The sequence below is a fragment of the Bombyx mori genome, chromosome 24, assembly GCF_030269925.1.
Source record: "Bombyx mori chromosome 24, ASM3026992v2".
In the NCBI taxonomy this organism is placed as follows: domain Eukaryota; kingdom Metazoa; phylum Arthropoda; class Insecta; order Lepidoptera; family Bombycidae; genus Bombyx; species Bombyx mori.
In genome coordinates this window covers 3,809,872-3,931,767 of record NC_085130.1, presented here as the reverse complement: position 1 = coordinate 3,931,767, position 121,896 = coordinate 3,809,872, and the positions used below count along the sequence as shown (strand labels likewise).

Here is a 121,896-nt window from a genome sequence, read left to right as displayed (position 1 = left end):
TTGCCACGTACCATCCGGCTATGGAATGAGCTCCCCTCCACGGTGTTTCCCGAGCGCTATGACATGTCCTTCTTCAAACGAGGCTTGTGGAGAGTATTAAGCGGTAGGCAGCGGCTTGGCTCTGCCCCTGGCATTGCTGAAGTCCATGGGCGACGGTAACCACTCACCATCAGGTGGGCCGTATGCCCGTCTGCCTACAAAGGCAATAAAAAAAAAAAAAAAAAACATTTTCAAAATCCCTACCTATGTTTTCCAAACACGATTTTTTTCGTGACACACCTGCACAACCTTCAACAATGAATTTTATATCAAAATAAAAGACAAAAACGACAAAATTCTTTATTAATTGACCGACGGCTGTTTGTGGGCTAAATACAGTGTAAATATACTGGTCAGTGCGCTAACTAAAAATATTACGTCGAACCATCTGTGATAGAAGTTGAACTGTAATTCGCCGAGGACTTGAGTTATTATGATGCGGTATTCGGGGGGCATGTTCATTCTCATCAGCAGCACTGACGAACAGAAATACATTCCCATTATCTGGGCCAGTATTAAAACGATTATATTCGATGATTTCGATGATGAGATCTTGTAGAAGAACTGTAAATAGAATTAAGGTTCAATGAACTTCATTGATGTATTTCTCACGTGACCTCAAGCTGGCAACATTGGCCGCATACACAAAAAAAAGAGTAAAAAGGATTTACTTGTGCTGAGTTGTGCTTCTGTTACTGTTTGCACTGTGTCAAATTTCGTATTAGCCATGGAAGGTACAGCTAAGTTTTTTTTTATTGCTTAGTAGTGTGGACGAGCTCACAGCCCACCTGGTGTTAAGTGGTTACCAGAGCCCATAGACATCTACAGCGTAAATGCCGCCACCCACATTGAGACACGAGTTCTTAGGTCTCAAGTATAGTTACAACGGCTGCCCCACCCTTCAAACGGAAACAAATTATTGCTTCACGGCAGAAATAGGCAGGGTGGTGGTACCTACCCGCGCGGACTCTACCACCAGTAAGACCTTCACCAGTGTCTCATAACTCGTTAATAAAATAATCGTTCTCGTCGAACCCGTCGCTTGCGACGAAGGGCTCGACGAGTAAATTAACCCACAGACACAGCCCACTGAGTTTCTCGCCGGATCTTCTCAGTGGGTCGCGTTTCCGATCTGGTGGTAGATTCTGCGAAGCACAGCTTTTGCTAAGGTACGTGTTAGCAACGTCTTCAGGTTTGAGCCCCGTGAGCTCACCTACTAGTTAAGGTTACGCTGAAATAGCCTCTCAAGACTATCAGCTTAGGTGGGAACAAAAAATACATCTCTACGGTGTAAGGTACTAAATGGACTTGCCTTCGTCAACGTCAGCAGCAAACCTCTGATGCTGGTGAGCACTATACAGCCGACGAGTATGAAAGAGACGTGCTGAGACCAAAAAGCGACATCTATGTTCCAACCGAGCCAGTGGACGACTATCTCTAGGCCTTTTGTGACCGGATCCTTTTTGCCGACTCTGTCGAATACTATGTTCACGGTGGACTGAAAAAAAAAATTTGATTCGTATTTACGATTAAACTACATGGGGACTTTTTGGCGGGAACGCGAGATGTGAAGTTGTGTGATTTGTTTTATTTTGTCAATTTAGTTTTTTTTTTCGGGTTTAAATGTGTAATAACGATGGTTTATTAACTGTTTAATATCTGTGAAAGTGCACAAATGTGGGAAAATGAAACAAAGCCCCTGAACGTAGCTTCTCGGGATCTTCCAAATTAAGTTAACTTTTAACGCTATCGAGAACGTTAACAAACTCACACTAAGTACACAGAAGTGTCTTCGAGAAAATGTACCGTCAGCATTCATTTTAACACTGCCAATTCTAAACAGCGGTCGAGTTTGACCATAACAAAAAAAAAGTTAATCAGAGTACTCACAATAAATATCTTCCATATACAATACAAAGAGAAGAAATAACCTAAGAAATTGAAATATTTCCCTTGAAAAGTCTTCGACCATTCGATTTTTTCTCTCATCGTTCTGGCGTCGTGCGCTTCTAAGAACAATTGACGGCTCAGCTCCTCTAAGCCGGATATCTCTTGCCTCAATTGACTAATATCTGTAAAAAAAAAATATTATACGAATAGTTATTTGTCATTTTTATGCACACCATACTATTTTATTTACTATTAGCGACCCGCCCTCGCTTGGCTTCGGAAACATTAAACTTTATTATTGAAAGCTGAGTCCCGCGATGTTATTGTCGTACCGCCGGTGACGCCGCGGGGCGAAGCTAGTCTAAAAAAAGTAGCCAAGCTACTCCATATATCATTAGCTACCTATCAGTGAAGGTCTCGTCAAATCGGTCCAGCCGTTCCAGAGATTCGCCGGAACAAACAGACAGACAAAAATTTTAAAAAATGTTGTTTTGGTGAGTGTACCGTATAATATTCATATGCATGTAGTAAAAAGCGGTTATTTTAATATTACAAACAGACACTCCAATTTTATTTATATGTATAAATGAGTTGCTCGTTCCGGGCATTTCAATATTGCACTAATTGTTACGCTAATAATACTCATTGTAAAAATGAAAAAAAAAAAAAAAATATTAAAAAAAAAAAAACATTGCCGCTGAGTTTCTTGCCAGTTCTTCTCAGGACGGAGGCTAGTTTTTGTGAATTGGCGGTAGTTCTTTTTGACGTTCAACAAGTATGTACTTTCATTCATGTTGAATTTTTTTTTTTTATTTGATTTCATTTAAGATATACTTTTATCGAGTACAAATTCGCATCTAGGTATGAGGTTTCCTGAGCCAATATCCAATCCGGCATGATTTCCACAAGATCAAAGTTTCCTTAACAGGTGCCCATCATTGAGAGAGGATTCTACGCATGCGTCCTAACTGGATTTACCGTTAACTCACATAAAGATATATTCGGTTTAACATGTTTTACCCGTTAATCAAAATATCCAACGCCGGAAGGAGGAATGGAAAATGTCCGCAAACAGGCCATGCTTGCTTCTATTTTATTATTCATGTAATTTCCGCTATAATTATTTCGGTTTCTCACCAATAAACGTAGTGTTACAAAATGTGTAATTATTATTATTATTATAACTAGATCATGGCCGTTTTTTTGATAACGCCATCTTGTTGTGCCTTTAAAGCGGTTAGTTCCCCTCAATTAAGAAAAATAGTATTATTATCCGCCAATAGATGTCGGGAAGAGTTTATTATTGAAAACACGAATAAAACGACATTTTCTGAAAATAAATCGTAGCTAGATTGAGTTATCGCCCCCGAAATCCCGTGTATACTAAATTTTATGAAAATCGTTGGAGCCCTTTCCGAGATTCAGATATACAAGAATTGCTCGTTTAAAGGTATAAAAATATATATATATATATGTGGGATTTATGAATGGTAGGGTGCAGATTACCGCAGAAATTCACACAAAATAATTAAAACAATCTTAACGTCGTACGATCCTTTACTCCTTCTTTTGACAACTGACCCATCATCTAATTTTACTTCACAGTGACATCTATCAACATTATAAAAGTGACATAAAAAGAAAATAAGAACAATCAGAATCCCACATATATATAATAATAAAGATACAAAATTGAAACTTAATAAAACGCTCACTTACTTTCCGTTCCATGACCTAAGGGATTCGCAATACTTCCAACGCTGGACAGAATGTTTGTCCAGAAACCTCTATTTTTCGTTCCAGATTGGTCCAACATATTATACTGTCTCCCACCAACGCTGTTCGCTTCAGCTAAAGCTATCCTCTTCTTCTTAACCAATATCATGTCCATTGTTTGGAGCAGTTTCTTTTCTATTGATAGTACATCGGATTGGGTTACTGGTCTGAAAATGGTGATGAATTTTATCTTCATCCGTTGCTAATTATTAAAGGATTGTCTGTGTAGAAATTAACAGTATCAATCGTTCGACTTGATACCAGAGATTGAGGTTTTGATTTTTATTACACATTGTTATTCCTTCCCGTGAAAGTCAATCGTGAACATTTGTTAAGTACGTATTTCATTAGAAAAATCGATCACCTGCGGGATTCGAACACCGATGCATCGCTAGATACGAATGCACCGGACGTCTTATTCTTTACGCAACGACGACTTCCTCTTGGCTGATAGCAGAAAAAGTTGGAATTGTTTAAGCAAAATGACCAACTTTGTTAAACTATAGCAATTTTATTTGTTAGGGTTAACAAAACAAATTTGTATTATTACATAATCTCCGTGGTTGGATATTAAAGCTTTCACTACAAAACTTACAACCACAATAGCTCCCATATTAGGTGTTGGCTATGCATTAACCTAGTTATCGCTCAATATCTGCCTACCCACTTATATGCAAGAAAATACATTTTAATCAAAAATGAACCTTATAAATATAGCCATTGAAGTGTAAGGATAGTTGACAGCACCGAAACCTGACAGAAGAGCCATGACAGTCACACCGATGACACCGATCCTTGAAACTCCTTGCTCTATCGAGAGTATGCCCTAAAATGAACGAAATAATTTTAGATGAGGTACATATTTTTTATTCGAGCTGGTCCAAAAGAAACATGCTATTAGAACTGATTATATTAATAGAGAAATCGATTAATTTCTTTAATTTTTAACATAGCCTATAGTCAAGAAACAAGAAGAACCTTAATACTTAAAACCATGTCGTCAACTCTTTAGGGTTCTATTGGCATCTTTACTCGGGCAAAAGAAAAAAAAAAACAATATTACAAACAATTTTAAATAACCAAACAAATGAATCAAAGTCATAAACATTGAAATAGCTTAAGATGGCTTTTGAAAATTATGATTGAAGCATATCTAGTTACTAAAAGCCTATAGTGCATTATTATTAATAGTGATTCACGAAAAATAAATAATGATTACCTTTTTAGGACTCAGTATTGGAAATGGATCGCCGATTTTCCAAAAGAAATACAAGTATATGAACCATACAAACACGGTGAGAGGCCTAATGGAGTTATGTGACACTGAAATTTCGTATAAAAATTGTATTAATTACTTTGCTCAGTTAGGTGCCATTTCAAGACATTGATAGTCGAGCCACACAAGCTTTCTACCATAATTTCTACCGTTATTGCCATAGCACAACATTAACAGTTAAATTAATTATTTCCATCGAACATAATTTCAGGATGGGGACGTAATAAAAAATAAGCTCCTACTTTTTTACAGAATGATATTTTTCAGATGACACTTTTCTTCGTTATGTTAATAAAATCACAACATATTTTTTAATAATATGTGTTCTCTAATATATTATGACTATGCTATGTTACCATATACTCACCAAATCTAATGTTGCTTATGCAGAAAAAAGCAATGTAGAAGGGTATGAGAGCTATCACCATAAACAGCAGTGAATATAAGCCTAAATTCCAATGAAAGTAACGGGAACTGTAAGTTAAAACCCAATATTATAACAAAATTGTGTATTATTTATGAATGAATGTAAACTGTGCTTATGTACGTGACTACACATTTCATTATTGATAGTCTGTCTGAAAATTATTTGTACTATAGCCAATACAGTTTAAGGTAGGTCCTCTATTATACTGCCAATATTTACATCAAAGTATTTAAGAGCAACGTAGCCCTCATGTAAACAAATTGCAAAGGATATTATATACTGCAGTAATTAGGACCTCCACTGAATATAACTTTGGCTGAACAGAAATTGTACATCCAATTGACCATTGATTGATCAACTCATTCAACATAGTTAAAATGTTATTATATTGTGCAGGTAGCTATTATACAACACAAGATATTTGATCAAGGTCAGAATCTCGCTTATGACATCTTCAAAATAAGTTTAGACACACAAAAGTTTTGAACAGCATTCGGACTGTCATTCTACCAAGCAATTTCAGCCACTCAGTGGAAGATTGTGATTCAGTCATTAAAACTCCCATAATAAGTTTTGTTAATAGAATATTGTAGGGATTGAAGAAACTTACTAAAAAATTTAAACCAAATATACTTAATTCACTTAGAATCCCATTATCCAATGCCACATGATTGAATCTCTTTCAGCTAGTACATAAGATGATAACATCCCTTTTTTAGAGGTTATTCCTAAGAGTTGAATGCATCAATCATATTGAAGACTCCTTACCTTGTATCTAAATAGCCAATGATTTCGAATATGATCAGCTCGAACATAGTACAGCTTAGGGCGAACGTAACAGAGAATATAAGCTGTACGAGTGTATGATGTACTTCATAATCACGGAACAGTTGTTTTACGAAGAAAATCCACCCTCCAACGAAGAATACTACCTGAAAGTTATATTATTTAGACATTATGTAGTTAATAGTGATTTTGACGGCTAGTTGTAAAATGTAAATGTTTACTAATATGTAATGGGACTTCGTAAAGTGCATCTGTAAAATTTTACGAAATATAACCTGTTTTATTGGTTTAACTGATATATTAATACCTGAGATCCTAAAATTATTAACGTATCTTCTAAGAAAGACATCGCTTTTAAATATTTCTTTTATAATTATCTTTCCATTAATACCAATCTATTCAATTCAATTTTAATTTTTCAGGTTTCCTGAATATTGTTTACAAAAGTTTACATTTGGTTTACATGTCGAATTGTCGACATAACATATGTCAGTTTTTTGTTTTTTGCACCCAATAGGACGAGCAAAAGGAACATGGGACATACGAACTTTCTACAGGGTGCCCTAGAAGTAGGACCAACGAGGTATGCGGAATAGAGGGAATTTATATCTTCTAATCTCTCTTAAATTTACTATCCCAGGTCTTGTAGTTTTCAAGCTATGGATTTTTTTAATATTACAATAAAATTGTTGTACAACGTACAAACATTTTCACATTTTACAAAATATATTACCATGTTTTTGTTACTTTTCGTTCTACATATTAAACACAAATTGCGCTTCTTACATTTACAAATGTAAACTTTCCTCTGATTGCTTATACTAAAAGCTTTCTTTACACTTAAGCAATTTCATAAATGGTTTCATATCCAGTTCGGCTATTTTGCTGTCAAGCAATAATGCCTTCCAGTTTAAGAGCGGGACAACTGTATTACAAAATTAAGATTTTGAACTCATGTCTGAGGGTGAATGCGTTTACATTTTTTATGTCTATGATGTCTCCGAGAACTATTTAAGACCAGGGTGGTCAGAGAGCATAAAAAAGGTTGGAAATTTAACAAACCCAAACTATGTATTATTTACACGATATTGTCTACACCTTATTTCACGGCAAACGGAAATCACTGGCTTGTAGAGCGTGGCGTTTAGAACGGACCCATATGTCATATTTATACTTAATATAGCATTGCCAGTAAATAATAAAAGGGATGATAAATTAGAGAAATTTGACGAGATTTAATAACAAATAAAATTATCCTCTTAACTATATATTCACAATACTTATTCTGCTACAAAATAAATAATTATTAGCTAACACAATACAATATGTGCAATAAAATGTTTTTTTGCTAATATGGGTGGGCGAACTCACGGCCTGCTTGCTATTAAGTGGTCACCCATAGACAATCACGTTAATACCGCTGTCCATGTTGGAATATGATTTATAAGTCTCTCCTTTTACAGTATCAACCTACTTCGAACCAACGTCGCATCGCGCGTTACGAAAATTCTGGGCATCTTATCGTTTAGACCACGGTGACTTTATCTATATTTTTAAACTCTTTTCTTGATGTAGTGTGTGGTCACCATCCCGAACTTTTTTTTTTATTGCCCTTGTAGGCAGACGATCATACGGCCCACCTGATGGTGAGTGGTTACCGTCGCCCATGGACTTCAGAAATGCCAGGGACAGAGCCAGGTCGCTGCCTACCGCGAAAAATACACGAACAATGAAAACAGCTAAGCTGTAATGCAATTTATTATTAAACTTCATTCTTTGGGAAGTTAATTATGTACTCTTGACTATCATCACACACTTGCAAATAATAAGTATTATCAGTTTCAGTTTCATTATTATCTTCGTAAACTTCATATGAAACAGTTGGTATTGCAGCTGCCTCATTACAAATTGGACTACCAATATTGACTTCGGGCCCCATATTCTGTTCTTGGATCTCATTCTTTATCTCTTCATGACTCTTCTTGTGTTTTAGCATGTATGTTTTGGAAGTAAATTTTATATTGCACTCTAAACCGACCCCAACATGATGACGTTTAATATGTTCTGATCTTCGAGAAGCCGAAATAAAACTTGCATCACAATGCTTACATTTGTATGGTTTTTCCCCAGTATGGATTCGTGTGTGATATAATAAAGACTCTTTTGATACAAACTTCCCGCCACAGATGGTACAACCAAAATTTTTTTCTTTTGTATGCTTGACTATATGCGCTTTCAGTCTACTCTGGGCCCAATATTTCTTACCGCACCATTCGCATACATGTGACTTATAATTACCATGCTCATATTGAATATGAACACGTAAAGACATTTTTTGAGTATATTTTTTGCCACAATAATCACATGTGAATTTAGCTTGAGACGGATGAGCCCGGCATTGTTGCTCACATACATTGTTTTCCTTGTGCTTTTTATAGGTACTTTTATTTTTATACGTCCTACCGCAATCCGGGCATACTATGCTCGTTTGATGACCCAACTCATGTTCTTTGAATGTATTACCGTTATAGAATGTTTTACCGCATTCAGAACAAACAAACACAGAATGACTGTCCCTTCTGTGAACGTTCAAGTATGCCTTGGAGCCATACTTACGCGGACACTCAATACATTTGTACTTTTTTGGAGCATGCACTCTTATATAATGACTTCTTAGATTACATATTGTCGCATATGTCTTAAGACATTCCTTGCACATAAGTATATCAGGGTTGTTTTCGTCGAATAAAATTTTGCTTAACGGTATATCGAAATTAGGTGAACGTTTATGTTCTTTTTCAATTATAATATCTTTTTGCTCAGATTTAATTGGTTTTGTTGGATTTAAAATTTCTAAGAATCTTCTAGAAGCTTCCTTACAATTCATAATTTTTCTGCAATCGTAAAATTGGTTGCTGGTGAAATCTTCAGGATTCAAAGATAAATATAGGGTTTTGCTTCCGTACAGATTTTCCGTAGTGGCTTCTACACTATTCGTTACAGTATTGAGCATTTTGATCATCAAATCAGCATTATTTCGGCTTGTGTGCATAAACGTATAACTGCTTATAGTTAATCTGGTACATTTGTCACATAAAACGTCAAATGATGCGACGAAATCACAAGTCTGGAAGTAAAGGAAATTCATTGAGTACTATGCTCTTGTTGAAGGATGTTGTTTGTACTATGCAAGTAGTTTAAATTCTTATCTACAAAATAATAGATGTAGCTTAACAAAAAAAAAAACAAAAAAAATATACAAACAAAAAACTTTCTTTTATTATAGTAACAGTGGTCAGGATTTTAGAGCAAAGTTATAAGTTATAGTATTGCCATCAGTCCCAGATGTGTGAAAATTAACCAGTTCAAAGTTTTCAAATTTGAGTCATGACATGAAGTCTGTGAAAATAATATTCCAAGATTCTGTTACATAAGCTAATAAAAGCATGGTCATGAGTTTATTATCATTTTGATATGAGATCATGCAATTCTTTAGATGTAAAACTGAAAAACTGTATTGGACTGAAAATAAATAATCACACTTCAATATCAATATATAGTTGGACTATGGCTATTGGGTCATTTTTTTATCAAGTTAAGTATTTTCATTCATAATGAATTTGGTAAATTAATTTTCTTTTAAATTTAATAATAAAATATTGAATAAATATTTTTTGAAATATATAGTTGGACTATGGCTAGTGGGCCATTTTTTTTATCGAGTATAAGTATTTTAATTCATAATGAATTTGGTAAATTAATATTCTCTTAAATTTAATAATTAAATATAGAATAAATATTAGACTCAAAGAACGAGACAGAAATAAATAGCATTGATTAATAATTATTTAAAAATCCTTTACAAATGTAATGAATTACCTTCATTCCCAAAACTGAATTTAAAATTTCTGACATACTCAAGGTTTCTTCTTTACCATTAATATTCACGATGACTTGATCTTTAATAGAAACAAGTTCCTCAGTATTGTGCACGTCCGTTTTATGGAAACATAAACAACATGCATTGCGTTTGTTTTTTATTAAACTAGTTAACATTTGATTAAGGGACATCATTTTAAAGAATATAACGACTTCTCAAACTTCTGGTCTCAGAAGAGCATGGCGATTGTCAATTTGTCAGTCAGATCCCAAATGCATTTCGTAAGAAAAGATCATATAGATTTAAAGATTTATTTATATATACAACGCTCTGTGGTCTTGCATGAAATGAGTAAATAATTTTTCCAGTTTATTTTTTACATTCTTTGAATTTGATTAATGATGTCATATTTAGCAATTGTCAATAAGATTAGTGAAGTGTTAACATCGCTATGTTAAGCAAAAGGCTCCACGACAATACGTATAACAAATGAAGAGACATAAAATGGAGAAGTATTTCTTCTTAACTGTTTTTATTCACATCTAGGGAACATTATCATCGGTACAACTTCGTTAGTCTGGCGATTTGCTTCTATAGAAATGGAGTGTCTCAAATACTACACACTAAGTTTATAGATACTATCGATACACATTAACGACTATCTGTGGTAACCAAAAACCTTTTTTTTGTTTCCTACCTAAGCTGATAGCCTTGAGAGGCTATTTCAGCGGAACCTTAACTAGTAGGTGAGCTCACGGGGCTCAAACCTGACGACGTTGCTAACACCAACACTAACAAGAGCCGTGCTTCGCAGAATCTACGACCGGATCGGAAACGCGACCCACTGAGAAGATCCGGCGAGAAACTCAGTGGACTGTGTCTGAGGGTTAATTTACTCGTCGAGCCCTTCCTCGCAAGCGACGGGTTCGACGAGAACGGTGACCGATGCTTGAGGTACCTAAAAGCACCGTTAGTGGATCGGGAGGATCCGAAATGACGTTTGGGGCGACGTCGACTGCTTTCCATTCTTTCCGCAGGATCGGGAATGTAGTTAGCGGCGGCCACGATGAGAGGGTTCTCGTGTCGTGCCGCTTTATCGAAGTGGCGCATCGACGCCGACTGCAGATACTTACTGATGGACTCTAAATCCAGGTCGGCATGGAGGTCGACGTTCTTGACGAACCACGAGGCTCCGACGGCTATCCTGCAAAAACGGGATTGATTACTTGGAATGATTTTAAGGGAATGCGGGCCGCGTGAGCGAGCATTACACTTGCATAGGTCATGACGTTTTGTAGTGTCACCTTATTTCTAAGGGACATTTTACTTCGCCTGCATATCATCGGGTAGAGACGTCCTAGTATGAAGGCGGCACGGTCGCGTACCGTCTTTATATGGGGGCGGAATGTCATCCTTCTGTCGAGGGTGACGCCTAAGTATTTGTTCAAATCCAAAAACCACTAAAGTATGAAACCTATAGAAATGAAACATCAACAAAAAATGCGTGCCACTATGACGTCATCCGACCGCTAAGCATGGCGGTTTTAGTGCTGCCCAGTGTCCTTAGTACGAGCTTTTTAACGTTCTCGATAGCGTAAAAGTTAACCCAATTCTGTATGCAGTTGGAACAGCGCCCCTAGCGGCAAACGTAGGCAAATGATCCAATTCCATACAAATATGAGCTAACTTTTACGCTATCGAGAACGTTAAAACACTCGCACTAAGCACACTGAAGATTTTAATGTTATTAGGTTTTATCGATAAACGTTCTTGGCTCATTTTATTTATACTTTAATAGGAATAATATTGCTTATGTGAAAAAGATACTTGGATTTAGATGTGTCAAATCTAAGACAAGATCATGCTTCTTTGCCAAGTAAACTATATGACAATCTTTAAAACTTACTACACTGATTTTATAAAGTTGTCGTTTAACAACTCAGTGACCGCAAAACTTAAAGCTTTATGTCAACGATAAAACGTTAGCATACATAATGCATATGCTGTTTTGGATATCAAAATAATAGTACGTGTTTTTCTTCGACTACTTATAATAACCGGCAAACTTCTTGAGCATTTGTTGACGTAGTGGGGGTAAGTTTGCGCATGGTACACTCACGTGCAAAAACATTACTTACTCTGCGTCATAATGCTATTAAATTATTAAAATCAACATATGTATTTATTTATATATTTATTACAACATCAACAAAACATATAGGTTAATAATTGTAATAATTTAATCTTGGGGTAAAATAGATATTCCTTCTATTAAGTCAAAACTAGAGCTGTTGCCAGGTCTTGGTTCAGTTGATGCGAAGCTGGTATTTGTAATTTTTTTTTCGTTATCATAATCTTGACCATCATCATCATCACTGTTTTTATCACCCGAGTCGCTATCATCGTGATGAGTCGACATAGGGCTCATCGGCGTAGTTTACAACTCGGTCGATTCGGTCTTCTTTTTTGTCTATAATTAATTATTTTTTGAAGATATTCGATTCGTAGTAATCGAATGTTACTTTTTTCATTTACCAGCTTCCGATTATTTTCTGTTCTTTTCTTCCATCTGAAGCCTAGCTCTTTCATAATTCGTCGTAAGCTTCATTCCGAGCCATTAAAATTTATATCTTCTTGAAATTTTTCGAAGCCTTTCTACGGTACGGAGTTTCGCTGCTTGTTATGTAGTTATTATGATTACATCTTTTTATTACAGATTGAACGAAACTATCCATTCCGGTAACTTTCTTTTTCCCTGATCTTTTCTTACCCGGAGTCCGAAACACGGCGAGCAAGCCAGAGCCTTTAGCTTCGTTAATAATGCACCTAACAGTACTCACTGATGTTTTTGTTGCTTCCGAAGTCTGTTTTAATTTTTCCATATCATTCTTCCCCTGTTTTATAATGAAGCAATATACATCGTACACAAATTTTCTACCCTTTCTTTTAAGTACTACACCAGTTTGTCACGGCATAGTGTATGTTTTATAAAAAATCAACAAACACTCACCAAATAGCAATGGCAACAAAGTCCACAAGCAATTATACAAATAACTTAACGATTAATAACGATAGACTTTCCACTGTACGCAAGCGTACTTTTGGGAACAAGCGGAATGAGGGCGCGGTGCGGGACGTAAGGCTCGACTGATCTACCAATAACGCGCTCGATACGATTTCCCCTGCCGTCGTGCCTCACCCTCACCACCAAAGTGATCTAAAATTCGGTTCTGCGCAGTCAAGGTCATTTGCTCAAGAAGTTTGCCGATTACTATACCTCTCTATTACAATCTATTTTAATTGTGTTGCTGACTCTAAAGTCCGTAACACACTACCGCAACGCACCTCAAGATAGGTGTGCCGCCGCGCCGCACCATAAGTGAGAGTGATTCAAATTTTAAAATTATCAAGGGACCGCGTGATAAAAAAAAAAACACCTTCAGAACATTTATTTAATTACAAACGTCATTCCTTAGGACTTCCTCTCTAAAATCACTTAATTATAACAAATTTAACGAATTTACAATAGTGTTGTACTCGTTACGGAATAAAACAATTTTATTTAAATAGTATTATTTTTATGATTAGTGTCATGATAAATTGATTCCGACCGAAAAATTATGTCCGATTTTTCGGAGTAGTGCTCCTTATTGGGTTTAAATATATGATTAAAATAGTTTTGGGGCATCGACTTATCCAAGTTAGGTTTAATGTTTTTTTCTGTCTTTTTCGTTATGTCTTCAACAACATTCGATAGGTATTCCAGTCCACCCCTTGTTTTAAAATGAATCAATCGTTTTCAAATTGCTGTTCGGACCTCCAAACAATAACGAAGCACACATATGACATTTTATATTGCGGGATAATTTTCTAGATACAAATCCTGCGGTGTAAGTAACAACTGAGTCAGCATATACGGAAAGAGCAAGCAATCTATGGCTTCCTTGTATAAGGTGCTGTCATCTTCTGGCACATCAACCAATTGCTTTTTTTCGGTTTTAACTTGTGAAATTTAAAATATTTACTTGCTCCAAGGCAAAGCAATTGCAGAGCCCTTCGTCGCGAATTTCGGCTCGAATAAGAAGCTTCTTGAAGGCTGCTTTAAATTGAATGGCATTTGGATTATTGTTAAAACTCCCTGGAGCTCTTATAGCCGAAAAAATAGCACGACGTGATCCTGGCTGATCTCGTACAGTGGCCAATATTTTAATATATTAGTGTTTTCATCAAGATGTCGATATAGATCTAATGTTTTCGATATAAATGTGTCGACATCATGCTAATGCGCTTTTCAGATCAATGATTAACCCCACAAAGCCAGTCTTTCTCCTCGACTCAATTACTAACTGCCCTGACGGCAGCCTCAGGCCATTTATATAGCCAATTACACCTTCAAACATCACTTCAATAAGGCCGATGTTTTAGGGATGTTAAGCCAGGCAGTTCTTTCCTGTAGGCTTTTTCTGTATTATATATTTTATAATGTTCTCGAACTGTACAATTTTTATCTTTTGCCGCCGCACTGTTTCATGTAGTCTTTTTACTTTCTTCCTTAAGAAATCACATTTATCTTCAAGTTTTTTTATTTTATGCGTTTGGATCTGAAATAAAAAATGATTATAATTGATTACACTATGTTTATGTGTAGGCGATCACAAATTTGGAGGTAATTTTAAATAATTTGCCAATAAGTACTAGTACTAGACTGCAAGTATTCGAATGTTTTTCATCAAATGTTTTTCAATATGAGTGTTGCTAACTGGCGGTTAGTGGGTTCAGTTAGAGGATGCCTTAAGGTAGGTCATGGTGTAGTATACGTACCAGTAGATTATCCACTCCTGAGGTGCCAGGGACAGAAGCAAAAGAAGCAGTACACACGGCAGTCGTCGTCATGGGGAGCTGTGTATAAAAAAGTGTGTTTAAACCCAGACTAAGACTAAGGGCACCCACTGAATACCAGTTCCCCGGAAGATATCGACCTGTCAGTTAGTCTCACAAAATTTGGCAGCTCCGAACACTTGCCAGGCTGATATAGTAGAGTGAATTGATAGTCGGTGGGCCATTTACCTGAAGTACCTATTAATTCTACGCAGATAAAGTCGCGAGCAAAACTGGTAGGTACTGAAAATTGGCAGTTCTTAAATTATCTAGCTATCGATAAATAAGTTACTTACTGCTGATGTTGCAGCTTCTGAAGTTTCAGAAATAGGAACAGGAGCAGGATTCCGTGGGAGGCCAGTCTGAAATTGTTATATAGAATGAGAATGACATAGATCACAACCAGTCATAACTAGCATATCAGTAATAATGTAGCAGCAACAAGTATATCAAAGGCTAAAAGTAAAAGTACAAATTTCAATTATACGAGCAGTCTCCATGAAGGTGAAAGGCACGAGAAGACATATTTAGGCCGTCAAATGCGAAGACGGAGCAGGAATTATATAATAAGCCGAAAATCTAATGCCTATCCTGCTAATCATCATCCCACCATAAAAAACTTGTTTATTAATTTTGATCCTTTTATAGCATATTTTGTTGTAAAATAATATGTATGTATTAAAATATGTATAATAACTAACTTAACTAAACTTAAAAGTAACAGTATAAACTCTCTCTACTCTTACAAATTTCGAGGGCACGGCATCATCTCGTAGTCGAATCACATCCATAGTTTTGTTGAAACATTTATCATCAAAATGTCGCGAGCAAATATAAACATCTTTTACATTTGACTTTATATTTTCCATTCTAATGGCTTCCAGCCACTTTTTCTTTCTACTCTCATTTCTTGGGATCCTATAAAATATGTTTTAATTATTATTTTTATATGTTTTAAGCAGGGTAGCATGATAAAATAGGAAATAAGCAATCATATTAAATCGATATCGAAGTCGATAAATGGTGTACAACCCCAGCTAAAAAATTAACATTATTTAAGCGTAAAAATATAGTTAAATAAGTCAAATCCATTAATGACCTATAACTGCACATGAACCTTGCTAATTATAATCTTCCCGGCAATATTAACAATAAATTTTTGATGTTATTTATAGCGTACCTGTGTATGGTTAAAGATGGCTGATTTGGTGTTTTTTTTTTGCCGCACCCTATTACACTACACATTGGCATATTTGGCACAATTATTTTAAATCACAAAGAAAATTATTTATTTTGATTAAAACCACGATTTTTTGACAGTACGGTACCGTACCAGCTGAACTGACTGACAATGACATTTGTTGGCGCGCTAGTGGTGGCTGAAGTATGAAACCTATAGTCATAGAGTTGTAGGTACTTATTAATTCCATGCCTATATTTCAAGTCTATGTGCGCTACACATGGTGGATTTTCGGCCTCATTAGGTATTTACGTATATTCATGTTTTACTTTATGTACGTACTGAGATACTGTCATATTGTTTTCCTGCGAGTTACAGTGCTGAGTAAGAACGAGATAAATACATGTTTATGTGTGTGCCTTCAAAGTGGATGCTATTTAAATAAGCAATTGTACGTATAGAACAATATGTCGCGTCACTAATAAAAAACCTATGCTAAAAACGGATTACAAGGAGTAAATAAATTTATCATTTAAGGCAGATTTATATTGAATCAGTAACTAACGTCAGTGCACTACCGAGTCAGTGCTGACCTGGCATTGCCATCGTGTAAATTGATTTCAAGTCAGTACAGTAGTGTCGCGTCAGTACTAAATTCAATATTCCATCTTCATATTTTTCGGCGTCAGTCCGCTTCCCCCGCCACCCACGCCAGCGCTACTGACGCCGTGTAAATGCCGAAGTCGCTGCCACTTTATTGTACAGTGACCACGCTGCATTGCACCACATCACAAAATGACGCGAAAAGTAAACGACACGAAGAACTTAAAGATTATTCAACTACACCACGATAATGAATGCTTGTGGGATAATAAATCACAAAATTATAGAAATAAAAAAATGCGCCCAACAGCGTTACAGAATATTGGCTGGCAAGGCGTCTCTCATAAATGTGTCTTGACGCTGAATAGAGCTTAATAACGACATAAGCAAATCATCAGTCTTTTGGCGTCACTCTCAAAGCCAGTTTGTATTCCCTAGGATCTTCAATTCTCAATTGGGTTAACAACAGAGCTGAGCCTCTAGTTTGATCGCTGTCACCTATCCATTTTCTTACCCAAATTCGCTTCTTTTTAGATATTTCTTATAACATACCAGTTAGTTCTTGCATCATCACAAAGGTACATTTTCTCAACAAATTATTAACTCTGATTTTTTTTGCTATTTTCGAGAATTCATTTTTCAACACTGACTTTACAAATAAACGTGTGTACACGTAAGAAGAACACATAAGAAATATCCTCGACTACTGACGATGTACTGGCTGCGTATAAATCGTAAGGGTCAGTTTTCGGCGCCAGCACTGACGTTAGTAACAGTTACTGACTCAATATGAATCTGCCTTTACATTATTTTACTGAGAGATGAATTCCTATTAAAATTTAATTTGATCTTTGATCTATAATATTTTATCTTATTTCGTTTTGTTCCATTCCATTTCATTTCTATTGATTATAATTTCAAATAAATAATCTTGATTTGGTCCTGCTTCGGTCTAATGTTTATATTACAAAGTATACTGTGTACGTAATAATAGTTAATGATTTTACAATAACGACTTTGACACAAAATCTTTCTGGTATATTTTAATTTATGTTATGAATTAAACTTAAGTCTTATGGCGAGTAGCCATCTTGAAACACAAGATATTTAACGGATGCCTGAATCTCGCTTTCGACAATTTCAAGATATGCTTGCATAAATACAAGCTCCGCAAGTTTCGAACAACCCGGTCATCGTGCTTGTCGAATCCGTCGCGTCGGTTGCGACGAAGGGCTCGACGAGTAAATTAACCCACAGACACAGCCCACTCAATTTCTCGCCGGATCTTCTCAGTGGGTCGCGTTTCCGATCTGGTGGTAGATTCTGCGAAGGACGGCTCTTGCTAGGGTTCGTGTTCGTCAGGTTTGAGCTCCGTGAGCTCACCTACAAGCTCGGCGAATCTAGAATAACACCTCGAGGTTACTAGATTAAGTAGGAAAAAATTTTATCCGGAAAACAACATTCAGACCTCCAGTCTACCGCGCGGTGGAAGATCTTCTCTCCGTCATCAAACCTTTCAAAGTCGCATAGCCATCTATTGAGTTTTTCATAACTTAGGATTGCTATGATAAATAATTAAACTTATAATTTCTATGGTTGTAGTTTGTTTTGTGCCTCAATATAAATAAATAAAAAGAGTGCAAATTAAAAAATATTTTTTTTAGATAAATTATCTAAGTTTAGGTGAATTTGTGAAAATTTACTTGTTATGGTTCAATATCTTCGTATTTTTAATTTTAATAAAACTGCAAAAGCTGTCAAATGTCAGATTTTTCACATGAATGTCAATCTTTGACTCCGCAACTTGGACTTAGTCGCGGTTTGCGTTAGGTATTCAAAATTCGTAATTTTATTTGTATGTGATTGTGCAATAAGGACTAATTTGGCTTGTGCTACATATTGAAGAATTAAATAATTATTATTTCAATCCCAATTAAACTTTACGGTAAGTTGCATTTCGGATCTTAAATTATTAAATTTAAGGATTTAATTGGTTCCTAATTTTATCAAAGAAAACAAATGTTTTGTAATGAATGCATGATTTTTAATTTATTAAAAGGTTTGAAATAAAATAACTACCCAAAATTGAGGTCATTGAGACTTATAGGAGTGATTGGAAGTATTTCACTTCAGAAATCGATATCAATTTAATGAAATGAAAAAAACGGTGCCTATATGTAATGAATGAGAAACAATTTAATCATTCGATCGTCAGTAGTTAAATATATTTTGAAAAAAAAAACAAGTACAGAAATTAGTTGAAAAAAAATGTTTTCAGTACATAAATACTACGTTTTTTTGTTCATAATCAATAAAGAAAAGTTTTTAAGTGTGAAAAGCATGAAATTTATTCAAAAGAAACAAACATTTTATTATATGAATAAAATTTTGCATTGGTTAATTTACCAGGTGTACCGGCTTGAAATGAGGGTTTTTTGTGGAAATTAAACACTAATTTTGTACAGTGGTTACCTCTATATATGAGAGCCCTAATAATTTTTTTTATTGCCTAGATGTGTGGACGAGCTCACAGCCCACCTTGTATTAAATTGTTACTGGAGCCCATAGATATCTATAACGTAAATGAGCCACCCACCTTGAAATATAAGTTCTAAGGTCTCGAGCATAGCTACTTAAGTTACTATAGTTACTTAATAAATAAGTGTTTGACATATAAGCCGCTGAGCGAGCAATATTGTGGTTTGTGATGTGAGCTATTGATTTGAGATACGAGGAATCACACACTACACTGCTGCACATGACCTCAACACGCCTGGTGCGTGTTGGTGTCTAAGAGTTGCTTCCACCACAGATCAGACCTCAATCTGTATGTTTGTTTCCTTCATTTTTGAAGCATTTTTGATAATTTGGGTTTTGTTTTTGTACATTTTTAAAATATTATATTTCCCATACCTATTAAAGGGCCAGAAATTGTTTTTTGTGCAACAATTAACAATTCTGTCACTTGTTTCTGACTAAAAGTGGCATCTGCTTCCAATATTGTTTTTCAATTCGGTGTCTTAAGACATTTTTGGTAGGCTTCCACATTCTTCATTTCTCACAATATTGTTATCTCTGACCTATGGAAACCATGTTTTGTATGTTGCTTATGATAGACCATGATCACCATATGCCTCAACAAGCATACAATGCTCTGCAGCACATTTTTTGTAAAGAAAACAAAAAATTAATGCTTTTCGCAAATCATCATCTTATGGTACAAAATTCGCCATCTTTAACATGATGAAAAAATATGATGTTATTTGTTCACTGATTTAGTATATACTGAATACTTGCGAACTCAAAAAAATAATTAAGTCTCATCTATATGTATATATAAAAATGAATTCCTGTTCGTTAGTCTCGCTAAAACTCGAGAACGGCTGGACCGATTTGGCTAATTTTGGTCTTGAATTATTTGTGGAAGTCCAGAGAAGGTTTAAAAGGTTGCTCGGAATTAAATAAAAATAACAATTTTGTTTTTCCTTTGATGTGGTCCCTCGTCGGACAGATTCCTTTTGTTTTAAGTTTATTTTATACAAAAGCTTAGGTCTTTTAATTTATCGGTTGAGGCACAACGAAGTCTGCTGGGTTAGCTAGTTCACAATAAATGTTCCCTAAGGATACTTTAAAAAAAAACCCTTTCTATTCTCTTCTAGCCTAAGAGGCTATACCTGCTACGTCCGGACGGATAGGTGAGCTCACGGGCTCAACCTGAGAGAATTTTCTAACACTAGCCCTAGCGAGAGCGGTGCGTCGCAGAATATAATTACCACCGGATCGGAATCGCGACCCACTGAGAAGATCCGGCGAGAAACTCAGTGGGCTGTGTCTATGGGTTAGTTCGCTCGTCGAACTCTTCGTCGTAATCGACGATTTTCTACGAGGACGGTGATCGATGCTTGAGGGTCCTAAAAGCAGGGAGAGTGAATCCGGGGGATCCGACAAGACATGTTTCGGGCGACGCTGGCTTTGCGTTGCCCCGTCCCGTTCGGATAAAATCAAAGTCGTCGTGGCCTAAAGGATAAGACGTCCGGTGCATTCGTGTTGAGCGATGCACCGGTGTTCGAATCCCGCAGGCGGGTACCAATTTTACTAATGAAATACGTACTCAACAAATGTTCACGATTGAATTCCACGGTGAAGGAATAACATCGTGTAATAAAAATCAAACCCGCTACATTATAATTTGCGTAATTACTGGTGGTAGGGCCTCTTTTGAGTCCGCGCGGGTAAGTACCACCACCTCGCCTATTTCTGCCGTGAAGCAGTTGGTTTGAAGGGTGAGGCAGCCGTTGTAACTATACTGAGACCTTAGAACTTATATCTCAAGGTGGGTGGCGTATTTACGTAGTGGATGTCTATGGGCTCCAGTAACCACTTAACACCAGGTGGGCTGTGAGCTAGTCCAAAAACACAACTTTCAGATCGCTAAGGGTTAAATTACAGTAATATGTCGCTCTGGTACATAATAATGAATACTCTATGTACAAAATGTGACTATTTTTATTACAGTTTCTGTGCTCTCCTGGCTCCCATGTTTCTGGACTTTGGCTCAAGAGACTTAATTAAAAAAAAAAACCAATGATTTTCGCTTGCAGTATCAAAACAAAAAAATTAAGTAGGATGATATTAGCGAGTTCATTAAAAGGGCAATCCCATGCCCTTGATTCTTGGTACAATTTAGAATAATTTAAATGCACACTAAAAAAAACAATTGCTGAAAGTATCGGCAGATTGCCATTAATCAAGACAATAATAATAGAAAAACCAAAGATAAACTAGAAACTATATATGGATAGATATGTATAGATAAACATAATTACTGGATATTTGAACTCCATATAACCTTTGCATTTGTGAGAATTTCTGCTAATAAGCTCTTATCTCCGGTATTAAATTGTGCTATGCACTCAAGTAAGCATCATAGAAGTAATAAAGAGTATTTTAATAGGTTTTCAATGCTTACGCAGAGTAACTCCTAGTCGAACCCGTCGCTTGCGACGAATGGCTCGACGAGCGAGTTAACAGACACAGCCCACTGAGTTTCTCGCCGGATCTTCTCAGGCGAATCTAGAATAACCTCTCAAGGTTACTAGAATAGGTAGGAAAAAAAACAACCAGGATACAGTGAGCACACGTAAGCAAAAGAAAAGCCTTGCTGATAATGGCAACCTATAGAGAAGTGATTATCGCTGAAAAGGAATAGTAAATTAAAATCAGGCTCACCTACACGTTAGGGCGAAGATGAAATAGCCTCTCAAGACTATCAACATAGGTAGGAGAAAAAAGCAGAGTAACTTAAAAAATTGCTAAAAATGACTGTCCGCGCCAGTACTTCACGTACAAGCGGGGACTACGAGGTCTGCGGGGGGGTCCAACCACCACCACGGCATCGACGACTCGAGCGGCGAGGACCGAACACACACAGCGAGACAGAACACTACTGGAACGATATAGAAACGCACGCGCGACTCGCGGCTTATATTGCATTAAAACTTTATATACAGTCCACCTAACAATAAAACCTCAAGAACAAAACCTTTATTTTACTGAGCTACCGAACAATGACTAATTTGTATTAGTCTCAAATGATCTGATAGTTTTCTGTCTTTGATTGCAACTTTGTAGTTGCATTTGATTGTAACTTTGTAGTTGCAATCAATCAATTGCTTCCTAATTAATCCAATGCGGAAGTCCGAGATTAATTGATTGATCAACATAAACAAAGACATACGTATTTATTTATTTGCACATTTGATGAGGTACGGTGAATTGATGCGAGTATGAAACATGATGAAATTACAATATAGCCATCCTTCGCTTTCTGATTTTGATTGGTGAACATCATCATCATCATCATTCTTTCCTATTACCCTCTGCTGGAGTGTAGGGTTCGAAGCAAATCCTAGTAATAGTAGCGTGGGAACCCCATCATCATCCTGAAGACGTAATTATATCGTAAAGGTAGATCATAGTAGGGCTGTCACCCATGCTTAATAGCTTAATCTACAGACTGCTACTTTTAAAAGCTTTGGCCGAAGTCTTGAACAACCTCTTGTTTCGTACAAGGTGTAAAAATGCGGGTCAGCTTATTGCAGCGAACCGCCAGATTTATAAATCGACTCGAAATTTGTGAATCAGAGAGTAATACTAGCCTCTTTAATCAGAGAAAAACTAACGTGTTTCATTATTTCTGAATTACGCATTTTAATCGGCCAAAGTTACTGACATAGCCCGTAGGATTAGCATGCTGAAGTGGCAGTGGGCAGGCCACATAGCGCGAAGATCGGACGGCCGATGGGGCGAAAAGATCCTCGAGTGGAGACCACGTACTGGCAAGCGCAGTGTGGGACGGCCACCTACGAGATGGACCGACGACCTGGTAAGAACCGCTGGGTCACGTTGGATGCAGGTGGCAACGGACCGGCCGCACTGGAGATCACTTGGAGAGGCCTATGTTCAGCAGTGGACAATGGACAGGCTGAGATGACTGATGACTGAATCGGCCGAAACCGCGGAGCACGTCTAGTCATTGATAATATACCGTATCAAATATTTCAAGGAATGCTTAACATCCTCGTTCAACCTTGTGTGGTTTCGAAATACGAAATTTTTGTGTTAATTTTAACCTGTTCAAACAATACGAGCGTTATTGTCAATGTCAATTTTAAATATTATGTAATTCAGAAACTTCAAAAATGCGCGCTAAAATAGAAAATCGGCCTATTATTTTATTTTTGTTTTTTAAACCTTTCAGTTTATTAGAGGGAAGCTATAAAATTATTATATTGTTAACGGTCCTTGGTCTGTGTGCAAATTTACAAAGTTAATCTATTGTCTATCGAGTAAAAATGACGTTCAATGATTCCGTTACAAACAAATGAACATACATACACACACATAGGTACATGTCCAGCTAAATATCGTACGTTTGAAAAAAGAACGTCTGAAGCCGTTGCCAGTGTTAATGACGTTTCAATACGTCATACTTATATCAGCGATAACTCATTTCAAACGTCTGCTTCATAAAATTGGCGTAAACGTTGCTTTTATTTTTTTAAATCTTCTCTTCCGAGCACTGGTATCCACGAAATATAGGCTCTAATTTTATTTTTTCCTATCTATTCGCTGGTAAGGGGCTATTCCAACTATTATACTGGTGGTAGGACCTCTTTTGTGAGTCCGCGCGGGTGGGTACCACCACCCTGCCTATTTCTGCCGTGAAGCAGTAATGCGTTTCGGTTTGAAGGGTGGGGCAGCCGTTGTAACTAACTTGAGACCTTAGAACTTATATCTCAAGGTGGGTGGCGCATTTACGTTGTGGATGTCTATGAGTTCCAGTAACCACTTAACACCACGTGGGCTGTGAGCTCGTCCATCCATCTAAGCAATAAAAAAAAAAACGTGCTGACGGGCATGTCAGCTCAGGAGTCCAATCTCCGATAGTTTGCTAATACTAGTCCTAGGAAGAACAGCGTTTCGCAGAATTACCACCGGTCGGAATCGCGACCCACTGAGAAGATCCGTCAGCGGGTTGTGTCTGTCAACTGAGAAACTCAGCGGGTTGTGTCTATAGGTTAGTTTGCTCGTCGTAATCGGCAAGTTCGACGAGGACGGCGTCCTTTGAAGTAGGCGTGCCGAGTGCATCAGATGTCAATGTCGTTCTGGCACGGTGTTGTTTTGAATGCATCGCATTTATCAGGCGTGCGTCGACTTGATGACAGTAATTGTCTCATTGTTGGCATCGTTGTTCGAGATCTCGTGACAAACGTGAATACCGCGCAAGACTTGTTTAAAAATAACCTTCTCTTTTTTTTTATTCCGATGTCTGCCGTAGTTGGCACTCACTGCTTTTACGTTCTTTCTTTAGCCAAGTTTGTTATCGTGACCGACAAAGATAGTTGCATGTATTCTCTCACGTCTCATTTCGTAACTGGTAGTTTTGCGTCTGCAAAAATAATCATTAACCGAAGTAAATTTTAAATAAATGTTTATTGCTTAGATGAATTGCTTTTGGAATCTTTTCCAAGTCTCATTTGTATAACGGATGTTCCGCCCTCCAAATTGAAACGCCAGACTGCTTCGCGACAGGAACATATAAGATGGGTGATACATCCTCCTTGGCGAACTCGTCGACTCGGACTAAGGGTTCGACGTGTGAACTAGTCCATAAACACAACCCATTGAGTTTCTCGCCGGATCTTCTCAGTGGGTCGCGTTTCCGATACTGTAGTAGATGCAGCGAAGCACTGCTCTTGCTAGGGCTAGTGTTAGCAATTTTCTCAAGTTAAACCTCTGAGCTCACCTATCATTTCGTGCGTAGTTGGACTAACACCTTGGGCTGACAGCGGGATGGATGTGATATGCTCTGCGTCAACCCTGTCCCGCCGTCTCAATAGCCCCGACTGGGCTCCGGCCCGGTCCGGGGTAGGGCGCCGGCTGTGAGCGGCAGGAGTTTTTAGGCGATCCGGCGATTTCCTTCTGTAGAAAAAAAGCCCCTAAGCCTACCAACGATTAGGGAAAAAAAAAAGGTGATACATATCCCATCCGAATTTACTATAAGCCCTACCACTAGTCAAAGAAGAATGAAATTTTACGAAATGATTATCGCTATGCTAAATATACCAAATAAGAATTGACCATGAAATTTGTTTTATAAATTATTATGCGAGTATTACTTACTGTCAACTTTGTTCGCGTTCTGCATCGATCGCGTTGTGTAAATACGTATAATAATATGATACCATATTTTTTTATTATATTTGCCGTATTTAATATTTTCATCGTGGAGGTAGCATGTGTTTTTTGTTGTATTACTTAGATGTGTGTACGAACACACGGCCAAAACCGGTGTTAAGTGGTCACCGGAGCCCACATCTCTGTACTGAAATACGAGTGTATCATTATTTACATTAGAACATACACAGTTCATTTTATTAATAACCCAGTAAATATGTTGTTCGACAAACCGTTGATGAACTCAAAACAAAAACAATTTCACGTCACTGAAACGCACTCGCACACAAAATAAAAAATAAATGTTGCATATATGATTAATATAAAAAATTACACATGTTAAACCTTTAAAACACTCTCCTGTAAAATTAGTAGGTTTTGAGATTATACAGTTTTAATGCGAGAAGACGATTTGTACGATGATGCTAAAGAGCTTAGAGAGGAGTTCGTTGTTATAGCTTAAAGCGAAATTAATAAGTGTTCTTCTCTTTCTCCACCTTATCCCATTAGGTGGGATCGGCACAGCTAATTTTTCTCTTGCATTCTTTTCTATCAGTCGTCATTTCAACACTCACTCCTCTCTATCTCATATCGTCATTCACACACTCCATCCACGTCTTCTTCGGTCGATCTCTTTTCCCTCTACCTTGCACTACCATTTCCATACATCTCCTAGTCACGTGCATCTTCTCTCTACGCATCACATGTCCATACCACGCTAACGTTGACGTTGTATCTGACAATGTATATTTGTTTACGATTGCTCAAGGCTTAAATACAAATCAATAATATTGTTCTTTTGTATGTTTGTTTGTCCTATGCGCGTTCCTAAGCCGTTCGTCTCATTGCAACGAAACTTGGTACAGTCATTTTTGACACAGAAAGTTTTGGTTTAAATTAGAATGAGTGGCACGTGAATACTTACGTTTTTCTTTTTTTTTTTATTGCTTAGATGAATGGACGAGCTCACAGCCCACCTGATGTTAAGTGGTTACTGGAGCCCATAGACATCTACAACGTAAATGCGCCACCCACCTCGAGATATAAGTTCTAAGGTCTCAGTATAGTTACAACGGCTACCCCACCCTTCGAACCGAAACGCATTACTGCTTCACGGCGGAAATAGGCGTAGAATAGTAATAAACGTAGAACCGATGTTTAGTTATCAAACCCATAATCGCTGAAATATCCTCTCAAGGCTATCGACTTAGGTACAGACACAGCCCACTGAGTTTCTCGCCGGATCTTCTCAGTGGGTCGCGTTTCCGATCCGGTGGTAGATTCTGCGAAGCACTGCTCTTACTAGGGCCAGTGTTAGCAACACTCCGGTTTGAGCCCGGTGAGCTCACCTACATGTTAGGGCGAAGCTGAAATAGCCTCTCAAGGCTATCAGCATAGGTAGGGAAAAAAATCCATAAAATGTGAAAATTGTATAATAATAGTATTCATAATATAGATAGCCGCGAAAGTCTAAAACAATCTACAACGCTGTTATTGAATGAACGGGTTTTTAAACAGGGATTTTCATTTTTGCTGCTTTGTTACTTTAAAGCCGCTGTTGTAAACGCCATGATTACCAGTTTACCCGTTAAATCATAGCGTTTAATGTATTATGACCTTGAAAGATTAAAACAAATAACAACTTTGTTTATTAGTAAAAGTCCCAAGGGTCTTAGTACCAGTTGTTGAACTGGTTATTTTGCCATCGTTCTCGGCGATTTTTTTTTTAATTGCCTTTGTGCATACGGCTCACGGCCCACCTGATGGTGAGTCGTTACCGTCGCCCATGGACTTCAGCAATGCCAGGGGCAAAGCCAAGCCGCTGCCTACCGCTTAATACTCTGCACAAGCCTCGTTTGAAGAAGGACATGTCATAGCGCTCGGGAAACACTGTGGAGGGGAGCTCATTCCATAGCCGGATGGTACGTGGCAAAAAAGATCTCTGGAAACGCACTGTGGATAACCGCAGTGGCTCCAGGTAGTATGGGTGAACTTTACTCCGGTGGCGGGCGGTGTGATATAATTATATATAACAATTCCTCAGAGCACTCCCCATGGAACATGCGGTACAAAATACAGAGGGAACCGAACTCCCTCCGCAGACCCAGAGGCTTATATAGTTATACATACATATATATCTTCGTGCTTTAAGAGAATCATATGACCCACGAAAGCTATCTTTTACTGACAGCACAGACCGAACACCTGTCCCAAAAATTAATTAAGCAAAACAGTGCCAGAGATTGTTAATCATTATGATTCACTAATGTGTTATTAATAGTACAACGTACTTGTTGTATCTTTATCTGTCCAGAATTTCGGGTATATAAACGGTTGTCTGGACGAAATCGCTTTTAGCGATAAGACCGCCTATTGTACAAACGTGTCTGCTTGTTGACTGTTTTCTGATGTTAATTGTTGCAATAAAATATGTTCTCTCTCTCTCTCATTCGCGGTTTTCTATTTGCGGTTATTAATTGTGTTGAATGTAAACAAATTTCTCAATACTATTTATATTAAGGCGACGTCCCCCCTGATTCTATTATTCATTATGCAACTGTCTGTCATTTTATAATTGGCCAAATAATATATGAGATTCGTTTGGCACGTATCTTCCTCATTCATGTGCATTCGCTGTTTGAGACGGATCGTCCGTTTTGTTTTTACTGTATACAGTTTTTGAGTTATGGATAATGTGAGGAAGTTCTTGAAGAAACAAAGCAAGAGACGGAGACTCGTTAAGCACCGAAGTTTGTATTATGGTACGTTTAGAAGTTGTGTAGATTTTGCTCTTGCGTTACTAGATTTGCGCGATTTTGTTAATGTATGGATTCGTAGTGAATTATCTTTGAAGTAAGACACAGACTCGACCGGTTAAAGATTTAGCAAGAAAATCAACAAGAAACGACTGTATTATGTTTCTAGTGGAAAAGAAAGTGATTTCATATCGAGAAGTGAACGGCTATTTGGTTTAAGGGACATTTCGCCTGATACGCGATATTTATCTTTATAATTAAAGGTCCGTTTTATTTGGTACTAGCTGACCCGGCAAACTTCGTAGTGCCTCAATCGATAAATAAAAGACCTAAACTTTATTTAATTCCCAGAATTTTCATATTTATCTATCTTTTAATACTTCTCTGGACTTCCACAAATAATTCAAGACCAAAATTAGCCAAATCGGTCCAGCCGTTCTCGAGTTTTAGCGAGACTAACGAACAGCAATTCATTTTTATATATATATAGATTAGGGTCAACAATTCGATGTTTTTAATCGCACTTCAATTATTACACCATTCAAATAGCCGAATAACCTTTTTTTTTTCATGAATTTTTTTCCAAATTTTATACTTTAAATGGCTCTCTAAAGTTTCAAAAATTTCGCGCAAATGTGACCCCTCGATGTGATCTAGTTCGCCAGGGCAGATATTTTTGTTTGGTAATATTGGAAATCAATGAGAGTTTTTTTTGAGGGAGAGTGATTATATTGGAAACAACTAAGGGACTTTCCCACACCTTTAGTTCCTTACAAGTTGAGCGATTGTGATTGTCAACTGATAATCAATGGAGAATCATATAAATACTTACTTAATACTGAATTCAGCTCGAATTTAAATAATAAACTCAAAAAATTGTACAAATCTTATACCTTTAAACGAGCAATTCTTGTATATTAATATAATTATATATATATAATCTGAATCTCGGAAACGGCTCCAACGATTTTCATAAAATTTAGTATACAGGGGATTTCGGGGGCAATAAATCGATCTAGCTACGATTTATTTTCAGAAAATGTTGTTTTATTCGTGTTTTCAATAATCAACTTTATCGATAATCAACTTTATGACTCTTCCCGACATCTTTTGGCGAATAGTAATACTATTTTTCTTGATTGAGGGCAACTAACCGCTTTAAAGACAAAACAAGATGGCGTTATAAAAAAAAACCGAGCAAATCTCGGTCATCATTTTTGCTGCTTTGTTACTTTAAAGCCGCTGTTGTAAACGCCATGATTACCAGTTTACCCGTTAAATCATAGCGTTTAATGTATTATGACCTTGAAAGATTAAAACAAATAACAACTTTGTTTATTAGTAAAAGTCCCAAGGGTCTTAGTACCAGTTGTTGAACTGGTTATTTTGCCATCGTTCTCGGCGATTTTTTTTTTAATTGCCTTTGTGCATACGGCTCACGGCCCACCTGATGGTGAGTCGTTACCGTCGCCCATGGACTTCAGCAATGCCAGGGGCAAAGCCAAGCCGCTGCCTACCGCTTAATACTCTGCACAAGCCTCGTTTGAAGAAGGACATGTCATAGCGCTCGGGAAACACCGTGGAGGGGAGCTCATTCCATAGCCGGATGGTACGTGGCAAAAAAGATCTCTGGAAACGCACTGTGGATAACCGCAGTGGCTCCAGGTAGTATGGGTGAACTTTACTCCGGTGGCGGGCGGTGTGATATAATTATATATAACAATTCCTCAGAGCACTCCCCATGGAACATGCGGTACAAAATACAGAGGGAACCGAACTCCCTCCGCAGACCCAGAGGCTTATATAGTTATACATACATATATATCTTCGTGCTTTAAGAGAATCATATGACCCACGAAAGCTATCTTTTACTGACAGCACAGACCGAACACCTGTCCCAAAAATTAATTAAGCAAAACAGTGCCAGAGATTGTTAATCATTATGATTCACTAATGTGTTATTAATAGTACAACGTACTTGTTGTATCTTTATCTGTCCAGAATTTCGGGTATATAAACGGTTGTCTGGACGAAATCGCTTTTAGCGATAAGACCGCCTATTGTACAAACGTGTCTGCTTGTTGACTGTTTTCTGATGTTAATTGTTGCAATAAAATATGTTCTCTCTCTCTCTCATTCGCGGTTTTCTATTTGCGGTTATTAATTGTGTTGAATGTAAACAAATTTCTCAATACTATTTATATTAAGGCGACGTCCCCCCTGATTCTATTATTCATTATGCAACTGTCTGTCATTTTATAATTGGCCAAATAATATATGAGATTCGTTTGGCACGTATCTTCCTCATTCATGTGCATTCGCTGTTTGAGACGGATCGTCCGTTTTGTTTTTACTGTATACAGTTTTTGAGTTATGGATAATGTGAGGAAGTTCTTGAAGAAACAAAGCAAGAGACGGAGACTCGTTAAGCACCGAAGTTTGTATTATGGTACGTTTAGAAGTTGTGTAGATTTTGCTCTTGCGTTACTAGATTTGCGCGATTTTGTTAATGTATGGATTCGTAGTGAATTATCTTTGAAGTAAGACACAGACTCGACCGGTTAAAGATTTAGCAAGAAAATCAACAAGAAACGACTGTATTATGTTTCTAGTGGAAAAGAAAGTGATTTCATATCGAGAAGTGAACGGCTATTTGGTTTAAGGGACATTTCGCCTGATACGCGATATTTATCTTTATAATTAAAGGTCCGTTTTATTTGGTACTAGCTGACCCGGCAAACTTCGTAGTGCCTCAATCGATAAATAAAAGACCTAAACTTTATTTAATTCCCAGAATTTTCATATTTATCTATCTTTTAATACTTCTCTGGACTTCCACAAATAATTCAAGACCAAAATTAGCCAAATCGGTCCAGCCGTTCTCGAGTTTTAGCGAGACTAACGAACAGCAATTCATTTTTATATATATATAGATTAGGGTCAACAATTCGATGTTTTTAATCGCACTTCAATTATTACACCATTCAAATAGCCGAATAACCTTTTTTTTTTCATGAATTTTTTTCCAAATTTTATACTTTAAATGGCTCTCTAAAGTTTCAAAAATTTCGCGCAAATGTGACCCCTCGATGTGATCTAGTTCGCCAGGGCAGATATTTTTGTTTGGTAATATTGGAAATCAATGAGAGTTTTTTTTGAGGGAGAGTGATTATATTGGAAACAACTAAGGGACTTTCCCACACCTTTAGTTCCTTACAAGTTGAGCGATTGTGATTGTCAACTGATAATCAATGGAGAATCATATAAATACTTACTTAATACTGAATTCAGCTCGAATTTAAATAATAAACTCAAAAAATTGTACAAATCTTATACCTTTAAACGAGCAATTCTTGTATATTAATATAATTATATATATATAATCTGAATCTCGGAAACGGCTCCAACGATTTTCATAAAATTTAGTATACAGGGGATTTCGGGGGCAATAAATCGATCTAGCTACGATTTATTTTCAGAAAATGTTGTTTTATTCGTGTTTTCAATAATCAACTTTATCGATAATCAACTTTATGACTCTTCCCGACATCTTTTGGCGAATAGTAATACTATTTTTCTTGATTGAGGGCAACTAACCGCTTTAAAGACAAAACAAGATGGCGTTATAAAAAAAAACCGAGCAAATCTCGGTCATCATCTAGTGTGTATTTAATAGACATGGCCAGCGGTTTTATCTGCGTTAGATTTGTAATTCACTAAGCATGTGTACATTTTCTTGGTAGATAGAGTCGCTTGTGCCACTCTTTGTTCATTGAACCACAAGTCAATTCGTAGAACGGTTGGTACGTAAAAATAGTCACCAACGAATATCCTCTGCCTAGAGAAATGTACATTTTTTTATTTTTTTTTATTTTTATTGCTTAGATGGGTGGACGAGCTCACAGCCCACCTGGTGTTAAGTGGTTACCGGAGCCCATAGACATTTACAACGCAAATGCGCCACCCACCTTGAGATATAAGTTCTAAGGTCTCAGTATAGTTACAACGGCTGCCCCACCCTTCAAGCCGTAATGCATTATTACTGCCTCACGGCAGAAATAGGCGGGGTGGTGGTACCTACCCGTGCGAACTCACATGAGGTCCTACCACCAGTAAACTCACATGTGAGTCCTTATGTTACATTATATTACATATCGCTCCTACACGTGTAAGTTTTCATAATTAAATTTAACATTCTTTTATGCATTTGGCTGCGACATCTTATCTGTGTGATTTGAAATCGTTGGGCGATGCCGCCTATTGAGGATAACCTTATTAATATTCTTAACAATCACAGGTTAGTCACGACAAAATAAATATGAGAAAAGTAACGTATCTGTCATTTTGTTTAACATCTATGATATAGCTAGATTTGTGATTGATACAATATATAAGATTAATTGTTTAATTGTTCAAATGCTTTTGCGAGTTTTGGAGTCTGAAGTTAGCAGATCCGGCGAATCTAATTTTTTTTTATTGCTTTTGTAGGCAGACGAGCATACGGCCCACCTGATGGTGAGTGGTTACCGTCGCCCATGGACTTCAGCAATGCCAGGGGCAGAGACAAGCCGCTGCCTGCCGCTAGATAGAAATTATATCGGAAACTTTTTAACCGATTATTTATTATCGATATATTATTACAATATAACCTTTGTTGAATCAGAATATTAAATATCATTATTATATCATGTCATATCATTAAAATAGTGTAATAAAAATTGTCCAATAATAATAAACGCCGACCGTACCACTGTAATTGTTCATTGGGGTAATTGGATTCGCGAAATCTAATCTAAAGTATGCGCGGATAAAAACAGAATCAATAGTGGCGATAACATTCGAAATAAAATTGGTTAAAATCGATTACCGATGTATTGTATTTAATTTAAATATAAATGTAATAAAAGTGAAACCCGCAAAATTATAATTTGCGTAATTACTGGTGGTAGGACCTCTTGTGAGTCCGCCCGGGTAGGTACCACCGCCCTGCCTATTCCTGCCGTGAAGCAGTAATGCGTTTCAGTTTGAAGAGTGGGGCAGCCGTTGTAACTATACTGAGACTTTAGAACTCATATCTCAATGTCGGTGGCGGGATTTATGCTGCAGATGTCTATGGGCGCCGGTAACCACTTAACACCAGGTGGGCTGTGAGCTCGTCCACCAATCTAAGCAATAAAAAAAAACAGTTATAGTCTTTAGTGTATTGAATATTGAGCTTATATTTCTCTATCGCGAATTATCATTATCTACCAGCTCTAGTAACATCAATAACGCAAACTATCGTTGTCTATCCGTTCTAGTAAAATAAAATTAAACTGAGATTCAGAACTTACATCGCAAGTTGAATGGAAACAGTTACATTGTTGATATCTATGAGCTCTAGTAACCACTTAACAACAGGTGGTCCAAGAGCGCGTCCACACTTGTAAGCAATTTCTTTTTAAGTACGGCTACATTTAGACCTTTAATGTTTAATCATGTATTTTTGGCTCAGCGTGCGTTCATTGACCTCTTGAATAATTTATAACCTCACTCAATGTAAATAATGTTTATCTAAACACTTTGGTAGTACTGTTATATTATTCGCCTTCACGCCGCGCGGGTAGGTACCACCGCCCCGCCTATTTCTGCCGTGAAGCAGTAATGCGTTTCGGCTTGAAGGGTGGGGCAGCCGTTGTAACTATACTGAGCTAAGGTCTCAGGTCAACTTACATCTCAAGGTGGGTGGCGCATTTACGTTGTAAATGTCTATGGGCTTCAGTAACTACTTAACACCAGATGGCTTGTCAGTTCATCCACCCATCTAAGTAATAAAAAAAAACCTTTTATTTTAAGTCGCCAGTTTTTTTTAAAGTTTATATGTACTATTGATTTTACCACTTTGCGTGACGGAGAGCTGAGTTGAATGTCATGATGCGTTTGGCACTGTGTCCTTTTGCTCTATTTTACGAGTAACTATATTATTATTGAAGGCCGAATTCAGTGGTGTTAATTAAAGGAGGCCTTTACTATGACGACTTTTAATGACGATGATGTGAACGAATCACAGCAACACTGAAGCTAATATAGGTACATTCAGTGTGCTTAGTGCGAGTTTTTTAACGATCTCGATAGCGTAAATGCTAGCTCTTTTTGGGAAATATTGGGAATACATTGAATGGGATCGTTTGCATACGTTTGCCGCTAGGGGTGCTGTTTCAACTGCATGCAAAATTGGGTTAACTTTTACGCTACGCTCTTTTACGAGAACGTTAAAAAACTCGCACTAAGCACACTGATGACAAATGCGAAACCTTCTGTGAGTTGTAAACACTGTTCCCAACGTTTCTATGATTTAACTATTCGAGCGCCTACCGTCGATAGATCGACTCTCTATTAACGCGTATAAAAGTGTGGAGCGTCGGAATATTGACTGCTTGCGCAGTTTGATTGTGGGTATTAGGTATTGACCTGTACGGACGTGTCTTAGCGTCCATGTATAACGTTTTTAATAAGTTAATAACATTGACATATAACCTATTTAAAATTATTTTTCTGTGAATCTAGCATTGATTTTTGTATTGTTTTTAAGTTAATGTTTTTGGAAGGTACATTTTATCAAAATACCTTTAGCAATCTTTATAAAATATGTGACGATAAGCTCAGCACTAAAAGTGTTAACTTCTCATTTATTTCGTTTCTATTACTAGTTACAACAATATAACAATAACAGGATAAAGTAGTTTTAACTATTTTAAAATGAATTTCAATCGCACTGACCGCCCCAATTATTTTTTTGTTTTTTTCAATTTACTGTACCAATTATAATGTTTTCGAATTCCGTGTTTATTTTCTTTGAGTACCAAATATTGATTTATTTTTTAAAATAATGCGGTGTCATTTATTGTGTAAACAACTTTACTTGTACATAAACTTCGAAATAGCTTACTCATACTAAGACTTATAATTTCGAGTCAATTTAACTCTTGGAAATAATAATTGTCATATATTGCACACATTCCGATACGAAGACCCTCATTTTCATTTGGTAGTATAACAAATAAATAAACTAAATAAGGTTATTTGGTAATTAACATTTGCTTCGCTACTTTTACTATGAGCGGGAAGGTCATTCAACCACAAAAATAAATAAAAAAATTATGAGAAGGTCTTTTAAACAAGTATACGAAATACTTTACATAATTTTTTTTTCTTTTAAATAAGTAACATGATGGTAACCATTTTTTTTTTTTTTACTGACAATCACGCCACGTCAACTGGTCCCGTGCATTACTTACTATTGGTTGTTTATTTGTCCCTAATTTCATTGCTCGAACGTTTTTTCCTTAATTTATGGGTTTTGTGACTGCATGAAACGTCACAGATAACTGATAAACCTGTCGTGTGGGTGTGTGTCTGTTGTGTGTAGTACTGAATACACGCCGCGCCTCCTAGTACTTCGCAATGTCATACTTAAAATTACATATTGTAGCGTATGATTTCTTGGTCGCAGTGTGTACTCGCATAAGCGCGGGAACGCGCGCATTTCACGAGTTCCTATTTTAAAATATCGCTTTTATTTAAATGTTCGTAGATAAAATTGGAGGGAATATTTTTTCTAATGTTGTCAAAATTATAGTTTTTATTTTAAATAATTTTTTTGTGTTGTGATTTTGTCATTATGAGTGCAGGTTTGTTATTTCCTTTTTTTTTTATAAATCTCGTGTTTTTTTGCATGCTGCCATTTGCCATCGTTTGATGATGTAATTTGAAACAAACATTGTATTTTTTATGTAAGTTTATTACAATGTGTAAACATTTGTCGCGAAAATATTTTTCAATTCCAGTTATGTTACTTAGCAATTTCGGTCGTCTAATAAATAGAGATCTTATTATAAGTGTTAAGTTTATAATATTATTGTCTTAAAAGCCGTATCCTATTAATGTATCGGGCGTTGGGGCCAAGTCGGAATCGAAATGCACTAAAATCTGTAAATCATTGCTCGTAATCCAAGTCTCTGAACTGGAATATAACATTACATGAAACATTACCATCGTCACCTAATCCGACAAGAGAAAGCAAAGGTTTGACTGTGCCTTCGGTATTTGCAATAACTAATCGACTAGCCACAGGTCATTCGTTAGCTATTAATAGAAACAAAACCTATCTACTAATAAAGTTGCAAGCGTAGGATAGCGACACGTGACTAGATCTTGAAAAAAAAAATCTCCGCTAAAATGTCCGTTTCTGACACACAATGCATCATTATTTATCAGACGTTTGAAATGTTGCTTCAAACAATCCATTATTATAATCTCAAGCTTTTGTTTCTCAACGCAAATCCTTGAGATATAGTATATATATATTTTGATTGTTTTCCCCGTGTTGACCGGATCTTGAAATTGTTCTGTCAAAAAATATTAGGCTATTCTGATAGGATACGTTAATCTGTTGCCTATTCTAATTGCTGAGTATACCTTTTTGATATTCGCATACTAGTTTTTTTTATTTGGCAAATGCACGAGCTAATAGGGATTATTGATTGAGATGTGTTTGTTTGTGTTTAATTTTATTCGATCCCTCAGACGTTCTGCTTTAGTTATCGTATTGTGGAAAATGCGTTATCAATCGGCGCGCCCTAACATCCCGCCTGTACCTAATTCGGTACGATAATACTCGCGTATTTGCTGTTGCTTTAAAGAACAAAATAAATAATGTTACATTCGTTTTTTTGCGAGTCTTAGAGTAGTTTACGTTGTCACTGCCCGATCCACTAACGGTGCTTTTAGGTACCCCGAGCACCGTCATCGTTCTCGCCGAACCCGTCACTTGCGACGAAGGGCTCGACGAGCGAATTAACCTACAGACACATCCGTTTCTCGTCGGATCTTCTCAGTGGGTCGCGCTTCCGGTCCCGTGGTAGATTCTGCGAAGCACAGCTCTTGCTAGAGTTTGTGTCAGCAACATTATCAGGTTGAGCCCCGTGAGCTCATCTACTAATTCGGCGAATCTAGAATAACCCCTTGAGGCTACTAGAATAGGTAGGAAAAAAAAGCTGTCACTGAAGATTGTCTAGTAAAAAATTATTTATTGACTATAAAATACGTGAGATTGAATCGTAGCAGTAGTTTTAATAATAAATAATACACTATTAATTCGATTATATTGAATTTGTTGAATATAAGTGAAACTGGACCTGGCTCTGTGTGATTGTCGTTAGATTTATGAGGTACAACCCAATACAGACGTTAGTGTGCTTATTGCGAGTTGTTTAACGTTCTCGATAGCGTAAAAGTTAACTCAATTTTATATGCAGTTGGAACAGCGCCCCTAGCGGCAAACGTAAGCAAACGTTCAAACTCCATACAAATTAGAGTTAACTTTTACGCTATCGAGAACGTTAAAAAACTCGCACTAAGCACAAAGACGAATTTTAATGTTAATGTGCGATTATGCAATTCCTTTAAGACAGAAAATAAATAATAATTATTATTATTTGTTGAAATCACCCGTACCTTGTTGGTATTATGACAAAAAGTTTATCTAAATTTCCCTGCAACTATGCCAAGTTTTAATTCCCTGTATCAGATTCCGAATTGGGTATCGGTAACTTCAAAGTTTTGATGAGTGCTTTGAAAAGTTAAGATAGCTTTCTATGTCGTGATTGGTTTGATCTAGTCTCAAGCGGGAAGAAACTTTCACGTTGTTCACTGGGCTTAAATGATAGGCGATTTGATTTATCGAAACCGCCATATATGTGGTACTTATGTACCAAAAATAAGGTATCTTTCGATGCATTAATCGCCTCATTGGTCTATTGTTCATTGCTTGAAGAAGGTACTTGGCATTCAAAGTTTTGTGGGTAGTACCATATAGCTTACGCAAGTATGGTTTATTTTTAAACGCTCTTGAAGTGAAAGACAAATAGTAGAGATAAGAAATAGGGAGGCTGACTCGAAATATTTGGAATTTTCTATTTTTTTTTTTTGTATTGCATGCACACAATCAGTTGACGCCGCGCAATGTATAGTGTCGAACGAAGGCGAGGGGCATCCTCTAGCAGACTACGGCTTACATTACGGGTTCACGAAATAAAAAATGTGTAGTTCGGTAAAATAACATAGCGTTCAAGTAACAACATTTGTTGTGTATAATTGGTAGTATTGTGGTATATAAAGTGCTTTTATGGAATAGCGGAGTCTCCTAGTACAGGCTTGCACGCTTTAAAGGAGACTCCAATCATTGTATTGTTTTGACTCGTTTTTAAAAATATTTTAGTATTTTGTATTTTATATTTTTTGTATTTGTAAGTAACGTTATAGTGGATTATAGCTATGCAAACTGTCTCGTTATACCCTGTATATACGTAATAGTTGATTAGAAAACCATACGGTACCATGGGCTTGTTGAGTGCGAACGAGATGAAACACTTTTTCTAAAATGAAGCCAACGTACATAAATCCTGAAATTAATTAACATCTATACTTATAATATTATAAAGCTGAAGAGTTTGTTTGTTTGAACGCGCTAATCTCAGGAACTACTGGTCGGATTTGAAAAATTATTTCAGTGTTAGATAGCACATTTATTGAGGAAGGCTATCGGCTATATAACATCACGGTAAGACCAATACAAGTGGAGCATCAAGAAATAATGTTTCAAAATAGGGTTTTAAATAGCTCCTTAACATTCTATAATTCAAAAATATTTTCACTTTCTACGTAAATGAAGTGGGGGTAAAATTTTGTGTTTAGCCAAAGTAACTACATATTTCACGCGGACGGAGTCGCGGGCAAAAACTAGTGTGTTAATATAAATTATGAATGCATGACTCACACTATAAATCCCCGAGTTCCATTTATTTCAATACAACGCTGCATTAGAATTTTTTTTTTTTTTTTCCTTAACAGTTTCCCAAGGTTCCATTTATATAGTTGATTGCAACGCGAATAGGTACTTGTCATTGATTGTCCGACGCTGTGTGGGATCGTTTAGATGCACTTTAGACGCGAATCGAACCTATTCATGGAAATATTAGGTACATGTAATCCGATATTTTCGCGACGTGAAAAAATATGAGTCGACTATTATCAAAGCCGGCAATGTGACTTTTGGATAATTATTGGTAAATCAGAAAAAACGAATTATTGACTTTGTATTCCATTGGCAGTCACAAAACTCTTCTGAACGACATCTTAGATAAATAACAGGTTAAGTATTAACCTTTATTTAATGCAGGTTTTGAACCGTATTCTTTGAAGGAGACGATTATATTCAAATCAATCTGTATTGAAATATCAATAATTTTTTTTTGTCCAAATGCACAGATTGCCATCTTTGATAATAGACGACTCATATGTGGCCAGAAAATTGATTGCTACTTTGACGTCAGTACTATTTTTTTATTTTAACAGTATCGTTCTCCTAGTATTTGTCAACTTATTGTTTTTGTGCTGTAACTCTTTCGTAAGTTTTGTTCACGTACTTGGTAATGTCAACATACATACAATAACATACATGGTATTTGAAGAGTGGCTTGTGGAGAGTACGTAACGGTAGGCAGCGGCTTGGCTCTGTCCCTGGGATTGATGAAATCCATGGGTGACGGTAACCATTCACCATCAGGTGAGTGTTATGCTCTTCTGTCTACAAGGGCAATAAAACATAAAAATACAAGTTGAACTAGTGGCAATGAACGCCACGAAGTTGCTTGTTGCTTAAAAAATTTATTAAATAAATAATTATCAGAATCGGTTCAAGCATTCTCGAGAAATCGGGGACCATGACCTCTTTTGAAGTCTGTTAAACATCATGATTTTGGTACTTTAAATACCTCCTTTTAACATTCTATTACTCAAAGATATTTTTACCTTCTACGTTAATGAAGTCGCGGGTATAATTTAGCGTTATCCCAACGTAACTAGTCCACGCGGACGAAGTCGCGCACAAAAGCTAGTATTTCAATCAAACGCCTTTTATTGACTTTCCTTTTGTAATTCTCCAGTGGACAATCTGTTTTAAAGGACCAGCAGAAATCTGCCACCATGTGACGATCGTATCAACCCTGATACGTTTCTTCCATCGCTCATAGATCCTGGTAGAACCAATCTTCCTGTTGCTCACTATAATTTTCTAAATTATCCCGAAACTTATCCAGATGATTACGGAGATAGCACCGCCCGCACCGCCCGCCACCGAGGTAGAGTTCATCCATACTACCTGGAGCCACTGCGGTCATCCACAGTGCGTTTCCAGAGATCTTTTTTGCCACGTACCATCCGGCTATGGAATGAGCTCCCCACCACGGTATTTCCCGAGCGCTGTGACATGTCCTTCTTCAAACGAGGCTTGTGGAGAGTATTAAACAGTAGGCAGCGGCTTGGCTCTGCCCTTGGCATTGCTGAAGTCCATGGGCGACGGTAGCCACTCACCATCAGGTGGGCCGTATGCTCGTCTGCCTACAAGGGCAATAAAAAAAAAGATACTCGATAATCGTATTTGCTCCTAGAGTCTGAAAGTTTGTCAGAATATTTTGCACAATATCTTCATAATTCGGTGCTTTGTTGGAATCTAGCGACCCGCCCTCGCTTCACTTCGGAAATTGTAATTTATTATCGATTTCTCCACTATTTAATGGATGTTATTATACACACAAACCTTCCTCTTCAATCACTCTATCTATTAAAAAAAACCACATCAAAATCCGTTGCGTAGTTTTAAGATTTAAGCATACACAGGGATATAGGGACAGAGAAAGCGACTTTGTTTTATACTATTTAGTGATACCTAGGACACTTTCGACTATCAACACAAAACTTTTCCAAGCTTCACATTCCGGAACCGTCATAACTTTGATAAAATTCTTATCTTTCATTAATTGACGTATTTGAGTTTGATCAAATATTCCACCTTTCAACTTTTCCACACAAAGCTTCGGAAATTTTCCACAAAAGTAATTAAAACAGTATCTTTCCTTGTCCAACGCTTTTACAAATTGCTTTATCATTCCGTTTATTTTCATTGATTTGTAATGCCGAAAGTATGATTTTGTCTCTGCTTACTGACGGCTCTCCTATTACCTTGGCTTTTCAGACCATTAAAAAAATTCGTACAGGCCAAAGATCTTGTTTCCAATGAAGTTGCTTAGCTCCACTGTCCCACATATGTACAAATGATGCAAGAATATTCCGTGTATCCGCTTTGTTGATTGAGTAAATAAAATAATAAAAGATAAGTTTTTACTAACAAGCCGATAAATTGATCAAAATATAAGATATCCAATAATCATAAAAACAAAGGCACATTGAATATCTTCATCAATAAATTCGTAATCTGGGCACTTGAACACATTTCAAAATAAGATCGTCAGGGCAACAATTTTTTTTTCTTTTTTTTTGTAGAGCTGTGCTTTTGTCGATGATTGTACCCAAAACAAAATAAAAATCAACGCTTAATAAAGATTTTTCCTTATAACAACAGGTTTGCTTTTAAGGAAAATAATGTCAGAATTTCAAAAGCTTTTTTTTATAAACATGTTAATTAAACACATTTTGCATAGTGTGAGTGTTTTTTTTTTATTATGTAAAATTTTTGCTTTTGATCTTTTTACCTCTCAAGTCTGACGTGCATTCGGTCCACCTGATGGCTAGTGGTTACCGTTGTCCATGGACGTTAGTAATGCGACGAACACAGCCAAGGCACTACTACCTACTGCTGAGGACTCCCCATAAAATTCGTTTGAAAGAGGACATGTCATAGCGCTTAAGTAACGCCGCGGAGGGGAGCTCATCCCAGAGTCTAATTGTGCGTGGCAGAAAAGATCTCTGGAAACGCACTGTGGATGAACACAGTTGTTCTAAATAGTATCGATGAACTCTGCTCCGTTGGTGGGAGGTGCGATGGTAAAGAGGAGGTGAGGGTATTAACTCGATTACTTCCCCAATGAACTCTGATTGGTTTTTTTTTTCATCTAACTGTGACAATTATAATGTTGGCGAATTTATTTTTTGTTCCTGCCATTGCTGATAGCCTTGACAGGCTATTTCAGCTTCTCCTTGACGTGTAGGTGAGATTATGGGGCTCAAACTGGGAGTGTTGCTAACACTGGCCCTAGCAAGAGCAGTGCTTCGCAGAATCTACCACCGGATCGGAAACGCGACCCACTGAGAAGATCCGGCGAGAAACTCAGTGGGCTGTGTCTATGGCTTGAATTTCGTGCTTACTCTCTTTGAATACCAAATAGTGTTTTGTTTGTCTTAATTAATGCGGCGTCGTTTATCGCGTAACATCTTTACTGTTACTGAAAATTCGAAATACTTTAGTCATCTTTCAAATGGATCCAAACGTTTGGAGTCAAATTATAACTCTTGGAAATAACAATTGTCTTAAAATGCACACATTCCGAAACGAAAACTTTCATTTTCATTTTGTGAAATGGTGTTTCATTTTTTACTGGTGGTAGGAGCTCTTGTGAGTCCGCGCGGATGAGTACCACCGCTCTGCCTATTTCTGCCGTGAAGCAGTAATGCGTTTCGGTTTGAAGGGTGGGGCAGCTGTTGTAACTATACTTGAGACCTTAGAACTTATATCTCAAGGTGGGTGGCGCATTTACATTGTGGATGTCTATGGGCTCCAGTAACCATATAACACCCGGTGGGCTGTGAGCTCGTCCACCCATCTCAGCAATAAAAAATAAAAAAATTGTGGTATGACAAATAAATCATTATAGTACACAAAGTAACCTTATTTAGTAATTAACATTTGCTTCGCTACTTTTACTCTGAGCGGCAAGGTCATTGAACCACACAGATAAAAAATAAATATGAGAATATTTCCTATACAAGCATGCGAAATATTTGGTGTTGTTTGTTTATTTGGCCCTAATCTCAATTCATGAACGTTTTTCCCTAATTTATGGGTTTTGTGACAGCGTGAAACGTCACAGATAACTGATGAACCTGTCGTGTGGGTGTGTGTCTGTTGTGTGTGTATAGTATTGAATACACGCCGCGCCTCCTCGTATTTCGCAATGTCATATGTTTATATTATAGCGTATGATTTCTTGGTCGCAGTGTGAAGTGGCATGTACGCGGGAACGCGCGCATTTCACGAGTTCCTATTTTAAAATATCGCTTTTATTTAAATGTTCGTAGATAAAATTGGAGGGAATATTTTTTCTTATGTTGGCTAAACTATAGTTTTTTTTTTTTTTATTATTGTTTGTGTTGTGAACTTTTCATTATGAGTGAAGGTCTGTTATTATTATTATTATTTTCGTATTTTTTTGCATGCCGGTAAATGATGATGTAATTTGAAACAAACATTGTGTTTTCTATGTAAGTTTATTACGATTTGTAAATGTTTTTTTTCGATGATGTGTTGTTGAATCGCGAAAATATTTTTCAGTTCCAGTTATGTTACTTAGCAATTTCTATCGTCTAATAAATATAGATCTTATTATAAGTGCTAAGTTTATAATATTATTGTCTCAAAAGCCGTACCCTATTAATGTATCGGGCGTTGGGGCCAAGTCAGAATCGAAGTGAACAAAAATCTGTAAATCGTTGCGTTCGATCCAAGTCTCTGGAACTCGCGTATGCATACGAGATATGAGCGCTTTAGAAACATTACCAATTGCCGTCGTAATCCGATAGGAGAAAGCAAAGGTTTGATTGTGCCTCTGGTATTTACGATAACTAATCGACTAGCCATTTTAGGCTTTCCTTAGACTAGACATTACCTTCCAAATAGTCGTCGTGGCTTAACGGATAAGACGTCCGGTGCATTCGTGTTGAGCGATGTACCGGTGTTCGAATCTCAGGCGGGTACCAATTTTTCTAATGAAATACGTACTCAACAAATGTTCACGATTGATTTCCACGGTGAAGGAAGAACATCGTGTAATAAAAATGAGACCCGCAAAATTATAATTTGCGTAATTACTGGTGGTAGGACCTCTTGTGAGGCCGCGCTGGTGGGTACCACCACCCTGCCTATTTCTGCCGTGAAGCAGTAATGCGTTTCGGTTTGAAGGGTGGGGCAGCCGTTGTAACTATACGTGAGACCTTAGAACTTATATCTCAAGGTGGGTGGCATATTTACGTAGTGGATGTCTATGGGCTCCAGTAACCACTTAACACCAGGTGGGCAGTGAGCTCGTCCACCCATCTAAGCAATAAAAAAAATTTATTTCGATTTCGATTCTGGACTCGAAATGGACAAATATACATTTAAATCATTAATTTCATAACAAATATTTGGTAAGAGAACTAAGAGATCAAGTTGTACCAATGCTAGTTTTTTTTGTGCTTTGGTTTTTGAAACAATTAAGGATACATTTTCGATTTAATCTCACGTGTTTTATTGTAATCTTAATATAGTATTTCTGACGTTTAGATTTTTTTTATTGCTTATATGGGTAGACGAGATCACAGCCCACCCGGCGTTAAGTGTTTACAGGAGCCCATAAACATCTACAACGTAAATGTGTCACCCACCTTGAGATATGAGTTCTAAGGTCTCAGTTTAGTTACAACGGCTGCCCCGCCCTTTAAACCGAAACGCATTACTGCTTCACGGCTGAAATAGGCAGGGTGGTGGTACCTACCCGTGCGGACTCACAACAGGTCCTACAAGGACCACTATTCTTTTTACGAGAGAGTGAGAAGATGTCAGTCGTGTGTAGTGCTTATTAAGTAGCCGTTTCCTTAACAATCGCGTCAGTAATATAAGATAACTAGCTGACCCGGTAAACGTTGCTTCGCCATATACATTATGTATAGGAAATATTTGTTTTAGGTGGACCACCCCTAACATTTGGGGTATGAAATATAGATGTTGACCGATTATCAGACCTACCCGATATGCACACAAAGTTTCATGAGAATCGGTTGAGTCATATCGGAGGAGTTTGGCAACCAACACCGCGACACGAGTCTTTTATATATATTAGACTATCTATTGCCCGCGACTTCGTCCGCGTGAAATAGTTACTTTGGCATAACGCTAAATATTACCCGCCTCTTCATTTACGTAGAAAATGAAAATATTTTTGAATAATAGAATGTTAAGGAGCTATTTAAGGTACCAAAATCACGCTTTTTAACCGACTTCAAAAGAGGAAGTTACCAATTCGACTATAATTTTTTATCTATTGTATGTAAAAAATTATGGCATTGAAACGCTATAGTGAGCCAACCTTAACATATAAACATATGCTGTTGCGGACTTTTTTTTAGATCTTTTAAAGGGGAACAATTTTTTCATACATAATTTTAGCGAAACTTTAACCGTTTCCGCAGCGCACGCAGCGGAAGCTCTCAAAAGGGAAAAAATCCTCGATTTTGAAACATTCTTCATAGGTGCTCCGCTTGCATTGGTCTTAGCGTGATGTTATATAGCCTATAGTCTTCCTCGATAAAAGGGCTATCTAATACTGAAAGAATTTTTCAAATCGGACCAGTAGTTCCTGAGATTAGCGCGTTCAAACAAACAAACTCTTCAGCTTTATAATATTAGTGTAGATGAAAATAATAAACAATTAAGAAACCGTCTAACTAGTTTTAAATTTTGTACCAATGCTATTTAGATTACAGATGTATGTATGCCTCAAATTCGCAGATAACACTGGTCACCTTTTAATTCCCGATTTTTAATTGCATCTGTTTATCGGACGCGTTTCGTGAACGTCGCATGTTAGATAAATACATATGTGGACTTTAGAATCAATTAATATTACACTCAGTCTTTAATGAATTAATTGGTGGATGATTTAATGCAGATGTGTTCAATCCAAAATTCATGTATGTAAAAATGTTAAAATTTGTAGGTGCGGTATGTGTCAAGTCCTTAAGCGAAATGAGATTAAAATATGTTTTACTAAAAGTTAAAAGCTTATACGTTTTGTGTATTAGTGCCAGAAGCGCTTAGTGTACTCGCAAGGGGTAGGTACTATCTTCAAATGTCTGCCGTGAAGCAGTAATGCGTTCTGGTTTGAAGGGTGGGGCAACCGTTGTGCTGTACAACTGAGACTTCGATTTATGTCTCAAGGTGGGTGGCCGCATTTACGTTGTTAATGTCTATGGGTAAGGAATTGACACCAGGTGGGCCTTATTTTTCTTCTCACTATGCTATGTAATTTCGAACGGTTATGCCAGTTTAACCGGGCGAGTAGGTGAGCTCACGGGGCTTTAACCAGAGAACGTTGCTAACACTAGCCCTAGCAAGAGCAGTACTTCGCTGAATCTATCACCGGATCGGAAAACCCACTGAGAAATTTTGGCGGATATCTCAACTCACGGTTGTGTCTGAGGATAAGGTGGATGAAGTGAGTTCGACTAAAGATCGAAGGAATAAAAAAAAAAAGGATTGTGTGGTTTTATGAAACCACGGTAAAAGTAAAACTTTTTTTCACATTATAGACATTTAACTCTGACAAACAACATTTACATTAAAAACTGACAAAAACAAACAAAATAGCGTGGAGCATTGGCACAAATGAGTAATAGTCTATACACTACACAGTCAGCTGCTGCGAACTATAGGCGCCGCCATATTGTCCTTGGCTGCTCTGACGAGCGCCTTTCACTTTATCCCTACTCCGCGGCCGACCGTCACGCGACATGCAACACACAGACGAAAAAGTTGTGAATATTTAAAAAAAAGGTTTACCAACATGACAGTGTTTTCGAAAACAAATATTGTAATACAAATTGTTGAACAGTGAGTAGATTTGATCAAATACTCGAGGGCTTTCAGATAATTGATTGCAACGAAGCCAACGAAATATCAGATCTAATCTATTTTCTGTTAGCTAGATAACAATCCAAATCACACTTATTTTAATCTGTGAAGTTGATTAATCTATTTAATTACAGTCAACATCCGTTTCTTTTTTTATTGCCTAGATTGGTGGACGAGCTCCCGGTTCACCTGGTGTTAAGTGGTTACCGGAGCTTACAGACATCTACAAGAGGAGTGTCTTTCTCCAAAACTATATATATAAAAATGAATTGCTGTTCGTTAGTCTCGCTAAAACTCGAGAACGGCAGGACCGATTTGGCTAATTTTGGTCTTGAATTATTCGTGGAAGTCCAGAGAAGGTTTAAAAGGTGAATAAATATGAAAATGCTCGGAATTAAATAAAAATAACAATTTTGTTTTTCCTTTGACGTGTCCCCCGTCGGACAGACTCCATTTGTTTGTTTTAAGTTTATTTTATACAAAAGTTTAGGTCTTTTATTTCTCGATTGAGACACTACGAAGTCTGCCGGGTCAGCTAGTTTAAAATAGCTTCTGAGAACAGTTTTACTGTTTCGGTTTTGTTCTGATCAGATCAAACCGCTGATCACTGGGAGGACTCTCTTCAACCACTGTTGCTATTCTTCATAAAGGACCTCCCTTTTAGCAACTTCTTACAACATTAGGCATGCCCATCTTATACCCCTTGCAACTTAATATTTACTGTTATCCTCCCAAATAATTTCAAAAGCACCAAAAAATTTTTAGGATTGATTTTCAGAGACATTGTCAATGTTCTCAGCACGTATTCAGAAAACCCTCTAAAAATCTAAAGGAACTTTATAATCATGATAAATTTAAACGATACCGTTTCAATAGATATGTATTAAGACATAGATTAATAAATATATAGAAAGATCCGATCTAGTGTTGGGAAAATTCTAAGGAAGCGACGGTATTCGTAATTATAAAGTAAATGAGGCCTATAAAATCAAAGGCAGCTAAACGCCTTAATGTCGTAAAACGGATTAACAATGGTGCTATCTTGTTTAGTTAGTTGGATACGCTTTAGTGTTTTCATTTTATAACAAATGCAGATAAATTTCTAACGAATTCATTTCAAAAATTTTATTTTTACTCTGTACTAAGTACTAATAACAAAGATAAATGGTCAAAATCAATAATGAATTGGTTCACAAGTCATATGAAGAGGAAAAGAGGTAGACCATCCAGAAGGTGGGTGGATGATATTAAAGCCGTAGCAGGAGGTTTATGGACAAGAACTACCAAAGACAGAGAGGAATGGAAAAGGTTGGAGGAAGCCTTTGTCAATAAATGACATACAGACGGGGTTATCGATGCTAAATAGTTAAGGATATAGATAAGACTTTGATATATAAAATACATAAAAATAAAATTGTTAACAAAAAGAAATTAAGATATGTACATGAAATACTGTCTGAATAAAGGCTATTATTATTATTATATTATTATTATTAAGTACTAATAAACGAAGTTTTATCATTTAAAATTCAGATTATTAGTAATATTCTCATTCTTTATAAATCTGCTTTAAAATAAAGAATATCGTAGCTATCCGAACCAAGTTATTTCAACGTGTTGTTAACACTGGCCCTAGCAAGAGCAGTACTTCGATGGATAGGGAGGTCCGTAATGACGTGTTTAGGGCCGATTATTGTAGTTTACCTGAATATTTGACAGACTTGGTTGAGCTGCCTTTCATTTTATAGGCCTCAAATATTCTAATTATTCGAATTCGAACTCCCAAAGGTATATTTAGCTTACTAATCTTAATTACTTTTGCAAACATGATATTTAACCTTAGACCATAAAATCAACCGTGATGTTTGTTTAACCATTCACAAGATTAAAATTAATTAGTTTACAGTTTAACAATTCACGGATCAGCGATAAGAAGGGTGTTTTTATCTTGTCTGTCGGTTTTGTTATCAACCGGTGAAGTGGAAAATTACGCAATTTTAATATTATATTTCGAGTTACATTTATTCGATATCATATAACTCAAACAAATACTACGATCAATGTACGGTTATTGTAATAATGGGGCTGATGAGTACATCAGGTTCATACAGCATGTACACCAGGTGTTTTACCATTTACGGTGACATCGTATCTGTTCCAAAGTCTTGTAAATATGGCTAGCCCATCAATGAAGCTATTTACATTTGTACCTATTCTATTCTGACCACGCGCTTACGTTCTAGTAAGCGCGTCTGGCCCTCTGGCGTTAGGGTAAAAAACACGGGCGCTACGTGGTGTTAAAACGCCTTTGCCTAAAAAACCTATTGAATGATGTTGAATACACCCGCCCATTTTAAATAACGGTTATTTTGTTCTAGAACCAGAAATGCCAGTCCGGGACGGCTCCAAGAAGCCCCTGGTCGCTGTTATAGATGACGGAACCAAGACCGTCAGATTTGTAGTAAGTAAAAAAGCACGAAAATGTCTAAAAGCTTGTGGGAACTTCCGGAAATGATCATGCCATTTTTATTGTGAATTAGATCTGAAGTAAATCAACGCATTTTGTATCATATGAATGAACAAACAGGAACAAACCTAATTATTTAATGTAAATATATTCGGCCTACCTATCGAAATGATTGGGTCTTTGTTTCACGAAGAACCGACACTTAAATTGTTTACTGTTTCTATTTTTTATTTATTTAACTATATCAATAAGATTTTAAAATTGAAGAGAATTTTCATGTGTTGCGTTAAATTACTAACACGCGGATACTTGAATTAAATCATTTAACCGATGATGGATTTTGTTGATCGGATTTGCCCAATTAAGCCATAATATTTTACCAATGTGTCCGATTTATGGCTTTCATACGTGCCGACTATGGTGGATAATGGTGAATAATGACAAAGAAACATACCTATCTAATAAATTCAGAAAGACGAAAACCATGTAAAGCCCTGATATATCTGCTGGAAAGGCAAAAACCCATCCCTAGTATTAAAGTACCGGGAATATTAAATATAAAAGTCATAGTCAATTTAAGAAAGAAAAGCATTCCTATTTATTTCATCAAAGTCGGGTTACAGGGTTAAATATGCTTAAATGTTTCGTTTTCCTGTTTTACTGACTTTAAAGGTAGCTCGTCTGCCTTGGAAAATAGTAATGTCGGAGGTATTTTTGGTCAAGTTGCCAAAGTTATAGTTATTGAGAATAAGAGCGTACTGTGAGACAACGTCGGCCTGTACCACCCTCTTTGGGGTTATTGTCGCGTACCAGACATACATTCTGCTTTGAAGAGCTTAAGACGTCAAACTCCTGTCTCATGATGGACAGCGGCATTCACATCGTGAGGTTAATGAGCAATGGTGATTCAGCAGCAAACATATTATTATATAACCAGACTAAAGCCATATTTATTCTCTTTCGGCAAAACAGTTAACCCTCAGACACAGCCCACTGAGTTTCTCGCCGGATCTTCTCAGTGGGTCGCGTTTCCGATCCGGTGGTAGATTCTGCGAAGCACGGCTCTTGCTAGGGTTCGTGCTAGCAATGTCATCAAGTTTGAGCTCCGTGAACTCACCTACTAGTTAAGGCGACGCTGATATAGCCTCTCAAGGCTATCAGCTTAGGTAGAAACACAAAAACGCAGTTAGTGGCAAATCTTCATAATTTCCATTTCAGATATACGAAGCGGAATGCTCGGAGGAACTGGCCTCGTATCAGATGGACAAGACGGAGGTGCAGCCCCACGAGGGTTGGTCAGAGCAAGATCCATACGAGATAATGCACCACATAAAGCTTTGTGCTGAAAATGCCATTGACCAGTTAACAGAATTAGGTGAAGATAAAACTTGCAAGCCATACATTTTCTGACTAACCCTATTTTTTTTAATGGTTACTTCCGGTATGAATAATGAAAATCTCCATTAGATACAACGGATGTAAAACCTTCAAACCTCAACTCTTGAACTGTTTCAAGAGCAGAAATAGACAGAGTGATGGTTCCCTACCACCAGTAAATGCCGCTTGATGATCGTAGTATATTAGTATAATACTTCTGTGAAATCCCTGGTTACCATTTGTCGTATCATTACTAGCTTTTAGAAGCGTCTTCGCCTATCCTACGGATTTTTTTTATTATGGTAGGGTCCCTCCGTATGACCCTTTTTGTACTCCTGACAATGTTAAGGCACAATGATCACAAACAAACTCATTCGCGTTTATAATATTAGTATGGATATCAATGTTTAATTTTTTTTTAGGATATTCAAAAGATGACATCATTACTTTAGGCATAACGAATCAGAGGGAGACAACTATAGCTTGGGACAAATACACCGGGGAGCCATTGCACCCCGCCATAGGTAAGTTTTAAGTAAGCCCTTGTAGGCAGATGAGCCTATGGCCCATGTATCAATTAAACGAGATCATTAAGGTGACCATAAGATTATATTATTAGGTCTACTTTTTTGAATAAATCATCTTTATCATTCAATGTCTTTTAGAATATTCATAGGTCGAATTCTTCAAAGATATCCTATAAATATGTAGTGTCATATATTTATAATCCAATATTCATGCGCAAGTTGCCCTTGAGTTATTAGGGTCTGCTCCGGAGTCGCTCGGGCAGATGTTAGAAAATCCCATCTCTCCTGGCCGAGTCTGTGCTCGCCAGGTTTCACCAGGACAGCCTGGTGAAACCGGAAAGGCCTCTGGTCCAATAGCAGTCGTTTCTTCCTAAAAAAATCATAATAATGCATTAAAAGCATATTTAATATGGAATAGTCTTAAGGCTTCGTCAAACAGAACGCGTATTTAGCGCTGCGTTTTAACGGCGCGCTCTTTTCATGTCACACAAATCGACTAGATGAGCCCGACGCTCCTTGACGCAACGTAACATTCGCCAAATCATAGTGCCTTTCAATAGCAGTGTGAAAATTTAAAAGTATTAAGATGTCGAGTGATTTGATTCAGATGCGGCATTGTATAAGCATGGGTATTTTCTAATTCTATCTATTTTTCGGGCATTATCCAGTATTTTAATACACATTCACTCGGACGCTAAAATAAAATTTGTAAAAAATTACAACGCCTAACGTCGAAACGTCCTAACGCCGCGACAGAGCGCTGCGTACCGCTAGCGCTGGCTCTGTTTGACAGTATATTATCATAGTACTACAATACGTCTCGGCGTCATAGCGTCATAGCCGTCAGCTTAGCTCTCTGACGCGCGCTAAGTTTTAAGTTCTGTTTGACGAAGCCTTTAAGCGTGGATACCGTTGTGCCATTAGTGCCAACCACAATTTAATTAATTTATTTCAATATTTTAATATTCAAAGATTGGTACACGGCTCTCTTCGGTTGCGTCTTGAAATGTGAGATCTAGATAGCATTTTTTTAGTTACTGCCTTTAGATACCTTGGTTAAAGTGGTCGCCGGAGCCAATAGCTAAAGTTTTGAGGTTGTCTGGAGGATATTGTACTTTATTTACGTTAGTCTAAAGATTGGTTTCGCGTAATTTATTTCAATCAAAATTCTGAAAAACAGCCTGGAACGACATACGTACCGATAGCACGGTAGACGCGATCCTAGCCAAAGTGCCGGACCGGAATAAGAATTATCTGAAGAACATCTGCGGTCTACCGATATCGCCTTACTTCAGCGCGCTGAAGATGCGCTGGTTGAAGGACAACGTGAAGGCAGTCAGACGAGCGAGTAGAGATAAGCGATTGCTATTCGGCACTGTGGACTCGTGGATTCTGTGGGTGAGTTGGATTCTTGGTTCGACGGATGAAAGAACGGCGGATGAAAGGTGATTGCGTGCAGCAGAGATGCGAATGTTGCGATAGATGCGTGGAGTAACGAGAATGGATAGAATACGGAATGAATATGTTAGAGGAAGTCTGAAAGTGGCACCTGTGACAGAGAAGCTGAGAAGTGCGCGTTTGGAATGGTATGGACAATAATGGACATGTGTTGAGACGAAATGAAAATGAGGTTGATAAGAGAGTGTTAACTATGAATGTGGTAGAATATAGAGGAATATAGCGAAGAAATAGTATATTATGATAGAGGAGTATGGAAGGAGAAAACATGTTGCGCCGACCCCAGGTGACTGGGAGAAGGGCAGAAGAATGATGAGTTGAATTCTTGGTTCGCTCTTGGATAACGCCATCGAATTGTAACGAATAAGTTTGTACTACCCTCAAACCGAAACTCATGAAATGATTCGCGACAGAAATAGGGGTGGTACCTAGCTGGTACTGGTAGATATTACACCCTATACAACTATTGTGTATTAGAGTGTAAACCTCTTCATCGTCGTAGACATTTTTTCCCCCTACGTATTCGCTGGTAGCTTAAGGGGCTATTCTAGAGAATTTTCTATTGTTAGAGAATTTGCTAACACTGGCCCTAGCAAGAGCAGTGCTTCGCAGAATCTACCACCGGATAGGAAACGCGACCCACTGAGAAGATCCGGCGAGAAACTCAGTGGGCTGTGTCTATGGGTTGGTCTTTTGTGAAATCGCGTTAAGTACGTAGTTCCTTGTTAAGACTTGCCTATGAGATCTATTTCTGTCTATTTCTGCCGTGAAGCAGTAATGCGTTTCGGTTTGAAGGGCGGGGCAGCAGCTGTAACTATACTGAGACATTAGAACTCATATCTCAAGGTGGATGGCGGCATTTACGTGCAGGTGGGCTGTGAGCTCGTCGATCCATTTATGCAATAAAAAAAAAACGTTTGTTTTTTGCTAACCGTACTAGATTAGCCATGTAATATGTGTGTATTTTTTTGTTTTAGAATTTAACCGGCGGTCCCCAGGACGGTCTTCACGTGACCGACGTGACGAACGCTTCGAGGACTTTGCTCATGAATCTGGAGACCCTGAATTGGGACCCCGTGCTGTGTCGGTGAGGTTCTATCTCCTACTTATGCGGACTCACAAGAGGTTCTACCAGTCTTTTTTATTTATTGCTTAGATGGATGGACGAGCTCACAGCCCACCTAGTGTTAAGTGGCTACTGGAGCCCATGGACATCTACAACGTAAATGCGCCACCACCCACCTTGAGATATAAGCTCTGAGATCTCAGTATAGTTACAACGGCTGCCCCGCCTTTCGAACCGAAACGCATCACTGCTTCACGGCAGAAACAGGCAGGGCGGTGGTACCTACCCGCGCGGACTAACAAGTGGTCCTACCAGGATGAGTCTTGGAAGTCAAAGACGCCTTTTTGTTTCAGGCTATTCGGAATCCATCGGGATACGTTGGCGGAGATAAGAAGTAGCTCCGAAGTGTACGGCACGGTCAGAGACGGCTCCGTTCTCGACGGCATATCCATTTCAGGGGTAAATATAGATTTTTTTGTATTTTCGTTATTCGCAGACTCCACACGAGGATGTGTTTGAGGCTGTAAATGTCGTGACCGGGTGTCTACCTACTGCCTCCAGACATGAGAATGAAGACTGAACAGTGACGTAACGATCTTAACTGGCGCTCAATACCTCTTTAGCCAATTCGAAAATATACTCGCAAATTAAAAAATAAATAAAGTAAAATAAATAAAGTCATAGGCTCAAGCCAGGGTTTCAATTAGGAACGAAAAATGTAGTTGAGAAAACAAGGCTAGATTCTAAAATGTGTAATATGATCATCTATAATTAATTCAAAAGACATCAATTATTAAAAAAAATCCAGAAACCAATTGTAATAAAAATAAAAGTTATCCAGTATTTTTTTTGTTTTGACCGTTTGGCGGTTGGCCCCCCCCTTTGTGAGTAGCGCCCGGGGCATGATGTCCCCTTTTGGCCCCCCCTCGCTACGCCACTGAGACTCAACGCCTTTAGTTATCTATTGAATATCGTCCATCCTAAATACATATACAAGAGTACCTATACTGTTTAATTAAAACCAATTAATTGTGTTTACTAAATCTATAGATTTAAAGTATTCGGAGAAATGTATACATTAATATCGGTTTAAATAAAGACGCGATATTACAAATAAACGATATTATTATTGTATTGCTTGGTCGGCTTTATGCGAGAACGTCCAATCACTTTGTAGTTTTAAATAAAGTAATTTTTTTTAATTAGGCTATGAATGACGTCATGGCTTGACATATTGCGTTATCTATATTTTTTATTGCTTAGATCAGTGGACGAGGTCACATTCCTCCTGGTATTGAGTGGTTAGCGGAGCCCATAGACATCTACAACGTAAATGCTGCCACCCACCTTGAGATATGAGTTCTAAGATCTCAGTATAGTTACAACGGCTGCCACACCCTTCGAACCGAAACGCATTACTGCTTCACGGCAGAAATAGGCGGGGTGGTGGTACCTACCCGTGCGGACTCACAAGAGGTCCTACCACCAGTAAACTACTGTATTTGTGAAAGGTGATTCAAGTTGTGTTTTCGTTTATCACTAACAGATTAAATCTTTTTGATAACTAATTGTTCTTACCCGTTGGCAGCAATAGACAGTAGGATACGCTAATCTGTGTGAGTTCATGAAATGTCCGAAAGTTACTAATAAAAATACACGTATATTTAGCTGGTGGTAGGACGTATTGTGAGTCCGCGCGGGTAGGTACCACCACCCTGCCTATTTCTGCCGCGAAGCAGTAATGCGTTTCGGTTTGAAGGGCGGGACAGCCGTTGTAACTATACTGAGACCTTAGAACTCATATGTCAAGGTGGGTGACGCATTTACGTGGTAAATGTCTATGGGCTTCGGTAACCACTTAACACCAGGTGGGCTATGATTTCGTCCACCCATATACGCTATAAAAACAAACGGATACCATAACTTACTGCTACTAGACCCTTTACTCTCGTTTTAGATTTTAGGTAACCAGCAATCTGCGCTCGTGGGTCAGAACTGCTTGAGCGCCGGCCAAGCGAAGAACACTTACCGCAGCGGGTGCTTTCTGCTGTACAACACCGGAACCAGACGGGTCAATTCGACCCACGGTCTGATCACGACGATAGCTTATAAATTAGGACCCGATCAACCCCCCATTTACGCATTGGAGGGTGAGTCTTATGTTGTTTCTATAGGGTTCAAACGTGAACTTGATCACGGTGTATTTGGGTGTTCGGAGTCTTCCATTTTTAAATATTTTAATTGTATACGGGGTGTTCCATTTAATTCATTAGGGCGGTCGCAAACTACGTACGTTTGCGGGCTAATTCAATTTATTACAAAAGTTTGAGGGCCGCTGAAAAATATATTTTCAGTTTTCAATTTAAAAAAAATAAAAAATACAGGTTAAGTATGTAGTAAAATTAAATATAGTTTCCGGGAATTCTCCCAATAATACTAAAATACTTAGTCTGGCCATAAATACTGTTACAAAGGAAAACAATTTTTTTTTTTATGGCAAATAACATTTAGTACTTTTACAGTGTGTTAGTTTAATACATAAATATAAAACAATTTAAAGTATAAAAAGCTTATTCGAAGTGGTCTCTATTGGCTGCAATACAGTCCTTTAAACGTTGAGGCCAGTTATCAATAGAAGCACGCACTCTCTCCATGAGAAAAATTTTCACTGCCAATCGTACGGATTGCTTTAGGGACTCCAAATTATCATGGCGTTTAGAGCAAGCCGTACTCTCTAAAACTGACCATAAATCATAATCCAGCGGATTAAGATCGGGACTGGACGACGGCCAGTCTTCAGCTCTGATGAAGTCCGAAACGTTCGTTTCCAACGAAGACTGCGTAGATCGAGCTTTATGATCTGGCGCCGAGTCTAGCTGGAAGGACAATTCTTGATTATTGAACATGGTGTTGTTAAGGAACTTCACTACCTTCTCAAGAATGGTATCTTGATACACTTGTGCCGATGTTTTGATACCTTTTTTACAAAAGTATGTTTAGTCACTCCTTCATAGCTAATACCCCATCAAACCATCACTGAAGTCGGATAGTGCCCACGTTGCACTCCGTCGACTAATTGGGAAGCTTCCTTAGAGCTTTGAACATAAATACGGTCATTTTGTTTGTTAAAATGTTGCTCAATTGTAAAAAATTTCTCATCCGTAAACAAAATTTTTCTATGACCTCCCTTTGCGTACCGCTTCAGTAGTTGTTTCGATTTTACCACCCTATTCTCTTTTAAATCATCAGTTAAGAAATGACCAGTACGTCTCTTATAGGCTGCAAGTCCTAAGTCATCTTTTAAAATACGCGACATGGTTCTAGGTGCTATCTTCATCTCCCGAGGTAAAATCTTTTGCTTTCAGACAGGATTTCTTCGAATTCTTTCCCTTACTGCTTTGACCACCTTTTTCGTACGAACACTACGTGGACGGCCAGATCTTTTTCTGTCACAAACAGAGGAGGTCTCATTGCACCTATTAATAGCCCGGTACACAAACATTTTGCTAATACCAAGCGTATGGAGAGTTTTAAAAATTGCATTTGGCTCCAGACCTACTTTGTGTAATGCAATCACAGCGATTCGGTTCTCTTTATCACCCCACTCCATTTTAATATCGCAAAATATTGTACAATGTATTGGCGCCAAAATGAGAAAACTCAATGAGCAATCATATAAAAATGACAGATTCCAAATTCAAATGTAATATTTTGTTTATTTTTAATTGTAACAGTATTTATGGCCAGACTAAGTATATTTTCACTTTTAAATATATATTTTTTTTTTATTGCTTAAGTGGGTGGACGAGCTCACAGCCCACCCGGTGTAAAGTGGTTACCGGCATTTACAACGTAAATGCGCCACTCACCTTGAAATATTGTAAGTTCTAAGGTCTCAGTATAGTTACAACGGCTGCCCCACCCTTCAAATCGAAACGCATTACTGCTTCACGGTAGAAATGGACTGGATGGTGGTACCTACCTATGCGGACTCACAAGAGGTCTTACCACCAGTGATAGCGCCTCAAGTAACCGTCGCAACAAACCGGTCCTTAGGTTCGATCGCGGTGGCGGGCGGCGCTATGAAGTTCCTAAGGGACAACCTGAGGCTGATAAGGGACGTGTCTCAGGACACTGAGCACATCGCGGGCCAGGTGTTCTCCACCGGGGACGTGTACTTCGTGCCGGCCTTCAGTGGCCTCTACGCGCCCTATTGGAGGAAGGACGCCAGAGGGTAGGTTCGCGACGGCACTAGGCTCCGCGTTCAACTTATGTTTTTTTAAGGCATTTTATGACTAACTAAGACCTTTAGGTCATGCCTTATTTTAATGTAAATAAAAAATAAATATTAACTAACAATCACGCCACATAACTGGTCCCGTGCTAAGTTCGTAAAGAACTTGTGTTACAGGTACCAGATAACGGAAATAAATGTAAGATTTTTATTATACACATACATAATAATATATTTAATATACATTCATAACCCTGGAAAAGACATTTTATAATTATCATATAAATATCTTTCCTTGGCGGGATTCGAACCCGCGACCCCCTTGTGTAGTGGCCATGTCACTTACCACTACACTAGACGGCCGTTAAATGTATATTCTTATTCATATGAAAAATGATAATATTTAGTGAATGAAGATGATCAATTTGAGACATTAATGAACTGAGATGAAATTAGATGATATGATATGGGATATAATCTCAGTAAAATGGTTTTTGGAGGATCCCGAGAAGTTACGTTCAACGGCTTTGTTTCATTTTCCCACGTTTGTGCACTTTCACAGTTATACTAAAAAGTTAATAAACCACCGTTATTACACATTTAAACCTGAAGAAACACTAAATAGACAAAATAAAACAAATCACACAACTTCACTCTACGCGTTCCCGCCAAAAAGTCTCTTCGGATTATGAGCTTCTGTGTTTCTGACTATACTCTATTCCAATCTACGAAGTCCCTTTTGACACTTCTTAAGAACGTAACCATTCCCACTGTCAGGCCGCAATGGATAGCGAAGTCGTTTTCTGTTACAGTATAATCTGCGGCCTGACCGCCTTCACGACGAAGAACCACATAATACGGGCCGGATTGGAAGCGGTGTGCTTTCAGACTAGGTCAGTGCTTCTATTACAAATTGTGCTTTTAATTTTCTAATAACCGGTCACCGGTGCAATACCATGAACATAGCAATATGAATTTAATCTAAGTGACAGAGATGAATGAATGAAATGACTATGGGGCTTGGTAAGAGAGCTTTAAATATGAATATGGAAGGCTTTAGAGGAAGAGGTAGACCTAAGAAGAAATGATAGAAAGACGATATGTGTAAGAGGGGAGTGAGCGAAGAAGCTCTTGCTAGGGCCACTCCGGTTTGAGCCCCGTGAGCTCACTTACACGTTAGGGCGAAGCTGAAATAGCCTCTCAAGGCTATCAGAATAGGTAGGGGGAAAAAAGAGCGAGAAAATTATAGGAGGAGTATGGAAGGAGAAAACATGTTGCACCGACCCCAGGTGACTGGGAGAAGGGCAGGATAATGATGATGAATGATCAGTCCTGTTGAGATCGACTACCAGCCGAGAGTCGCCAGCTCGGTCGATTAATGTCTCGTCACGTTACAGGGACATCCTGGAAGCGATGAACAAGGACTGCGGGATGCCCCTGTCGAAGCTCCACGTGGACGGGAAGATGTCCTCGAACGATCTGCTGATGCAGCTACAGGCGGACCTCACCGGTATACCGGTTTGTGAGTATCCGACTTCCACCATGAAGGAATAATATCATCATTGTCCTGCCCTGCCCATCATTTTCATTTTATCTCATCACATCTTCATACCATCCCAAACGCGCACTTCTCAGCTTCTCTGTCACAGGTGCCACTTTCAGACTTCCTCTAACATATTCATTTCGTATTCTATCAATTTTCGTTACTCCACACATCCATCGCAACATTCGCATCTCTGCTGCATGCAATCTCCTAGATGAATGAAGGAATAACATCGTTTAATAAAAATCAAACCCGCTAAATTATAATTTGCGTAATTACTGGTGGTAGGACCTCTTATGAGTCCGCGCGGGTAGGTTCCACCACCTTGCGTATTTCTGCCGTGAAGCAGTACTGCGTTTCGGTTTTAAGGGTGGGGCAGCCGTTGTAACTATACCGAGACCTTAGAACTTATATCTCAAGGTGGGTGGCGCATTTACGTCGTAGATGTCTATGGGCTCCGGTAACAACTTCTCACCAAGTGGGCTGTGAGCTCGTCTATCCATCTAAGGAATAAAAAAAATAAAAATATACATATTAAAAAAACAAATGAAAAATATACCGATTTTGTTTGTTTGAAAGTTGGCGCGTCTCATGTGGTCCCATTTAAATTGTATCTCTTTATTTAGATCTGACTTGTAATTTTTCGAGGTACCCTCAATAATGCATAATTGACTTCGTCTATATTGATGATATTCTCAAGCGACCCGCCCTCGCTTCGCTTCGGAAACATTAAATTTCATTATTGAAAGCTGAGTCCCGCGATGTTACCTACTCGCGTTTATTGTCGTACCGCGGATGACGCCGCGGGGCGAAGCTAGTCCAAAAAAAGTAGCCTAAGTTACTCCTTATATCATCAGCTACCTATCAGTGAAAGTCTCGTCAAAATCGGTCCAGCCGTTCGAGAGATTAGCTGGATCAAACAGACAGACGGACAAAAATCGTAAAAAATGTTATTTTGTTGTATGTACCGTAGATATATTCATATGCATGTAGTAAAAAGCGGTTATTTCAATATTACAAACAGACCCTCCAATTTTATTTATATGTATAGATATTCTCATTTTATTATACTCTCAATAATGCATATTAAATTGACTTCGTCTATATTGCCGGTATTCTCATTTCATCATAACTGACTTGTTTGTTTGTGTTGTCCAGTGCGCGCCCAGTCGTGGGACATGTCCGCTCTGGGCGTGGGCATCGTGGCGGGCCACTCGGTGGGCGTGTGGAGCTGCGACAAGTGGAAGCATCACGCCACCCACGCCGACACCTTCCTGCCGACCACGACCGATGATGGTATGAGGATAATCACTGTTTTTTCAATTTATTTTTATAACAATACTTAGATTATATTTACAGTATTTATATGTATATAAGTAGGATAAGGATATAACAGTAAATTTCAATTTTCTTCTTTTATTCAAGTGTCAGGAAATTCAATAAAAGAGTAAATAGTTAATATGTTAACTGAATGCAAATCTTAAGTGTTAATAGTTACGGTCGAATATCGTTCATCGGACGAACACTCAATAAATAAATATGTCGAGTGTAAATTGATGGCTAGTGGATTATTGACGTTCAAAAAAAACCGCAATCAATAACAAAATTTAAAGGCGTTTGACACGCAGGGTCAATGACCTCGTGCGACGCCGACATCAGTGTTAGCGTTACATCGCCGTGTCATACATTAGAAATACTATAATAAATACTATACATAATAATATACTAGAATAATAATATATAATAATAAATATTTAATAACAATCACGCCACGTTAACTGGTCCCGCGATAAGTTCGTAAAGAACTTGTGTTACAGGTACCAGATAACGGAAATAAATATAAGATTTTTATTATACACATACATATATTTAATATACATCCATAACCCTGGAAAAGACATTTATATTTATCATACAAATATCTTCCCTTGGCGGGATTCGAACCCGCGACCCCCTTGTGTAGTGACCATGTCACTTACCACTACACCAGACGGCCGTCAGAAAATTCAATAAAAGAGTAAATAGTTAATACCTTAAATGAATGTAAATCCTGAGTGTTAATAGTTACGGTCGAATATCGTTCATCGGACGAACACTCAATAAATAAATATGTCGAGTGTAAATTGATTGCTCGGACGGCTAGTGGATTATTGACGTTCAAAAAAAAACCGCAATCAATAACAAAATTTCAATGCATTTGAGACGCAGGGTCAATGACCTCGTGCGACGCCGACATCAGTGTTAGCGTTACATTGCCGTGTCATACATTAGAAATACTAATATTTTTTTTAAAGGAATTTTATGGCCTGGTAACTAAGACCTTTAAGTCATGTCTTATTTTAATTTATATTCTTATTTTTACGAAAAATGATAATACGGAGTGAAATGAAATGAAGATGATTAATTTGAGACATTAATCAACTGGGATGAAATATAATCTCAGTAAAATGGTGGTTTATTTTACTAAGATTTTTTCAGTGGACTTTTTGGAGGTTTCCCGAGAAGTTACGCTTTATTTCGTTTTCCCACATTTGTGCACTTTCACAGATAATAATATTAAACAGTTAAGAAACCAGCGTTATTACACATTTAAACCTGAAGAAACACTAAATAGACAAAATAAAACTAATCACACAATTTCACTCCTCGCGTTCCCGCCAAAAAGTCTTGCCATACTAATACTACCCTCCGGCTCGACAGATTAATATTGTATTCATTCGTTGTGCACTCTTAACTTAAAAACCACTTCGAAGACGAATTTCGAAATTAAAAGTATTCACGGAATTCGTTTGAGGCGTGTCTACTCTGTTTTTTACTACTATTTTTACTGGTGGTAGGACCTCTTGTGAGTCCGCGCGGGTGGGCACCACCGCCACCGCTTATTTCTGCCGTGAAACAGTAATGCGTTTCGGTTTGAAGGGTGGGGCAGCCGTTGTAACTAAACTTGAGACCTTAGAACTTATATCTCAAGGTGGGTGGCGCATTTACGTTGTGGATGTGTATGGGCTCCAGTAACCACTTAACACCAGGTGGGCTGTGAGCTCGTCCACCCATATAAGCAATAAAAAAAAAACTACTCCTCATAAGACGCGGCGTGAGCTCCACTGCTCTAGTCTGTCTAAATTAAAAAAACACTTCACATAATGTCCTAATGAAATGATAACACCTAATGATCTTTCGCCACTAGCCTGCGACATCTGCTTACGACATAACCTAACTGAATCTATCCTAAGAAGCAGGCATCCTGGATACCAGTAATACAGATCTTGAATCTAGTACAGACTTCAGCTCTTTCAAAAACTAACAAAATAAGTTTTAATATTAATTTCCATTACCTTTAAGTGGGAAATAAATGAATGATATTATTATTATAATCTATGATCTATCTGTAATATTTATTTTTTATAGTAATGTATTGTTTATAGTACACCGCAACATACCTCGTATATTTTTATATTTTCCAGAATTTCTGTAAATTAAACGGTTGCCTGGAAGAGATCGGTTTTAGCGATAAGACCTATTGTACCAACGTATCTTTTTGACTGTTTTGTTAATCTAATTTGTGTTTTGGTGTGCAATAAAGTGTATTCTCTCTCACTTTATCTATAATCTATGTATTTATTTATTTATTGCTTACATAGGTAGACGAGCTGGTGATAAGTGGTTACTGGAGCCCATAGATATCTACAACGTAAATGCGCCACCCACCTTGAGATATAAGTTCTAAGATCTCAGTATAGTTACAACGGCTGCCCCACCCTTCAAACCGAAACGCATTACTGCTTTACGGCAGAATTAGGCAGGGTGGTGGTACCTACCCGCGCGGACTCACAAGACGTCCTACTACCAGTAATATGTTATATTTATTTAAAATCTTATTAATTATACATTATTCTTCTCTTATTATTATTATTATTGTTATTACAGATCGCGATGCCAGATACACGAAATGGAAGATGGCCGTCCAGCGCTCCCTCGGATGGGCGACCACGAAGAAGTCGATCACAATGACAGGTCAGGCGAAACGAAAGAGCATAGTTGCGTCCCAAAAGAGTCTCGAATCGATTTCGTCTATCGATAGTCGTAACAACTCGCAGGACCACAACGGTAAAATCGATTTAGGTATCGAGACGGCGATTCTAGACGAGGGCGTTAATGCGTACGTCGACGATTTACTACGGTATTCGGCCCGCGATTATCCTATTGAGGTTCCCGTTGAGAACGTTAAAGTCGATCGGACGATTTTGGATGACGCCGAGTATTTTATGAGTAAGAAGGAGTGCGATTACGGCACGTGCCGGTGTTGCGACACGCGCCGCAGGATAATGACCGATTGGAAAACTATAGAGGAGATAATCGAAAACGATCCGGAAATCATATTCGATAGTGACGACAACCCTATTCTAGTCGAACCTCATAAAGGCGAAAACGTTTTAGTATCGAATGCGAACGTTAGAGATTCAACGGCCAGCAATAAAACCGGGGAGCCGTCGACAATTTTGAAAAAAATATGCAATAAATTCACCGATATATCGATGACGTGAGATCTAGTTGTTTTTCTTTTTAAAAGTCGATTATTCGTTAATCGTATCGGTTTCGTTACAGTATTTTTAAAAAAGACTAAAAACAAATACTATTTTTTGAATGTATATTACATTTTTATCCCGTGAGAGTATTAATAAATTTTACTAAATTTAATAAGGATGCGCTATTGCAGTGGCTTGCGATTGAGAATACTTTTTTAAATCGAGTATAGCTCATCAATTTGATGTCCAGTCAAAAAACTGAGCATATACTATAAGAGCTATTTGCAGATGTTCGCTTAACGCCAGTTTGCCACATAAATAAATATGTATATATATATATATATATATATATACAAGAAACTGTTATATACACCTATAACACAAAACAATTACCAAAAAGAAAATCGATATCAACGCAATAAAAATCGAATATCATCAAAGTATTTGAAGTCATTAAAAATGTATTGTTAAAATGGAATCGATTGAAATGGGGACCACATGAGGATGTACCGGCTTTCGAATAAAAAAATCGTCAAAATCGGTTCACCTCGACAAAAGTTCTGAGGCTAACACATAAAAAATGAGAAGCTACTCTTTTTTTTTTTAAGTCGGTATAATTAATAATACTGCCTTCAAATAAAACGCACATTACTGCGTTTGTCTAATCAGTATTTTTAATTGCGAATTTCGATTTACCCTTCGTTATTAATCGATATCAATATCGATATTGTAAAAATAGTCTATCTAGTATAATATACGTTAATATTTACCTTAATAGGTATATCGATTATTCGCGCATAGTATTATATTAAAATCGTTTTAAAAGACAAATTTATATTTAAAGTCGATTAGTTAAAGACGTGTTATGTAAAAAAGACAATTTTTATTTTTATTTTAGCTCGAGTTCTCGAATATGAACTTAAATCTGATACCAGTAATAAATATTATTATGACAATAATGCACTTCACTATCTCTATCTGGCGACCATTCTTACGTGACCCGGGCTCGTTAGTATTGGCAATAGAGATATAAGGTCTTTTGACATTGGCCATCAAATTTCACACGCATTCGGTTCTAAGGTTTTTATAGACATGTATGATTATTATTTTTTTAAGCCGTATCTAGTTAACTCATCTTAAGACCCCTCTTAAGTTGGGGGGGGGGGGAGGGCGTAGAAAATCTATTTGATTTCAAAGTTTTAAGGCTACTTAATCGATTAGTTGTGTTTCATGAGGACGGATCCTCTCACCTCTCCTGGCTGAACTCATGCTCACCTCTTTTTCCTCACCATATCCCACTAGGTGGGGTAGGCACAGCTAATTTTTCTCTTCCATTCTCTTCTATCAGCCGCCATCTCAACACTCACTCCTCTCTCTCTCTCTCATATCGTCATTCACACACCCTACCATGTCTTCTTCGGTCGACCTCTTCCCCCACTACCTGCTCTGATGAAAACGCCCCAAAGTCTGACAAAAAGAAAAAAATATAGTTTTCTTGGGGATCGAAATTGATCGAATTAGATATTACCTTCAAATGTAACTATCGGTAGAGGGTTTATTTCCTTATACCCAGATCTGCGTGCCAGTTTGATTTAATTAACGATGTAGTTGAAATACTTGACTGACTCGGTGGTGCAATAGTTAGCGGGTCTGACTGTTGCGCCGAGGGTCGTGGGTTCGAATCCCGCGTCGGGCAAACATTGTGTGTTGAACACGTTTGTTTGCTCATTGTCTGGGTGTCTACTATGTATATGTGTATATAATTTAAACGTATATACATTTTTTTTATTTTTCTTTTATTGCTTATTAGTGTACGAGCTCACAGTCCACCTGGTGTTAACTGGTTACTGGAGCCCATAGACATCTACGACGTAAATGCGCCACCAATCTTGAGATATAAGTTCTAAGGTCTCAGTATAGTAACAACGGCTGTCCCACTCTTCAAAACGAAACGCATTACGGCAGAAATAGGCGGGGCAGTGGCACCTACCCGTGCGCACTCACAAGATGTCCTACCACCAGTAATTACGCAAATTATAATTTTGCGGGTTTGATTTTTATTACACGATATACATATGTCAATCTTAGGTATCCAAAATACAGGGAATCCTAATTCGGAACCGGATGACCGTGCGTGATTTGTTCCCAGTTATTTATATATTTATTATCCCAGTACTTACTTTCTGCCGCACCTTGATTAACTTTAGTCAATTTACATTCTAATAAGCGAATATGAAAGTCAAAAATAAATTAACGAATTTGACTTTTTTTGTTTGTTTTTTTGTTGTACACAATAAAAACTATTAAGTATATTCAGTAGATAAATTTTGAGTGTTGATAACTTTTGAACGAAATGCTATTGATGCTCGGTTCGTTAGTGTTTTGTTTTTCGAAAGAACCAATCGAATTGCAAATAATCGCTTAAGATGGAAAGGTTAAGATATATGTTGTTCCATTGCGTGCTACATACGACCACATTTTTCTTAGGGAAATTACGTGCAGATTATAGAAGGACTGCGTATTTAAGCTTAAAACGTTTTTAAGGGAATAAAAATAAAGAACAAGAAATGGAGAATTCTAATTCAGATTTAATTTACTAGTATTAAGCTTATCATCACTAATCACATGGGATTCGGTCATACATTGCTTGTTTAAAAAGAAATAGACAACAACATCAAATTAAGTATTTTTGTTAAGGATTGTACTATTTTTTTATAACTAAAGCATAATTTATTTTAAATAAGATTATGTTAAAAAAAGCTAAGTATCTTAAATGTATATTGTTTTGCAAATAAATACATACATGAATTGTTAATTTACTGTCTATATAATGTATTTTGAAATAATTGTCTACATATTTTGTTGTAATGTATTCTACTTTTTTTTTCTTTGACATTGCTTTTCCTTGATATATTTCTGTTGTAACTATTTATTTTTTTCTAATTCTCCCCTTAAGAATGTATTTTCAACTTTACTAACATTAAAATAAGACTGGTAGTATGTTTGTCGAATAAAATGGTTATTTATCTTGAATCAGGCCTATTTTTTTTTCTCCTGGCATGCGTTGCATGAGTCATTAAATATATAAAGACCAGTGTAATTGGTTGTGAATGTTTGCATGGATAAAGCGTGCGTATCTACTTAGCAGTTTTGGAATGAGAATTGGCGTCTATTTTAACACTTCGCTCCCTATATCCCTCTGAATACGAACGATTGCTTCTATCAAGTGGTAAATGGAATTGAATTGAATCATAATGTTTTGTATAATTTTAAAACAATTCACAAACAAAGCGTGAACGCAAATTTGAAAAGTCAGAAATAAAAAAAAAGACACGAAAACACTCGTAGATTCATTTACAACACAATAGACAAATTAACAACACATACTGAAACATAGTATAAAATTAAAATTAAATTTAAAGATGTGACAATTCATTGGGACGATATGTCACTAACCATATAGAAATTCTACCTTCGTACTTGTTAGATATATGTAGATGATGTTACAATGTACAGCACAGGACAAAACTAATGAGATCCTTGATGTGCTTAATTAATTATTCATTCAAGGATTCACCCATGTTCTATAATCATTGGATCAGTTTTACGGTAGCGTAGTGTATTCTCATTCTGATTACAAAAACAAAAAAGATGTGTGGTGTCGCTTGACACCGGATAGGAACGAAGTTCCTTATTATAACAATATTAATTTCAAGTTCTATTCGAGATATAAAGAAAATAATTATTCGGGTATACATTTTTTATTATGATTTTTTTTTGATAAAAATAAAAATAAAAACGACTACAAAATTATCTACTTTATTTTATTCATAATGATTTATTAAAAAATATATAATAATAATATACAAAGAAACAGCTATTTATATGAATAATAATAATAATAACCGTAATCACGTAGACTATACATTAGACACTGTATAGCCATTATACAAAGACTAAATAATAAAAATCTTACGTTACGGACGTTTTTTCCCGGTTAGGGTACCCCTCCGCATCGTCCCATAAGGAACTTCGTTCCAAAAACCATATCAATCTTCATAATTTCTAAAAGACTAAAGTTTTCTAGTCACGAATCTTTGTTAATTCCTTCATTGTTTGGATTTTAAGTGAGAATTAATCCGAGGCGTGCTCTTTAAATACAGACTAGTTTATTGAGGTTGAAAATATCAGTGAGCTTAGTGCGAGTTTTTTAACGTTCTCGATAGCGTAAAAGTTAACTCAAATTTGTATGCAGTTGGAACAGCGCCCCTAGCGGCAAACGTAGGCAAAAGTTCCAACTCCATACAAATGTAAATTAACTTTTACGCTATCGGTAACGTTAAAAAATTCACACTAAGCACACTGTAGTAATATAATTACTAATGCTCATAGTTGTAGTAAAATATCACCATAATAATAATAATAAGATGCAATTTGTTTACGTATTTAGAAATACTTGCTCTCAGTATTAACGAGATGTGTTTGTCTGCAATTTGTCTTTAAAATACAATATTTTCGTTAAAATATTTGTTTATTGTTGAGCAAAACCAGAAAAAATTAAATTCATACGAGAGACGAGAATTTAAACACTAAATTCTAATACGAATAAATTAAATACGAATTATGGAAGCGGACATCTATATAGACAACACATATAGACAATAGTTATGTAGACATAATAATATAGCACGCATTATTTTTCAAGTTTCGATTTTAATTTGTAACTGGTGGTAGGACCTTTTGTGAGCTCGCACGGGTAGGTACCACCACCCCGGCTGTTTCTGCCGTGAAGCAGTAATGCGTTTCGGTTTGAAGGGTGGGGCAGCCGCTGTAACTATACTGAGACCTTACAACTTATATCTCAAGGTGGGTGGCGCATTTATGCTGTACATGTCTATGGGCTCCAGTAACCACTTAACACCAGGTGGGCTGTGAGCTCGTCCACCCATCAAAGCAATAAAAAAGACATATTTTATAGATACATTAACCAATACTGCTATTTGAAGGAAGCGTAATGGATAAGTCGATTCATAATATTCATAATTTTTTGGTTAGACAAAACTTGACAATGATAATTCGTATTTTCTTTACAGAGGAAAGGTATAAGCTCCTATCGTCGATACCCGCAGCTTTGTACCTCATAGGGAGCTTTACGATGCTAGTCGCCTCGTCGATTTTAAACGAAGCACGTAGTTGATAAGTGAAATTGATTAGTAAAATTCTTATATGTTAAGTCGTAAGCGATAAGTGAATTTTCAGCTATACTTCAATGTGATAATTGTTACGGTGTTGATAAGTTACTAACTACTCCTTGTTACTCTTTTTTTTACATGCAAAATGTAAATTTTATTCGTTATAAGCTCATTTTAAATTTACTCTTTCATTGATAAGAAAAATAATTTGTGATGCAAAAAGTGAATTCAATGTTGCTTGATATTACATATTACTTTCTCTTATATCATATATGTTGATCTTGCATAAGATTCAGCTCTCATTTCTGCAAAATACCCTTAAATGGATTAGTATGTAAGTTTTTTCAAAATCGACACTTACACGTCTAGCTATAAGGAAAATATAAAGATCTTTGTAATTGAAACTATAAGTACTTTCAGAAAAAACTTAAATACAGTATCTCGGAAATCTAAGTCTGATATTCATAAATTCGTTCAGAAAAAAAACTTACAAACTATTTTGTCATACAACAAAAAGACATTGCGGCTTATGACCGCACTGAGGGCGTGACGTAATTGTACAAATAAAAAAGGGGCATTTTTATCGATTTGTCAAATGCATAAAATCATTCGTAAAACAAGCAACACATCCCAGTTTAATATTTAAAAAAAAGAAATGACCAAATCTTTTTCTTGTCACTGTGAAAGTAAAGTTTGTTCGTGACTTAGGAATCGCGTCTAAAAAAATTGTAATTTTTTTGCCTAAATAATCGTCTCTTGATAACATTTTAAAATAAAATAGCTGGTAACAGTTTCAGGCAATTTTTTGGTAAAACTTGGCAACATTATTCAGTGGGCCAGATTAGGTTTTAAGTATAATTTATAAACTGCAATCATGGATGAATTTTATAATTTTTATTGTAATATGTATTAATTAATACATTTATATGTAGGTTTTATTGAGCTAATCGGTGACCACCAGATGTCGCTTTGAGACTGACATATCCTCACTTGGGCCTCCATTTGAATTTATCCAGTCTGAGATGTCTACAGTGAGATGTCTATATGTGTCATTTTTAACTGTATCCGATCACGAATAGACATAAACACCAAATATTTTGATCAAACGAAAATCATTTTTATTCAATCTCATTTTTATTTTTTTTGCATTTTTATACTTTTATAGTTACATTTTACGTTGTTCGTTTATTTTACGTGTTTTGTTTTTTTGTGACAAATAATCGTGATTACCTGATTATAAAAATAATTATTTAACGGTAGCGACCTTACTACCACCAATACTTTTACGGCACAACCTTGCGTTTTTTTTTACTGTCATCATATTATTTTCGACCGTATAAGTCTTTCGTGACCACGAAAACTTATAAAATAATCGTCTGAAATACTATAAAACCGTAAAAGTAGTTTTAGTAGTACATAAGTACTAGCTACTAAAAGAAAGGAAATAATTTGAGAAACAGTGGAGAAAATGGCACTTAAATGTTTTGTTTTTGCATACCTATTTATTTGTTCGTTTAAAATGTTTTTTACTCTTTCAATCGCCTGCAGAAATTTAGAAAAATATTTAATTCGTTTTCTAAGTAGGTACTTAAAATTTTTGCGATTACTTGCCGACTGAAATTAATGCTTCCAAATTGATTGAGTGAATGTTAATGTATGTTTTTTTTGGGGTTTTATTTATTATCGACATTGTAATGGTTGTATTGAAATTAAGTGGGGTTATGTGTAATTTTGCAGATGACGTAAGTTAAAGTTTATATAATTTGAGGCCAGTTCTACATAGTCAAACATACCAATATAGGGAAATAAAATTTTGCTGTGTAGTGAATTGACGCATATTTATGACATAAAACTAACTAATTTAAAATTGTTGATGCAACAGATTTTTTTACGCTAATTTTATTACGTTGACTTGTGAATCAGAAATTTCGTTTTTCTTGATTTATTTATTTCATGTGATTTGTTAAAAGACATACTAAAACCTAAAGAAATGAGATCATACATGATGGAGAAGTTACAATAATTTTGCGGGTCATCTTTATTTTGATCCAAGAGAGACGTTTTATTTTCCTCTATGAATGATCAGTACCATTTCTGTATGATGATTCCTATTCGTGTTAATTCAATTATATTAATTGTGTAATCTAAATGTTGTAATGAAATAAATATTGTTTGATGGGTTTATTGTCTGTTGTTTTTTTTTTGTTTGTCACATACGCCTTTATAAGCCTTTAAGCCGGTGATGGAAGAGAGGACACGGAATCTTAATGTCCAAAGTCAGAATTTAAACTTTTAAAACTAGAACACAGGTACAAACAAATGAAAGTGTCTAACATCAAAGAGATACTAGAATTTAAAGAGATACAATGTTTGGTTTAGCGCCGTTTTTGATGGTGAAAAGGTGGGTTATGATGCTACACATTCGACAAACCATCAGTGTGCTTAGTGCGAGTTTTTTAACGTTTTCGATAACGTAAAAGTTAACTCATATTTGTATGGAATGGGATCGTTTGCCTACGGGCGCTGTTCCAACTGCATACAAAATTGCGCTAACTTTTACGCTATCGAGAACGTTAAAAAACTCGCACTAAGCACACTGGTTACAGGGATTTGTGATACATAGAGCACGCGATCGGAATGGTTCGAGGCTACAGCGCGGTCTCTTGAGGCTTGCATCTTCCCTCTAATTTTAGATAACCACTGTTCCAATTTTAGATGACAGTCGCTGTGTAATTTGTAGCTGGATCAAATCTTGTTCTAAAGTGAGTTTTTTAGAGTGCGATGCTTGTTCCGGGATTTAACTCTTCGATTGTTAGCGGTCCGTTTTGGAAAGTTCCCACGGCTGTGGAGGCACAATCATTAAATCCTATTTATTTTTAGAAAACAAAAATCAATTATAAAAATCTCATAATAGCTGTCAATATTGAAGATTATTACCAATTAGAAAAGTAATTAGAAAGAATCATTAAATCCTATTTATTTTGAGAAAAAGAATATCAAGTATAAAAATCTCACAGTACCTAGCTGTCAATGTTGAAGATTATTCGCAATTGGAAAAGTAATTAGACAGAATCATTAAATCTTATTTATTTTTAGAAAAAGAATATCTAATATATAAAATTCTCGTGTCACAGTTTTCGTTGCCATACTCCTCCGAAACGGCTTGACCGATTTTGATGAAATTTTTTGTGCTTATCCAGTATCTATGAGAATCGGCCAACATCTATTTTTCATCCCCCTAAATATTAGGGGTAGTCCACCCCTAAATTTTATTTTTTATTTTTTAGACAAAATTTTTAATTTCTATTTTTTTATGATACAACGTACAAAAATACATACAACCCTAAATTTTCACCCCTCTACGATCAACCCTTATTTTTTATTTGCTAATTAAAAACTTAAAAATGTTTTGCGAGAATTTTGTTTTTATTTTGTCATGACGTAGAATAAAAAAAATTATATTACTCTGAAATTTTCACCCCTCTACGATCAACGCCTATTTTTTATTTGTTAATTATAATGTTTAATTTTTTTGGCAAGATTTTCATTTTTATTTTTATTTTGTCATGAATTAAAATAAAAAATCTGATGTTACTCTAAATTTTTCATCCCTCTATGATCAACCCCTATTATTGTTAATTATAAACTTTAATTTTTTCGCAAGATTTTTATTTTATTTTGTCATGACTTAAAATAAAAAAGCCATATTACTCTCAATTTTCACTCTTATACGATCAACCCCTATTTTTCCATCCCGATTAATATTTTTTTTATTCTATGCACAGATCGGCAATAGGGTTGCAAGATGGCAATCAAATATTATAATTGTAGGACGATAAATTCTTATTCAGAGTTTATAATTTCAAGTTCCTTTAATTATGTTTTTTTTTAAATTGAATTTGATCTCCCGCCCTCGCCGGTCTACTACTAATCAACTATCAATTGATCCCCGCCAGGAGTCACCACTCATCCAGCAAACATCACGTAGTAGGGATGAGGACGAAGCCGGTCTCCTGTCTTACTTACTCACTATACATCATAGATTATACACTTAATATATTTGAGAGCTATACAATACTATACCTTTTTCAGCCATGTTTTTTTGGTTTTATTTGTGTATCAATAGTATGTTCAGTAGGTCTGAGAATCGGCTACTATCTATTTTTCATACCCCTAAGTGAAACGGGTTGTCCACCCCAAACATTTATTTTTTATTTTTATTTTTTGGATATTTTTTTTTTTGTTTATAATGAGGTATTATGTGGTTAAATGAGGTTTTTTTTTCTACAGTAGAATTTCCCTAGAAATCTTATTTAAGGCAACACAACGTTTGCCGGGTCAGCTAGTCAACTATAAAAATCTCATAATAGCTGTCAATGTTGAAGATTATTAGCAATTAGAAAAGTAATTAGCAAAGTATGGTTACGACATTGAAGTATGAAACTGGGTTACAGTGATAGTCGTCGGATTAAGTTTCAGAACGAATTAAATCAGAACTACCAACATTTTGACAATGAACGTCAAAATCACGAGTCTATCGGTCAAATGATAAAATTGTAAACATTGAAATATGATTTAGAAAAAACAATCAATTACCTAATAACGCAGTACTTAGGTGCTATAAACATTGTACGTATATAAAATATAATTGTGAAAATATGTTACCGTTTTCTAAAAAAGCTCTTCACTGAGACTCATACTTGAGTTTTTATTAAAGGAAATGACTGATATACACTGTCTACCAGTAGAAACTCTCGTAGAAATACTAGTTAAAACTGATGGCACGACCCTAGGTAAGTGTCGGAGAGTGTGTAAAAAATGGAAAGAAATTATAGACGATGTGGATTTGCTATGGGAAAAAATTTGCAGAAAAGAATACAAGTATCCCTCGAGGATCGCCAGAAAACGTTGCGGAAATGACACGAGATGGTATCATTTATATAAAAATATTAAAACTTGGTCGAATGTTATGTCGTACGAGATAAATATTCGTGAATTCTACAAATTCAGTTTGAATGATAAATCCCATGCCCTAGGCATCGATTACGGAGTACTACCCCTAAAAGACACTAGAGGAGTAGTGCTGTACGATATGAATAACTTAAAGTATATACCTGTCGCGGTTCCAGAGAGGAACTGCCTTAAAATAGCAAACAACGACCATGTCAGTGTTGTATTAGTGAAGTCCGGTATCTTTGTTCAGAAAACCGTTGAAGATCAAGAAAATATGTCTGAAGCGTTCTTCTATGCTGATGATTTCGTACTACACGGAGAGGAACTGTATTTCTACAATAACCGGGACATATACAAATGTGATTTAAGTTTTCATAATTTATCATCAAAATTGATTTTGCACTGTAATTATGATATCAAAGCATTGCAGTACAGCGATTGTACGATTCATGTATTTACAGACTGCGGTAAAATAGTAAACATATCTAAAGATCTCACTGTCAATGTGAGACCTTTAAACTGCCCCCCAGAATGGATAAAACAAATAAAACATATATGTCCAATTAATGATAAAAACTTTGTATGTTACTCAAGAAATTTATTCAAGATTGAAACAGACAAATACCGACATTTATATTTGGATTTTCCACCGATCACAGCCCTATTCTTTTATGGAGACTTTGTTTTGATTGGTACAAGAGCTGGAGAAATCTTGTTATATCGGTTGTCCAGTCAAAAGAAGGCCACAAAGCCGATATTCGAGAAACTATCAGAGTTACCAGACGGAAAGTTTGCTGTGCAATTGGATGTGTGTGAAAGAAAGTCTGGACCAGTTATTGTGGCTGCAACATTCTTTGAGATTCTGTTGTTGGAAATAGATTTCTTTCCTTATGTAAGTATTGAGGATGGATCTGGCCTTTGGTAAAAATTGTATGTGAAAACTTTAGGCACAACCAATATTTAGTTAGATAAGCAGTGCCTTGGCAATGCTCATGCCCTTGCTAATGTGCTGCAAGCCATGCTGAATGCCCCATACTCATTTACAAAACAACTAGAAATTTAATGAAACCGGTAATTATTACTTCTAACATTTGCCTTTTCATAAATAATAATATTAAGAATAAACTTTTTAACATTAGTAAGTTGGTACAAATTAGGAATTGCATACATAGTTGATTTGCATAGTTCTATATTTCTAATTTTCTTTTACAGGAAAAAGAAAATAAAACTTCATTCGAAATGAACAAGTTACAAATGTACAAGCGTATGTTGAGGCTACGGGATAGATTACGTGTTGGAATACCGTCTCTAAAAGCCATTTCTTAATAATAAACATTATTAAATCAGGATCAATGTCTCACAATACATGTTGGCATATTTTTGCTGTTGTTAATCAGCCTATGCGTTTATAGTTCACTTGGTGTGAAGAAGAGTTCACGGAAATGTTTTTAATAATTAATAATTCTAAATTATTACATAAATAACACGTCCATGCTGTTACTACTGTGATTGATGTCATAATCGTTTTTATTAATAATCTTCATGAGGCTCCTTATTGTTAGCCCAATAAGGGTTATTAATACAGTATGAAGAGTGATGTCAAAGAACATAATTGTTTTATTTTTCTAATTTGGTATAATATCTCATATCAATGAATGTGTCCTAGCAAAAAAAATCTTTATATCAGCTTTTATTCTGCTAGCCATAGAATACAGCATCAATTCTGTAGATTTTTACCCAAATTATATCAGTTTTGGTTTGGTACCGTTTAGTAACATAGACCCCCCCCCAAAAGTACTGTAAAATACAGTAATGACCAGCTCCTTACTTTACACTGACCGATTTTGTTAGAACGATAAGACGTCATCTGCTTTCAGTATATACTTAGGCGAGTCCACTGCGCGGTACTTAGAGTGGCTGCTTGTACAGTGGGAACAGCGCCCCTAGCGGCAAACGTAGGCACACGTTCCAACTCCATACAAATCTCAGTTAACTTTTACGCTATCGAGAACGTTAAAAAACTCGCACTAAGCACACTATAGGGTTTGTCGAGAAGGGAACAATTTGGATTTAATATTACAAAATCAGAAGATAGTATAGGTATATAGGTATCCTTTCTCAGGACTAGAAAGCGTCCACTATCTCAACGATGGAATAACTTATTGCCGATACCTAAGATTTAAGATTGGCTAATATGTAGTGTGCTACTAAGGGTGTGATATATATATAAAAAAATGGGAAACATTTTTTCTAATCATTACCAGGAGAAATGCTAGTAACAAGATACGTAAAAGAGAAAATGTAATACATTAATCTGAATCGTGAAAGCTAATTACAAACACGGTGTACACCCAGTTGAGTGTATTCAAGTAGATTAGCTCGTAAATTATTTATTGTTGAATAAATGTTTTTTTGTTATAGTTGATTTTTTATTCAGGGTAATGCTTTGCCTCGAATTGGTCCTAAAATAATGTCGCTCATAATTTTGCGACTTATCGTGTCTGACAATAGCCGCATTCAAACCGTAAACAACAAATTTGTAAATTTTATTCTTCGAATCCAAAGAAAGATACGTTTTATTTTTCTTAACGCTCGGTCTCATAAAGAAAAATATCCATTGTAAAATTTGATTGTAACATAAAACACGAAACGTGTTGTAGGGTTAGCAGAACAGAATAATAACTTTTGAAAATTTTTATACAACATTTATATACCAATATCTTTTTAACGTGCGTTTTACAAGTAGCAGCCGCACGTTTGTTACTTAATATATACGAATTATGCTAAAAAATGCTCATGGTTTCATTGTAATACGTTGGGGAAAAAGTTTCTTTGCATTTTTTAAGAAAATAATATATTTACATTTAACTAAAGTATGTAGGTACCATTTTGTTCGATAACTTTTTGCCATCTTGTAGCTAGGGACATGATCCCATTGTTATAAAAATTTTGGGGTTTCTGATCAAAATACCGCAACAATCTTAATTATCTTCTTTAAAATTTAAACTTTTACTGATACCAAAACCAGTCAGATACAAATAGTATAGCCAAAGAGATTTTATTATAAGTTCATACATACTATAATGCTAAAAGACTTTCCCCAACCTATTATTAATTAACGTATATAAGCATGTGTGTCAGTCTCTGGCACCCTTAACACGGGGAATACTAATTTGGGGCCGCATGACCGTGCGTGATTTGTTCCCCGTTAGGTATTTATTATAAATTGTAGCAATCTCGAGACCGGCAAGGTGGATGGATAAAGGCCTCGGGGGTGCAGCCTAATACGTTGGTCCGACCAGATCCGCATGGCTCTTGATTTCAAATTTAACAACGCCCTCCCCACCGCCAGAGAGAATAGATGGAGAAAGATCGTGCGAGCGAAGCTGATACAAAAGGGTGGTCACGACCCTCAGCAGTGAGGAATACGACGCAGGGAGGATGTATTTATCTGAAAACCCTTTCGTTTCTCTGTTCTATATACAAGAAAAATACTCGCCAAAACATAGATTTTGTTGTAGTCGTTTTATTGTACCCACGAATAAACTGCACACGCTGCGAGAAACGTTGGTAAACGCAGTCCGTAGAAGCTATTCGGCACACCGCTGCATAATTTATAGCACAATCAAATTCCGGTTCACTTTGTTCGGAGCGAATCTGCAACAATGGAGCAAATTTACTAGTAAAGAAAATCGGTTTGTGTACTCCCGAATATGAGAACGGTTGTTACATTAGAAAGCTTCAGGGATTCGGGAATACCACTAAAGGATTAGGTAGGTTCATTGAGTGTTCGACGAGGGGTTTGTTTTATTAAAACAGTGTGTTTAGTGCGAGTTTTTTAACGTTCTCGATAGCGTAAAAGTTAACTCAAATTTGTATGGAGTTGGAACAGCGCCACTAGCGGCAAACGCAGGCAAAGGTTAAAACGTTGTTTAAATATATTTATATATTGTTTTTTCAACCGATAAGTACACCGCGATATATTTATTTCCTGAAGTGATTCTTTTCCACCTGATAGTTGTATGGAAGAGTTCGCATTTAGCGATAATACCCATGTACTTTTGTATTTCATATTTTACATTTGTGTTTATTTTGGTGTACAATAAAGCATACTCTCTCTCTCTCACACACACACACACACACACACAGCTAGGCACTCTTTCAACTTGTCTCCCATATATGATTGTTTGTTTGTTATTCAGCTACCTATATATAATTTTCAGAATTTCTATTTATTTATTTATTTAATCAACAATGTTTCAACAGCATTTAACTAGACACAGGGTACAGAGGATGTTTTCCCAAACATGAGCCAATTAAAGAAACACATTATGTTTCCAAAAAATGTTAACATAATTAATAAACACATGTAGTCCAACTAAGGTAAAGGTAAGGCAGTTAAATAGGTAGATGAATTTTGTCGAATGATAACTTGCAGAATAAGTTTGAATCTGATTGTGTTGTGTAGATGTGTGTAAGTGCGTGTTTTTTTTTTTTTTTTTTTTTTTTCCTACCTATGCTGATAGCCTTGAGAGGCTATTTCAGCTTCGCCCTAACGTTAGTAGGTGAGCTCGCGGGGCTCAACCGGAGAGTTGCTAACACTGACCCTAGCAAGAGCAGTGCTTCGCAGAATCTACCACCGGATCGGAAACGCGACCCACTGAGAAGATCCGGCGAGAAACTCAGTGGGCTGTGTCTATGGGTTAGTTCGCTCGTCGAGCCCTTCGTCGCAAGCGACGGGTTCGACGAGGACGGTGACCGGTGCTTGTGGTGCCTAAAAGCACCGTTAATGGATCAGGAGGATCCGTAATGACGTGCTTTGGGCGACGTCGACGGTTTACCATTCGGTCTACTGGGTCGGGTATGTAATTTCCAGCGGCTACGATGAGAGGGTTCTCATGTCGTGCCGCCTTCTCAAAGTGGCGCAGCGATGCCGACTGTAGATACTTACTAAGAGAGTCGAGCTCCAGGTCATCGTGGAGATCCACATTCCTAAGGAACCATGGTGCTCCGACGGCTATCCTGCAGAATCGTGATTGAATAACCTGAAGGGATTTCAAGTGGGTGCGGGCTGAGTGAGCGAACACTACGCTTGCATACGTCATGACGGGGCGTATACAAGTTTTGTAGAGAGTTACCTTATTGCAGAGGGACAGCTTGCTTCGACTACAAAGCATTGGATAGAGTCGTCCTAGAATAAACGCGGCGCGGTCGCGTACCGTTTTTATATGGGGACGGAATGTCATCCCTCTGTCGAGGGTGACGCCTAGATATTTGACCTTCGAGACCCACGGTATGGGCTGGCCAAAGAGAGTGATGGGACTAACGGCGGAGGTGTTTGCGCGCCTACTACGGAGTGGGATGCTCGAAGTGATGTTCGGAGGGCGACCCCTTTTGAAGAGCACCGCTGCGCTTTTCGTGGGGTTGATGTCTATTCGCCACTTCCGGAACCACTGTCCCATGGTGGCTACTGCGATCTGGAGTCGCCGATGAAGCAGCGACATCTTCCTACACGAGTAGTAGATAGCCGTGTCATCGGCGAAGAGCGCTAGATGGGTCTCCGGAGACCGGGGTATATCATTGATATACAAACTAAATAATAACGGGGAGAGCGCGGAGCCTTGCGGGACTCCGGCAGTCAGTTGACGGGGACGAGAACGAGTTCCCTCTACTCGATATCGAAACGAACGGTTCGACAAGAAGTCTCGTATGATGAGCACGAGTCTGTCTGGCACTCCCATGTTGTACAGTTTGTAAATTAAACCGTTGTGCCAAACTTTGTCGAACGCCTTCGCGATGTCGAAGAAGAGGGCGCCAGTCGGGATTTGTTTACGCCTATTTAGTCCTATCAGAATGTGCTCCGTGAGGCGGTGCACTTGTTGTACGCACGAGTGTTTTGAGCGGAATCCGAACTGTTCGTCTATGAGAATTTTGTTCGCGGTAACAAAATCCCAGAGGCGTTTCCTAAGGAGACGTTCGTAAATTTTTCCTATCGTCGAGAGGAGACTAATCGGACGGTAACTAGAAGTTTCGTTTCTCGGTTTGCCCGGCTTATGTATACCGATAACGTCCGCTTCTTTCCACACCGCGGGAAAGATGCAGTGCGTCATAGCGGCATTTAAAATTGTAGCCAACATTGCTATCAGTTGGACTGGCAAAAATTTTAGCGCGCGGTTGTGGATGCCGTCGGAGCCTGGTGCCTTCCTAGGTTGGAGGTTGTGGATCGCGTCTCTAACTTCGTCCGTGGTAATGGGGGGTAACGCGTCCGAGGGCGGCAGGGAAGCTCTGCGCTCGACCTCCCTGTCGACTAACTCGGTGTGTTCGGGCTCCGCGTGTTGAGTGCTGGTGGTGCACTGCTCTTGCAGTGCATCGGCCAGCAGCTCAGCCTTGTCATCGTCATCGAATGCCGGTGGTTGGCCTGAAGGGCGTAAGAGGGGAGGCATAGTAGCGGTAGTTTCGGATTTGAGAGTCCTAGCTAGTCGCCAGTATGCTTGGTGGGAGGGCGCGAGTTGTTCTAAATAACTATGCCAATTATCGTTACGCGCGTCGCTTAAGCGGGAGTGGACTTCGCGTTGTAGACGACGCATCTGAATCCGGTTTGCATGCGTGGGAGTGTAATAAAGTATAATAATGTAGACCTACATGGACGCTCAAATTGATTATGAACTTTGATTGTTAATTGTAGAACACCCAAAATACTTTAAAGATTATTATTTTTCAATTTGTAAATATTTTAAAGATTCAAACGATAACAAACCTTTAGCTTAACTTAACTTAAGCTTATGAACTGCAGTTTTGAACATAGTTTTGGATGTTGTAAAGATATCAATATCTGAATAAAACTTATTGTAGGTCTTAGGTAATCTAATAGACATATCATTAGCCCCGTAGTTACTGCGCTCTAACGGTATACGAAAAAGATTCTAGTCTATTAATTTATAAATTATGCTAGTAGATACAAAAACACAGGACATTGCCATAAACATTGCATTCGCCTTTAGGATACGAAGGCTATTGTTAGAGTTAGCAGGGAACATATCGACGCTTGAAAGGCAAACGTGACTAAGCAACAATGCGTGAACTTTACAGTAGACTAATTTAAAGTTGAAATACCTGAAAACAAAATTATCTTAACGAATCTAGCTGTAGGATTGAAATGATTTTAATAGACCTAGATATATATATTTTTTTGCGCATTGAATATGGTTATTGCCTATCATTTATGTACAAAGCAGCTATTGTCGCTTAGTCACGTTTGCCTTTCAAGCGTCGATATGCAAAACTTAAAAAAATAGAGTTCGAAATAAATTTTATGAATGTAAGCTAAAGGATTTACGACAAACTCAACGAAAACAGCTCGAAAAATGTATCGCCAATGCGGTTTTAGTTCCAGCCGGCCGTATGTCAGGCGGTCGATACGCAATATTGTCATGCAGCCAAACCTTGCAATATACATTCTGTGGTCGGAAGTATCGACTCGAAAGCAATGTATTGTTCAATGTGTTTAGTGCGAGTTTTTTAACTTCACGATCGCGTAAAAGTTAACTACAATTTGTATGGAGTTGGACAGAGGCGGATTATCCGTAAGGCAAACTAGGCACGTGCCTAGGGGCGTGTAGTTACAAGGAGCGCGCGAGCTTAGAATTTTTAAATAAATAAAGAAAATAACATATCGACGATTAAGAACTAAATGCCTGAACTAAATGTCCTAAAGTCTAGGGTTTGATGATACAACGTCATCGTAATTGCAAAAACAACTAGTTAAAATTTATAGTATTATGATGGCCATTTATGGCCGGTACAGGGGCGCCGATAAAGTGATTGGCTAGGGCGCTCTGGTCCTTTAATCCGCCACTGGAGTTGGAACAGTTCCCTTCTCCCCTAATTTTGACAGACTTCAAACGTCCGATGAACTTGAAACTCAGCACTCGCATTAAGGACTTATGATTCGCTCTTATATACTGACTGATTGAATGAAGATCAAATTATACGTTATTTCGGTTTTCTGTAATCAGCACGCTTAATAACGTGTTTATTAGACTTTAAACTGCTTAAATGTATAATTAAAATTTAGCTCTTCAGAGGATGAATTACGATGTAAAGGGTTTTATGGGAATTAGATTACTGTATATACGAATTTTGTTCTTTATTCGTTGCTAAATAATTCATCCGATTGTGATGATATTTGGTGTAATGTTTCCGTCATAGTACCGTCGCGGAGCTCAACCTCTATATATTATACCTCTTTTACTGGTGGAAGGACCTCTTGTGAGTCCGCGTGGGTAGGTACCACCGCCCTGCCTATTTCTGCAGTGAAGCAGTAATGCGTTTCGGTTTGAAGGTTAGGGCAGCCGTTGTAACTATACTGAGATCCTAGAACTTATATCTCAAGGTGGGTAGCGCATTTACGTTGTAGATGTCTATGGGCTCCAGTAACCACTTAACATCGGGTGGTCTGTGTGTTCGTCCACCCAACTAAGCAATAAAAAAGAAATTAGATTACTGTGTATACGAGTTCTGTTCTTTATTCGTTGCTAAACCATTCATCCGATTGTGATGATACTTGCTGTAATGTTTCCGTCATAGTACCATCGAGGAGCTCTTTTATATAACTCTATATAGGATACTTCTTACAACAAACATAGATGACGCGTGAGTTTTAAAAAATCTTTTTTCATAGAATTAATGATAATCAGAGCGTACAGTTACCGGGTCGAGCTAAACGCATTAAAAAATACAAGGAAAAGTGCAAAAGAATTCACCCAAAACCGTATAATTCGTTTGATCACAAAATCGTGTATTTAATTACAAACGGTCTGTTTATTGTATTCCACTTGTTATTTAGTTATTAAACCCTTAAGAGGACGGGAGCGAAAGGCAATTAAATCGTCCGGCTACTACACTGGGCGGATTCAGAAAAATATAAGTCGATTTTTGATTCGACAATCGTTTGGAAATCGTGTTTTATTAAATATCCAAATTTCCAGGGTTTGTGCTTAATCTTGTACGCACCTGGATTGTTTTTCTTAGTTTTGGGCCTTTCGGGTTAGATTTAGATTTTCGTATTGCCGAAAGGTTTTTGTTTTATACTCTGAATTTTATTGATGACGAAGGATTACAATTTACGCTTTGTTATACCCGAATAAATCTAAACTTTGAGGTATTAGTGGTTTAGAATTTAGAGGCGAATTTTTATTTAATTAATATTGTAAAATAATTTTTAGCTCTTAACCCCTTTTCGAAAAAAAATCTAGTTTAGATAATCGAATTTAATTCGATTCGTAAACTGATGTATGATAAATTAATTATGTTAGAGGAAGTCTGAAAGTGGCACCTGTGACAAAAGTTGAGAAGTGCGCGAATGGAATGTTATAGACATGTGATGAGCCGAAATTAAAATGAGGATGGTAAGAGAGTGTTAACTATGAATGTGGAAGGATATAGAGGAAGAGGTAGACCTAAGAAGAAATGGATGGATTGCGTGAAAGACGATATGTGTAAGAGGGGAGTGAGCGAAGAAATGGTATATGATAGAAGAGTATGGAAGGAGAAAACATGTTGCGCCGACCCCAGGTGACTGGTAGAAGGGCAGGATAATGATGATGATTGTAAAATAATTTTTAGCTCTTAACCCTTTTTCGAAAAAAAATCTAGTTTAGATAATCGAATTTAATTCGATTCGTATACTGATGTATGATAAATTAATTATGTTACAGGAAGTCTGAAAGTGGCACCTGTGACAGAAAGCACGTCTTAAAGTTGAGAAGTGCGCGTATGGAATGTTATGGACATGTGATGAAACGAAATGAAAATGAGGTTGTTAAGAGAGTGTTAACTATGAATGTGGAAGGATATAGAGGAAGAGGTAGACCTAAGAAGAAATGGATGGATTGCGTGAAAGACGATATGGGTAACAGGGGAGTGAGCGAAGAAATGGTACATGATAGAGAAGTATGGAAGGAGAAAACATGTTGCGCCGTCCCCAGGTGACTGGGAGAAGGGCAGGAGAATGATGATATTATTATAAATTGATTATTAATTAATCTATATAAGTCAGCGCGTGTTTTTATAAACCATTAGTTCATGACTCATAAAGATGGGACGACAAACAACACGTGCAAGCATTCATCGAAAACAACACGTGTAATATAAGAGTCGTAAACAGTCGGCATCGCTGCACCATTTTGAGAAGGCGGCCCGACATGAGAACCCTTTCATCGTAGCCGCTGGAAATTACATACCCGACCCAGTAGACCGAATGGTAAACCGTCGACGTCGCCCAAAGCACGTTATTACGGATCCTCCTGATCCATTAACGGTGCTTTTAGGCACCACAAGCACCGGTCACCGTCCTCGTCGAACCCGTCGCTTGCGACGAAGGGCTCGACGAGCGAACTAACCCATAGACACACACAGCCCGCTGAGTTTCTCGCCGGATCTTCTCAGTGGGTCGCGTTCCGATCCGGTGGTAGATTCTGCGAAGCACTGCTCTTGCTAGGGTCAGTGTTAGCAACTCTCCGGTTGAGCCCCGCGAGCTCACCTACAAACGTTAGGGCGAAGCTGAAATAGCCTCTCAAGGCTATCAGCTTGGGTTATCTTGAGCTCAGAAGCGGGCGAGTCCCCGTGTCAGACGGAACGCTCCTGCATAATATGCGCACTGAGTTAATATTTCTGGTTTTATTGACTTACGAAGACCACCCGCTTACCATGTCGTTACCCGAAAGTGGAAATACTCCAACAGCAGAAGTGGGATCACCACGTGACGAAAAACGGCCTAATGACGTAATCCAAACTATGGAAATGCTCCAACATATATATAAAAATGAATTGCTGTTCGTTAGTTTCGCTAAAACTCGAGAACGGCTGGACTGATTTGGCTAATTTTGGTCTTGAATTATTTGTGGAAGTCCAGAGAAGGTTTAAAATGTAGCTATTTTTTTATTTATTTATTGCTTAGATGGGTGGACGAGCTCACAGCCCACCTGGTGTTAAGTGGTTACTGGAGCCCATAGGCATCTACAACGTAAATGCGCCACCCACCTTGAGATAAGTTCTAAGGTCTCAGTATAGTTACAACGGCTGCCCCACCTTTCAAACCGAAACGCATTACTGCTTCACGGCTGAAATAGGCAGGGCGGTGGTACCTACCCGCGCGGACTCACAAGAGGTCCTACCACCAGTAAATATGAAAATGCTCTTACTTAAATAAAAATAACAATTTTGTTTTTCCTTTCATGCGTCCTCCGTCGGACGGATTCCTTTTGTTTGTTTTAAGTTTATTTTATACAAAAGTTTAGGTCTTTTATTTATCTGTCTGCTGGCTGTTAGTTTTATAAAATATAATAATTTAATTAAACAAAAAAAAAACCGCTCATAATCCAATTAATGCATCCCTGTAACAGGTACTTACTAATTTGTGTCATTCCCAGATTACAGGGGTCTCGGGCTGACTTATCGCAAGGGTGTACCGTGTTATTTAGTCTCATTTGTGTTGTAAATTTACGTTGCAAAACTTTGTGACTTCTCTCCGTGTAGGTACATTATGGTTTGTTTTACGTTTTATATCTATATATTAATACGTGAAGCAAAAACTTTGTATCCCTTTTTACGAAAATTGCGCGGACGGAGGAGTATGAAATTTTCTACACTTATACAGAATATAGAGAAGAAGTGCACAATGCTAATATATTTTTTAAAATAATGCATAAAAGATACATTAAATCAATAAGGAAAACATTACACACACTACATACCATGTATTTGACGCACACACGCATGCATACTATTTACTGTCAAACTTTTGTTCTTGACGTCTGTCGTCAAATTGAGAATAGATTAAATATTGTTTGTCTTTATTAATATTTTTTTATAGTGTAGCCTTGGCGAAATTTGTGATTATAGAAATATAAAATACAATCATAATAGTGTACAAACTTACAATTCCAATTAATTATAGTCGAATTTCGACTATAATTAATGCGAGACCTCTAGTTAATTCAATTTCACTATTTGAAGTCGTCGTGGCCCAAAGGATAAGACGTCCGGTGCATTCGTATCTAGCGATGCACCGGTGTTCGAATCCCGCAGGCGGGTACCAAATGTTTCCAATGAAATACGTACTTAACAAATGTTCACGATTGACTTCCACGGTAAAGGAATAACATCGTGTGATAAAAATCAAACCCGCAAAATTATAATTTGCGTAATTACCTACTGGTGGTAGGACCTCTTGTGAGTCAGCACGAGTAGGTACCACCACCCTGCCTATTTGTGCCGTGTAAGCCGTTGTAACTATACTGAGACCTTAGAACTGATATCTCAAGGTGGGTGGCGCATTTACGTTGTAGATGTCTATGGGCTCCAGTAACCACTTAATACCAGGTGGGCTGTGAGCTCGTCCACTAATCTAAGCAATAAAAAATAAATAAAAGCTAAATAAAAAATAATAAAAAAATTCTGACTTCACAACACCGTCACGAGCTAATTTTCTGCCTCCTAACATTATACGAACCGTATTTTTTAATGCTTCTAAGATGCGTTGCCAATTCTACCGGTGTGCACCCTTCAAGCCGAAACGCATTACTGCTTCACGGCAGAAATAGGCGGAGTGGTGGTACCTACCCGTGCGGACTCACATGAGGTCCTACCACCAGTTGAAATGCTGTCTGAATGAGATTTTATTGGTGCCCGGTAGTATTTTAAGTCTCATATATAGACTATTTTTACCGCGATGTACTTGGGTTCCGGTTTGAAGGCTGCGACGATTGTTATAACACAAAATTAAATCGTCTTCTCGCATTAAAACTGTATTATCTCAAAACTTACTAATTTTACAGGAAAATGTTTTAAAGGTTTAACATGTGATATCTATATATGTAGGATTGGTAAGAACGGAACGTATGAATAGAGTGTGGAACGGAGCGTTAAGATGTGAGTGAGAGAAAACGGAAAAAAAGGGAGAAGAGAATGACAGACAGAATGACAGAGAATTGGAAGATGGCGAAGACGGTTGAAAAATGAGTAAGACGTAATAAAATTAGTGTTAATTATTAATTACTATTATAATAGAAGATGTTGGAATAGTGTAACTTTTATTTTATGCGCTGCGATCCCTATTCTACATTTTTATATAAAAGAAAGTCGTGTTAGTTACACTATTTATAACTCAAGAACGACTGAACTGATTTGGCTGAAAATTGGTGAGTAGGTAGCTTAGAACCAGGAGAAGGACATAGGATTTTTATCACATTCCCGTGGGACTTGACATAAAACGTGGTAACTATAACAAAACGCAACTGACAGCTAAACTTAATATATTATATGGTTAATTATAATAGAATTTTGAAGTTGACCGGTTGATGTGTTTGAAACAAACCGTGTGGCGGAACAAAGTTCGCCGGTTTTTAATATTATAATCATCTTTGCAACATTTATTTTTTAGCTTTTACCAGTTACTGTTACATTATCTGTTTTTTTAAAGTAAGATAAAAATATGTATTAATTTTGTTAATAGTAGTCAAAATATAGGTAAACTAAAAAAAAAAGCTAAAACTAAACTACGCTCTTTTGACAGTATTTATATGAGAAAAACACTGGTGATACCAAATGATTCCGCATATTAGCTCAATTTCGAATATTTTTTTGAAATTTTACACTTTTAATGCGAAAAGACGATATGAGTTATCACATTCACTGACCGCATTCGCTATGTCATACGGATTATAAAGCCCTCAACATCAATATCGAAATAAAAAGACAGCCAATTTCATTTATTTATTACTTAAAACAAAAATATGTATACATTCTTGTCTAACCTAATTTTGTGTAGAGAAATATTTTTGTCATAAGACCGTGTGTGTTACTCGTAAAACATTAATGTCGCATTCAATTGATTCATGGGGCAATAAAGAGCGAGCGAAAACAAAAAAAAATGGCACGTGTTACGTCACGAGTGAAGCCGACTCGAGAAATGTTTCTAGTGAAATATGTATCACTGTCAAAAAGCGTTTTCTTTATTTATTGCTTAGATGGGTGGACGAGCTCACAGCCCACCTGGTGTTAAGTGGTTACTGGAGCCCATAAGCATCTATAACGTAAATGCGCCCACCACCTTGAGATATAAGTTCTAACGTCTCAGTATAGTTACAACGGCTGCCCCGCCCTTCAAACGTTATTCCTTCACCGTGGATGTCAATCGTGAACATTTGTTGAGTACGTATTTCATTAGAAAAATGTTAATAGAAAATATTTACTTATGACATTTACCCTGCCTATTTCTGCCGTGAAGCAGTAATGCGTTTCGGTTTGAAGGGTGGGGCAGCCGTTGTAACTATACGTGAGACTTTATTATTAGCCTATCCATTAAGTACATGTATTTTCTACATGGATACCAAGTTTCAAGTCAATCGGATGCATGGTTCAGTAGTTATAACGGAACATCCGTAAAAACCACTGTAGATTTATATATTAGTATAGATGTACATTTATCAGCTGTGGTGACCACTTAACTCCAGATGGGCCGTGAGCTAATTTACTCATCTAATTAGCTTTCTTCTTCTTTTTGACTTTCTCTTAGCTTCGGCGATCGTTAAACTATTTAATAATCCCTTTGCCTTCATGAACGTTACAGGAAAAAGATAAGCTATAGATATATAAAAAAAATCAGCGCATTTTAAATATACAATTCGTTTCCTCTCGACCCTCGTCATGCTCACGAACGATGCGAGATCACATCGCTCAGAGATTTCATGTGAGAAAACATTCCCAGATATTTGATGTGACCCTGTCATCTGCATTCGATAGGTGAACTTTACAGCTTACGATACGATATTTCAAAAAAATAATCGGTTGGTTGATAAATAATGATAGTTTTACGTAGCGCGTAGTACTCCCACACGGTGGATCGACCTGTTGAGGGTCGCAGCAATTCGTTGGATGCAGGCAGTGTGGGATCGGTCGTTGTATTGAAACTTGGGGCAGGATAGATCTATACTAATATTATAAAGAGGAAAGATTTGTTTGTTTGTTTCGAATAGGCTCCGAAACTACTGGACCGATTTGAAAAATTCTTTTTCCATTAGAAGCCGCCATTGACCCTGATGAACATAGGCTACTTTTTAAAAAAAAATTTTTTATTTCATGTGTGTTTTAATGTTTCCGAAGCGAAGCGAGGGCGGGTCACTAGTAGAAGATAAAATACTTTTACGACCTTTAGTATTTTTGGTTTGTGATCACGCAAAAGTACAAAAAATAATAATAAGATAAAAACATTGAAATAGACAAGATTCATCTCAGGAAATTGGACTTATTTGTGGTGGAACGTCTTGTGAGTTCACACAGGTACGCACCACCACCCTGCGTATTTCTGTCGTGAAGCAGTAATGCGTTTCGGTTTGAAGGGCAGGGCAGCCGTTGTACTGTTAAAAGTGAGACCCTACACACTCATGTCTCAAAGGTGGGTGGCGGAATTTACATTGTATATGTCTATGGGCTCCGGTAATCACTTAACATCAGGTGGGCCTTGAGCTCGCCCACCCATTTAAGCAATAAATAAAAAATGGAATAAATTATTTTGATTGTGGTTTGATCTATTTATTTAATTTAGACTACATTTACGTTTTGATCTCGTGTTTTTTAATCATTAATAATGACGTTAAAATAACCGTCAATACAATAATTAAGTGTATGACGACCAAGAAAAGAACCGAGAAAAATACTTTGCTTTTTTAAGTATTTGTAGATCTGTGTTCGCATCACTTATCAGACTGAGATGATACTTTTTATAATATGTTGTTAGAATTTTCATCTTACAAAACAGTAAGTATACCATAAGTATACCTACCTACTATAAAAATTAAAAAAATATATCGTTATATCGTGCATTGTAAATGTATTTTGAACTATCAAGAATAACGGGTGACGTGCTCGGCATAATGTAAGAGGAATATAACCACTGCTTAGTTACTTTACCCCTTTTTTGATTGAAGATATTTCTTATAGGGTGTGACAAAATTTCGGATTGAATTGTTTCTTAGCATTTTTATATCTTTTCCTACTATTCAATAGACGTGAGTTCCTTTTCTATATTTAAAAACAATTAATCATTGTAAATCCAGCAAGTCAGCAGGATTTTACTTTTTACTTTTAATTTTATTGGTGGTAGGACCTCTTGTGAGCTCGGGTAGGTACCACCATCCTGCCTACGGTGATAAAAGCTTCATATCAACTCCCGCGTGTCTCAGCTGTGTATCATTCAAGGTTTATATGCGGCTTAGCGCGCGACAGGATTTCGCTCTTAGCCAGTTCAATTGACATATAGTGTCTAGCGCAGATAACACGTAGTCGGAGGAAATCCGGCGATTTCCTCCTGACCAAAACAAGGAGTTAACAGTAAGTAAAAAAAAAACGTTTTAAATCAATCAAAAAATTTTATTTCTTTTGTCCTACCTATGCTGATAGCCTTGAGAGGCTATTTCAGCTTCACCCTAACGTATAGGTGAGCTCACGGGGCTCAAAGCGGAAGTGTTGCTAACACTGGCCCTAGCAAGAGCAGTGCTTCGCAGTCTACCACCGGATCGGTACTTTTTTAAAACATTTGATGATAAAAAATAATATATCGAGGGTTAAAGGTTATTGGGCTTAAACGAAATTTCGCTTAACAAGCAACATTTATCTTAGTAATTAACGGTCCGTTTTATTTGGTATTAGCATCAACAATTTTTTTTAATTGAGCCTCAATTAAGTTTTTATTAAAATAGCTGAATAAGTTTTTTTTTTTGTTATGATATTTTTTCCATAAAAAAAACTTTAAACTGCTGTAAAGTTGCAAAAATGTCGCTTAAAACAGATAGTCTTTTACCTCTCGATATGTTTGTAATTATTGTCTTTCAATCACCATCCAGTTTATCCAGCGTACTTTTGTTTAAAAGTATGCTTGATATATAAACGCGTGAAGGAAAAACTTTGTATCCCTTTTTAAAAAATTGCGCGGACGGAGGAGTATGAAATTTCCCACACTTATAGAGCAGGAGTGCTTTTCAGGATATTATCAAAATAACCCGTCTACTCATATCTGTTCATAAAATATTTATAAGTACTGATGCCACGCACCCCACGCTTTTTTTTACAATAAAATCTTACACTATTTTTAATTCAAATTTATTAAAATTTATTTTCTATTTTTTAGTTGGATTTTCTATAAAAGCGTATTTTTTTAGTTTTTTTAAACAATTTTTTTAATTTCGCATAGAAAATACATGAAATCAATTTAAAAAAAAAAAATTTCACACACTACCATGTTTTTGACACACACAAGCATGCATACTATTTGTTTACTGTCAAACCTTTCTTGTACGTGAGAAATCTTTTAACGCATTCAAACATAAAAACGAATTGTTTTCGGTAAGTTTGTTTGTTGGACGTTGAATTTAAAATTTTCCAAAAGAATAATTCTTGAAAAGAACATTTAATGCATCCTGAAAACAACAACATATCTCTCGCTCTCCAAAAGGCTCGAAAGCACAGGGAAAGCTCTGAGTTGGATGTATGCAGAAAAACAAGCAAATATATGCAAAGGATAGGGTACATTAGCCGAGCATCAAGTACGCTGTATAGTTCAGAGGCTCCATCTCGCACTCTATTTCGTATGGTCCAAGTGATAGCAGAACAGAAATTCAGATATAATTTTTTTTGACCATGTTATTGGCATGTCTCATGTCTAGGTAGTACTCTCACGATTAAGACGTTGTACGATTTATGACCCACCGGTGGGCCTAGCGTACTTATACCGTTTGGGTCAAGCCCAAATCAGCGTATCGATTCTTATCAACTCGAGACTTTCATTCTAAAATTTATAAAATGCGATAGTCTTTAGTTTAGATATTTTACAAGGCTCAGGTGTGACCCTCGTAACTGGAATGGTTCATTAAGATAAGTCTCACCGGGGAGCACCGTAGCCTGAATGAAAATACTCGATTTTTCATATGGCGTCATTGTGTAAAGAAATGATATTGAGTAATAAAAATCAAATCCAAAAAAAATATGATTAGCGTAATTAATATACAATTGAGTTCTTATTGACTGAGTAACATCAAGTTTTAAGATGGATGACGGTATTCTTGTTGTGATCTTATGGACTCTGATAACATCTTAACATTAATTGGGGCGTGAGCTCGATTATTCTTGATTTTCTGACTGCAGAAGGTAATAAACACGAAGTAAATTGAAATCTTTTTAATTCGAAATTAACTAGACACAATTTCAAATTATTTATTTAAATTTGCAACATAACACAGTTGAGATGTAAAAAATATATTGAAATCGCTGTCGCTCGTGACTTACGCGCGACACTAGTCTGTATGTACTGACACGTGGCGACACCTGCGGTAGGTACGCGCTAGCCGACACTCAGACACTCCGACGCTCCTCGAGCGTGTTTTTACGTGTTTCCCACTGACAATGCGTTTTCCATTTAGTTTTAATGTGTCGTTTTTATGTACCTAAGTTCAATTTAAAAGTATTTCGAAGGTGGATTTGGAAAGCGCATTTCAAAGCCGTTACTGCTAAAATTACAACGAGACAGTATTTATGACTGTAGCCATTGTAGAATACAAAATTTTTGACAGATGCCCGAATCTCGTCGACGACAATATCACGATAACCTCTGCTCGTGGCCGCCTCTACTTATCTGATCTAAGCGAGAGGGCAACTCCCAATGCTTTTAGGCTCTTCAAACAACGATCATAGTTGTCGTCGAATCCGAAAGGAAAAATTCGATGCGCGACTTAGCCCATAGACACAAGTTACTGAGTTTCTCGCCGGATCTTCTCAATGGGTCGCGATTTCGATCCGGTAGTAGATCCAGCGAAGCACTGCTCTTGCTAGGGCCAGTGTTAGCACTGGTCTTGTCTCATTGTCTCAGGCCGAGCCCGTGAGCTCATCTATCCGTCCGCGCGTAATAGGTAGGGCGAAAAAAGTCGTTTATCTGTAGGCTAAATACTGTCGCTCCCGGACACCGTCCTCGCCGAACCTGTCGCTTGCGACGAAGGGCTCGACGAGCGAGTTAACACACAGACACAGCCTACTGAGTTTCTCGCCGGATCTTCTCAGTGGGTCGCGTTTCCGATACAGTGGTAGATTCTACGAAGCACTCCTCTTGCTAGGGTCAGTGTTCGTTCTTCGGTTTGAGCCCCATGATCTCACCTACACACGTTAGGGTGAAGCTGAAATAGCCTCTCAATACTATCAGCATAGGTAGGAAAAAAACTGTCGCAGTGTCGAAAGCAATGGAAAGCGTTCTGCAATTAGAGCATTGCGTCTCGCGACACCCGACACTCGTTACGAGACGCGGTTATATGCGTTCTATTGTATCAACGTCGTTGATGCAACGCGTATGTTGTCTATTTGTTACGGCTAGTGTTGAGCTTCCTTCATTCAATCGTCTAATCACGCCATCTGGTGGCGCTGCAAGAGAAACAACGCGTTCTTCGCGAATGAAGTGAATTGAAAAGCGTAGTGAATTGCGTGTTATTGTTAAAACTATGCCGGTGCGAAAGAATGGCTTAGGCTTGTCTAAAGACACGGCACGTTGTTCGGATAACATAATAGGTGAGTGTATCTATACTAATCTATCATCATCATCATCATCAACAACCCTTAGTCGTCCACTGCTGGACATAGGCCTCTCCCAATCCACACCAAATAATTATACTAATCTATACTTCTATGCTAATATTATAAAGAGGAATGATTTGTTTGTTTGTTTGTATTCAATTGGCTCCGAAACTACTGAACCGATTTAAAAAAAAAATCTATTGTTTAGTTGGATTTTCTACCAAAGCGTATTTTTTTAGTTTTTTTAAACTATTATTTATTTATTTATTTTCGATTTTAAAAATGTAGATTAATGTCCGTCACGAAAAAAGATTGACGCAAGTATTGGTTTTCAAATATTTATGCGTGCGTTCAGATATTCATTTTGTATAAACTAAGGAAAGTTTATCAAAATACGATATGTCTGGATTGTGTTGCTTTAATGAAAAAGTGATATTTAGTTCAGTTAATCTGTAACACGACATTAATTGACTGTTAGACGTCACGAAGTTGGAAGAGTCAGCTAGTTAAACATATAAATACTGGTGGTAGGACCTCTTGTAAGTCCGCGCGGGTAGGTATCACCACCCCGTCTATTCCTGCCGTGAAGATTACTGCTTCACGGCAGGAATAGACGGGGTGTTACGGTTTGAAGGGTGGGGCAGCCGTTGTAACTATACCGAGACCTCAGAACTTATACCTCAAGGTGTGTGGCGCATTCACGTTGTAGATGTCTATGGGCTCCAGTAAATACTTAACACCAGGTGGGCTGTGAGCTCGTCCACACATTTAAGCAATAAAAAAATATATTACTGAAGATATAAGTGGATGAAGGGGTTAAGAACTATTTTTAAGATTTTTGAGCTTTTACATTGAATGAAGGTGTCATGTGCGTATAAATCATATTAGATCTTAAAACTCTGGGCTTAAAGACTATTTTTAGTAATTGCATATGAAGAAGTTATGTACGGAGAAAAGTAAAAGTAACAAAAGTTTGTTGCCCGTTTTCTCAAAATTAACAAATTCTATCAAATTCTCTTCATCCACTCATGTCTTCAACTAATAGCACGAAGTCACTGCGTCTTCATTTAGTAGTAATCAAATTAAAAGATATAAGATAATCGAGCTATCGGTCGGGTCATATATTTCGAATTTTATTGGTGATGGTGGTGATTTTGTAAGCCCTCACGGGTAGGTACCAACAACGCACCTATTTCTGCCGCAGTAATGCGTTTTAGTTTAAAGGATTGAGTAGACGCTGTACTGTAGAACAGACTTAGAACTGATGTCTCGAGGCGGGTAACAGTATTTCCGTTGTTGATGTCCACGGGCTCCAGTAACTATAGCACCAGCAATAAATAAAAAAGACGTGTGGCACTCGGGTCTGCCGCGGTAAAGCTATTGCAAAGCATTTTTTATCAACTTATGCAAATACAATTAGACAATAATAGTTTAATATTAAAACAATAATAAAAATAAGGCAACGCTATATTAATAAACATTAACAAAAGCAAAATATTAACTGTCCCCTTCACACTCTTAAGCTAGACCGCGTGAAAGAGAGATGAGCAGACCTTTTATGATGCTCATGCAGTGCGACGTCACGCCGCGTGCTTATTCACAAACACTACACCAGCGCAACGTGTGAATGTGTTGAACGCGAGCTACATAGTAGGCGTAGTGGGGGTGTCAGGTTATTTTCGTTACGGAATTTCTTGATTCAATCGCCACGCTCAAGGCCCGCGATAGAAGCTATGCAATGGCTTAAAATTGTTCAAATTGACGCATTTCCGAGAAAAACAGACTTCAGTGTCAGACAAACCGATAGATAGACAAACAAAAAGTATTCCGTTTGTTATTTTCATGTCGGGAACCCTAAAAAAAGAGAATCATCGAAAAATTGTTTTCTTAATCTCACTTTATCTGACATCGAACACTATTTACAAGCTATCCGGTAACAATAGTGAAACATCTTGAGGCAGTAATCCGTTGAGATGCGACCCTCTTCCTGCCGGCAGTCGAGCATAAAGATAACACTGCATTATATTGCTACATACAGTTTTATAGGATAGCCAATATGGCCACCAACTTGCGACAATTTACGTTAAATGAAATGGATGGATTGCGTGAAAGACGATATGGGTAAGAGGAGAGTTTTTATTGGTGGTAGGACCTCTTGTGAGTCCGCACGGGTAGGTACCACCACCCCCACCTATCTCTGCCGTGAAGCAGTAATGCGTTTCGGTTTGAATGGTGGGGCAGCCGTTGTAATTATACTGAGACCTTAGAACTTATTACTCAAGGTGGGTGGCGCATTTACGTTGTAGATGTCTATGGGCTCCAGTGACCATTTAACACCAGGTGGGCTGTGAGCTCGTCCTATCGTATCTAAGCATTAAAAAAAAGTAAGCGAAGAAATGGTACATGATAGAGGAGTATGGAAGGAGAAAACATGTTGCGCCGACCCCAGGTGACTGGGAGAAGGGCAGGAGAATGATGATGATGATGGTGTCATTAGGTAGGTACGTAGCATTTGAAATGTATTTTCGACCTTATTGTCTGTTTTGTTGCAAATCGCATCTCCCTCTAACGTTCGATGATGATGATAAATTGACAATTGTTGTTAAACCTACATCTTTAAGACATTGATTCCGAGTTGAATTCTAAGATTAAGCGATAGCAATTCGGAGTGTAGCTACATTGACGATGCTGTTTTTTTAAACAATGTGATGTTTGCAGTAGAAAGCATTACATTCGATCGAGATCTAAGCTGTCTCACAAATGGTGCCAAGCCGATTATCGGTACATCAAAGGCTTTGAGGTCTTTGAACGAAAAAACAGTAGTGTCAGTTCGATTATAAGTCTGGACTTCGGGACTCATGCTTCTGCAGCGTGGCGTGAGGAGCATTGCATTGCATTAGAGGATGTTTTCAAGGTGGAATGAAAAGGTTTAGGCATCAACATTAACTTCGAGTACATAAATCACTTACACTCAAATTCTTCTCAGTTCTAATTCCTCAGTATCGCAAGGCAAAAGTATTTGACATGTTTGTTGCCAGTGTTAACATACAGCAGTAAGACGTGCCGCACAACTGGCCTTATCAGAGGCTCAAGGTCACACAAAGACGAATCGAAAGAGACCGAGTCAGGAATAAGGAGGTTCACAGGAGAACAACAAATGACATAGCCCGAAGGATTGCGAGGTTGAAGTGACAGTTTGCAGGGCTCGTATGGCTGCAGGGCCCATAAATTTCCAGAGTGACCACTACGCATTCAAAGATGCAGCGTGGATAAACCTCCTATAAGGTTAATCGACCTACTGAAGGTCACTTTAGTAGCAGCCTTAGGAGACGCTTTTGTTCCGTAGTGGACGTCTCCGGACTGATGACGATTTGTGAACTCCCGGTAATAATAGATTTACCTACCTAAGCTGATGTTCTTGAGAGAACATTTCAGCGTAACCGGACAAGTAGGTGAGCTCACGGGGCTCAAACCTGACGTTGTTGCTAACACCAGCCCTAGGAAGAACCGTGCTTCGCAGAATCTACCACCGGATCGGAAACGCGACCCACTGAGATAATCCGACGATTAGTTTTCATATTATATTCGAAATATTCGAAACGCTGCAAAAAATTAACCAATATTTTTTATTTTTTTATTGCTTAGATGGGTGGACGAGCTCACAGCCCACCTGGTGTTAAGTGGTTACTGGAGCCCATAGACATATAAGTTCTAAGGTCTCAAGTATAGTTGCAACGGCTGCCCCACCCTTCAAACCGAAACGCATTACTGCTTCACGGCAGAAATAGGCAGGGCAGTGGTACCTACCCGCGCGGGCTCTCAAGAGGTCCTACCACCAGTAAAAGTTGGTTTACTATTACACCAGTTTGAATTAGGCATACTAAAACCTCAAGAAAACCCAAGAAGATCGTGTGGGGCTTAGACTGTGTGTATTAATTTCATTGTACCAATGTTATTATCGTTTATTGCGGCGAACCGCATTCGCCAAGACCCAAGATCCATTATATTTTATTGTTCCACTCGTTGCCGTGGGAACCGTGTCGAGCGATTGCATTGTACGTTGACATCTTACAAAATTTATTTAGTTAAAATAATCTTATTACGTTGAGTGTCTTAAATTCTTCAATTTGTGCTTTATCATTGTGTAAATATGCTGCAGTAGTGTTTTCAAAGTGAAATTCAAACAAAGTGCAACATTTTGTTTAAAGTGAATTCGATACGGGAATCTCACTGCGGATTTATACTGAGTTACAATGAACTTCCTAGATAACATCACATTTCGACGAAACCCCACTCACTCAGACACTAACAGAAATGATTCGTCTACTATGAATCGAACATTAGATTTAACAAGCTCAAGTATGCCGGAACTTTCTGATGAGGAAAATCAATCGTTAACAACCAATGACCAGATTCAAAGGCTTACTACAGAATTAAGCAGTGCAAATTGTGAAATAGAGGCGTTATTACAAGAAAATTCCACACTTAAACGTATTAATGACGAACTTATGAAGAAAAATGAGCTGTTAAAAACAATATCATTGAGCCCGGTAGCTAAGAAGTCTCCTATAAAATCCACATCGCAACTAAACGTAACACTCAGAAGTAAACATAAACGTAAAACAACTCAAACCAATATTTTAACAGCTACAAATAACAAAGAAACACAGACAGATTTTAACTTGTCTTCTGAAAAAACATTTAAAAACAGCTCAGTACAGACCGAGAGCAACTGCCCTCAAATTAAAGTGAATAACAGCAGTGGTCAACTACGCAAGGAAAAAAATTTCACACCCACCCTCACCTCTCAACAAATGCAACTCTCTAATCACAGTGCACATACTCGTGTATTCACGGTACAAAATAATGATAGCATTGTTTCGTCAAAGCACAATATTTGCATAATAAGTAGCAACAAAACCAACAAAGTATCTTCTATCTCAGAAAATGTATTTGATAAAAAATACTACAACGTAATTCACTACTTAATGCCATCTCGCGGTGTTATTCAACTGCTTCATGGAATTGAGGCAAAACTAAGTTCCTACACGTTAAATGACTACTGTGTAATTCAAGTTGGGGATGATGATTTTAAATATACGCAAGATTATTCTATTTTGATTTCTTTTTTAAGAGTAAAATTAATGGCAATACAACACACTAATATTATTGTATGTTTACCAACTTTTAAAATTGGATATCTCTATAATGTATTTAATAGAAGAATTGAATTATTTAATCATTTATTGTACATTGACATCCTAGCTAACGAATATGCATATTTGGTGGATTCCAATTTAAACTTAAGTTATGACTATCGTATGTTTTATAGGAAAATGGGTTCCGTTAATAATTTTGGCTTCAAAGTTATTTTGAGAGATATTTGCTCTTTGGTAATGTATATTAACTCTTCTAATACCTCAGACAGCACTTTAGAAGATAGTTGCGAAATCCAAAATAAAGAGTTTTTTATAACAGACACATATACGTCATGCACCAAAACATAGCGAGCCTTCTTAGCAAGACCGATATTCTTTCAGTGTGTCTAAATGAACTGAATGAAAAACACGTATCCGTAGACGTACTATGCATCACGGAACACTTTATGATGAGGGGATATGAAAAACATCTTGTTCTACCTAATTACAATTTAGCTTCTTGTTTTAGTAGAAATAATATTAAACGAGGGGGAGTTTGCATACTTATAAAAAATTGTCACCAATGGAAAGATATGCCAGGCATAGCTGAGATGTCAATACCAGGCCTTTTTGAGTGTTGCGGGGTATACTTGACACATTGTGATACAATAATTATATGTGTATATCGAGTACCTAATCCACAAAATATACATGTATTTTTTAATAAATTTGAAGGTTTGATTTGTATGATTACAAAGAAATCAAAAAAGCGTATTCTGATAGCCGGTGACTTCAATATTAACATTTTGGAATTGAATAACGATACTATAAATTTTGAATGTATGCTATTAAATTTTAACTTGACCTTAGCAGTAAGACAACCAACTAGACTTCGTAGTTTAACTTGTATTGACAATTTCATTCATAATTCAACTTCCTCATGTACTACAGATATAATTGAATTCGCAATGTCTGATCACACGGCACAGTTGATTAAGTTTCCAACTAAACAATTTTCTATTATTAACGGCTGGAAAATAAAACGAAGAGACTACTGTAAAGAAAATTTAGGAAAATTCCGTGATTGCTTAATCAACTACTCTTTTACTGAAATGTATAGTACTGATGATCCAAATAAGGCCTATGATAATTTTCTTGAGATTTTCAAACTCTTTTATGACCTTTGTTTTCCGGAAAAACAAATATTTATTCGATTACACAAAAAGGCTAAGTGGATATCACGTGGTATAAAACTATGTGTAAAAAAGAAAAGAAAACTTGTTTGGTTGTATAGGCATAACCCTTCTTTAATAAATAAAAATTATCTAAAGCAATACTCTAAAAGATTAAAGAAAATCATAAAACTTACACAAAAAGCACAAAATTCATTTAATATAAATAACTCTTTTAATAAATCAAAAACCACTTGGCAAATAATAAACCAGTCTAAAAATTATAAGCCAAAAAACTTTATCAGCACGATTAAAGTAAATAACAAACTTGTGACGAATCCACAAGCCATAGCAAACTATTTTAACAATTATTTTGTTGATAAAGTAGTACCATCTACGAATTTAGGAAATAATGTGTTACAGTTTGTTCCAAAGTTAAATAACTCAATATTTATATCACCTAGTACGCCATTAGATATTAAAATAATAATCAAAAATTTAAAAAATTCTAGTAGTGTTGGTTATGATGAAATAAGCACAAAAGTTATAAAATCAGTGGCTGAACTGATAAGTCCCCACATCTGTTATATAACTAACCTATGTATCAGTACAGGCATATTTCCCACAAAACTTAAAACGGCTGTCGTGAAACCACTTTTTAAAAAAGAGAATAGAGAGCTAATGGAGTTTTATAGACCAGTGGCTTTGCTACCTGTTTTCTCTAAGATAGTTGAAAAGTTTTTGTACAAAGAAATATATGATTTTCTTGAAAAATATAACGTTCTGCTTGAAAACCAAAAAGGATTTCGTCAAAATAAAAATATAAATATGGCAATTTTCGACTTTTTGAACGTTATTACATGTGATATGGACAAGGGTAACTACATCACTGCTCTTTTCTGCGATATGACTCAAGCTTTCGATCATGTCGATTTTAACATACTGTTAAGTAAATTGGAATACTGCGGGATGCGAGGAAATATATTAAACTTATTGGAGTCTTATTTAAAAGATCGAATACAATACACTGAAATTAGTAACATAGATTTTGTAAAAAAAACAGAACTTAAATTTAAGTCTAACAAACGTAAGATCACATACGGTGTTCCGCAAGGAAGCGTACTTGGGCCTCTCTTATTTATAATTTACATTAATGATTTTCCAAATTCAATTGACCACCCTATGACCCTTTTTGCAGACGACAGCACCATAACTATTAGGTGTAGAAATGACATTTTATATGAACACGATATTAATAGTACTCTTCATTCAATAATATCTTGGCTTGATAAAAATAATTTAATAATTAATTTAGAAAAAACAAAATTTATGCAATTTTATCAAAGAAATAAATATATAAATTTGACCATTTATAATAATAACAATCATATATATGAAACAGAAAATGTAGATTTCCTCGGTGTAAAAATTGACAACAAATTAGATTGGAAATCTCATACAGACGGACTGTGTAAACGTGTCAGCTCCTCGGCCTATGCACTCTTTAAATTATCCTCTATTTTAAACACAGACGCCTTACTAACTGCATATCGTGGTGTAATTGAATCCTGTCTTAGATATGGAATAATTTTCTGGGGAAACTCAACGCAGAAAGATCAAGTTTTTAAGGCACAAAAAAGGTGTTTAAGGTCTATGTTTGGATTGGCAATAGCCGACAGCTGCAAGCCATATTTTGCAAAGCATAAACTTTTTACCCTTCCTTGTCTATATATATACGAAGTTGCATCTTTTGTTAAAACTTGTCCCAATAGATTCACTAAGATGTCTAATGTGGCAAACAGAAATCGACGCGACGATAAGCTATGTTTTCCAAAAACCAAAACTACATTAAAGAATAATAGTATACTATGTATGAGCGTTAGGATATTTAATAAACTACCGAAGAAATTAAGAGACTTAGATGATTTTAATTTTAAAAAAAACCTAAAAGGTAATCTTATTAGTGAAAATTATTATCACGTGAATGATTTTCTTGGGGATGACATTGAAAATAAATGGATTTTTAATTATTAGTTGAATTATGGATGAATGAATGGTAAATTATATAATATTGTAACTATGCACTGCACTAAAATTCGCATGTCAAATAATGACAAAGCATACACGCTGCTTTTAATTTATGTAATAACTCATTTTCACTATGCTTGGCGAATAAATGATTTCTTTCTTTCTTTCTTTCTTTGCGATGCTCGTCTAACGCTCTAGCCGTGTGTATCGCTAATTTGTACTAGTATCGCTATTGAGTACCTCACGTACATCCTTTTGAACAGAGATCATTATTTACTGTTACATTGTTTGCTTTGACAGGAGTAAACCATTGTTAAGAGCCCGGGATCCGGATAAAATATGTAATAAACAGGTTTTATTTAACCGAAAACACTTTGGTATGTCTCAGAATAATAACTACAAAATACCAGTCCATACTCACTAGTGTCTATAGTATACTAGATACTAGTGAGTACCGAATGATCCGCAATGGCCCACCACGTCACTATACTCGAATCATATTTTAAAACTATATAGTGACCCGCGCTCGCTTCGTTGAGGGGACTGTAATTTATTATTGATAGCTGAGGCCCGCGATGCAACCCGGGGCTATTGTCGTACTGCGGATGATGCCGCGGGGCGAAGCTAATCTAAAAAAAAGTAGCCTAAGTTATTCCTTATATCATCAGCTACCTATCAGTGAAAGTCTGGTCAAAATCGATCCAGCCGTTCCAGAGATTAGCCGGAACAAACAGACAAACAGACAAAATAAAAAAAAAATGTTGTTTTGGTATGTGTACTGTATGAGTATGGTATACATGCTTACGCATTTAGTAAAAAGTTATTTTATTTATACAAACAGACACTCCAATTTTATTTATTTGTATAGATTATTAGAGTTTACATTCATTCCAAGAAGTAACGGGAATGGATGATTTGTTTAAGCTTCCAACCATTTATGTTGACAGATTGACACAGCTGTTTGTCCATTTTAGCGCGGAATTTGAGCTGTGTTTACATAAAATACGGTGCTGTTATTAGTTATATTATACCTAGATACCAACCTACATACAATTTAATAAAGTTTAAAAACATCGAAAAAAGAGTTTGTCTTAAATTTTGTATCGCCAATGGAATTTTGTATTTGAAGTCAATGAAAATGTTACAAAAAGACAGCTTCGTGGCCTTTGGGGCACTATTCAAGCTCACAATATCACCAGTGAAGCGTAGTCCATCACCTGTACTGTACTGTCAGTGATATCAGTGTGCTTAGTGCGAGTTTTTTAACGTTCTCGATAGCGTAAAAGTTAACTCAAATTTGTATGGAGTTGGAACGTTTGCCTACCTTTGCCGCTAGGGGCGCTGTTCCAACTGCATACAAATTTGAGTTAACTTTTACGCTATCGAGAACGTTAAAATATTCGCAGTAGCACACAAAGCCCACAGTGGCCATACACGATCATCTCTGCTCATGGACCCGGAAGACGTAACTTGGTTTATCTCAGAGCCGCGTATGCCATTCCATCATTTCACAAAACTAAAACAATTTTGACATCAACAAAACAGTAAGTACACGTCAAGCCGTTGAAATTACACGGCGCGTTTTGTAGTCGTAAAACAATAGAAGACGTATGTAGGTATGGTCTAGCCGAGCGTGGATTGTCAAAGCCTGTGAGAACTCCGGGCAAAACTCTCAAGGATGCGTCGCGAAGATCTATGATTACTAGATGTGAAATAATCTAGTTCAAATGTTTGAACGTGGGTTGAGTTTTTGGAACGAAGTTCCTTATGGGACGATGCGGAGGGGTACGTACCCTAACCGGGAAAAAACGTCCGTAACGTAAGATTTTTATTATTTACTAACTGACCCGGTTATACCTAATAATCTACTGTTATTTTTATTTAATTCCGAGCATTTTCATATTTATCCACCTTTTAAACCTTCTCTGGACTTCCACAAATAATTCAAGACCAAAATTAGCCAAATCGGTCCAGCCGTTCTCGACTTTTAGCCAGACTAACGAACAGCAATTCATTTTTATATATATAGATGTATAGTCTTAGTATGATGGCTATACAGTGTCTAATGTATAGTCTACGTGATGACGGTTATTATTATTATTCATATAAATAGCTGTTTCTTTGTGTATTATTATTATTAATTAGTTACAAAGTTTTTAATTCATTAAACGCCGGGTTACTTATGCCTTCACTAGCAGAGGCACAGGTTACAGACATAGCCAAGACGCTGCCTTCTTCGGGACAACTTTGGAATCAGGTTGAAGAGGTGGTGGTAGGACCTCTTGTGAGTCCGCACGGGTAGGTACCACCGCCCTGCTTATTTCTGGCGTGAAGCAGTAATGCGTTTCGGTTAGAAGGGTGGGCCAGCCGTTGTAACTATATTGAGACCTTAGAACTTATATCTCAAGGTGGGTGGCGCATTTACGTTGTAAATGTGTATGGGCTCCAGTAACCACTTATCACCAGGTGGGCTGTGAGCTCATCCACCCATCTACGCAATAAAAAAAAGTATAACAGTATCCAGGACATATTTGTGTTGATACGTATGTACATACATATATTAGATGCAGTGCATAATGTCTAAATTGCAAGGCTTAGAATAGAAGAGTTAGCTGGAATGTATTTACGTCAGTTTAAGCACCCATGTTTCTAAGTGACCAGTAGAAAATCATAATTATCGATTTTATGTTACCGGCCGTCTGGTGTAGTGGTAAGTGACACGGTCACTACACAAGGGGGTCGCGGGTTCGAATCCCGCCAAGGGAAGGTATTTGTATGATAAATATAAATGTCTTTTCCAGGGTTATGGATGTATCTTAAATATGTATATCTTAAGTATGTGTATAATAAAAATCTTACATTTATTTCCGTTATCTGGTACCTGTAACACAAGTTCTTTACGAACTTATCACGGGACCAGTTAATGTGGTGTGATTGTTAGTAAATATTTATTATAATTATTATTTATTATTATCTTAAAAAATAGAGTTTACCAAAAAATAATATTGAAAGTCATACATCAGTATACAAGTTTCACAATTATTAATATCCCGTAAAAGGAAGTTGGTTGAAGTTAATTCCAAAGTAAGCCAAAAGTTTGCATCTTGGGTTCCGTAGTGCAGTTTCAAAGTTAAATGTACACAGTAATTAACTAGCACACTGGTACATAGTTTATAATCATTTAGAATAATACCTTAGTAATGAAATAACTTGATATGAAATAGATTGAAATGAAATAATTGAAAATTTGTTACCCATCATTTGGCCTGTCCACTGTCTGGAAGTGATCGCTTTTAGCGATAAGAACACCAGTTGTATTATTTTTGTAGTTAATGTTTCGCATTGCTTATTAATTTTGTATACAATAAAGAATATACTCTCTCTCTCTCTTTCACTCTCTTTCTCTCTCTCTCTCTCTCTCTCTCTCTCTCTTAATTATTGGTCAATTAGGCTTTGAATAAATAGCTCTATCCGTTTTTAACACTTAATAGCTTAACCACCTTTATTTATGACATATTTTCGATTAGCAAATTGAAGTAGTTAGGACTGGAACTAGACGAGACTGTATATCCGTGTTTGTCTGGCAGTGAGTACAAGCGACACCATAGGCTCAGTCTAGACGCGAATTACGACAGCTCAATAAGGCCTTGTTTGTCGAGAGGTTCATGGCGAACTTAAGACAACAATGTGTCGCGAACGTTGTACTTAGTTCGAGTGAACTATTCAGTGAACTATTAACTTTTAGGATTGGTAACATAATCTCCTACGACTCTGTCACGAAGCAGCAAAAAGCATAGCAGCCGTTAACTAAAGATTAAACCTCATGAATCCGCGTCATGTAAATGTGAGCTACTATGATATTTTGGCGTTATAAGATACTCAACTGATTTTCAAAGCGTCACGTGAGCGGATTCGTTGGAGGGACTGACTTGATGGAAACTTAAATGGTACTTTGGACTCTCTCTCTCCATAAAGCAAAGCAGCCGTGAACTAAATATTAAACTCCATGTCTTCATGTAGTTATTTATTTCTGTACCTTTGCTGATAGCTTTGAGAGGCTATTTCAACTTCTCTTTGCCGCGTAGGTGAGCTCACGGGGCTCTAACCGGGAGTGTTGCTAACACTGGCCCTAGCAAGAGCAGTACTTCGCAGAATCTACCACCGAATCGAAAATGCGACCCACTGAGAAGATCCGGGGAGAAACTCAGTGGGCTGTGTCTATGGGCTAATTTACTCGTCGAGTCCTTCATCACAAGCAACGGGTTCGGCGAGGACGATGACCGGTTCATGTCATGTATGTATATGTCAGCTACTATGATATTTTACCGTTATAAGATACTCAACTGATTTGCATAACGTCACGTGAGTGGATTCGTTGGAGGGACTATGATTGAAACGGTACTTTGGGCTTTCTCTCTTTCTCTGTCTCTCTTTCCCTCTCTATCTCTCTCTCCCTCCCTCCCCCCTCTCTTTTTCCCTCTCTCTCTCTCTCTGAGTATTATCAAAATTCGATTGATGAACGATCGTCTTGCCATAAAACGTTTCTTTATATTTTCCAAAAAGCATCTCTCGACTCAGCAGTTCCACACAGGAGATGTGGACTCTTCGAAAGCGATTGATACACTCAGAGTAACAACAGAGATGTTAACTGTGTAGTGATCTAGCATTACTATAGCATATCTACTCGTAGGGCTCACAGGAAAATGGTTTGAAGCGTGCTCTGTATATTACACCGGCATAATTTGACCAAGCTACGGATGATTGGGAGTATCCTGAGATAGGTATTATTTTTTTCTTTTTTTTATGATCTAGAGTTTATTGGAGCCCTTTCCAGCTTCATCAGGACAGGTGAGCGAGCAAGGGCTCAGCCAAAAGGGGTGGAATTTGCTAACAGCTGCCCGAGCGCCTCCAAGGGAGACCTAACAACTCAAGAGTAGTTGCTTCGCGAATGAATCTACTACCGGATCGGAATCGCAACCCGCTGAGAATATCCGGCGAGAAACTCAACGGGCTGATGTTTAGGTTAGGTTGCACGTCGAACTCTTTGCCGAGTTCGACGATAGGTGTTCTAGAATTTGTTTCCATAATTAATTTTGCATTCCGTTTTTAAGGGAACAAACTAAATATAGACCTAATTACTTAAAATTATCGTGTCTTGAATAAGTACTTTTTTATTTCAAATCAAATCAAATCAATTAAAAATTATTCAACATAAATGAAAGTACATACTTGTTGAACGTCAAAAGAACTACCGCCAATTCACAAGAACTAGCCTCCGTCCTGAGAAGAATTGGCAAGAAACTCAGCGGGCATGTTTTTTTTTTTAAATATTAGATTATTTTTTTAATGTTAGATTTTTTTAAAATATTAATTTTTACTTGAGTATAATAACATAACAATTATTAAAATATTGAAATTTATTTATGATTGGACGACTGACGATGATTGGACAGTGGTTACCGGATTCCGTAAGCATCTACAACGTAAATACCACTTTTTACAGTATAGTACAATTATGGCACTAATCTTCAAACCGAAACGCATTACTGCTTCACGGCAGAAACGGGCAGGATGGTGGTACCTACCCGCGCGGACTCACAAGATGTTCTACCGCCCGTAAATGTAAATTATAATTCAGCTATTAGCTAACAGCTAATAAAACAAGGGAAAGTTTTATACAAATCAAACAGTGAAACTTAAATATGAAAGGATATCGTTTAACAGCAAAACTTAAAGCTCAAGTTGAATAAGCTTTTATATGGCTTTGTGCGATCGAGCGGTTTGTGCGGCCCCGTGCTTAATTAATTGCGAGCTCCACTGTGACGTCGCAGGTCTCCATAGAAAAGCTTATTTAGCTTTTTAGTTCAGCTTTAATTGTGTTGCGAAATTGGTAGGCACGTGCTTTCGTTATACAGGGTACCTTTAGTAGTAGTTTATTGTAGCCCATTTTGATATCCTATTAAAATTTTCCCCGTTTCCAATTTAAGAACTGTATTTTTTATTCTCTAAAAAGAAAACAACATATTATTTTTTGGAGGGTTCAACGACAATCTTCCTGCTGGTGAAATTACTCGGTAAATCGACGGTCCGAATGTTGTTGTTCGGAACTTGTATATATGCAAGCTTATCTTGAAAATGTAAGCGGGATTCAAGCACATTTAAATATCTTGCATTGTAGGATAGCTACTGCCACAATTTTAATAAGACTTTGCGCTGTGACAACTAACACCGTCTTATTGCTTAGATGGGTGGACGAACTCACAGCCCACCTGCTGTTGAGTAGTTACTGGAGCCCATAGACATCTACATTTTACCACCAGTAAAAATACAATAAAATATAATAATTATTATAATATAAAAATTGAATGAAAACAAAAAAAATCACTACGGAACCTTCACCGTACACGACCCAACCCCAAATTTTTTATTAATTTTGTGTTATGGAACTCTTGAGCCGACGCACTTATCCCTTTAATATGTTACAGGGAAAATCTTTATTTTTTTTCGTTTATAATTAAAATTTTGGTTATATGTTTCAGTTTAAATGGAAACCGTATTCCTGCTCATTTCTGTCGTGAACAAATCCGGCTTGAAGAGACAGCTATTAGTACTATAAAATTTAAACTTCGAACTGACGTTTCGACCGACTTAACATCAGGTGATCCGTAAGTTCGTCTACTCACACTAGTATAATGAAAAGCCAAGAAGACGAACCAAACTTAACCAATTGCTATCATAAATATGACTGAACAGACTTTCGATTAAGTACTATAATTTTACTTTGAACTTTGCACCAATAAAAGCCTAATTGAAAGGATCTTTTTAGCTAAAAAAACAGCAAAAGAAAAGCTCCGAATTTCTTTCAAGTGGATTGTAATAAGGAAAGTTGTATTAAGTTCTTGAGTCAACTGTGCTTTTCGAAATTGTAACGTACTATGTGTTTGTTTACCCGTAGCTTTTAAAGGAATCCGGAGCTTTCGCGAACTCTCGTCGGAGAAAGTAAATAGTGAGCGAAGTTTCATTTTTGTTTCGCACGCTTATAGGCGGGTTTGTGTGGAAGCTTTCGTCATCGTAGGCGTGATATTTCTGAAGATGTTTCCCGTTTTGGGGATATGTATTGTTATTTTATGACCAGACTAGTTGCCGGTATAAATAAGCATCAAAATGTGGTGCTAACCTTTTTAAGACACAAGGTTCAATCCTCGACTGACTGCTTTGCGGCAGAATAAATAGGCCGATTGGTATTTATCTTTGTGTGCTCACATAATCCTCTAATAGTCGAATGGACGAATTCACAGCCCACCTGGTGTTAAGTGGTTACTGGAGCCCATAGACATCCACAACGTAAATGCACCACCCACCTTCAGATATAAGCTCTAAGGTCTCAAGTATAGTTACAACGGCTGTCCCACCCTTCAAACCGAAACGCCTTACTGTTGCACGGCAGAAATAGGCAGGGCGGTGGTACCTACCCGTGCGGACTCATAAGAGGTCCTACCACCAGAGAAAAAACTGTCAGTCACATAGGGACATTCTATTATATTCTATTATGTCTATGTCTAGTCTAGTCATGGTATCAGTAGTTATAAACATTTTATGAACAGATATGAGTAGAAGGGTTATTTTGATAATATCCTGAGAAGCACCTCACGCTTCTTTACAATAAAATCATTTTTTCTTACACTATTTTTAATGAAATTTAATTTTCTATTTTTTGTTAGATTTTCTACAAAAGCGTATTTATTAATTTTTTTAAACTATCATTTATTTTATTTAAAGGCCTACTCGATGATCGGTGATCGTATGGTACGTTTGATCTCTGGTTCCCGGATACCAAACGAGATATTAAATCATATCAGAACATCAAAACATGCGGGGGCAAGTTCGCATCGGTTATATGGTAAACGCGCTACCGAAAACCTTTCAGGATGCTTGTCATCCTAAATCGTCTTCGCGGTTTCGAGGCGACATGGGACTGTCGATCGCGTAAAGCAAATAAAGAAAAAAAAAACAAAAAAAAAAACTGTTTCTTTTACAACAATTTGTAGAACGAAGTCTAAAATATTCTCGAATGTTCTAGACTCATCGTTCTATGGAGAATGTTCTGGAAAATTGTAGATATAGTCGAAATGCAGTAGAAGTAGTGACAGCTGTTTTCGAAGCGAAGCTAAGAATGTGAATTGTGATAATGAAGTCTACCTTAATTGTCATAATAATTAAATTGAATTTTAATTATATATACCTATACTAGAGGTCCCGCAGTAGTCGAAATTCGACTATAATTAATTGGAATTGTAAGTTTGTACACTATTATGATTGTATTTTATACTTCTATAATTAAAAATTTCGCCAAGACTACACTATAAAAAATATTAACAAAGACAAACAATGCTTAATCTATTCTCAATTTAACAACAGACGTCAAGAACAAAAGTTTGACAATAAATAGTATGCATGCGTGTGTGCGTCAAATACATGGTATGTAGTGTGTGTAATGTTTTCTTTATTGATTTAATGTATCTTTTATGCATTATTTAAAAAAAAAATTAGCATTGTGCACTTCTTCTCTATATTCTCTATAAGTGTGGAAAATTTCATACTCCTCCGTCCGCGCAATTTTCGTAAAAAGGGATACAAAGTTTTTGCTTCACGTATTAATATATAGATTTTGTTGAATATTATATTTATTTCTATCTCGTAACGGCATTAGCAGAATTGGTGTTCGTTTACATTAAAATCAACGCAATGAAATATAATACTACGTGCTTTACAAAAAAAAATATTGAAATCGGCTTGAAAATATCGTTATGAGCGTTCAAAAGTTTTTGTTATCTCTTTCTCACACGGGCTCTTGTACATTGACGTCATTGTATGAAACAGGGCACTCTCTCCAACATTAAATCAATATTTATTTAAAACTGAATAGATTTAAATCTAGGCTAATTTTTAATCTAGATTATAAGGTAAATTATGTGGCTCGTAGTTACTCTGCCTATTTCTGATACGAAGTAATCACCCGTGCCATTTTTTTCAGAGGAATAGTCGCTGCACGAAGCAATGGAGACTTTGAGCCTATGCCAAGGTCTATGTCAAGGTTGGCCGCGGGTATTATTCTATGAGCTCCGGTAACCACTTATCGTCAGAGGAGCGTGGGAGTTTCAAAAACTGTATTCAAGCTATGTATTCATTTATAAAGAAACGAATTGAGTTCCGCTTTTGCTCTCGACTGTATTGAGCTATAGTAACCACAAGATCCGCAAGCGTTAGCTGACGCGAGGGGTGATATTCGTTCACCGTCAGACAGGCGCATGTGGAACACGTGATAGAGACAAGTAATGCGAAAATATGCCTTAAATATGTCATTACGGATCCTCCCGATCCATTAACGGTGCTTTTAGGTACCGCAAGCACCGGTCACCGTCCTCGTCGAATCCGTCGCTTAAGACGAAGGGCTCACCGAGTGAATTAACCCGTAGACACAGCTCACTGAATTTCTCGCCGGTAGGTACCACTACCCTATGTATTTCTGCCGTGAAGCATTAATGCGTTTCGGTTTGAAGGGTGGGGCAGCCGTTGTAACTATACTGAGACCTCAGAATTCATGTCTCAAGATGGGTGGTGGCATTTACGTTGTAAATGTCTATGGGCTTCGGTAACCACACAACACCAGGTGGGCCGAGAGCTCGTCCAACCATCTAAGCAATAAAAAAAATTACCACCCTGTCTGTTTCTGCCGTGAAGCAGTAATGCGTTTCGGTTTCAAGGGTGGGGCAGCCGTTGTACTGTAAATACTAAGACCTAAGAACCCATATCTCAAGGTAAGTGGCGGCATTTACGTTATAGATTCTATGGGCATGTAACCAATTAACAACAGGTGGGCCGTGAGTTTGTTCAACCAAGTAGGTAATAAAAAAAATTTGGTCGATACATATTTCTTGAAGCAAAAGTCATACATAGTAGTAATCTGTTAGATCTTCTAGCCGTATCTTTTTCCCAATCGTTCGAATTACAAATAGTGCAGTTTAAATTGCGAATTCACATTTACAATTCGGTAACATCATTTGTACAGTTTTGAGGGCTAATTAAGGAAGAGAAAGGGCTCGAAGAACCATCCGCTTGGTGTGTTTTTTTTTTGTTTTTGTTTTAAGAGACTGTTTTCAAACAGTGCAGATAAAATGCGGTAGGTTCACTTCGTTGTGGAGTTAACTTTTTTAGTTTACAGCGGATAAAATTAAAAGTGTATATGCTGATCAATAAATACCATATATATTTTAGTGCAAGTATAGTTATTTATGTAATATAGATATTTTTATTTATAGCATTGTTTCGCGAAACTGCCACCGGAATACAAATTAAAACTCCATAAATAAATCAGGCACGGTCATCCGGTCCCAAATTAAGATTCCCTGTATTAAGGGTACCAGATATTGACATACATACATACGTTTAATATAGATGTGAGGTTTTCTATTCAGGTTGGGCCAGTGAAACGGCTGATGACTTCACGCAAACTTGACTTTTTTAACGTCTTTCTTAATCTATGTAACTAAACTATATCTACTATTTATTGGTAGTAGGACCTCTTGTGAATCCGTGCAGGTAGGTACCACCACCCTGCCTATTTCTGCCGTGAAGCAGTAATGCGTTTTGGTTTGAGTAATGGGGCAGCCGTTGTAATTATACTGGAGACCTTAGAACTTATATCTCAAGGTGGGTGGCGGATTTGCGATGTAGATGTCTATGGGCTCCAGTAACCACTTAACACCGGGTGCGCTGTGAGCTCCTCTACCCATCTAAGCAATAAAAAAAATATCAAACAATATGTTGTTTTCTCTTTGGAGAATATAAAAAAGAAATTCTGAAATTGGTAATCGACGAAAGTTTAATAGAAAGGTAAAATGGGCTACAATAAACTGCCATAATAGGTACCCTGTATAACGAAAGCACGTGCCTACCAAATTCGCAACACAATTTAAGCTGAACCAAAAAGCTAAATAAGCTTTTCGATGGAGACCTGCGACGTCACAGTGGAGCTCGCAATTAATTAAGCACGGGGGCCGCACAAACCGCTCGATCGCACAAAGTCATGTAAAAGCTTATTCAACTTGAGCTTCAAGTTCCCTGATTAAACTCCGGTTAGTTAGTATAATTTCATATTTAAGTCGTTAAACCACACGATCTTTGGTGTAGGTCCGTGACGAGTGTGAACAGTATCAAGTTAATCGGTGTGCTTAGTGTGAGTTTTTTAACGTTCTCGATAGCGTAAAAGTTAACTCATATTAATATGGAATGGGATAATTTGCGTAAGTTTGCCGCTAGGGGCGCTGTTCTGACTGCATACAAAATTGGGTTAACTTTTACGCTATCGAGTACGTTAAGAAACTCGCTTTTTTTCGTACCTATGCTGATAGCCTTGAGAGTCTATTTCAACTTCGCCCTAACGCGTATAAGTGAGCTCACGGGGCTCAAACCGGAGTATTGCTAACACTGACCCTAGCAAGAGCAGTGCTTAACAGAATCTACCACCGGATCGGAAACGCGACCCACTGAGAAGATCCGGCGAGAAACTCAGTGGGCTGTGTCTATGGGTTAGTTCGCTCGTCGAGCCCTCCGTCGCAAGCAACGGGTTCGACGAGGACGGTGACCGGTGCTTGTGGTACCTAAAAGCACCGTTAATTGATCAGGAGGATCCGTAATGACGTGCTTTGGGCGACGTCGACGGTTTACCATTCGTGAAACTCGCACTAAGCACACTGGCAACTAACAAAATCCGCAGTAGTACAACTCACTATGGTACGTAATGTTTTTGCACTGTGTCCTCGAGTGCGATTGTGTTTGTTCGGAAATTCGTTTTGTTTCTCTTTCTTCTGTTTGCGTGTAAAAATCACAATTTATATGAAAACTTCGCCGTTCTATGGTAAAAGGAAACAAATATTTGAGTTGCTGTGTAAATTTTATTCGCGTGTGTGTTTTGTTTAAAAATTCGCATCGCATGAAAACTAGATGATTCGCAGTGTTAAGAATTTTATTACTTTGTTACCGTTAACACAAGCGGTAGCCGTTTCTGTATATAATTTTTTTTAAAACACAATTTTTTTTGAGATCTATTAAAAAGTGATTTAGTTGTGTGTTTCGCTGGACATGTGTGAAAGTCAATTTATTTGATTTTTATTTATTTGTTTTGCAATTTTGTTGTGTTGCAATTTATTTATTTGATATTTGATTTCATTTTGATTTGATTTGATTTGATTTGCCACCCCACCCTTCAAAATCTTTACAACGATTTGGATCTCGAATCCTTAGTATATGAAAATAGCATCGGAATACTTCCTCGTGATAGCAAGTCCAGGCCATATTTTTTTATTGCATATAATATGGTTGGACGAGCTCACAACCCATCTGGTGTTAAGTGGGTACCGGAGCCGATAGACATCTACAACGTAAATGCGCCACCCACCTTGAGATATAAGTTCTAAGGTCTCAGTATAGTTACAACGGCTGCCCCGCCCTTCAAACCGAAACGTATTACTGCTTCACGGCAGAAATAGGCAGGGCGGTGGTACCTACACGCGTGGACTCAAGAGGTCCTACCACCAGTAAATATATCAACGCTCAACGAATGAAATCGTCATCATCATCATCATCACATAATCGTCCACTTTATTAGTCGTAACTAATAAAACTAGAGGTCCCGCAGTAGTCGAAATTCGACTGTAATTAATTGGAATTGTAAGTTTTGTACACTATTATGATTGTATTTTATACTTCTATAATCACAAATTTCACCAAGGCTATACTATAAAAAAATATTAATAAAGACAAACTATATTTAATTTATTCTCAATTTGACCACAGACGTCAAGAAGAAAAGTTTGACAATAAATAGTATGCATGCGTGTGTGCGTCAAATACATGGTATGTAGTGTGTGTAATGTTTGCTTTATTGATTTAATGTATCTTTTATGAATTATTTAAAAAAAAATATTAACATTGTGCACTTCTTCTCTATATTCTCTATAAGTGTCGAAAATTTCATACTCCTCCGTCGGCGCAATTTTCGTAAAAAGGGATACAAAGTTTTTGCTTCACGTATTAATATATAGATGTTGACACCCAAAAATTTATCTTAGGTTTGACTTAAACGATATTCAACCCACATTTAAGGCATTAATCCGCCCGCACGGGTTTAATTAATGAATTATCTTAATTACGAATGTACACGGAACAATACTAAAACAATAAATAAACGTTATTAATCAGATGCGCTTTGTATAATCAGTTGAGGAAACGCAAAGCTATTGTTTGTTTGTTTGTTTGTTTGTTAAGCAGAGAAGGGTTCGGCTTAATGCCACGTCAGAGGCAAAAGTAATGATGCAGTCAATACGTGTTTAAGTAAAACAACTCTATCAATAATTAGCGGCCCGCTCCGGCTCCGCTCGGGTCTTTAACAAAAATTTCAACGATATTTGACGTTGTTTTATTTTTTAAAACAAAAGAACACTTATTGCGGCATAACTATAATAGTTAGAGATATGCTGTCCCGACACTTTGTGTAAATAATAATGTGTTCTACAAAGTCTTAGTACATTATTTTATTCTATCATTAATAGTTTTCGCAGGGCACGTGATGTAAAGAATATTTTAAGTAATTTTTTTACACCTACCCTTATTTTTTTCAAAAAAGATTATAGCCTATGTCATTTGGGAATAATGTAGCTTCCAAACAGTGAAAGAATTTTTAAAATCGGTTCAGTAGTTTCGGAGCCTATTTAATACAAACAAACAAACAAATCTTTCCTCTTTATAATATTAAGTATATATAGTATAGATGTTTCGTGAAGAACATGCCTGCAATCGCCGAAACAAATAATTTACGCAATAAAACAACAAAATGCAATTAGCAAAGTAAAAAAAAAAACGATCTATTGCAACGAAATTGTGAGGTTGCGATCGGAGACAATAAATATCCTCGTATATTTATGTTCTAAGGGTACCTTTTAGCCTAATTACTTTAGGCCGCCGAGTAACTTTACCGAGAATCGAGTTGGAGAGGGTCGGTATCACTGTGAGTTGTACGCACTGTGGACTCCCAGTTCTGAATTAATTGGCTCATTTTAATTTTCCTTTACATTGTTTTCGGTTTTATGGACGAGAGTTTCAGTTGTCGTGATCTTTCGAATGTGACTACTCCGGGGTTCAAAACATGCAAGCCGCTGTGGACGATTGACTGGTTTGAACCAACCAACGCTAGACTGTGAAGTGGTATGTGTAAGATGAAAAATCTAAAACAGCATTGAACACTATTTAGGAGTAGAGATCGGAGCGTTGCTTTACAACTACAACCTTATCAAGATGACTTTTTACTGGTGGTAGGACCTCTGGTGAGTCTGCACGGGTAGGTACTACCACCAGCCCTATTTCTGCCGTGAAGCAGTAATGCGTTTCGGTTTGAAGGGTGGGGTAGCCGTTGTAACTATACTGAGACCTTAGAACTTATATCTCAAGGTGGGTGGTGCATTTACGTTGTAGATGTTTATGGGCTTCAGTAACCACTTAACACCAGGTGGGCTGTGAGGCCACGTGTGAGCTCGTCCAACCATCTAAGCAATAAAAAAAAATAAAAAAAACGTAACGCGGACTATTGTTCGCTCAGCGGTTATTGAAGTCTAAATATCGAAAACAAAAGGTTTTTGTTCAACTAGGCTCTTTTACAAATTCATGCCTTTATCACTGATTTGGATTAGTGGCATAAATGAAATCCGCACGAGACATAGGTCCATACACATCGTAACGTGCTAAAGCACATTGTGTGGATAAGTCACGCTTATTTCGATCGCAAAGCTATCATGCTTTACAGCTTTTAGATTTTTTAGAACAATAGCAATGCTTTGCAATGGACTTTTTGTATAAAATGTAATGTGGTACATGCTCACGAACGACTTCTAAGATGGGTTCTAATGACTACATAGACACAATTCACTGAGTTTCGATTGGGTTGACTGAGTGATCCACTGAGTTTCGATTGGATTGATCCACTGAGTTTGGATTGGAGTGGGTAGCGATTCCGATCCGGTAGTAGATTCAGCGAAGCATGCTTTTGCTAGGGCCCGTGTTAGCTAATACGTAATTCTAATTAGTAATTCTTGAGCCCGTCAGATCAGCTACCGCGCGAAATTGGAACAACCCCTTGGGCTACAACCGATTAGGTAGGAAAATCAAAGGAACGACATCGTTCATTTGATTTTTAAGACACGATACAAAGAATATGCGGTTTTTATTTCATTGGTGTTATACCTAGTCTAGCCATAAGTTCTGTTGCAAATGAAAATGCTTTATTTTGAAATCAAGTAATGTAATATTAAAATTTATACCTACATATTTATCAAAGTCTCAGCAAAAAAAAAATCTATTCGAAACAGACACCTTAGGCTTTTATACAGCCCTGTAGGTGGCGGCCTCCCCCCGGTGAAGGTCAAGGGGCGACCTGAGGGGGTGAGGCCGCGCGGCGCGCTACCAGCACTCTAGCGCGCCGCCGTGGAGTGATTAGAGCGACCGGTCGACGGTGTATCGCGTCCCGACCCGGCAGGCTGGTTCTGGTCCAGCGGGGTATTCCGGGACACCAGCGGCACCGTCTGGGCGGCCCGACGGGCTGCCGTACCGAGACGGCCGACGTTTCAGAGCCTTCGATTCGCCTCGAAGGCTCCGTCGGCTGGGCGTCCTTGGGGTGAGCCGCGCCGTCTGGTTGTAGTGTTGACCGCGGTAGCCCCCCTACCTCATCCGGGTTCTGACCTCGGAGGGGATCGGACGTCGGGTGTAAGAGTGCAGGGGAGTCATTTAGTGGGTGGGTCCTAAAATCCTTGGGCCCGCGGTCTGCTCACAACACCATGCAGATCGTTGAGTCTCACATACCCCGCGCGCCCCTTTTGCGCGGGGACCTCGTAGGAGGTTCGGCCCTCTACCCGAAAGAAAAAAAAAAAAAAAAAAAAAAAAAAAAAAAAAAAAAAAAAAAAAAAAAAAAAAAGGCTTTTATACAGGCCCGAGGGACCTGGGCGGGCCCCCCGGCGCGCACTCTGCGTGGCCGGGGGCTCCGTCTGTGGGGGAGTTTTGCTGGACTTCCACCGGGCGCGTCCGTAGGTGGCGGATAACGGGATCCTCTGGGAACAGTCCCACTCCCAGGGGTATCGTCCGATCTTTTTCGTTGCAAGGATTCTTAGGTGTTAGGGAGGTAGGTTAGGTGTAGGTGTAGGATAGCCTAGTTAGGCTTTGCAACGAAAGAGATCGGATGACGCGGACCAAAACCAGCAGGGGGAGTTGCGGGCTCTCCACGCCCTTCACTCGCTGAAGGGTGTTCCTCCTGGAGACGCTCGGGCTCCCTCTCTTTTCCCCTTTCTTCCCCCTTTTTTGTTTTTTCTTCGGGTCGCGTCCGACCCGTTTCGGACGTAACCCACGGGTGGTGGTGGGCCACTTTTGGCCTGCCCTTCGATGGAGAAGTGAGCCGGCGTTGCTTACGCATCTTCCGGCCGCTGGTCGCCATGTCCCCGGCTTCGGCTACAGGGGCACGCCCTCCAGAGGGGGGTACCGGTATACCGGCGTGGCGTCGTGGTTGTTGCTCTTTTGAGCGTCGGGCGGTGGTCTGTCGTGTTGCTCGTTGCACTTGGCGGGCCGCCGGCCAACCCGTAATCCTCACCGCGTGGGGGACGGGGGCCGCTGCCGCGAGGCACGGGGCCGCGAGGACGTAAACCTCTTTAAAAAATGCCCCAATCCTAAGCTCTGGTGCCCGGCGATGGGATGAATGGCTGGAGGGAGTCCAGTCCCGAGGGTACCAACCAGACCCCAGGGGACCGACCCCTGGTTAATCAAAAAGGAAACATGAAAAAAATGGCACCTGTTCAAAATTTATTACCCCAGGAGGGTACCTCCCGCTCTGCGGGGGGAGAATCCCTCCGTGCGGTCGAGCGATCGGCCGCACGCTGCCCCACCGTCTCTGGGGGGGGCAAACACTGCCACGACGAAGGGGGCGACAACACGGGTCGCGTAAGGGACAGAGTCCCCACCGTGCTGCTGGAGAGGTGCGACAGCCTCATCTCACTACACTCGGCGCGAAGCTCCGTGAGGGGCGACGTGTCCAGTGGGAGGGAGACACCGGCGTTGTTTGCCGATTGTGTTCGGCAGCGGACTCGGCGGAAGCGGAAGTCGGCTCGACAGCCGGCGTCCTCCGCTCCGTCCGATTCCTCGGAGGGCGAGCCTGCCAGTGCCAAATATATGGCGTTGGCGGAAGGGCCGGCGACTGCTGCGGCGTCGCCCGCCACTGATTTTGAGAAGCCGTCGTCTTGCGGACTGGACGCTGCCTCCTCGGCGCAGTTCAGGGCCGCCTGTCGTGAGGCGAAAAATAAAAATAAAAATAGAAAAATAGAAGAGGTCGAACGCCTACAGCGATCCCTGACGGAGGTGGGTCCCTCTGACCCCCTCCGAGCTTGTAAAATAGTCGGGAAGATAGTCGCGACCATTGCGGCTAAATCCACTGGAGGCCTCAAGGGCTCAGAAGTGTCGGCCATGAAATCGGCGGCCGCCACACTCGAGGAACGGCTGCAGGACGTCGTGGACCGCACCACGACCACGGAGACGGCAGGCCTGCGGCAGGAAATAGCCCTGCAGCACGCCCGCCTTGAGCAACTGGCGGAGGAAAATGGCCGACTTCGGGTGGAGAACGGACAGTTCCGCGTCGACATGGCCGAGTTGAGGACCATGGTGGCCGACCTTATAGAGCGGCAACGCAGCTCGGCCCCTGTCCCTCCTCCGCCCGAAGCGGAAGGCCTCACTGAGGTCGAGGAGCTGAGGCGGCAGCTCCTTATACAGGAGGCAAGGAGCTCGACCGTTGAGCGCGCAAGACCGTCCCTCGCTCATGAGGTGAAAAACGGAGCTCCTACACCGGCACCCCGCAGGACTGTGGCCGCTAGAACGTATAGCGGTCCTAAAAAGGGCGCGACACCCGCGGCACGTCCGGCCGCTTCGGGGACCCAAAAAGATACGGGGGCACCAAAACCCGCCCCCTCAGGAGCAAAAGTCACCGGCCAACGCAAGACTCAGAAGACTGATCCTGCCCCGTCCCAGCCTGCGAAGGCGGGGCCCGGCAGGAGCCGGACCAAGAAGAAGGGGGGCATCAACGCTGCGAAACCGGCCCCGACTCCCCAGCCCCGCCCGCTGCCCCCGGCTCCTGCCACTATGGAAGAGGCATGGACAACGGTAGTGCGGCGTGGGCCCAAAAAGGTGGCGGCGCCTGTCGCGCCGCGCCCCAAGCCCGCCCCTGCGGCCGCCGCTCCCCGCCAAGAGGGTCGAGCGGAGCCGAGGGGCCGAAATGGACGAAGGAGGCCGCGCGCCCCGCGGTCGGCTGCAGTGGTAGTGGAGCTGCTGCCGGCCGGCAAAGAAAAAGGCATCACCTACCACGAGGTGATGACCCAGGCGCGTGGCGGCGTGGATGTGGACGCCCTCGGCGTGGAGGGGGGCATCAAGGTCCGGCAGACGGCCAACGGGGCACGTCTCATAGAGTGCCCCGGCCCGAACACCAACGCCGCGGCCGAAAAATTGGCGGCCCGGCTGAGGGAAATCCTGCCGGATCCCGAGGTGGTGCGCATCGCGCGGCCCGTAAAAATGGCGGAGGTGAAAATTACGGGCCTCGACGAGTGTGCCACGAAGGAGGAGGTCGCCTCGGCCATCGCGTCGCAGGGCAACTGCGCCCTCGCCGACGTCAAAGTCGGGGAGCTCCGGGTAACCTACTCTGGTACCCGGACGGCGTGGGCGCGTTTCCCGATTGCAACGGCGACCCTCCTGGCCACCCCTCCACAGGGGCGGCCTTCCGACAGCCCAGGAAGGCTGCGCGTGGGCTGGGTAGTGGCCCACGTGCAGCTGCAGGATGCCAGGCCGTGGCGCTGTCTTCGGTGCTTCGGCACCGGCCACGGCCTCGCCAAGTGCCCCTCGACCGTGGACCGCAGCGGCTTGTGTTTCCGCTGCGGCCAACCGGGGCACAAGGCAGCCTCCTGCACCACAGCCGCGCCGCACTGCGTCTTGTGCGACGCGGCCAAAAGGAAGGCCGACCACCGGGCCGGGGGCCCGGTGTGTAAATCCGCCCCCTCCTCTACAAAAACGAGGAGGGGCGGAAAGAAAAAGAAGCCGGCTGCAAAAAGGGCAGCCGGTGAGTCAGTTCCCGCCGCGGCTGTTGTCGAGCCGCAGGGCGGGACAGACGAGGGAGCGATGGACGTAGCCCCGTAATGGGTTGCGTCCACCGCTTCCTCCAGTGCAACTTGAACCACTCCGCCAGGGCACAGGATCTCCTCGTCCACACAATGGCGGAGTGGTCAATCGACGTCGCTGTCGCCGCGGAGCCGTACTTCGTCCCCACCGACCAGGACTGCTGGATGGGGGACGTCGACGGCTCCGTGGCCATTGTGTTGAGACAGTCCGCGGCGTTACCCCCCTTGGATATGGTGGCCAGGGGACCCGGGTACGTCGCGGCTAGGATCGACGGGACCGTCGTGATCGGGGCGTACTTTTCTCCGAACAGGAGCCTCGCCGAATTCGAACGGTTTCTGGGCGGGCTCGAGGCGCTTTTACACCGCCTCGGGTCCCGCCCTGTCATCGTCGCGGGGGACTTCAATG

General features: G+C 38.1%; 5 protein-coding genes and 1 long non-coding RNA gene across 12 annotated transcripts; 3 read left to right on the top strand and 3 right to left on the bottom strand.

Annotated features, from left to right (window-relative positions):
• Positions 1-326: 326 nt before the first annotated feature.
• LOC101738930 (Golgi pH regulator) lies at positions 327-6,687 on the bottom strand. Of its 2 annotated transcripts, none has more exons than XM_038020156.2 (9): positions 6,502-6,687; positions 6,177-6,340; positions 5,349-5,455; positions 4,925-5,028; positions 4,410-4,531; positions 3,649-3,872; positions 1,971-2,111; positions 1,352-1,537; positions 327-603 (listed from the first exon to the last, which is right to left on the bottom strand). In XM_038020156.2, the coding sequence occupies exons 1-9, from the start codon at positions 6,541-6,543 to the stop codon at positions 401-403; spliced, it is 1,293 nt and encodes a 430-aa protein (XP_037876084.1). In that variant the 5' UTR covers positions 6,544-6,687; the 3' UTR covers positions 327-400. The 2 variants fall into 2 exon arrangements, with proteins under 2 accessions (XP_037876084.1, XP_004924915.2); XM_004924858.5 differs by having other exon boundaries at positions 1,930-2,111; positions 6,502-6,686.
• A 758-nt stretch (positions 6,688-7,445) lies between these two features.
• Positions 7,446-10,494, bottom strand: LOC134198676 (oocyte zinc finger protein XlCOF6-like). The gene is made up of 2 exons (XM_004924849.5): positions 10,074-10,494; positions 7,446-9,321 (listed from the first exon to the last, which is right to left on the bottom strand). The coding sequence occupies exons 1-2, from the start codon at positions 10,266-10,268 to the stop codon at positions 7,957-7,959; spliced, it is 1,560 nt and encodes a 519-aa protein (XP_004924906.2). The 5' UTR covers positions 10,269-10,494; the 3' UTR covers positions 7,446-7,956.
• A 3,018-nt stretch (positions 10,495-13,512) lies between these two features.
• Positions 13,513-16,350, bottom strand: LOC101737340 (THAP domain-containing protein 1). The gene is made up of 5 exons (XM_004924847.5): positions 16,133-16,350; positions 15,699-15,870; positions 15,249-15,314; positions 14,896-14,973; positions 13,513-14,675 (listed from the first exon to the last, which is right to left on the bottom strand). The coding sequence occupies exons 1-5, from the start codon at positions 16,201-16,203 to the stop codon at positions 14,505-14,507; spliced, it is 558 nt and encodes a 185-aa protein (XP_004924904.1). The 5' UTR covers positions 16,204-16,350; the 3' UTR covers positions 13,513-14,504.
• Positions 16,351-18,523: 2,173 nt separating this feature from the next.
• Gklp (glycerol kinase-like protein) lies at positions 18,524-71,525 on the top strand. 6 transcript variants are annotated; one of them, NM_001173402.1, is given in 14 exon segments: positions 18,556-18,680; positions 49,330-49,412; positions 50,637-50,793; positions 51,218-51,319; positions 52,503-52,720; positions 53,758-53,867; positions 54,200-54,305; positions 55,804-55,996; positions 57,903-58,080; positions 58,893-58,973; positions 59,478-59,602; positions 60,782-60,919; positions 63,551-63,637; positions 69,243-69,815. In NM_001173402.1, coding segments are annotated over 13 exon segments (1,674 nt in total). In that variant the 5' UTR covers positions 18,556-18,680; positions 49,330-49,337; the 3' UTR covers positions 69,347-69,815.
• A 2,212-nt stretch (positions 71,526-73,737) lies between these two features.
• On the top strand, positions 73,738-76,714 carry LOC101737193 (uncharacterized). The gene is made up of 2 exons (XM_004924846.5): positions 73,738-75,186; positions 75,507-76,714. The coding sequence occupies exons 1-2, from the start codon at positions 74,062-74,064 to the stop codon at positions 75,618-75,620; spliced, it is 1,239 nt and encodes a 412-aa protein (XP_004924903.2). The 5' UTR covers positions 73,738-74,061; the 3' UTR covers positions 75,621-76,714.
• Positions 76,715-106,933: 30,219 nt separating this feature from the next.
• Positions 106,934-110,205, top strand: LOC134201201 (uncharacterized). The gene is made up of 3 exons (XR_009976405.1): positions 106,934-107,024; positions 108,783-108,908; positions 110,023-110,205. It is a non-coding gene; the product is annotated as an uncharacterized LOC134201201 (long non-coding RNA).
• The last annotated feature ends 11,691 nt before the right edge of the window (positions 110,206-121,896 follow it).

Bases quoted from the DNA above. Each gene is read 5' to 3' on its own strand.
- LOC101738930 (XM_004924858.5), bottom strand. From the start codon at position 6,543: ATGTCTTTCTTAGAAGATACGTTAATAATTTTAGGATCTCAG. The intron at 4,532-4,924 runs GTAATCATTATT...CGTTCATTTTAG, and splicing joins CAATACTGAGTCCTAAAAAG to GGCATACTCTCGATAGAGCA. The intron at 3,873-4,409 runs GTTCATTTTTGA...CACCATTTTCAG, and splicing joins TCAATGGCTATATTTATAAG to ACCAGTAACCCAATCCGATG.
- LOC134198676 (XM_004924849.5), bottom strand. From the start codon at position 10,268: ATGATGTCCCTTAATCAAATGTTAACTAGTTTAATAAAAAACAAACGC. The intron at 9,322-10,073 runs GTAATTCATTAC...CTTTACTTCCAG, and splicing joins ATTCAGTTTTGGGAATGAAG to ACTTGTGATTTCGTCGCATC.
- LOC101737340 (XM_004924847.5), bottom strand. From the start codon at position 16,203: ATGCCAATGTGTAGTGTAATAGGGTGCGGCAAAAAAAAAACACCAAAT. The intron at 14,974-15,248 runs GTAAGTAACTTA...TTTTATACACAG, and splicing joins CAGAAGCTGCAACATCAGCA to CTCCCCATGACGACGACTGC. The intron at 14,676-14,895 runs GTACGTATACTA...TTTTTATTTCAG, and splicing joins CAGGAGTGGATAATCTACTG to ATCCAAACGCATAAAATAAA.
- Gklp (XM_038019597.2), top strand. The intron at 50,794-51,217 runs GTGAAGATAAAA...ATTTTTTTTTAG, and splicing joins TGACCAGTTAACAGAATTAG to GATATTCAAAAGATGACATC. The intron at 59,603-60,781 runs GTGAGTATCCGA...TGTGTTGTCCAG, and splicing joins CCTCACCGGTATACCGGTTT to TGCGCGCCCAGTCGTGGGAC.
- LOC101737193 (XM_004924846.5), top strand. From the start codon at position 74,062: ATGACTGATATACACTGTCTACCAGTAGAAACTCTCGTAGAAATACTA. The intron at 75,187-75,506 runs GTAAGTATTGAG...TTTCTTTTACAG, and splicing joins AAATAGATTTCTTTCCTTAT to GAAAAAGAAAATAAAACTTC.